Source organism: Taudactylus pleione, unplaced genomic scaffold, assembly GCF_031769625.1.
Source record: "Taudactylus pleione unplaced genomic scaffold, aTauple2 ptg000089l, whole genome shotgun sequence".
Taxonomy (NCBI): Eukaryota; Metazoa; Chordata; class Amphibia; order Anura; family Myobatrachidae; genus Taudactylus; species Taudactylus pleione.
In genome coordinates this window covers 24,005-168,183 of record NW_028284491.1, presented here as the reverse complement: position 1 = coordinate 168,183, position 144,179 = coordinate 24,005, and the positions used below count along the sequence as shown (strand labels likewise).

General features: G+C 45.1%; 2 protein-coding genes and 1 pseudogene across 4 annotated transcripts in view; all 3 read right to left on the bottom strand.

Annotated features, from left to right (window-relative positions):
• The window catches only part of LOC148527264 (mitochondrial ornithine transporter 1-like), an 18,339-nt gene extending 14,089 nt beyond the window's left edge, over nt 1–4,250 (bottom strand). Inside the window, exons 1-2 of one of the 2 annotated variants that reach the window (XM_088469226.1) lie at nt 4,185–4,209; nt 3,196–3,234 (exon numbers count right to left, since the gene is read on the bottom strand). The gene's annotated coding sequence lies outside the window, so the exon portion shown is untranslated. Of the gene's footprint in view, nt 1–3,195; nt 3,235–4,184 lie in introns of both variants that reach the window. The other variant, XM_088469224.1, reaches the window with a different exon arrangement.
• Nucleotides 4,251–29,436: 25,186 nt separating this feature from the next.
• LOC148527263 (mitochondrial ornithine transporter 1-like) lies at nt 29,437–98,987 on the bottom strand. Of its 2 annotated transcripts, none has more exons than XM_088469222.1 (7): nt 98,902–98,987; nt 60,474–60,577; nt 46,009–46,267; nt 38,179–38,316; nt 37,925–38,097; nt 37,585–37,743; nt 29,437–29,789 (listed from the first exon to the last, which is right to left on the bottom strand). In XM_088469222.1, the coding sequence occupies exons 2-7, from the start codon at nt 60,526–60,528 to the stop codon at nt 29,668–29,670; spliced, it is 906 nt and encodes a 301-aa protein (XP_088325348.1). In that variant the 5' UTR covers nt 60,529–60,577; nt 98,902–98,987; the 3' UTR covers nt 29,437–29,667. The 2 variants fall into 2 exon arrangements, with proteins under 2 accessions (XP_088325348.1, XP_088325349.1); XM_088469223.1 differs by lacking the exon at nt 98,902–98,987 and adding an exon at nt 74,996–75,056.
• A 1,652-nt stretch (nt 98,988–100,639) lies between these two features.
• On the bottom strand, nt 100,640–102,988 carry LOC148527262 (uncharacterized; annotated as a pseudogene).
• Nucleotides 102,989–144,179: the final 41,191 nt, after the last annotated feature.

Sequence of the window (144,179 nt, the reverse complement as noted above, 5' to 3'; positions counted from 1 at the left end):
CAATTTGAAGATTAGGAGCCAGGGAACAATGTTCTCCCTATGGCAAATTATTCAAGTGTCATACCTGTATCCTGAGCCTGCAGCCTAGCCCCGTGACACACGCATGTACCCCATGACACTAATGGGAATGAATGGTCAGAGTACAGGAGCAGACAAGAAAAACAGGAACCCAAGCACATCATAAGAGAGAGCTGACTGCAATTTTGGTCAACAAAGGTTAGCACAGAGGGCCTGATTCAGAGCTGGACGCTCTGACCAGAGCGCTCGCTCTGAATCAGGGCCCTCCTACATGAAAATGGAGCGGCCTCTTGGACGCTCGCATAGCTGTTGGTGACCACCCACAGCTATAGTGAGCATCCATGATGATGGTCGCGATGGTCTTGACCATCGGGCTTGCGACGGAGACCCTGCGGTAGGGTCTTGCTGCCGCAAGCCCTGGAGTGATTTTGGCTCTATCAGAGCCAAAATCACTCCCACTGACATCACTAGTGATGTCAGTGGGGCCGGCTTCAGACGGTAGGCCTTCCCATGGGAACGCCTCCATCTGGCAGCCACGCCCCCGGCATGCCCACCAAAGGGGACGTGCTGTCAATCAACATCGACAGCACGCCCCCTTTGGTGCGAGACCCGGAGCGACGGCTATCCCGTCGCTAGCCGGGTCTCGCGCATGCGCACGACGGAGCTCCCTCCGTTGTGCGCATGCGCAGTAGGGCACCATCAACCCGCTTGCGAGCGTCCTGCGCTCGCGAGCGGGTCTGAATGACCCCCAGTGTAAGAGGGAATTTATTTTTTTTCAGCCTTGTGTATTTAAAAGGGATTTAGGGGCCTATGTACAAGCCGTTTGATACATAAAATTATTCAGAAACTGCAGTTTCTGCATAATTTTATAGATCGATTCGAAGTATTAGCACAAAGAAGGAGATTTCACATACTGTAAATCTCCAGCAAAGTGCTAATTAGCACTGCAGATCGCAGTCCCCATTATTATCAATGGGGATTACGATCTGACCCCTATGTATTAAACTCCAAAAAAGCAAAGCTTTCTGAGTTTAGCCTGCAGATGGTGTAAACCACTGTAAGCCTATGGAGCTCCAGGGGCAGGAGAGAGATCTCTTCTGATCTCTCTCTCGTAGTCCCCGGCCAGTTCCGGAAGCTGACGCTATGCACAGTGGGGGTCATTCAGACCCGCTCGCGAGCGCAGGACGCTCGCAAGCGGGTCGATGTTGCCCCACTGCGCATGCGCACGACGGAGGGAGCTCCGTCGTGCGCATGCGCGAGACCCGGATAGCGACGGGCTCTCCGTCGCTCCGGGTCTCGCACCAAAGGGGGCGTGCTGTCGATGTTGATTGACAGCATGCCCCATTTGGTGGGCGTGGCTACCAGACGGAGGCGTTCCCATGGGAAGCCGATAGAGCCAAAATCACTCCAGGGCTTGCGGCAGCGAGACCCTACCGCAGGGTCTCCGTCGCAAGTCCGATGGTCGCGATGGTCTTGACCATCACGACCATCATCATGAAAACTCGCATAAGCTGTGGGTGGTCACCCACAGCTATGCGAGCGTCCAAGGAGGACGCTCCATTTTCATGGAGGAGGGCCCTGATTCAGAGCGAGCTGTCTGGTCAGAGCGTTCGGCTCTGAATCAGGCCCTGTGTCAGCTTCCCCCGGAGAAGTCTCTCATTTCTGTGAAAGACTTCTCCTAAATGTCGGGGATTTAATACGCGGGGACAGCGGTTACTACAACCGCTGTCCCTGCGAGTTCCCTGTAGTACATAGCCGGGATATTTATACTAAAAATGAAAATATCCCAGGCGAGTTAGGTACATAAAAATCGCTTCTGGTCTGCGATCATTAGTACATAGATCCCTTAAGGCGCGTATCCACTAAATTAGAAAAATGAGCGATTGAACGATTACGACATCTTAATCGTTCAATCGCTCATTAATCATTCATTAATTGTGCAGTAAAATGTTGAAAACAACCAGCGATGTGCGTTCCCGCTGGTCGTTATCGGCATTTGTCATCACCTTAACATGCAGGCCAACCTGTCGATATCGACAGGTTGTGCATGTTCAGGGATGAAGGAGGGGGTGCCAGCACTGAACGGCATATCGTTCAGTCTGGGCACATTGGGCCTGATTCAGAGCCGCTCGTAAGCGGCAGTACGCTCGTTCCGTGCGATGTTCGCCCATCTGCGCATGCGTACGGTTTTTAATACGCATGCGCGAACCAGTCAGTGCGGCCGAAAATCATTTGTTCGCTATATAGCGAATGCCTGCTATTTTTAATGACATGAGGAGGCGTATGTGGGTGGTAATAGGGGAAGGTGCTTGATAACGGGGAGTGGAGATCAGAACGCAGGCGTACTTAAAGGTCAATAATTAATACAGCAGCGTCACTGACCACGTCACTGGGTTATTTTATAGCCAGAACTGCTTGCAAATTTGTGGTAGCAAAAACCAACCACAAGAATAGCGAACAGTTCATACGCTGAGCGATGTACTCGATTAATCTAATAAATAGCGGACATGACGTAGGATGCGAGCGGCCAGGGGGCGTATTTTTCCAAAAAACGACCGCAAGTTTTGTTCGCTCGTTCAGACCTAGAGGCGTGAACAGACCGCAAAGAGCGAACGGTTCATTTGAAAAGCCACCCCTTTTTTCTGGACGAGCGAGCGCTAATTGCGTCCGGCTCTGATTCAGGCCCATTATCCACTGCACAGGATGATGAACGTTTGCACGATTACAATGTTGGTATCATACAATCGTTCCACTCTCGTGTAGTGGATACGCATCTTTAATCTCAAACATAAAAACATGGTATGTACCCCGTCCCTTGCCACTCTCCCCAGGAGTATTGATTGAATAGATAGCTTAACACCATTAAGTCACCAAACAATGAGGAGAATGCACCATAGATGAACTGTACTAGCACAGGGAGGAGAGAGTTGTTCTACCATATTTTACAAAATGAAAATATGTAAAACATATTCTTCAGATTCAATTAATAGGGACTTGAGTCTTGGCTGCATTATTATTATTATCCTTTATTTATATGGCGCCACAAGTGTTCCGCAGCGCCTTACATAGTACATAGAACTAATAGGTGAACAAGAAACAAGTAACTTACAGTACATTACAGTGCAGGACAAGGACACGACTTATATACATTGCTGAAATAGTGATTAAAGCACTCACAATAAGCTGCCGGGAGTTGGCGGTCCCGTGTTAGGTGCCCTAATGGGTAGTAGAGAGTAGAAGAAAATGTAAAGAGAAGCACATGAGGGAAGAGGTCCCTGCTCATGAGAGCTTACATTTACCAGGTGAACCTACAATATGCAGACATGTGCAGGTGTGGAACATTACACCTTCAGTCCCAAAGGATACAATCATACCTCCACTACCTTATACAACATGCATAACAAGAACATAACTAGAACAGCATAAAGCATACTTAAGACACCTTGTAATAGGCATTCTTAAAAAACAGGTTTTCAAGCATTTACAGCTCTCTGCATAACGCACGCAATCTACATACACTGAGTTTCTGAGGTAGTGTGTACAGCCAGGTGGCACTATGATTATATAATTTGCAAGGACGTTGCAGGGTGACTTATTGGGAATGTATGCCCTACCACAGCTGCAATGCGAGGCCTGATGCAAAATTGCAAATGAGAATGGATGGGTACATGTGACTCGGGAGCAGGAGGAGGAGTGACGAGTGAGTGCCAGGCTACAAAAACATGAGGCCCCGGGATGTTACATCAGCCGGCAGTGGCACAGCAAGCAGCCTGAGTGCATAGGAGGACGTACTGACAATGTCACACGTGGGACAACGTACTAGAGCAGAACATAAATGTGCATAATGTCATATCATCACTACAGAGCAGGACATACATATATATATAATGTCGCATCACTACAGAGCAGGACATACATGTATATAATGTCGCATGTGGGACACAGCGCTATAGAGCAGGACATAGATGAATGTCACATGTGGGACACGTTCGTAGACCAGAACATATGGCATGTACATTACATAACAGGACACTGCAGTAGAGAGGAGAAGGTACCCTGCAGGAAGCAATGACCAGGGATAGCATGGCTTTGTAGAAAAAAAACATGTGAAAGATGAGCTGAGGCGCTTGTGTGACCTGATATATAACGTGCAGGGATTCACTCACCGCGGATCGGCACCAGATGACCCTGCCAGGAACAGGCTGTGTGTCCCGCTGCCCCCGCCCCGCCCCATACAGCGCTATAGGAAGAGAGGTATAGCTGCATGTAAGGCCGCTGCTGTGACTGGTCTGCACCTACTGGGGATTCAGCGCTTTATAGAAGGGGAGGCTGTGTGAATCTGATAGGGAGGATATTACACACACAGGTATGAGGCCTCCACATTGCCTGTGCTGTGCCATGTATAACACACCGTGTGCAGGCAGGATACAGGCACCTGCTGCTGGACGTATGTCACAGGAGCTGGCTGGGGACCCCTGGCGCTTACAGTTATGTCACCTCTCTGCTATGGCTACTCTTATACCTTCTCATCTCAGGCTCTGTGCTATGGTTATTACACATACCCGTCTGAGGCTATGTGCTATGGTTACTACGCATACTCCTCTCAGGCTCTGTGCTACTATGGTTACTACACATACCCCTCTCAGGCTCTGTGCTATGGTTACTACGCATACTCCTCACAGGCTCTGTGCTATGGTTACTACGCATACTCCTCTCAGGTTCTGTTCTGTGGTTACCCTTATACCTACTCCTCTCAGTCTCTGTGCTATAGTTACTACGCATACTCCTCTCAGGCTCTGTGCTATAGTTACTACTACGCATACTTCTCTCAGGCTCTGTGCTATATTTACTACGCATACCCCTCTCAGGCTCTGTGCTATGGTTACTACGCATACCCTCTCAGGCTCTGTGCTATGGTTACTACGCATACTCCTCTCAGGCTCTGTGCTATGGTTACTACGCATACTCCTCTCAGGCTCTGTGCTATGGTTACTACACATACCCCTCTCAGGCTCTATGCTCTGGTTACTCTTATACCTACTCCTCTCAGGCTCTGCTATAGTTACTACGCATACTCCTCTCAGGCTCTGTGCTATGGTTACTACACATACTCCTCTCAGGCTCTGTGCTATGGTTACTAGTACTACGCATACTGCTCTCAGGCTCTGTGCTATGGTTACTCTTATGCTGCATACTTCACTCGGGTTCAATACGGGTTGCCGGCGTTCAAAATCTCGGCTGTCAGAATCCCGACGCCGGCATCCCGACAGGGTTACACTTGGCAGTCAGTATCCTAACCCTCTTCCTTTCCCTACCCCTAACCCTCCCTTTGCAAATTTAATTAAAAAAACAACTAAGAAATCACATGTACATAAGTATTCACGGCCTTTGCTCAATACTTTGTTGATGCACCTTTGGCAGCAATTACAGCCTCAAGTCTTTTTGAATATGATGCCACAAGCTTGGCACACCTATCTTTGGGCAGTTTCGCCAGTTCCTCTTTACAGCACCTCTAAAGCTCCATCAGGTTGGATTGGAAGCGTCGGTGCACAGCCATTTTCAGATCTCTCCAGAGATGTTCAATCGGATTCAAGTCTGGGCTCTGGCTGGGCCACTCAAGGACATTCACAGAGTTGTCCTGAAGCCACTCCTTTGATATCTTAGCTGTGTGCTTAGGGTCGTTGTCCTGCTGAAAGATGAACAGTCGCCCCAGTCTGAGGTCAAGAGCTCTCTGGAGAAAGTTTTCATCCAGGATGTCTCTGTACATTGCTGCATTCATCTTTCTCTTTATCCTGACTAGTCTCCCAGTTACTGCTGCTGAAAAAACATCCCCACAGCATGATGCTACCACCACCATGCTTCACTGTAGGGATGGTATTGGCCTGGTGATGAGCGGTGCCTGGTTTCCTCCAAACATAATGCCTGGCATTCACGCCAAAGAGTTCAATCTTTGTCTCATCAGACCAGAGAATTTTGTTTCTCATGGTCTGAGAGTCCTTCAGGTGCATTTTGGCAAACTCCAGGCGGGCTGCCATGTGCTTTTCACTAAGGAGTGGCTCCTGTCTGGCCACTCTACCATACAGGCCTGATTGGTGGATTGCTACAGAGATGGTTGTCCTTCTGGAAGGTTCTCCTCTCTCCACAGAGGAATGCTGTAGCTCTGACAGAGTGACCATCGGGTTCTTGGTCACCTCCCTGATGACTAGGGCCCTTCTCCCACGATCCCCCGATCGCTCAGTTTAGACGGCCGGCCAACTCTAGGAAGAGTCCTGGTGGTTCCGATCTTCCATTTACGGATGATGGATGCCACTGTTCTCATTGGTACTTTCAAAGCAGCAGATATTTTTCTGTACCCTTCCCCAGATTTGTGCATCGAGACAATCCTGTCTTGGAGGTCTACAGACAATTCCTTGGACTTCATGCTTGGTTTGTGCTCTGACATGAACTGTCAAGTGGTTGACCTTATATAGACAGGTTTATGCCTTTCAAAATCATGTCCAATCAACTGAATTTACCACAGGTGGACTCTCAACTAAGCTGTAGGAACATCTCAAGGATGATCAGTGGAAACAGGATGCACCTGAGCTCAATTTTGAGCTTCATGGCAAAGGCTGTGAATTATGTACATGTGATTTCTAATTTTTTTTTTAAATTAAATTTGCAAAAATCTCAATAAAACTTTTTACACGTTGTCATTATGGAGTATTGTGTGTAGAATTTTGAGGACAAAAATGAATTTATTCCATTTTGGAATAAGGCTGTAACATAACAAAATGTGGAAAAAGTGAAGTGCTGTGAATACTTTCTGGATGCACTGTACATGCATATACAGGAGATGTGGCATTATTTTATATTGTCTTTATTTATAGTCTTTTTCTAAACATTTCCAATGCATATCACACATTTCGCCTTACTTCAGCCAGTCTAGTGTTTTTGTATATGGGCTAACGGACCTAATTGATTAATACTAGATTGCCATCTAGTTTAGGGACCCCATTTTTATATTCTGTGTGGTTCATGTGTTGTTTTTTGTGTGTGTTTTTTGTATATAAGTCCAAACATAAAGTTTATACAGTATATTGGTTAAAACCTATAGAATTGACACAGAGTGTGCCCCATAGAGAAGCACCTTTCTGTTCCTTTTCCTTTTGAATCATTGGGGTAGATGTACGAAGCCCAGAAGCGGTATCAGCGCACGTTATGTGTGCTGATACCGCTTCTCTCCGATGTATGAACGGGGGTCTGGGCGGTAAATGACAGGGGCGCTATGCGCCCCTGTCATTATCGGCGCTGCCATCTACAAGATAGCAGCGCCGATAGCCTGGGCTATGTACGAACGGTCAGATCGTCTGACCGTTCGGCCAGCTGTAGCTGTCGTTATCGACAGCTACAGCCTGGCGCTAGCGCATGCTCAGTGGAGCCGGGAGAGAGACACAGCGCATCAGCACTAGGCTGATGCGCTGCTGTCTCTAGCGGGTAGCGCCGGAGGGGGGAGTTAACGCTCCCCCTCTCCGGCCGATGAGATGTTTATACATCTCATCGGTAGTGCTTCCTGCTTCGCCTCGGTAAAGAGGTGAAGCGGGAAGCGTTATAGCGGCACGGTAAGTGCCGCTATAATACATCTACCCCATTGTCTTACTTCTGGGAGCACCTCTAATACTATCTAAACATAACTAGGGTAGGAGTGGGATTTTTTATCCTACTTATTGGTGAACTTGTGCTCGGACCAACCCTTCCTCTTTTTTGCTCTTATGCATTCTCAGCTCAGGCCTCCCTTCTCAGCCTCTGTGATATCATTTCTCTTAAAAATATTTAGATCAGGTTCTGTGGGGACAAAAGTGTACAAGGGCCCCTGCACAGGCATGTTCACACCCTTCCACCAGGTACACAATGCTTTGATCCACTTAATAATTGATTGCAGTCACCTGTATAAAAATAGCATCACTGCATCACCATTGGACCTCTGCTATCGGTGGGGGAGGTCTGATGGTCATCTTTAGCGCAGTAAGAAACAGAGATTATAAAAATCGACAGTAGACCACCTCTCTGGGAAATCATACTCCTTTATTTACTCCTCCATCACTTCACATAGTTGCACACAATAAATAATGTCAACAGTGGTACAGAGTTTTCTATCAGAGTGGAAATTCACATTATACCATATAGTAGTGTCCCTTATTTATGTATGACACACAGCAGTGTTCCTTTTACACAATGTCCACAGTAGTAGTGCCCCTAATACACAATGCCCACAGTAGCAGTGCCCCTTAATTCCCATTGTAGCGGCGCCCCTTATGCAGTGCCCACAGTAGTGGTAGTGTCCCTTATGTAGTTCCTAAGTAGTTGTAGTGCCCCTTATGCAGTGCCCCCAGTAGTGGTAGTGCCCCTTATGCAGTGCCCACAGTGGTAATGCCCCTTATGCAGTGACCCCAGTAGTGGTAGTGCCCCTTATGCAGTGCCCCCAGTAGTGGTAGTGCCCCTTATGCAGTGCCCACAGTGGTAGTGTCCCTTGTTCAGTGGCCCCAGTAGTGGTAGTGCCCCTTATGCAGTGCCCACAGTGGTAGTGTCCCTTATTCAGTGCCCCCAGTAGTGGTTCCCCCTGTAGAAGTAAAGCATCCAGTAGTAATGCCTCCTGTAGTAGTGCCAATAGTAATGCCCCCTGTAGCAATGCCCCCAGTAGTAGTACCCTCAAGAGTAATGCCCATGAGTAAATGCCCCCAGTAGTAATGCCCCCCAGTAAATGTCCCCAGTAGCAGTGCCCCCAGACGTTATGCCCCCAATATGTAAGCCTCTTACACAAAAAAACCCCAAAACAATACTTAAGCCCTGCTCCCGTGTCCGCGTCCGTCCAGCTGGCCGCTCGTCGGAACTATGGGAGAGACGTCATGACGTCTCTCCCATAGTGCACTGCGGGAGCCAGAGGCCGGAGCTCAGGTGTGAGCTCCAGTCTCCGGCTGGCGCTGCGGGAAGGGAGCCGGGCGCCCGCTGGTAACAAAATCTCAGCGGGCGCCCGGCAAATGGAGCCTCCCTGCAGCGCCGGGCTAAGGTGGGTAGGAGGAGGCGGAACTGGTTCCGTCTCCAAATAGAAGTGACTGAATGCAGTTCCACCCCGTTCCAGCCCACTTTAACCCCTGGTCTGCACTATCATGCAGTCTATGGCTGGCTTAAGTCAGTAAGTCGATTCGCGCTTGTGCTGACAAATGATTTATTGGCTGGGCAAGCAGTAAAGCTGGGAACACTATACAATGTATTGTATGATATATCGTCCCAACACGGACCGGAACTATATATCGTACACATCATATAGTGCAGTGCTTCCCAAACTCATTCTGCTGAGCATACACTATACAATTGTCTGTCAGATATCTGCCCAATCTGGCTGGTTGGAACGAAAATCTGGTAATGTATGGGATCAAATGACAATCGGCCATTTGCTCACAAACACTGGAAAATGGACAAAAATGGTCGTTCAGACAAATTGGTTAAAACACACGAATTTAACCAATTTGAACAATTGTTTTTTTTTGTCCGTTTTCCAGTGTTTAAAACCATATGATCAACTGTCATTTGCTCCCGTACATTACCAGGTTTTCATTCCAACCAGCCAGATTGGACAGATATCTGACAGATAATTGTATAGTGTTTTCCTAGTTGGTGCACAGGTGTAGTCATTATACTGGCTGACACATTTTAAAAGATCCACAGGTGGAGCTAATTATTTAATTTGTGATTCTGTGAGAAGACCTGGAAAATATGCACTCATTAGGTCCCTACACACGTAATGATTTTTTGAACGATTTGTCGTTAACAATGTCGTAATCATTCAAAAAATCGTTCAGTTTCTGAGTTATAACGATGAATGATAATCGTTCAAGCGCGCCCCCGTTTGTAGTTTGTAGTATCGTTCCTCGTCCATTTCAGACTGTCCAGCATAACGATTTTCATTAAGGGAAGGAACATTTTTCGTTCATAATTGTAAAAATCGTTCATTACACTTCAAAAAATCATTTTTTTCACTTTTTCAAGGGAAAATCTGACAGATAATCGTTGGTTACAAAATCGTTACGTGTGTATGCACCTTTTGTGTTCCCGGAAGAATGAATTTGGAAAACACTGGTATAGTATGTACGCCCGATCCGTCGTTCCTGGATGTTATTCATTGCATCGTTCCATCTGCTGTGCTTCACATCAGATGGGACAATGCAATACATGACACGGTGCTGTTACATGCAGCATCTAACGTTAGAGCGCGCCATCACACGGCGGATCATGCAGAGTGTATGGCGCATGCTATGTATCGTTACATCAGTCACCGCATCGCTGGGTCGCACCTTCGTATGGTGTGTACCCAGCGTTAGACTAGACTCCTCTTTCTGCTGGAGCCATTGTTGCTGGGGAGCTGAGCATCGCTCAGTTTCCCAGGACCTTTTTTTTTCGGAGGGCTCTTAATAAATAGACCCCTTGATGGGCAGTGGACCAGTGCTGTCACTAGGGGGGTGTCACCAAATGGCGGTAATGGATGACGAGCTTATGCGAATGTCATCCATGACACACACCCCTGTGTCTGGAGAAGCTGGGCGCTTCCCAGCAGCTCCCGGAGTGACAAGCCAGAGGCTATGCCGCCTTTCGCACACAAGCCAGATGTGACATCGGGTGTCACAGCACCAGGTGATTGATGCCTCTGCAGTGGATTGCTGGTTAGCCTTAGTACATGACTGTCAGTAAACTAAGAATAATAAACGAGGAATGCTGGCTCTATTTAAGTAAATGTTAATGAATGATAATACATATATAAAGCACTACAAATTGCACATATTGAACACAGAGTTCACCCTGATTCTAAACGGAAAGACTTCTGCCATTGAAGTGTGAAACTATTTATCTGATGACAGGGTGTAGACTCCAAATATCACATTATGAACTTTTGACCATGTCACAAAACAGGACTTTGGAATTAGTTTATGGGTGACAGAAAGTCCTACATCAGCATTCTCTCAGAAGTCTGCTCAGCACAACATAAACATTTCAGAATCACCTAAATGGCCAGCGATGAATAACAACTGTTATACCATTTTCAGAGAGAAAATTTAAAAAACCCCAGCTTTTACCCAGCATTTTGCGTGCCAGGTTTTCTGGCATTTTCTGTCTGATACCCCTTTCACACAGGAAAATGAAAATCCTGGGTAATTCACTTTTACCCGGTAATTTGCTAAAAAACCTGGGTTTTTTCCCTGTGTGAAAGGGTCAACCTGGGACAATTCCTGGGTCTACTCCCCTGCAAAAACCAGGGTCGGAGACCTGGGAATTTAGGGCGTGATTCAGAGCCGGACGCTATTTGCGCTTGCTCGTCCAGAAAAAGGGTCTGGCTATTTAAATTAACCGTTCGCTCTTTGCGGTCTGTTCACGCCTCTATGTCTGAACGCGCGAACAAAACATGCGAACGTAATTTTGAAAAAAATGCCCCCTGGCCGCTCGCATCATACGTCATGTCCGCTATTTATTAGATTAATCGAGTACATCGGACGGCCTATGAACTGCTCGCTATTCTTGTGGTTGGTTTTTCCTACCACAATCATGCGAGCAGTTCTGACTATAAAACAACCAAGTGACGTGGTCAATGACGCTGCTTTGTTAATTATGCACACCCTTAAAACGCCCGTTTTGACCGTTTGGCACGCCTGCATTCAGATCTCCACTCCCCGTTTTCAAGCACCTTCCCCTGTTACCACCCATAAACGCCTCCTCCTGTCACTCAAAATAGCAGGCATTCGCTATTTAGCGAGCACACGATTTTCGGCCGCACTGACAGTTGTGCGAACATCGGTCGGAACGAACGAGCGGCCGCTTACGAGCGGCTCTGAATCAGGCCCTTAGTACTGGGTTGACCCTTTCACACAGGGAAAAACCCCAGGTTTTTTAGCAAATTACCGCATAAAAGTGAATTACCTGGGATATTCATTCATTGTGAAAGGGGTTTTATTGTTTTTAGAACCTTTAGCTATATACTGTACTTGGATAACATTCTTTATTAATTTTACATAGTGAGAAATAAAAAATCTACCTCTCTGGGTGGATTACTAAAGAGAGAAGAACTAAATGACTCCTTCTGCAATAAAGGCCTGATTCAGCGATAGATACAATCCTGATGTTTACGCATTTTGAGCGGTTGTCGGTAATCTGCGCATGTGTGAAGATTCATTTTCGTTGTCGCTCACAGTGAGGATTTATTTACAAAAGTGACTTATAGGCACTGTCAGACTGTTTAGACTGTTTGTGGGTGGCAACGGGGAGGTAGCGATTAAAACGCACGCGTGTTGCGGGCTGTTTTCGCGGCGTCTCTGCCTGTGACTGCGATCTCGTACACAGTGAAAATGGCACAGGCATCTCAGTTCCCACTGCCATTCTATGCGACCATAGGGAGAAGTCTGAAAATCAACAGATCTGAGACCAAGCTGCATCTATCTACACAGTCACATGAATTTGTAAAGCCGCAGGTTTGGCGTCTCGGTGCAAATCAAGACAGCTACGATTTTTGTATATTTTCTCACCACCACTGAGTACAAATTCACAGCTGTGGCAGCATTAGTGTAATCTCTGATTCAGGCCCTAGTGTACTAAGATGCAGTGACTGGATTTCATTATTTTACTAATGACAGCTAATGCCTCTTCATCCTGTATTAAAGTTACAGGACCATCTAGACACTGCCAGGATATCCAGCCAATTGCATTCAGGGCCGGCTCCAGGGGTCGGAGCACCCTTTGCCGGCCCCCTCCAGAGTGCCCTATCTTCAAAGCCGCGCCCTCCCGTAGGCCACACCCCCTATGTGACGTTATTAGGAGGCGTGTCCCCCTCCAAATAACGTCAGGCTGAGGGGAGCCTCACTAGCTGAGCTTCCCCTAGCCCTCTCCCGTCACTGAATGGATGCCGCGCGCATGCGCGCAGCATCCATTCAGAGTCTACGGGGTTCGGCACCGCCACACAACTGCAACGGTGGGGGTCCCCAACCTCCTGATTTAACTACCCGTGGGCCACTTCGGCCCACGGGTGGAACAGCGGGACAGTAATATCCCGCTGAAACCGGGCTGTTGGGGAGGGGTGCGCCCTCTATGCGTGGCGCCCCTGTGTGACCGCTCAGGTCGAACACCCCCAGAGCCGGCCCTGATTGCATTAATCTATTTAACTAAGCGACCAATGTTATTAAAGCTATCTGCAAATGGCTCCACACTCTGGGCTCTCATTGGCTTATCATTGAAAGTAAGAAACCTTGTGTCTGAATCACATGGAGCAGGATATATATGATCCAACCCAACATAAATCTATATTTATGATGCAGCCATCTGATATACTTGTCAACATTTTTCTGCGAAGACAAAACAATAATAGGTTATGGTCAAATTTAACTAAAACAATTGCAGTTATACATAGCATTACCAGCAGTCATAATAGCAGTATGTTCTGCCCAGAAGCCTCTCGCAGTATGACATGCAGTGACAAACACAATTGGCGACATTCATGAAAACTTTTTTGTTGTAAAGTTTAGAAGATTGTAAGTTTGCGAGCAGGGCCCTCTTACCTCCGTCTGTCTATATGTCTGTTATTACCCAGTCTTCCTTTGTAAAGCGCTACAGAATATGCTTTCAGTATATAAAAAAGCGGGTCGATGTAGAGGCCCTGCGCACGCGGCTTACTACAAAAGGGGCGGCTGTCGATGGTGATCGACAGCTCGCACCGTTTTGTAGGCGGGGCAGGGAGGTGGCTTGCCAAACGGAGGCGTTCCCAATGGAATACCTGCCGTTTGGGGGAGGCCCCACTAACATCACTCGTGATGTCAGTGGTGAGCTTCCGGCTCTAATAGAGCCGAAAGCTCACTGAGGTTTGCGGCAGACGAGACCCTACCACAAGGGTCTCGTCGCAAGCCCCGATGGTCGCGATGGTCTTGACCATCGCGTCCATATACCTGGCTGCTCGCTAAAGCTGTGGGTGGTCACCCACAGCCTATCAAGCGGCCAGGAGGGCCGAAAAATAGATGCGGCCGCCCTCATTCAGAGTGAGCCCTTGCATTTTGCGAGCGCCTCTGAGTGAGGTCCTGGGTTTGATTCCCACCATGGCCCTAACTGTGTGGAGTTTGTATATTCTCCCTGTGCTTGCGTGGGTTTTCCCCCCGGGTGCTCCGTTTTCCTCCCACACTCCAAAAATATGCTAGTAGGTAAATTAGCTCCTGACAAAAAATAACCCTAGTGTGTATGTGTGTGTACATGTAGTAGGGAATATAGATTGTCAAATATTCTCTGTAAAGCCCTACGGAATATGTGTGTGCTATAAAAATAACCCATAGAGCAGCTTTCATAAATGTCTGTGGTAGTATATCCACATACCTCCCAACATTTTAGTGTTGTAAGGAGGGACAGTTCGCACGCCGTAGTCGTGCGCATCCGAAAAGGTGGATTTACTGCAAAGAGGCGGAGCATCTGGGAAACAGGATGGATCTTAGCGGCAACCCCCATTTATATCACTGTGGGGTTGTGCCCAGCACTCTCTGAGATGCTGTGTAACCCCCAATCTCTCCCTACACTAGAGAACAGATGCTGTGCGCATGCGCACGGCATTTATTCTCCTTCTGCTTACCCGCTGCTCTGCCAAGCTGTGAATGCTTCCCACAACTCCCCCCCCACCGCGGGACACTGCGGCCCGCGGGTGGGACAGCGGGACAGTCCCAGAAAAATTGGTAATTTGGGAGGTATGTATCCAGCACGATACGCAAAACGCATTTAAACAGTGACCTTTTATCTAAGGTATTTTAAACAGTTTTCATACATTCACATTTTTTTGGCTTCTATGTGCAAAAATAATTGGTTTTATTTAAGACTGCTGTAATAAATGTATTAAAGTTTGTATGCATTTATAGCCAATGGATTTTAGGTGCAAACCTTGGCCCTCATTCAGACCCGGACGCAAGTGGCCGTTCGTACGTTCGGCGTACGTAAAAAAATATGTAAATACAAGCACTCGCTCGTATTTTCGAACGTAGCCAAACATCCTCCCCAAACTCAACCGACCCCTCCTCTAACTAACGAGCGTGCCAAATAGCGAGCGTACATCCCCGAAATGGCTTGAAGGGAACGCACGCACAAGTACAACCCGGAAGTGGGACTGTCAGATTTCGATTAACTGCTCGTTTATTCTGCCTACCTCCCTCAATCGTATCATGCCAATCAATATATCAATTAGCTTAATTGTTTTTTTTTTTTTCTTTTAACACAATGCAAAAAACTGTAATCTTGTCCGTGTTTGTGTTTACCCGCAGAATACGTACGGCTTAAACATTCGCTTTTATTTGTCAAAATACATGTTAGCCCCAATTAAACAATTGTTCTATTTGTTTTTCTCCCCGCATAATTCCCGGGGTTCATTTCTTTATTTAAATTTGCTTACGCATGTCACTGCATCAAGCCTATCATAACTCTCAAGAGATTTCTGGCCCTGTCGAACACATGACTCATACACTAACCAATAGAATTGGTCCTGTTAATTACCCAAATACATTATCCAATCAAAATTATTTTTGGCTCTTTATTCAAAATGATTTTTAACAAATACACCATTGCCATCATGAGAGCCTCCGCATTCACCAGGCGCGAGCTGCTGGTGCTAACGGAGGTGATGGATAGGCGGATCACCAGCCAGCCTCCACCCATCACCAATCGCGAAAAGCGTTCCGCATATGCAGAGGTACGGGGCCGCCTGCGCTCCTTCGGCTCACGCCGCCAGATCGGGCAGCTGGAGCGCAGGTGGTCGGACCTGCAACGGCGGACGCCCCGCTTGCTGGCATGCTTTAGCATGCAGATCGCTGAAAGTAAGTTTTAGGGACTGTGGTTTTCATGTTTATCTTTGTGGCCCTAACTGCGTGTGCATGTTTTCATGTATGTCATATTTATTCATTGTACTCATATCTGCATGGCCATGTTTTCATGTATGTCATATTTATTCATTGTACTCATATCTGCATGGCCATGTTTTCATGTATGTCGTATTTAGTCATTGTACTCATATCTGCATGGCCATGTTTTCATGTATGTCATATTTATTCATTTTACTCATGTGTCGTTCCCTTTTTTTGTGTTTTTTGGTAGACTTTTGGTGAATTTTCGGGTTGCCTTTACCTGTTACTGCTGATTTCACCATACACATATCACACCTGTCGGAATTTGTTTATTGGACTTGTATTTTTGGGCTACACCATTTTGGGGGGCTGGGTTTTAATAGTGTAATTATGCTTTGTTTCAAAATATTTTTATGTTTGGTTTGTTTGTTTTGGCTTGTTTTTTAATGTGGTTTCATTATTGTTGTATTAATCCCCACACTTTTCTAACCCACAGAGGAACAGAGGCGTAGGGCTGAATTAGCCGGCTGTGTGGCCCGTATGCGGGAAAATATAATCGGTCTGCTGGTGGTCCTTGATCATATGTCGGTCCTCCTTAGGGACTATTTTTTTTTTGTTTTTTTGCTAAATGTAAATAAATTAATATTTTCAAATTAACGTTCTGTCTCATTCGTTGTTTCAAAATCAGAGATTGTTTACACTGACATAAGTAGACTCTTCCTGCAAGGATTTGCAATTTTTGTTACTAAGATTGTGTGTTGTATTTTTAAGGAAAACAGGCACAAGAAACACCTAACAGTAACAATCTCATTTCCCTTTTTTGGTGTAGTCAAAATTAGATATTACTACATTTTACAGGTTTCTATTTGTGGTGCAAGCTGCTTAGGCCGATATTACGAAGCCAACTGATTGTACAGGATTCCTTTGGGTGTTGGTTTGGACCCAGAAAACATATTACATTTTAGCTCAACTTGCGTCATTACTGGATTACCCCTTAGGCAAATGTAACGTGTGTGAACCTGGTTACACTTGCTTGTAACGTTCAAAAAAAGGTACAAAATTACACTCTCAAGACATTTATTCACAACATAACTCCAAAATCAAAGTGTTCACTCACAAACAAAACACACAGTGATAATCATAAATAATAATCGAACTGGTTGACTAAGGACCATGCCAACATGATTCCACAAATATGGCGTTGCAATATGGGTTCCATAATATATCCCCAAAATTTCCACATACAGGTTTTTTAAGGGTAGCAGGAAGTAGTCATCGTTGGAGTGCCAAAGATTATGGAAAAAAACAGAAGATGGAGAAAAAAAAAAAAATTATTAGATGTTCTCAAACAAACCGTACCACATTGGGTATAAACACTGTTGTTTTGACAATAATTACCTAAAATATCTGGCCACCACATCATCGCATATGGCACCCCCACATACTGACCTCCGACCAACCTCGGGGGGGGCCATCCTCAGGTAAGGCATCTTCTGGCTGCATTGGGACACCACTCCTTATGGCGATGTTGTGAAATATCCCACACAGGACCACAATTTTCGAAACCATATCCGGCAAATACATGAGCTCGCCACCAGAGCAGTGGAGGCATCTGAATCGGCCTTTTAAAAGGCCGATACAGCACTCCACCACTTGCCTGGTGGCTGTAAGTGCGGCATTAAACTCACTTTGTGGCCCTGGTGTGGGAGCCAAATAAGGAGTGAGCAGCCAGGGCGTGCAAGGGTAGCCACTGTCTCCTGTGAAAAAGAATAGACAACATCAGGATCACTCTGTATGAAGCTTAACATTGTTATGTACTAAAGGTCTCCACTTACCCAGAAGCCACTCATCACCAGCTTGTAGGTTGGTTAATTTGTGCCATATCCCTGATTGCCGGATGACGAAGGAGTCATGTGCACTTCCTGGTAATTTTGCATTCAGGGACAGGATCTGGAGGGAGGTATCACATACCACCATTACATTCAGGGAGTGATAGTGTTTCCTGTTTCGAAATATGGCCTCCAGCCGTGCTGGAGGCTGAAGTGGTATGTGAGTACCATCCACAACCCCTATGATGTGTGGGAAGCCAGCTATTTGGTAAAAATTGGCCTCGGCCACACTAAGGGCACCCATATCCAAAGGCATTTGAATAAAATGAAGGAGGTGCTTGAAAAGTGCCTCCATCACTGCCCTCAGGATCCGGGAAAAGGAGGATTGGGAGATGCCCGCCACTATTCCCACCGTTGTTTGAAACGATCCTGAGGTACAGAAATGTAACACCGCCATAAATTGCGTAAGTGGTGGTATTGTTGTTGGACTGTCAATTTGCCGCTCAAGATCACTTTCTATGAGAGAGTGTCTATGATGATTTTGGGAGGAAGACGGTAGCGTCTTAAAACCTCATCATCGGGCATTCCAAAAAGGGTGACACGTGTTCGAAATATCTGGGGCCTTGCACGCCTACGATGCCTACGCCTGGGACGAGATTGAGGCTGGTCGGCTTCCGGGAGCATGGCCAGAACAATCCGACCCAGATCAACTTGAAATGGCAAGATTTGAATGCAAGGCTTTTTAACCCCCCCCCCAAAAAAAAATATAACTTAGCTTGATGATACCATCCATTGATGCTTACATGCCGGGGTATTGTCATGATACGTGCAAACTGGAAATAATCACAACATAAATATACATCATTTTATGCTGGGCATTTCTGTTTCAAAATTTTGTGCAAGACAAAACATAAAAGGGGAGAAACACACATTTGCCCAAAGAGCAAAACGACATTGCGCACACTACGTCAAATTGGGGCCAAATGTAAGCAACAAATGCTAAAGGGAAAACACAAACAATTTAACGGGATGAATAAGCATTTCAAATAGCGCTAATTAGTTCTCAAATACAAGTCACAATAGAAACTGATAAAAATGTGCTAATTAGTTCGCAAATACAAGTCACAATAGAAACTGATAAAAATGCGCTAATTAGTTCGCAAATACAAGTCACAATAGAAACTGATAAAAATGCGCTAATTAGTTCGTAAATACAAGTCACAATAGAAATTGATAAAAATGCGCTAATTAGTTCGCAAATACAAGTCACAATAGAAACTGATAAAAATGCGCTAATTAGTTCGCAAATACAAGTTAAAAAATACGCAGCTACAAAAAAAAAACAGTTTTAAAACATTTCTGAGTAAGAAAAACAAAGGTTACAAGTGTAAGGCCACACAAAGTTGCGTAAAGACAAACATGAACATTTACAAAACAATTAAACAAATGAACTTACCAAGAGATAATATATAAGATTCTGGGTCAAAAAGTCTTTGGGGCAGAGCCAAAAAAAAACCTAAGAGAGATGAAATGACGCCAAAAAAACATTAGAAAATTCAGAAACAGAAGGAGACACAAATTGAACCAAAGTTAGACTTCCAAAAACTTACCAAAACAAGAAACGCCAAAAAGAAATCCAACAGAAAAAATGCGAACGGAAAAAAAAAATGCAAATATATAAAGAAAAAACTACTTCCACCAACGCAAACTCCAAAACCCGCCAACAATCAACTCCGACCAACGTAACCTCCAACAATCCAAAAACGCCACCTCGACTCGAGACGCCCCAAGCCATAAATAGTGTTTAGTTTCCCGACCACAAATTAAGGAGGGATCATAGGAACGCACAATCAATGATGCGGCCGAAAAATAAGGACGCATGTATAAATACGTCACGAGCCAAACCAAACATTCTGGTGTATTTCTTGTTTTGAGCTCAGACATGGCTACAGACCAGGGAAACAATGGACAACAGTCTGGCGGTAAGTATTTCAGGCATTTTGACTCAATGATTAATTAGAAACATAATATAGTGCAAGTTGTGAAGTTGACAATTCTCCAAATTTACACAAATAGGTGAGGAGGATGACATGAAAGAGGCTGCCGGGCCCAGTATTCCGGGCAAAGCTGGCAAAAAGAAAAGGCAGCCACAATTCACAAGAAAGGAGATGGAGGTTTTGATTCAGAAGTGTGTGGACATCCTGCCACAGGCAGACAGGAATATGAGTGCAAGCCAGAAGTGGAGAATGTGGGAAGAGGTAGCCGTTGCTGTCAATAGGGTGGGTGATTATGTCCGTCTAGCCCGGGATGTCAAACGGCGGTAAGTAAACACTTGACCCCCCCCTAAAACCAAAACCCATTTTAAACAAAAGGATAATGGTTCCAATTTCACCCACAGATGGGCCGACTTCAAATATCGCCTGAAGCAAAAACTGGCGGACAGGGCTAGGCATGCAAGGGGGACAGGTGGGGGTCCCACCCCTGTGTCATTGGAGTTGAATGATTTAGAAGAGCTGGCACAGGGGTGTGTGCAGCCTGTGGAGGTGTTTGGCGTGTCCAACATGGATACGGAGATGCCAGACTTTGCGGCTCCTCATGTTGTCCCAGGTAAATATTGTGATGTCACCAACTCAGAAATGTTATTGTGCCAATATGTAGATTCTAATGTGAGTCTTTTCTCATTTTTCCAACAGAGACACAGGCGGATGAGTCTGCTCCAGAGGGGAGCCTTGGCCGCAGAATTTCTGCTGGCTCTGCAGGGGAGGAACCAGTACATCCGGCTGAGGACCCTGCAGAAGCCAGTCCAGGGCAATCCCCCTCGCAGGCAGTGTCCCTCCTCACAGAACTCAATTTTAAATCGGATTTCCATACGGAGATTCTGCAGAGGATGGACGCCAGTCTGGTACGGGTGGCTGAGGCCCTGGAGCAAAATTCTGCGGCCAACGTGACCATTGGTCAGGCCCTTGCGGAAAATACCAGGGCCAACATCCGCATCGCCAATGCCCTGGAGCAGCTCGTTCGCCAGCACATGGTCGAGCCGACCTCCCTTCCTGCCGGAACATCAGGATCCTCCACCTCTGGCACAACATCAGCCAATCCTCCAAATGTGCCTAGCCCTGTGCCTAGTCCAGAGGCCACAACATCTGCCTCTGGACGGGCCAGCCCGATGACATCCCGGACCCGGTCTGGCGCCCTGCCTCCCCCAGCCAAACGGGGGAAAAAACGTTGACAGCATTGGCTACTTTTCCCACACTCCTTCTGTGCTTGCCTCATATTCCTTTCTGGCCAAAACTTCCCTCTCCTTTCTTGTGAATTGTTTTTAATTTTTTGCTTTACGTTTACCAAAAATTTTATGTTTGCACAATTATTAAATATTGGGGAATGAACACTGCAAAAAATGTTTGTGTTAAATATGTGCATGTATTTTTTATGGATAGCAATAAATTTACATTAAATGTACGACTTTGTATTCTGACATTATTGTCAAAATGGGTTCCATTTAATCCGGGCCCACAAGGCAACAAACAAAAACATTTTACATTGTAAAAAAAAGGGCTCTTTAAGGAACGTTTAAAAAATTACCTAAGGATGCAAATTCACCTGGCAAAAACAAAATGACCAAAAAACCTAAACATGATGACATTATTGTTACAATAGTCCAAAAAACAAAAATTGAGCCCAAAATAAACCCCCACAAATGCACGCAAATTGATTGTGTAATCCTGACATTAGCAGCTATGATTTCCACCTGCGTTCGGTTTTGTGCTAACCCAAAAAACTGCTTTCCAAACACATACCAAGCCGGTTTTCAATCCAACACTAATTGATTTTCTGACAAGCCGTGATTAATCGATTCTACATCGTAGAGTGCCGGGACGGAGGAGAAGGCCATCGCCAATGTGGTCGAGTAATCCAGACCCTAAGCTGTGCGTGCATTTTGAAGGGAAAGAGGATCATCCAGTGACGTATGAGTTGGTACGAACATTTGATGTTCGCATTTGTTAATGTATGTACGCCCCAAAAACGCCTCGCCACGCCTGCGTTTTTCCATCTCCTCCCCCGTCAACACCCAAAAACGCCCTGTTCTGTCAATCACATTTGACATGTCACTTCCTGTACGCTATTTGCCGAACGAGACAAAAAAACCTCGCAATCTGCCGACGCATGCACAGTTAGTCAACATCGGAACGCAACGAGCGTACTGCTGTTAACGAACGGCTCTGAATCAGGGCCCTTGACTTATGCCAGAGGTTCCCAAACTCAGTCTTCAAAGTACCCTTACGGTGCAGATTTTAAGGATAACTATGCTTGGGCACAGATGACTTAATTAGTACCTCAGTCTTTTGATTTAACAATCGATGCTCAAGCATGGATATCCTTAAAACCTGGACGTTAGAGTGCCAAACACCGAGTTTGGGAACCTCTGACTTATGCAATAGATCATTGATATAACTTTTAGACTTGAAATAAGCTTTCTTTTTAGTATATTGGATTTTTTAGGATTGTGTTACTTAGATTAAATAAATAATTAGCCCTACCCTTTAAGATACTCTTCGCACAATGCAAAATACATATTGTAACAAAAACTCTGCAAAGGTTGTGAAAGGGAGATATATATATTTTAGACAGAAGCTTATTTGCAGCCGTGATTTCCAGACCACCTGTGAGGCTGATAAAGGGTGTGTCAGTCTCTGTAGTCAGTCTCTCACTGCCGGGGGAACAGATCAGAGGCCTGTTGAGAGATACTGTGATTATTGAATGTAAGTGCTGTGCTAAAGATTTCTGTTTTGTGAGAGGGACATTAGGGCCTTTCCATCATTTTGTTTAGTTAGAGCCAGAGAGACCAAGATTTACTTTTATATTTTGTTTAGTTTTGTGCTGCTAATAAAACTAGCTGTGGATACTTGTAACAGTGCTCTGGACTGGTGTCCTACTATTTGGCTGCTGCATGAGAAGTGCAGAGGGACTAGTAGAGCTTTAGGGGCTGATTCTGAGTTGCTCGATTATGCGGCTGTTTTCTCCTACAGCTGCGCCATTGCTACTATAACAATCGGCCAAACTAAGTGGCAAATCTATGGGTCTGAAAGTGCATGCTTATCCCACCCACTGTCGTAACGCCCACAGACACAGCCGCCATCATTAGTATCGGCACTTTCACTATTCCCATGCTAGCTGCCTAGGTGCAAGAGATTAATCAGAAACAGGAGTCCCTTACTTTATGCCCACAACACTCCCATGACACTTCCATCAGAAATAGCCGTTGTGGCACGCACGCACGCACTTGTTTGCGACTTCAGGCACATTGTGTTTTGTGATTTAAACACAGTTTCCTTGAAAAACGGGAGGTGCGTCCATTATCGATTTGTCTGACTCAGAATCAGGTATTTAGTGCACACTGTATGCCTACCAGTGCCCAACACAGTACAGCTGTGTAGCCTAAGTTGAGTCTGTGATGTGGCTTTGACCTGACTGTTGGTTTTAAATAAGTTACTGTTATCTTTAGGTAAATTGAAACATGGAACAATATACAGTGCAAAAAGATTAGATTTATATGTTAAGCACACATGCCTATTCTCCCGAGAGTTGCGGGAGGCTCCCGATTTTTTGGGTAACCCCCGGAATAGTAGGCAGATCTCCCGCACCCCTCCCACTTCCTAGTGAAGTGGGCAGGATGTGGAGATTCTCCGAGAAATTTGCGGGTCTGTAGGGAGGAGGCGGTGCTAAATTACGCAGATTCGTGTCATTTACCCCTCCACACAGACCCATGAATCGCAGGGGTTTTCTGCAAAGGGGGCGGAGCCTAATGACAGCTATAGTCTGGCCCCGCCCCCCGAACCTGAAAGCATCAGGTCCACTCCGGCTGCTCCAGGAAAGGATAATAAAAATGTCGGTAAGTATGATGTTAAGACACTTAAGGCTTACAGTTTAAAGAAAATAATAAAAATGTTTATTTTTAAAATACCATTATAATATGGCAATTACATAAAACAAACATCTGCAAAGACAGGAGGTGTCTAACAGTCTCTGTATAATAATGTATTTTATGAAAAGTTCAAAACAGCATATGGCACTGGTGCTGTCACTGTCTTGACAATACTGAGAGGAGAGTGCATGGCATTTGGGACGTTGGTGGATAGCAATGAGAACACCCTGTAGAACGTTCCCCTCCTCAGTTGGTAATGGCTCTGACAGCATTGTGCTGCAATTGGTGTTAGACATCAAACTGCTGCATCATCAATTTCCTGCTGTATTCATATGCTACAAAGAGGGCTCCATTGGCTGGGAAGGCTCGGATTAAGGTGGGCTTCAGTCCTGAGTACAGGGCAAAGACACCTGCAAAATGAGAAGGCAGCAACATTAGTAGTGTGAAGAGCAGATGTGTGAATATTTTTTATGCACTCTTTTGGAAGAATACAAAATGAATAAGGATAAAAGCAGAGGACAAACATCACAGGCTTCGCAAATAACAGAAATGCATCATGGTGTAAACCGAGATCTCACGGTGCCCAGGTTGAGGAAACTGCATTAATGAACAGCAATACATATAACAAAAACCGAATTGAAATTTTAACGGGTACGGTGGGTTGCGGTGAGGATGGGGGTGGAGAGAGGGAAGAGTGGAAGGGAGTGGAAGAAACAGTTTCACTGGGAAAGAGAGAGCAACATTACAATGTATGTGATAGTGGTGTCAAGGAGCTTCTCAGTGGGGGGTGTGTAAAGGACAATACATGAAAGTTTAGGGTGGCTTTGTGGAGGGGAGGAATGGATATAGAAAAGATCACAGCTGTGAGGTGATGGTAATTTCCAGAAGAAGGGTGCATGTGATTTTTATACACATCAGATTCTGTAATTCCCATCTTGTCTAGCAATAAATTCAGAACGATCTGTTGACAGACCACTCTTTCTATTAAATAGGCGTTAATTGGACGGCAACCATGCAAATGCACAGAACTGTTCTGTATCGTGGGTGTGTCATAGTATAAGTCAACTTTCATGCATTGATAATCAGCATATACAGACGGATACTCACATTACCATAAACTAAGAAGGTTGAAGTAAACCCAGGGGCATAGCGTGGATGGAGCTGATAGAGCTTTTGCTCTGGGGACTGGCTCCACCGGGGGCTGCCAACTGTGGCTTCAGGTAGACTGCACCCTAGGACCGTCCCCCAGTGTAACATATGGCTCAAAAATGATGGGAACGCTGCACATCTGACCCTCAACCCCCCACTCCACACACACACACTTTTATGAGTCCTCCTTGGCTGGCCTGGAACAGGAAGCTTGGTGAGTACCTCTCCACATCCCCCTGCTACTTTTATTGATGAGCTGACTAATATCACCTGTCTTGTCTCTCCATTTATCTCTGTCTCCTCTTCCCAGAAATTGCTCCTCTCTCCAAATACTGTAACAGCACTGCTCCCCCACAAAATACTACAAAACTGCTCCCCCACAAAATACTACAAAACTGCTCCCCCACAAAATACTACAACACTGCTCTCCCTCCAAATACCGCAACAGCACTGCTCCCCTCCAAATACCACAACAGCACTGCTCCCCTCCAAATACCTCAGCAGCACTGCCCCCTCCAAATACCACAACAACATTACTCCCCCTCCAAATACTGCAACAGCACTGCTCCCCTCCAAATACCACAACAGCACTGCTCCCCTCCAAATACAGCAACAGCACTGCTCCCCTCCAAATATCGCAACAGCACTGCTCCCCTCCAAATACCGCAACAGCACTGCCCCCTCCAAATACCACAACAACACTACTCCACCTCCAAATACTGCAACAGCACTGCTCCCCTCCAAATACAGCAACAGCACTGCTCCCCTCCAAATTCAGCAACAGCACTGCTCCCCTCCAAATACCGCAACAGCACTGCTCCCCCTCCAAATCCGCAACAGCACTGCTCCCCTCCAAATGATGCAACAATACTACTCCCCTCTAAATACTGCAACAGCACTGCTCCCCTCCAAACACTTTAACAGCACTGCTGCCCTCCAAATACTGCAACTGCACTGCTTCCCTCCAGTTACTGCAACAGGACTGCTTCTCTCCAAATACTGCAACAGTACTGCTCTTCTCCAAATACTTTAACAGCACTGCTGGCCTCCAAATACTGCAACTGCACTGCTCCCCTCCAATTACTGCAACAGCACTGCTCCCTTCCAAATACAGCAACATCACTACTTCCCCTCTCAATAAAGCAACAGCACTACTCACCCTCCAAATACTGCAACAGCACTACTCACTTTCAAATACCGCAACAGCACTGCCCCCCAACAAATACTGCAGCAATGCTGCTCCCCCACAAAATAGTACTACAACACTGCTCCCTCTCCAAATACGGCAACATTACTGCTCCCCTTCAAATACCGCAACAGCACTTCTCCCCTCCAAATACAGCAACAGCACTGCTCCCCTCCAAATACCGCAACAGCATTCCTTCCCCTCCAAATACCGCAACAGCATTGCTCCCCCTCCATATACCACAACAGCATTGCTCCCCCTCCAAATACTGCAACAGCGCTGCTCCCCTCCAAATACCGCAACAGCACTGCTCCCCTCCAAATACCGAAACAGCATTGCTCCCCCTCCAAATACCGCAACAGCACTGCTCCCCTCCAAATACCGCAACAGCACTTCTCCCATCCAAATACTGCAACAACACTGCTCCCCCCCAAATACCGCAACAGCACTGCTCCCCTCCAAATACCGCAACAGCATTCCTTCCCCTCCAAATACCGCAACAGCATTGCTCCCCCTCCATATACCGCAACAGCATTGCTCCCCCTCCAAATACCGCAACAGCATTCCTTCCCCTCCAAATACCGCAACAGCATTGCTCCCCCTCCAAATACCGCAACAGCACTGCTCCCCTCCAAATACCGCAACAGCACTTCTCCCATCCAAATACTGCAACAACACTGCTCCCCCCCAAATACCGCAACAGCACTGCTCCCCTCCAAACACTTTAACAGCACTGCTGCCCTCCAAATACTGCAACAGCACTGCTCCCCTCCAGTTACTGCAACAGCACTGCTGCCCTCCAAATACTGCAACTGCAGTATTTGGATCAACTGCAAGTTGATCTTTGTCTCATCTGTCCATAGGATGTTGTTCCAGAACAGTAATGGCTTTTTTAGATGTTGTTTGGCAAACTCTAATCTGGTCTTCCTGTTTTTGAGGCTCACCAATGGTTTACATCTTGTGGTGAACCCTCTATATTCACTCTTGTGAAGTCTTCTCTTGATTGTTGACTTTGACACATATACATCTACCTCCTGGAGAGTGTTCTTGATTTGGCCAACTGTTGTGAAGGGGATTTTCTTCACCAGGGAAATAATTCTTCTGTCATCCACCACAGTTGTTTTCCGTGGTCTTCCGGGTCTTTTGGTGTTGCTGAGCTCTCCGGTGCGTTCTTTCTTTTTAAGAATGTTCCAAACTGTTGATTTGGCCACACCTAATGTTTTTGCTATCTCTCTGATGGGTTTATTTTGATTTTTCAGCCTAATGATGGCTTGCTTAACTGATAGTGACAGCTCTTTGGATCTCATATTGAGAGTCGACAGCAAATGATTCCAAATGCAAATGTCACACCTAGAATCAACTCCAGACCTTTAACCTGCTTAATTGATAATGAAATAATGAGGGAATAGCCCACACCTGTCCATGAAATAGCTTTTGAGTTGATACCGTGTTTCCCCGATACTAAGACCTACCCCGAAAATAAGCCCTACCCTTTCTTTTGAAAAACAGTCCAAAATAAGCCCTACCCCGAAAATAAGCCCTAACAAAAAAAAGAGGAAAAAAAAATAATGGTGAGTAAAGAATTGTAAAACAGGACTGAGGGCATGATGGGGATAAAAGCAGGACTGAGGGCATGATGGGGATAAAAGCAGGACTGAGGGCATGATGCTGTCAATGTTAATTAAAATAAGCCCTACCCCGAAAATAAGCCCTATGGAGTTTTTTTGACCAAAAAAAAAAAATAAGACAGTGTCTTATTATCGGGGAAACACGGTAGTCCCATTACTTTTGGCCCCTTAAAAAGTGGGAGGCACATATAGAAACCGTTGTAATTCCTACACCGTTCACCTGATTTGGATGTAATTACCCTCAAATTAAATCTGAAAGTCTGCAGTTAAAGCACATCTTGTTTGTTTCATTTCAAAGCCATTGTGGTGGTGAATAGAGGCCAAAATCTGAAAATTCTGTCAATGTCCCAATATTTATGCACCTGACTGTATGCCCCAGATTTTTAGCTTCTGTCTGGTAGACAGAAGCTTATTTGCAGCCTTGATTCCAGACCACCTGTGAGGCTGATAAATAAAGGGTGTGTCAGTCTCTGTAGTCAGTATCTCACTGCCGGGGGAACAGATTAGAGGCCTGTTGAGAGATACTGTGATTATTGAATGTAAGTGCTGTGCTAAAGACTTCTGTTTTGTGAGAGGAACATTAGGGCTTTTCCACTCTGAGAAATGGAATAATTTTGTTTAGTTAGAGCCAGACAGGCCAAGATTTACTTTTATATTTTGTTTAGTTTTGTGCTGCTAATAAAACTAGCTGCAGATACTTGTAACAGGGCTCTGGACTGGTGTGCTACTATTTGGCTGCTGCATGACAAGTGCAGAGGGACTAGTAGAGCTTTAGGGGCTGATTCTGAGTTGCTCGATTCTGCGGCTGTTTTCTCCTACAGCTGCGCCATTGCTACTATAACAATCGGCCAAACTAAGTGGCAAATCTATGGGTCTGAAAGTGCATGCTTATCCCAACTACTATCGTAATGCCCACAGACACAGCCACCATCATTAGTATCTGCACTTTCGCTATTCCCATGCTAGGTGCTTAGGTCCAAGAGATTAATCAGAAACAGGAGTCCCTTACCATACGCATGATGCCCACAATACTCCCATGACACTTCCATCAGAAATAGCCGTTGTGGCACGCACGCACGCACTTTATTGTTGCTTGCGACTTCAGGCACATTGTGTTTTGTGATTTAGACACAATTTCCTTGAAAAACGGGAGGTGCCTCCATTATCAATTTGTCTGATTCAGAATCATGTCTTTAGTGCACACTGTATGCCTACCAGTGCCCAACACAGTACAGCTGTGTAGCCTAAGTTCACTCTGTAATGTGGCTTTGAGCTGACTATTGGTTTTAAATAAGTTACTGAAGAGTGTATACGTCACTGTTATCTTTAGGAATATTGAAACATGGAACAATATACAGTGCAAAAAGATTAGATTTATATGTTAAGCACACATGCCTACTCTCTAAAGAGTCGCGGGAGGCTCCCGATTTTTTGGGGTAATCCCCGCACCCCCGGAATAGTAGGCAGATCTCCCGCATCCCGCCCACTTCCTAGCGAAGTGGACAGGATGTGGAGATTCTCCGAGAAATTTGCGGGTCTGTAGGGAGGAGGCAGAGCTAAATTACGCAAATTCGTGTCATTTACCCCTGCCCCTCCACACAGACCCATGAATCGGAGGGGTTTTCTGCAAAGGGGGCGGAGACTAATTACAGCTATAGTCTGGCCCCGCCCCCCGAACCTGAAAGCATCAGGTCCGCTTCGGCTGCTCCAGGAAAGGATAATAAAAATGTCGGTAAGTATGATGTTAAGACACCTAAGGCTTACAGTTTAAAGAAAATAATAAAAATGTTTATTTTTAAAATACCATCATAATATGGCAATTACATAAAACAAACATCTGCAAAGACAGGAAGTGTCTAACAGTCTCTTTATAATAATGTATTATATGAAAAGTTCAAAACAGCATATGGCACTGGTGCTGTCGCTGTCTTGACAATACTGAGAGGAGAGTGCATGGCATTTGGGACGTTGGTGGATAGCAATGAGAACACCCTGTAGAACGTTCCCCTCCTCAGTTGGTAATGGCTCTGACAGCATTGTGCTGCAATTGGTGTTAGACATCAAACTGCTGCATCATCAATTTCCTGCTGTATTCATATGCTACAAAGAGGGCTCCATTGGCTGGGAAGGCTCTGATTAAGGTGGGCTTCAGTCCTGAGTACAGGGCAAAGACACCTGCAAAATGAGAAGGTAGCAACATTAGTAGTGTGAAGAGCAGATGTGTGAATATTTTTTATGCACTCTTTTGGAAGAATACAAAATGAATAAGGATAAAAGCAGAGGACAAACATCACAGGCTTCGCAAATAACAGAAATGCATCATGGTGTAAACCGAGATCTCACGGTGCCCAGGTTGAGGAAACTGCATTAATGAACAGCAATACATATAACAAAAACCGAATTTTAACGGGTACGGTGGGTTGCGGTGAGGGGTTAGGATGGGGGTGGAGAGAGAGGGAAGAGTGGAAGGGAGTGGAAGAAAAGGTTTCACTGGGAAAGAGAGCAACATTACAATGTATGTGGTAGTGGTGTTGTGGAAGGCTGTGCTGGGATCAAGTATTTGATCCCAGCATCAGCAGAGTTGCAGGGGCAGGCAGAGGGGATGTGTCCTCTGTGGGACACATCCGTTGCCGGCGCTGGGACAGTCCGGTCAAGCGTTGGGCGCAGCGCTCCGTGCGGTCGGTGTTTGGCTCTGGCCGTGAGCCAAACCTGGCTCACGGGCCAGCAGCCAATAGGAGGCGGACACGACGAGCCAATCGCGTCATAGCCCCGCCCACTCGCGCCGTCTTGTATTAGACGGCGCCGAGCGGGAAAAGTTAGTTTGGTGGCGGAGAGGGAGGAGAGAAGACCTCCCGAAGAGCGGAAGATCGGCATGTCAACAGGGGCGGCGGCCGCGGAAGAGGCCATAAGACGCCGCTGTCAAGAGAGAAGACAGGCGGCGCCGGCTGGAAGAAGAAAGGAAGAGGCGGCGCCGCTGGCCAGGATGGGCCAGCGGCCGAAGAATGCGGCTGAGGACCGGAGAGGACTGCGGGGGTGGGAAGTAAAGAGCTACACGAAGTTCCCCCCCGCAGCCTCTTCCTATGTAGCAGGTATGCCCTCCGTGAGGCCCACCATATACCCCCCTCCCTAGACCACCAGGGTTGTCGGGCGCTAGGCCCGTGGAGCGTTGTCGGACACTAGGCCCGTGGGTAATTAGTCGGGCACAAGGCCCGAGGCACAGTAGCGGGCATTAGGCCCCATAACAGGATTTCCCCATAAGTAGGTGTAAGTGGCCTGGGTACTAGGCCCAGGCCACTATTCAATAAAGTAGGCGGGCACTAGGCCCGTGGCCATAAACCAGGCATAGGCCTGTACCTATACAGGAGGGCACTAGGCCCTATATAGTAAGCCCCATCTTTAGGCAGGCCCATAGGCCTGAGCCATGTTTTGGAAAGGGGACTCTGGGCAGTAGGCCCAAGTTCCTTGAGTACCCTGCAGTAGGCAGGCATAAGCCCTGAGCCGCTGGTAAGACCCTGGGCGTTAGGCCCAGGGCCCTGAGCCCATTAGGTGTGCCTCTCCTATAGAAAGGTAGCCCCGTATAGATGATTAGAGGTGTGAGCAGTGGTGGAGAGCTGTACGGCTGCCACCAATGAGGTAGTGTTTTCCCCAGTCACTGAGAAGAGGAGCTGACCAGCTCTGGATAGGTAGGTAGCAGACATTTAAAGGGACAGCACCGTGTTTTGCTCTTGTATACTTATAGTCTGTGATTGGTGTTCCGTGCAGGGCAAAAGTTTAGTTATTGTTATATCTGTCGCACTACACACACTGTAGGTTGAGGGTGATGCCGTTTTAGTATGTGTAGTTGCTTGACATAGGTTTAGGCCTCCACGGCTGTGTTGTGTATCTCCTTACAGGGACCTGTAGGCGAGTGAGCGGACGAAGAGCAAGAGTGGACACTGTGAGAAATATCTGTGTACTGTCTCTCCCTGTTTGTTTGTCACTATCTATCTATCCTTCCTTCTGGGCGGACGGTGAACCTTGCAACCCGGTGCAAGGACGGATCTTCACGTGGTGCGTGAGTACCGATAGGTGAAAATTCGGGATCTGAGGCCAAAAGTGCCAATGATGATCTTCACTTAAAACCTGAATTTATCCCTTGGTTTGGTAGGGCGCGTCGGTCGACGTGAGGAATGACGGTACTCATCCCGTCTCCTTCCCCCTAGGTCATCGTGTCCGTGTTCTATTTGGAGGTTCCAGGACCGTCTGTTCAACACACGGCCTGAAGGTGAGAGGGTGCGAAGCAAGGTAAGGAACCGACGTACACCTGCACGGCAGCAGCAGGCACCCACCTCTCACAGTGTCAAGGAGCTTCTCAGTGGGGGGTGTTTAAAGGACAATACATGAAAGTTTAGGGTGGCTTTGTGGAAGGGAGGAATGGATATAGAAAAGATCACAGCTGTGAGGTGATGGTAAATAAATAAACTAAGTAGGTTGAAGTTGAAGTAAACCCAGGGGCATAGCGTGGATGGAGCTGATAGAGCTTTTGCTCTGGGGACTGGCTCCACCGGAGGCTGCCAACTGTGGCTTCAGGTAGACTGCACCATAGGACCGTCCCCCAGTGTAACATATGGCTCAAAAATGACAGGAACGCTGCACATCTGACCCTCAACCCCCCACTCCACACACACACTTTTATGAGTCCTCCTTGGCTGGCCTGGAACAGGAAGCTTGGTGAGTACCTCTCCACATCCCCCTGCTACTTTTATTGATGAGCTGACTAATATCACCTGTCTTGTCTCTCCATTTATCTCTGTCTCCTCTTCCCAGAAATTGCTCCTCTCTCCAAATACTGTAACAGCACTGCTCCCCCACAAAATACTACAAAACTGCTCCCCCACAAAATACTACAACACTGCTCTCCCTCCAAATACCGCAAAAGCACTGCTACCCTCCAAATACCACAACAGCACTGCCCCCTCCAAATACCACAACAACACTACCCCTCCAAATACCACAACAGCACTGCTCCCCTCCAAATACCGCAACAGCACTGCTCCCCTCCAAATACAGCAACTTCACTGCTCCCCTCCAAATACCGCAACAGCACTGCTCCCCTCCAAATACCGCGACAGCACTGCCCCCTCCAAATACCACAACAACACTACTCCTCCAAATACTGCAACAGCACTGCTCCCCTCCAAATACAGCAACAGCACTGCTCTCCAAATACAGCAACAGCACTGCTCCCCTCCAAATACCGCAACAGCACTGCTCCCCTCCAAATACTGCAACAGCACTACTCCCCCTCCAAATACCGCAACAGCACTGCTCCTCCAAATCCGCAACAGCACTGCTCCCCTCCAAATAATGCAACGGTACTACTCCCCTCTAAATACTGCAACAGCACTGCTCCCTTCCAATTACTGCAACAGTACTGCTCCCCTCCAATTACTGCAACAGCACTGCTCCCCTCCAAACACTTTAACAGCACTGCTGCCCTCCAAATACTGCAACTGCACTGCTCCCCTCCAATTACTGCAACAGCACTGCTTCTCTCCAAATACTGCAACAGTACTGCTCTTCTCCAAATACTTCAGCAGCACTGCTCCCTTCCAAATACAGCAACATCACTGCTCCCCCTCCAAATACCGCAACAGCACTTCTCACTTTCAAATACCGCAACAGCACTGCTCCCCCACCAAATACTGCAGCAATGCTGCTCCCCCACAAAATACTACTACAACACTGCTCCCTCTCCAAATACCGCAACATTACTGCTCCCCTTCAAATACCGCAACAGCACTTCTCCCCTCCAAATACCGCAACAGCACTGCTCCCCTCCAAATACTGCAACAGCATTCCTTCCCCTCCAAATACCGCAACAGCACTGCTCCCCCTCCCAATACCGCAACTGCATTGCTCCCCTCCATATACCGCAACAGCATTGCTCCCCCTCCAAATACTGCAACAGCTTTGCTCCCCCTCCAAATACTGCAACAGCGCTGCTCTCCTCCAAATACCGCAACAGCACTGCTCCCCTCCAAATACCGCAACAGCATTGCTCCCCCTCCAAATACCGCAACAGCACTGCTCTCCTCCAAATACCGCAACAGCACTTCTCCCATCCAAATACCGCAACAACACTGCTCCCCTCCAAATACCGCAACAGCACTGCTCCCCTCCAAATACCGCAACAGCACTGCTCCACCTCCAAATCCGCAACAGCACTGCTACCCTCCAAATAATGCAACAGTACTACTCCTCTCCAAATACTGCAACAGCACTGCTCCCCTCCAATTACTGCAACAGCACTGCTCCCCTCCAAACACTTTAACAGCACTGCTGCCCTCCAAATAATGCAACAGCACTGCTCCCCTCCAATTACTGCAACAGCACTGCTGCCCTCCAAATACTGCAACTGCACTGCTCCGCTCCAATTACTGCAACATATGGCTCAAAAATGACGGGTACGCTGCACATCTGACCCTCAACCCCCCACTCCACACACACACTTTATGAGTCCTCCTTGGCTGGCCTGGAACAGTAAGCTTGGTGAGTACCTCTCCACATCCCCCTGCTAATTTTATTGATGAGCTGACTAATATCACCTGTCTTGTCTCTCCATTTATCTCTGTCTCTTCTTCCCAGAAATTGCTCCTCTCTCCAAATACTGCAACAGCACTGCTCCCCCACAAAATACTGCAACAGCACTGCTCCCCTTCAAATACCACAACAACTACACTGCAACAGCACTGCCCCCACCAAACACCGCAACAGCACTGCTTCCCTCCAAATACCGCAACAGCACTGCTCTTCTCCAAATACTACAACATCACTACTCCACCTCTCAATAAAGCAACAGCATTACTCCCCCTCCAAATACCGCAACAGCACTGCTCACTTTCAAATACCGCAACAGCACTGCTCCCCCACCAAATACTGCAGCAACACTGCACCCCCACAAAATACTACTACAACACTGCTCCCCCTCCAAATACTGCAACATTACTGCTCCCCTTCAAATACCGCAACAGCACTTCTCCCCTCCAAATACCGCAACAATACTGCTCTTATCCAAATACTGCAACAGCACTGCTCCCCCTCCAAATACCGCAACAATACTGCTCTTATCCAAATACTGCAACAGCACTGCTCCCGTCCAAATACAGCAACATCACTACTCCCCCTCTCAATAAAGCAACAGCACTACCCCTCCAAATACCACAACAGCACTGCTCACTTTCAAATACCGCAACAGCACTGCTCCCCCTCCAAATACAGCAGCAAGACTGCACCCCCACAAAATATTACTACAACACTGCTCCCCCTCCAAATACCGCAACATTACAGCTCTCCTTCAAATACCACAACAGCACTGCTCCCCTCCAAATACCGCAACATTACAGCTCTCCTTCAAATACCGCAACAGCACTGCTCCCCTCCAAATACTGCAACAGCACTGCATCCCTCCAAACACTTTAACAGCACTGCTGCATCCAAATAATGCAACAGCACTGCTCCCCTCCAAATAATGCAACTGCACTGCTCCCCTCCAAATAATGCAACAGCACTACTGCCCTCCAATTACTGCAACAGCACTGCTCCCCTCCAATTACTGCAAGAGCACTGCTCTCCTCCAAACACTTTAACAGCACTGCTCCCCTCCAAACACTTTAACAGGACTGCTGCCCTCCAAATACTGCAACAGCACTGCTCCCCTCCAATTACTGCAACAGCACTGCTCCCCTCCAATTACTGCAACAGCAGTGCTTCTCTCCAAATACTGCAACAGCACTGCTGCCCTTCATATACCGCAACTGCACTGCTCCCCTCCAAATACTGCAACAGCACTGCTCCCATCTAAATACTGCAACAGCACTGCTCCCCTCCAAACACTTTGACAGCACTGCCCCCCTCCAAACACTTTGACAGCACTGCTCCCCTCCAAATAATGCAACAGCACTGCTTCTTTCCAAATAGGGCAACAGCACTGCTTCTTTCCAAATACTGCAACAGCACTGATTCTTTCCAAATACTGCAACAGCACTGCTGCCCTCCAAATACCGCAACAGCACTGCTCCCCTCCAAATACTGCAACAGCACTGCTCCCCTCCAATTACTGCAACAGCAGTGCTTCTCTCCAAATACTGCAACAGCACTGCTGCCCTCCATTTACCGCAACTGCACTGCTCCCCTCCAAATACCGCAACAGCACTGCTCCCCTCCAAATACCGCAACAGCACTGCTCCCATCTAAATACTGCAACAGCACTGCTCCCCTCCAAACACTTTAACAGCACTGCTCCCCTCCAAATACTGCAACAGCACTGCTTCTTTCCAAATAGGGCAACAGCACTGCTTCTTTCCAAATACTGCAACAGCACTGATTCTTTCCAAATACTGCAACAGCACTGCTGCCCTCCAAATACCGCAACAGCACTGCCCCCCTCCAAATACTGCAACAGCACTGCTCCCCTCCAATTACTGCAACAGCAGTGCTTCTCTCCAAATACCGCAACAGCACTGCTGCCCTCCATATACCGCAACTGCACTGCTCCTCTCCAAATACCGCAACAGCACTGCTCCCCTCCAAATACTGCAACAGCACTGCTCCCATCTAAATACTGCAACAGCACTGCTCCCCTCCAAACACTTTAACAGCACTGCTCCCCTCCAAATACTGCAACAGCACTGCTTCTTTCCAAATAGGGCAACAGCACTGCTTCTTTCCAAATACTGCAACAGCACTGATTCTTTCCAAATACCGCAACAGCACTGCTCCCATCCAAATACTGCAACAGCACTGCTCCCCTCCAAATACTGCTCCATCACTGCTCCCCTTTTCACATATTGCCAAACACTGCTGTCCCCAAATATTGTCTCAAAACTGCTGCCCCTCAAAATATTACCCCAACACAGTTCACCTGCTTCAAATACTTCCCCCATTTTATCCTTAATGCCATCCCGACATTACCCACTCCTCCTAACTCCTGGTTACAATAACGTAGGCGTGTCAGACTGTTTAAATTCTGTTTCATGGACGTACATAAATTAGCCATCTCCTTCGCAGCATGAGAGCTCTCAGCGTGTCAGGAGAGATGCAGTGTTTGAGGCAGGTAAGAATTGATGCGTAACAGCACACTTTCCACTGAAAAGTCCCTGCATAGAATAACCATATCAGAGAATACTTTATGGCGTACTATCAGTTGTGCAGGGAATGGGTATGAAATACCGCCGGCCGCATGGCCGGTGGTTCGATTCCCTTCAGCGGCGGCCCGACATGAGCAGAGTTCGAAGCAGTGGAAGCCCGACAGCGCTGGAAATCCCGATCGTGGATAGGTGAGTATCTACTAACCTAACCTAACCGCCCTAACCCTAACCCTCCTTAGGGGTGCCTAACCCTAACTTCCCCCCAAGTGCCTAACCCTAATCCCCCCTCTAAGTGCCTAACCCTAACCATCCCCTTCCCCGCTGCCTAACCCTAAGTCCCCCCCAGGGGTGCCTAACCCTCCCTCCCCCTAGCCTAACCCTCCCGGGGGGGTGCCTAACCCTAAGTCCCTCCCGGGGGCCCTAAACCGAACCCTCCCCCCCCGCGCGGCTGTCCGCTCGCAGGCGCCCGGCATCACTACGATCGTGATGCCGGGCGCCGGTCTCCCGGCGTCAGGGAAATGCGGACGTCTACATCTAGACGCTCGGCATTTCACCCTTGCCGGGATATGACAGTCGGGAAGCCGGCTGCCGGTATTTAGGCAGTCGGCTTCCCGATTGCTTCCCGTTGTGCAGGGATCCATCTAACGGGAAACTTTCATACAGTATGTTCCAGGTTATAAATGGCAAGACTGCTGACATTAGCGGACACGGATTATTGGTGGTATCTTGATATCTTGGAACATATTGTTATTTTCCATTTTTGCCTCTTTTAGAATGTTCTATTCCTGTTACCATTTCAGTACAAGACTAACACAAACTCTAAAGGGCATATAAATATTTACCTTCGTTTCTTAAAATGCTTGCAAATGTCCTTATGAACCCTGCTTGTTTTCCTGTCATGGAGAGGACTTGGATTCGAGATTTAACACAATCCACTGGGAATACAACCAGCCACAACGAGATCCCTCCAAATCCTCCACTTACCATCAGAGGAACAATCCCTGGAGAAGAAAAAAAACCCATAGCATTATTATTATTTTTATTATTATTATTATTAATATAATTATAATACATATGTTAATACAAATATATAACTTTACTAATATCCTTTATTTCCACCAAAGAGAAACCTGAAGGTACAGTCAAAAACTGATATAACAATGTAGAACATAAATCTCATACCTAACTCATCTTTAGTTTTTCCCCTTTTTGCAAAAAACGAGCGACTGACTTCATAGCCCCCAAAGAAGAAGAAATAGCCGGGAACCTCCCTGAGCAGCGTGCTGGACAAGCCATGGTACAGACCCATGGGACCATCGGTGTGCAGAATATTCTTTATCACTGACCACACGGTACTATAGAGAGGAGATCATTATTATTTATGTAGTGCGTTCTTTCTGGAATATTCAAGAGGTTTATTACATATTACAACTCACTTTTGACCTTCTATAATCTTGCCGGAGAGCTTCATTTCATGCATGGCCTGAAGACGACACTTCACCAGCTCGGTGGGACATAGGGCCAGTGAGGCAAATGCCGCTGCAAATGAGCCAGCAGCTGCGTTATGCAGATCACTAAAATGCAAACACAAAAACATGTCCTTCAACATCGCTGTGTTATCATCTGAGACAAATATGGAAAATATATATATATATTTTAAAAGTCAGCATTAATTTGCTTAGACTGATATTTGATTATGTGTGATAATACCCAGTGTCAGTAAAAAAATTGATATTTGAAATTTTATATTGAGGCTTAAGGCCCAAATGTAATAACCCACGATTTGCAGACACGTTATACCGGCGACAAAGCCACTAGATATAAAGCGGCAATTACTTTTAAGGCAGGACTAACTCGCCAGAATCTCATGCTATTACTTATGGCTGCATAAGGGATTGTTTCAATATTATATTTTATTATGCAACTTTGTGGATGGAATGTAAAACAAGAGCATCACTCTCAAAATATATAGCAGAAAATAAGCACTTTTTGGGCTTTTGTTAGGACGGCTTAGGAAGTCTGCTTCCCAGTTCAGGACTCCCGAGATAAACACCGCCGATATGGCTGGGACATTTTCCTCCGCACAAGTCAGGATGCGGGACACTTCCATTAGTACCGGCTGACTTCGAGTGCCTCCTTGGCGGTTTATGTAGGCCACTGTGGTGGCGTTGTCTGACTGGACTTGCACGGGTTTTCCGTGAAGTATGAGCTTTGCTTGCTGAAGAGCCCTTAGAACCGCCCTGAGTTCCAATATGTTTATTGGAATCCAGAATTTTGAAATTCCTACATACAGGCTTAGATCACGGTCTTCGACTTGCTTCTCTGAAGGTGCAGGTTTCTACTCTGTCAGTACTGTTTCACCGTAGGATTGCTACTCTTCCAGATGTACACACCTTTATGCGAGGTGTGCTTCGCATCCAACCTCCCTTTATCCCACAGGTGGCTTCTTGGGATTTGACTGTGGTCCTTAGGGCTCTACAAGGACCGCCATTTGAACCACTGTGCTCAGTGGATTTAAAATGGCTCACAATTAAAACTGTGTTTCTTCTAGCCATTGCTTCGGCCAGAAGGGTGTCAGATTTGGGGGCTCTTTCATGTCGTCCTCCCTTTCTGATTTTTCATAGGGACAGGGCAGTTCTTCATACTCGCCCTGGTTTCCTACCTAAGGTGGTATCCAGCTTCCACATTATTGACGAAATTGTAGTACCAGCTTTTAATTCCCCAGACCTTTCAGCTGGTGAGGCCTCTTTGGATGTCGTACATGCTCTACAAACTTATGTGGACCGTACCAACTCATTTCGGAAGTCGGACTCGTTGTTTGTCCTTTTTGGTTTCCGAAATAAAGGATGGCCTGCCATTTAAGCAGACTTTGGCAGGCCGGATTCGCCTGGCAATTTCAGAGGCTTACCCTCATGAGGGCCTTCCTGTACCATCCTCTGTTAAGGCTCATTCTACTCAGTCTGTGGGTCCTTCGTGGGCAGCTTGTCGTGGTGCCTCTGCTGTTCAGCTGTGCAAGGCGGCCACGTGGTCTACTGTCCATACATTCTCAAGGTATTATGCATTTGATACCTTGCCTCTCAGGATGCTTCCTTCGGACAGCGGTTTCTCCTTTCTGCACTGGAGCGTCCCCAGCCTTAAGGAGACTTCTTTGGGACATCCCCAAGGTCTCCTGCGGAGCCCTATGGACCCTGCAGTAGAAAATAAGAGATATGGTAAGACCTTATTGTTATCTCTATTTCTACGAAGTCCATAGGGATCCACAGGACTCCCGCCCTGTGCTGCAGATGGGCTGTGTTCTGGTCACCGGTTTTCCGTATCCTTCTGTATGTGAGAATGTCATACTTGAGTGTTCCAGAATTTCTTCCTTCTCTCTTCTCCTCCTCCGGCCATTGGCTTGTTACGAAAGTGAGGTACCTTGGCCTGGGGGCGGGGTATAGGAGAGGAGCCCTGTGCATCGTGGGAGCACATATTTAACTATAGAGGTGCTCGATGACTGACGTCATCAACCAATACCCCAAGGTCTCCTGTGGATCCCTATGGACTTCGTAGAAATAGAGATAACAAACGTAAAGCCTTACCATATCGCTTATTGTTTCTGTAGTGCTATATATTGAAGTACACTGTCTTCTATAAATAATGAATTGAAAAAAACAAGAGCGTTCGTGCTGTGTATTCTTTTATTGTCTAACTGGTATTGAATTAATTAAAGGTAATTGCTGATTGTTTGGTATGGATTAATGCATATTTGCATAAAGTGACTAAGGGACCTATTTATCATTATTTACAGGTGCCCCCCCTGAAAACTACAGTTTTTGGGAGAAAACTGCAAATATTAAGTATCACTCTGTCATTGTCCTTCTATTTCTGATGGCAGCCACATCTCCCATAGGTTTTTTTATGGGGGCTACGAAGCTGTCAGATTTACCAAGCGATATTTGTTCCCAGCATGCTAACGGAGCCCTCCCCGGCAACGGGTGCCACACATGCCTGTTCGGTAGACTACGCATGCACAGTCGCGGTGTGAAATGACTGCTAATGCGGTGTCAGTACCAGCAGTTATGGATACCACTGGCCTGTCTCGAACACTCAGCAGGCAACTGTTTGCTGGCCTTCCCAATTAGAATCCTTAACATAACCCAGCTGGGCTCAGCCACAGGCTAGAGATGACATAAACCCTCTCTGAGGTGTTATCACTAACCTCCAGCAATGATGACTCATGCAGGGAATTACCAATCAGCCAGCCACTACTTGAACCTCCTCCTGAGTATCAGGCACTGGAATAGTTCCCACTCCAGAACTATACTTTCTAGTATAGTTTTCTTTAAACCCTGGTGTTCAGTTTCCATGACAGCAACACACTTACCGCATTTCCATTAGATTTATTTCCAAGTCTTTATTGCATATATTTGCAAATATATGCAACAAAGAGCTCTGGATTTCTATTGTCATGTGTGCTATTTTTTTTGCAGTGTGCTGGAGGGAACTTCTTTTTTTTCTGTAGTCCTCACTGAGCAAAGTCTGTATCCTCTTGCAGGGATTCCTGGTGAGGTCTAGTGGGAGTCTAATGGTGCGTACACACGTAGCGATCAGCCAGCGATACGATATCTCGCTGGCTGATCGTCATGCACCCTCCCTGGTGTGCTGGATGATTGATTACAATCACCCAGCACACCACATACTTACTGGCGACTATAGCGTTGATCGCGGGCCCCTATAGTAAATTGCCCGATATCGAGCAAGTTGACCGGCATGCACGGCCGATGGACGATATCGCTATCGTCCATACGTGGCCGCGCATTGCTGGTCGCTGGTAAGTTTGTAGGGTCCTTTTAAATGAGCGATTTGAAAAATAACGGTAATGATATCGTTATTGTTATTTAAAATCGCTACGTGTGTACGCACCATATGACTCCACACCAGGGTATTTGGTTGCGCCAATTTCACCTGTTTGAATTCATCATTATGGGTGTGTGTATTCTGATACACCTTGCTGTATGTTTTGAGTTCCAGGTTTATTACAATATACTTTGTGTATCTCATTGCATGCTATGCGCTGTCCAACAGTGCCAACACATCCGTGCCTCTCATTGCATGCTACACGCTGTTCTCACAGTGCCAACACATCCGTGCCTCTCATTGCATGCTACACGCTGTTCTCACAGTGCCAACACATCCGTGCCTCTCATTGCATGCTACACGCTGCTCCCACAGTGCCAGCAAATGTGTATCTTGTTACACGCTACACGCTGTCCAAACAGTGCCAGCACATGTGTACATACCTCCCAACTTTTGAGGAGAGGGATGCGGGACCCTTTGCGCGCCTACGGCGTGCGCGTCCGAAAAGGGGGACAGTTAGGAGGTATGTGTGTATCTTGTTACACGCTCAGGCCCGCCAAGAGCCGTGGCGGGCCCCGGTAATAGGGGGCGTGGCCTAATCGCGGGAGGCGTGGCCACGCCCCCTTGCCGAGAAAAAAAAAGATTTGCCGCTGCGCTGCCTGCTGGGGAGGGGGGCGCTCTGAGCCCCCTCAGCTCGGCGCAAAGCCAGGGGGGGTGCGATCAGTGTGATCGCTCCCCCGCACAGGCATAGGAGACTGCTGTGGCTGCTGCACAGCAGCCACGAGCAGTCTCCAACTGCAGCTCAGTGGGCTGCTGTGAGGGGGGGAGCGGCGCCGAACCCGGGCCCCCGTCGGGCCCCTCAGGAAGCCCGGGCCCGGGTAATCTGTACCCACTCCCCCCCCTTTCTGCGCCCCTGTACACGCTACATGCTGTCCAAACAGTGCCAGCACCTCCGTGTACCTTATTGTATGCTACGCACTGTACATACAGTACCGTCACATCTGTGAACCTTATTGCATGCTAGACGCTGTAAAAACAGAGCCAACACATCCGTGCACCTTGTGGCACGCTACCAAAACCCCACACTTTGGGTATTCAGTTGTACCTTTCACCTACTGTGTTAAACACCTTAGGGTATCCCATGGCTACACCTCTCGGAGTATCTATCAGTGTGTTCCCCCATAGAAGTAAAATCCCTAGGCTTCACAGAATACTCAGGCCATGACTATGGCAGGAACTACATTCATAATTAATCTCCTGCAAGACCTCACAGGAAAGATGGACAACCAAGCAAACAACCAAGGGCAGATAATACTATGTCTGCAGGATGTGTCACGATGCCCGGAGGAAATCCAACATCGCCTTCTCATACCCACTGGGAATTTCTGGTAAAATCATGCGCATTTCAATTGCATCTCCAATTGCGTTGTAATGAAGGCTAAGGGTCTCATTCCTTACGGATCGCAACTGCAACAGTGTACGCAGATTGGCCGATGGTGCATACTGCGCATGCATCGCAGTGCACATGTGTGAGTTAGCATTGCGATCGCTCTGCAATCATGCACCCAGAAAGAAAGCCATCTCAGATAGAGGACATCAGCGTTTGGGGGTGGTGACGGCAGAGGCGGGCTGGGCCAGGGAGCAGGGTGCCATGTTCCTCCCGGGCCGCAGCACCATATACTGTGTCGGGCCACGGGCAGCCTGTGCCTCTGTGACACAGCTGCACCGCGCGTGTAGTGCTGACTGGACGGAGTTCGGTCAGCACTACACAGTGACTGACAAACACACAGCCGCTGGCGCCGGCAGCTGTGTGTTTGTTTTAATTAGTAGCCAATGAGAGCCTGTCAGACTCTCATTGACTGCTGCTGCGCCCACTGCCGGAGCTGCTACATCTTCCGGCTCCTACAGTGGGTAATGTGAGAGATGTCATGACGTCTCTCCCATAATGCAGAGCTGCCTGGGAGGACGGGCGGAGGAGTGGATGGCGGCGGCGGAGGCAGGAGTGGGGATTCAGGTAAGTGTTTTTTTTTATTTTTTATTACATGTGTGTCTACTGGGGGGGGGGGGGGCACTACAAGGGGGGACAACTACTAGGGGCACTGCAAGGAGGGGACTACTACTAGCGGCACTACAAGGAGGGGACTACTACTAGGGGCACTACAAGGGGGGGACTACTACTAGGGGCACTACAAGGGGGGACTACTACTAGGGGCACTACAAGGGGGGGACTACTACTAGGGGCACTACAAGGGGGGGACTACTACTAGGGGCACTACAAGGGTAGGGGATTACTACTAGGGGCACTATAGGGGGGGCTACCACTGGGGGCACTGCATCGGGGACCACTACTAGGGGCTCTATATAAAGGGCAATACTGGGTGTACTGCATAGGGGGGACTACAACTGGGGCCACTATTTAAAGGGCACAGCATAAGGGGTACCACATTTGGGGGTACTGCATGGGGGGCACTATATAAGGGGCTTACTACTGGGGCCACTGCATAGAGGGGCTCACTACTGGGGCACTACTGGAGGCCTGCAGAAGAGTATTAGCAGAGGGCCTGATTCATAGTTGTACACAATACCGAATGTTTACGGAGTGGAGTGATTATCGGTAAATCAGGGCCACTGTCTTGTACTTGCCCCCCAGGCTAAAAGTTGCCAGCCAGCCCCTGGGTGACGGAGTGGTTGGAGAAACGCAGGCGCACCTGTCCATTTGAACGATGTAGCATGGGCAGGAATAAATTAGCCACTGCGACAGCATACGCAGCTTGCGTACTGACTGCGTGCGACGAGGTTAGCAATTTTCTGAGTGAGGTCAGACATGTTGTAATAGTGCATGAGGGGCTGATGTTACACGATGTTCCCGATGTATACGCAGGACTGCAAGGTATTACGGATGTGAGATAGCACTAGTGGGCGTCTCTATGCTGGGTGTACGATGGCTTTGCGATTGCATTCATTAGCATATTTTCGAGCAGACCTGCGTGCGTAATTGTAGTGAATCATGCTCTAAGGGCCTGATTCAGACCCACTCGCAAGTGGCTGTCCGCTCGCAAGTGGGTCGATGTTGTGCACTGCGCATGCGCACGACGGCGGGAGCTCCGTCGTGCGCATGCGCCAGACGCGACGAGCGAAGGACTCTCCTTCGCTCGTTGTGTCTGATCAAAGGGGGCGTGCTGTCGATGTTGATTGACAGCACGCCGCCTTTGGTGGGCGTGCCGGGGGTGTGCCTCCCTGACGGGGGCGTTCCCAAGGGAACGCCTACCGTCAGAAGCCGGCCCACTGACATCACTAGTGATGTCAGTGGGAGTGATTTTGGCTCTGATAGAGCCAATTATCACTCCGGGCCTTGTGGTTGAAAAACTCAACCGCAGGCTCCGGCTCGCAGTGGCGATGGTCAAGACCATCGCGGCCATCAAACTGCATGCTTGTATAGGCTGTGGAGGGCGGCCCTCATTCAGAGCGTGCGCTCTGCTCAGAGCGTACGGCTCTGAATGAGGGCCTAAGGTCTCTGAGGGCAGGTTGAGGTGGCTTTTGAGCTATGCAATGTTGGACAGAAGCGTAAATACGCCTGTTTTTAGATGTATCATTTGCACCAAGTATGAGCTAGTGCAAGTCTGCACTGATGATGATGACAGGTAGCAAACTAAGGGCCTGGTTCAGCAAGGATCACTGCTGCGATCGCGCACGCAGTTCTGCTGCGAAAGTATGCTAATATTTGCAATCACAAAGCACTCGCACGGACAACATGCAGACGCCCACTTCCCCTCTCGCACAATATCTTGCAATCCAGCCAAAACATCGGTAACAAAGTACATCGGAGCAACTCGCACATTTAAGACAGGTATGCAAGTATACATTTTGAGTTGTATTAATTTACATTGTACTGTATTATATTAAACTGTGATGATGATGTCTGCTTGTAAATGATTGAAAGCTGCCAAAGAATTGCAGAACTGATCAGCTGAGCACAATAACACAAACTATATGGTCTAGGAAAACAGAGAAAATTATTTAAAGCAGTGGCGTCACTAGGGTGGTGTGGGGCGTGCGGGACGCACTGGGTGACACCATCCAAGGGGGTGACACCAAAATAGCAGAACTACACTGGTATTTTGGTGTCACCCCACATCGGATGCTGTCACGAAGCAGCGGTAACTGTGTCGGGAGAGGTTAGGGGCTGCCAAGCAGCTCTCGGAGTGCCGGGCAAGCCCCCAGCATGACGTGAATGGGGTCGTTCTTCGCAGTCACGCCCGCAAAACAGCACAAACCTCAGTGTTGCGGGCACAAGGCCACACCTCCTTTTGCATGCGCGCCAAAGTATAAAGGCTGCCGCTTCGAGTGTCACAAGATCTATAGACGCCGCTAATTTAAAATACATTACTTTAAAGATATTAGAAATGTAATTGTGACTATCAAATACTAACCTTAGAGGTGCATTCTTATCTAAGCCTGTGATCTTCCTCACGACCCTCTGACAGAAGCCATAGCTCATGAAGAGTACTGAGTTCTCAGATATATTTGCCAGAAGCGCTGGGCTGGTCCCTTTGTAGAAACCTCGGAAACCCACTTGATTGTATGTTTTCACTGCGCAGTCTGTAAGGCCTCTATACAGATTAGGGAACGTCTGCATTTTCACCTTGGCTGTGTCAAATGGCTGCCCAGTCAGGACACATGCTGTTCCACCTGAAATAATTGCATGCCATGTACGGTATGTTATACAGTGCATTTTGATAAATGAAGCTTTCACTGCAATCTAAAGCATAATTTACCTTCTCTCCCATGTCGGAGAGACCATTGAGAAAGTAAACTACCGTCCCTGATTTTATTTACCTCCCAGTGAAGTGGGTGGGTCATGAAGACAAGATATGCAGTGAATTATGATTGTCACAACAGGCAGTGGTGATTTCCCACTAGGCACAAGAGGCACGTGGCTAAAAGTGCTGGGGGCGGAAAGGCAGTTCCCAGGACTGATGGGCTCGCCCAGCAGCCGGTTTATTCTTTTTTTTTTTTTTCACTTTTTGTCATTATTACTTATTTTTTGTAATTGACTTTAAAGATTTGTAACTTTTATAATCTGAAAGATATATAATATAATTTTTTTCAAATGATAACTGTACATATATTTGTATATACAGTATATGATGATGAACAGTGAAAGCAGTCTCCTATAGGAATAAGTATACATTTATCCACCCTGACCTTATATATTACTTGTTTGACAAATTTATCAATAAATTATCAGTAGGTTAAGGTGAGCACTACTGGACTAGAGCGGTAAGGGTTAGCGCTCAGGGGATATACATACTGTATGTGTGACACAGCTAGACAGTTCCTGCATGTCCAAGTTTTCATTTCCACTAATAAAAACAAATAACTAAATTGTGAAAAAACATGAGAAAGGTAGAAGCTCTATTTCTCCAGGAATTAATGCCACACTTTCATTGAAAAGTGGAAGTTGAACCCAGCACCAAGGTCTATCATAGCGTATTATTTAAGAATTTAATAGTAGACCCATAGGCCTAAATTTACTAACTGTCTGTTTTGGTTCCAAATGAACCATAGACAGCATGTCGATGTCTAAAACAATCCAAGGCCCTTGACAAAGACAGAAGGTACCGTTGATACGCTTTGGTGCAGTGGGGGAGCAGTTATACTTCACTACTAGACATAGGCATACCTGAATTGGACTCCCTTACCCGGGTTCCATCTGTTGCACTCTTATGTGATCTACACCATCTGATGACTGGTAGGAAGTAACTTCAGATGTTCATTGATGTGCTACATTTTAACATTTGGTAGGAAGTGATTTCTTCCATATGTTTGAATCTGTGTTACATTTGTCATTGTTACTGATTAAATGAGAACATATCTACATAGAGAGGCATCACAATGGGTGGTGACACCCAGCGTGGCACCCACCGACCCCTCTTGTGTGTCAGAGTTGCACGTGAAAGGGGGCATGTCCTCATGTCCCAAGGCCACCCCCCCGATTTGTTGCATTTTAAGGCGGTACTGCGTATCACCTGCCATTCATCATGCTGGGGGCTTGCACTCTGGGAGCTGCTGGGGAGCCCCCAGCCTCTCCCAGCACAGTGCGTGTCATCCATCACTACTGCAGCTCTGCTTGGTGACATCATCCAGGGGGGTGACACCAAAATAACAGAGCAGCTCTGCTACTTTCGTATCTCCCCCTCAGATAGTGTGACCCGGTGCGGTCTGCACCCTCCGCGCCACCCTAGTGACGCCACTGCCTACATACGACCCTATGAGTTCTTTTTGTTTGATGCCATGCCTGTGCTGTGAGGATATATTTTGGAGATACAACATATGATCTACAGAGATATGTGACAGACAAAAAAACAAGAATTGGTGGTGTAAGGATTACACCTGGAGTGGTTTTTGTCCCAGTCACCTCTGTATGTGCATCTCCTATTTCTTCACTGAATGTGGCTTGGGTCATCATTTGGAGACTCTGAGGGCACATTACAAACACATACATTTTGGTGTAAGCACATAGGGGCTTCTATCTGTTCCCATCTGCTTTTTTATGACTGTGGTTTAAGGAGGTATCACCTAATTTCCTTCTCGGTTTACCCACATTTTGAAGGTGAAATTATATTTGTCATATTACGCTATGTTGCAATATTTTTATGTTTCTTTTGCCTATGGTGGTGATATTACATAGGAGTGACATCACAGAAAAATCTGGATTTTCTGATGCTGGGACATTGCATCTTGTGTATTTTTGTGTAATTCTGTATATTTAGAGTTAAATGTCTCTACACAAGTGACAGCTACATAGACAACGCCTTAGGAAAAACTTTTTAATTTTCACTTTTAGCTTTACTGTAGCAAATAGACACCTTCTGCCAGCATCGGTGATCTGAGTGCAGCGTCTGCTTTGGATCACCATCGCAACACCTCAGCCAGTCTGCATAAGCCGAAGCTTACTCAGCCTGGCTGTCGGAACCCTTCTGCCAGGTCTAGGAAGTCTGCATCTGACTATGCAGACCCTGGGCTTGGCAGGCCTACAAAATGTGGATGACACTCCCCCGTTTTGTACAACGGTCCTGGTCACCACTTCCGCCTCACTCCCCAAACACATGTCAATCTGCTAAGGGGGGAACTGCAAGCAATCACGAAGGACCAAATCCGAATCAGGCCCTAAATCAACAGTCTCTTCCTTCACAAGCTCTCAACTGTTGTCACTCTCAAGGTTGATGTCACGGTTACGAATTCAGGAGGGAATAGACTCTTATTTGTGCAGAGTGGAGGAACATGTAGCTAGGTACCCCTTGAGGAATGCCGTATGGATAGTCCTGCAATGGTGGAAAAAGAGCCAATAAAAGTCCGATAGTAATTTGAAAAACCAAGGAATCGTTGGATGCCTTTCAACGTGGTAGGCTGGACCCATTCCATCACTGCTTTCACCTTCCCAGGATCCATGGAGAAGCCACAACATATCCGAGAAAAGATACTTGCTACACATGAAACTCACACTTCTCTAACTTGGCAAATAACAATTTTTTTCTTAACTTACGCAAGGCCTGACTGACATGCTGGACATGCTGGTGCATGGATCGAGAGTAAATTAGGATGTCATCCAGATAAACGAGCACATATTTGCCAAGGAACTCCCGGAGGACATCGTTAATCAGTTCTTGGAATTTGTGCTGTCTCTTGGAATTTAACATTTGTGGACTTGACAAGCTTTCTAGTATTTGGATTCCAGAGTCTGTAAGTTTTACTTTCATTGCAATAATCAAGCATGATACACTTCATAGACTTTGAATCCAGCTTGTGTCTTTTCTCTTTTGGTATGTGTACATAGGCGGCACTTACAAAAAAATATGCTTGACACTTGGTTTTCTTCCTGAGCACACTTCAATTGATGTTTTATCTTTCATGGCAACTGTGGGAGCACGATTCTTCAGGTAAACTTGCTGGGGGCACTGGTTCCATCCAAAATTGATTGTTTAGGCCTGCATCCTTCAGCATGCATCTAGCTCCACTAATGTGTGATTTGCTTGCTTACTTAAACCATTTTATTCCGTCATGTATGTGATGGTTAATTGATTCTCAATTCCATGCTTCTTTAGTAAGATTTTCACATCTCTGTTTATGTATTCACCTCCATTATCAGATCTCAAGATCTGTAGTCTGCGACTGGCTTGGTTTTCCGCCAGTTTCTTGTAGATTACAATTTTCTTCATCATGTCAGACTTTTCTTTGGCAGTGTAAACGTGTGCCACTTATTGACTTGACTTGCATCAGAACATTATGCACCAACTTCAGGGGTGCTTCAGCTCTGCTTTTTGACAGAAAATCAAACTCAGATGTTAAGTTCTGTAGCATTGCCATGGCAATCTCCTCGTCATTCACCTGGACTGCTACAGACATTAACTGCTTCGATATGTACATTATTTTGTCATTATAGCCACTCATCTCATACTTGTGCATTCGCATAACTTTGTATTATACAATACAAGCTTCAGATGAATTCTTCTCATTAGACACCCATCCTCACACACTGCCTGCAGTGCTAGAGGTTCCTAAATTCTGCTATTACAGTCCAGGTTTTAAGTATATCCATAAAATCTATAAAATCAGCTAGGTAAATGAGTGTTAGATACTAGGGCAGAGGTTCCCTATCTCTGCCATTACCATCCAGGGTTTAAGGATTGTCGAAGTCAGAAATATTAAATACAAAAATAATGGAATTTCTATTCACCAACATTTCCTGTGTTTGTTGTACAAATAAGCATGTGATGCCTGAGGTCCTTGGCACCAATACAGAAATTAAATCTGCTGTTATTATGGCCCCTCTTCTGACCCATACTGGACAATTGAAAAACTGGTTTGTGACTTCTCCAGGTCTGCTGCACTGTGATTTTGATCTTAATTATACATATCGCCTATACACACCTGTGCATGTGAGTGCCCAGTCCATTGTTTTATGACATAGGCAGGAAAACCTGTTTCTTACATAAATTACTAACCATGGTCAAACAGTAAGACAAATTTATCTACATAAATTCTATCTAAACATTTAATATATATATTTAAACCTATTTGATGTATTTCTTTCTTTGATATATATATATATATATATATATATATATATATATAGTCCAATAGTATGTAGAACGGCACTCACCAAAAAAGAGAAATCAACTTGTTGGGGTGCATAGCTCAGGACACCTGACAGAATCCATCCATAGGTGGCCATACACATGTGCAAACAAGGAGAGAGCACTCACCAATCTTCATAAAGTGGGTAGGCAGCTTTAATAATTCATAATAGCACCATAGACAATATGGACAGTCGACGTTTCGGGCCACTCGGTGCCCTTTATCAAGTCTAAAGAATCACATCCCGCATAGTCCAAGCAGCAAGTACCACCACCAAAGCTAATAAGTCTATATATACCCCCAAGATATAACAAATAGACACACCCCCAATCAAATAAAACACACAGCAAACGCTATCAAGAGATGTCCACAGATGTCCTTCACAGGCAATCATGCAATCAATACATGGTCCTTTACCTGCTTCCTAAAGTCCAGTCAGGAGCGCTCGCAATCAGGAAGTGCAGACTGCACGAGCAATACTCCACGTGCCTGGCACCGCTATCTGGCGTGCATTCCACCCGCTGGAACGCAAACCGGAAGTGACCTCATCTCAGTATGGCTAACCGAGTGGGTCAAACCAGCTCTCAGATCTAACTCATAGCCGAACAGTATACAAACAATAGCAGCGTCAAACTATAGATGCAATGTTCCCAAAACTACCTGGTATTCCGACTGGAAACATTCTACTATACACATAGAGCTCAATCGATCAACCCATAAGCACAAATCAAAATGGGAAATCATCCCTCGGTCCACTCAAAAGTGGGTGACGCGCTCATGTTGCCATGGCAACCAAGGCTCCTTTACTCACAAAATTTGTAGTAACTATGGACACCTCATAATAGCTGCCATCATAGCAATATCAAAAATGGGTAATGCGCTCATGTTGCCATGGCAACCATGGCTCCTTTACTCACAAAATTTATAGTATCTATGGACACCTCATAATAGCTGCCGTCGTAGCAATATCAAAATATTAAAAACAATACTAAACAACCCCTTAAAATGAGTGTCAACAAGATCAAAGGTATAGTGAAACCTTGATCCTGAAGCAACATTAACACACAAATAGAACAAAAAAAGAACAAAAAAACTATATTAACACAATATACAAATTCAATTTTTCATGCACAAAATATAACAAAAGCGTGTTATGAAAAAAGAACACACTGGTACTGAACACCTTTGCACAATTACAACTAAATACGTGCATCTTGCATAAGGTTAAACTCCATTTGGAAAATTCACCCGCAAGACAACCATAGAGAGGGTTATTATAACCCAATAGATCAGATGAAAATATTTAGAGGATTAATTTCATTTAATCCTTTAGGGGACACAGTCTCCAATTGGTGGATCCATCTTGCTTCACGCTTCAGGAGTTGTAAACCTCTATCACCACCACGAACCAGTGGTGGAATCCAGTCTATGATCATGTATCTCAAAGTACTTAATTGATGATGTTCCCTAAGGAAATGTGACGCGACCGGTTTATCAGTGGTCCCTGTGGCATAAGCTAAACGTATGGAGGAACAGTGTTGCGTCATTCGCTCCTTAAATGTGCGTATTGTTTTCCCCACATACATTAGCCCACAGGGGCATATGAGAAAATATACAACATGATCCAGATTGCATGTCAATCGGTGTCTCAAGTAAATTTTTTGTCCACTATGAGGGTGGCAGAAAAAACGTCCCGTAATGAGGGATCTACATGTTATACATCCCAGGCATTTGTGGCAACCTTTACTCATGGACAACCAATTATCTCTGTTGGATTTGCTAGGGCGTAGATCAGGTCTAAGTAATATGTCTTTTAAATTGCGACCTCTGCTAACGCTCAGAAGTGGAGAAACGTGATTCAAATTCTTGAAAGCAGGGTCAGAAGTGATCAACGGCCAGTGTCTCTTAATCACTTTTTTCGTAGCTTTCAGATTGGTGTCACATCGTAGTCCCAGTATGATCTTATCAGACTTTTCACCTGGCGGCCTAGTCTGCCTGTTACCCACAATAGCTTTTGCTCTGGTGAGGCATCTCTCAATATCCTTCCTGCAGTATCCCCGTTCAAGAAATCTATTACTGCATTCCAATAATTGCTCATCAGCCCCTCTCGGGTCTGAATTATTCCTCAGCACCCTAACGAACTGAGAAACCGGTAAATTGGATTTCAGAGCATCCGGGTGATGGCTCGAGGCCCATAGGAGGGTGTTTCTATCAGTCTCTTTTCTATATAGCGTGTAACCTATTGCTGATTCATGCCTAAACACCGTTACATCCAGAAAATTCATCCGCTGCTGCTGTAAAACTAATGGGAGAGTCAAGATCATTCAAAAACTTGACCATTTCAAAAAAAGAATCCTTATCACCCCTCCAGACAACAAAAATATCGTCAATTAATCTCTTGAAAAAAACTAGCCTCTCTGCAAAGTGTCAAAAATGTGTTTCTGCTCATATTGGTTCATGAAAATATTAGTGTATGATGGCGCTAGGTTAGAACCCATCGCGGTGCCCGCCAGTGTATAAACCAATCACCTTGGTACATAAAGTGGTTCAAACCCAGCACCAGACGCACCAATGATAACATAAATTCAATAGGTGGCCCATTGTAAGGACCCCTGAGCAATGCTTCTTCTACCGCTTGTATCCCTCCTTCATGAGGGATCACGGTGTACAAGGATGATACATCAAGTGTTGCTAATATACAATCATGAGGAATAAATCCCAACAACCTGAGCTCACTTAAAAAGTGCCCTGTGTCCTTCAAATAGGATTGATTGGATTTAACGACAGGCTGCAAAAAATGGTCGACAAACCTCGCCAGTGGCTGGAGCAATGAGCCCCTGGCCGAGATAATGGGTCTACCTGGGGGATTCGTGAGAGACTTATGGATCTTAGGTAGAGTATACAATATAGGGCAAATAGGAAATTTCACTGTCAAATAGTCCAAAGTCTCATCACTGATCCACCCATTGCTCACACCCAGGTGTAATAATGCATCAACCTGTTTTTTAAACAAATGAATGGGATCCTTCCCAACCATCTCATATGTGCTACTGTCAGATAATTGCCTTCTGATCTCATGATCATACTGTTCAAAATCTTGGAGTACCACAGCACCCCCCTTATCCGCATTACGGATTACAATCGAAGTGTCATTCTTTAGGACCTTCAAGGCCCTTTTCTCAGACAAATTTAAATTATCATATGATTGATAATTTGCAGCCTCCTGCTGACATTCTAGGTCCACAACCCTCAAAAAAGTTTTAAGGCTAACATTGTGAGAAACAGGGTCAAACTGGCTGGGACGTTTAAATAATGGCATAGATGGACCCAGTCCAGTCTTATTCTGATTATCAAAGTATTCCCTTAAACGTAATTTCCTCCCCATCTTGAAGTGATCAATGGACCAATTAAAAGAGTCAAAGCGAGTTGTCGGTATAAACGATAGGCCCTTAGACAATAGAGAATGTTCGGCAGGGTCTAAGATACGGGAAGATAAATTAAAAATTAATATCTCCGACCCTGTCTGTTTCTTGGACGCCCTCTCCCTCTTGCCACGACCCCTCCTGGGGTGTGGCCTTGTATTTTTGGGCCTATTCCACTTCTGATGACCCTTGGATGTGGTCCTAAAAAAGCTACACCGGAGGGGGGTAGGCTTTCAGATGATTCTGCTTCAGAGGAGGAGTGTGAAGAAAAATCACCTTCCCCTCTGTGTGCCCACTGGCGCCCCCCCTGTGGATGGGAAAAGCCTCTCGATCTTCTATTCTCCCCCACCAGCCATTTATATACCATATGTCTCTGATAATCATATTCTACAGTCTCTAGCTTTTTCCTTTTGAACGAAATCAGATCCAGTTTATATTTATCTAACTGGGTCTGTAGCCGTTCCACCCAATTTTCAGTTTTATCTGCCTTTAATGTGGGCAAGAAATCCTTCTCACAGTTTTTAATTTCAACCCTAACCTTGGCTAATTCTACCCCAACCTCTTCAATGACTAGGGCAATCAAATCGAATGAACACTTATTCAACACCCCACACCATTTGACACAGAACGCAGGGTTTCTGCGACCAATGGTGGGGGTGTTGTTCACCCTGAAACCCCGGGTATACGCTTCTTACGATAATATTCAGAAAGAAATTGACCGTGTAGGGTCAGGTCAGTCTCATGTTTTTTGAGACGATTCAATTTATTAAACAAATCCTGCGGAGTTTCAGAGGGTAGCTGTTCAAACTCCAACTCATTAAACAAAACCTTATCAATCTCGTCGTCAGTCAAACTAATCTGACGGTTCTTAGCGTCACTAAGTGCTATTTCATCTAATACAGCAAAGCTCATTGTCAAGTAACTTCACCACACTGATACTCAAAGACTTGGTTCTTAAATGAGCATCACCAATATGCGCAGAAAAACAAGTACCATGTGTTCTTATTTAAAAAACAAACAACAAAAAATTATATACACAGAACTCATTATGATGGAAATTGCATTCCCTGAAAAAAATGGGGACAATAATCTCTGACAAACAATCAATCCTTCCGGTACATCCAGTCACAGTCCTCAGTGAAATAAACGATGAAAGACATGTCATCCAAGGGTGCACATTCAAAGGATTCTAAGAAGCAATCCTTATATATAGTCCAATAGTATGTAGAACGGCACTCACCAAAAAAGATAAATCAACTTGTTGGGGTGCATAGCTCAGGACACCTGACAGAATCCATCCATAGGTGGCCATACACATGTGCAAACAAGGAGAGAGCACTCACCAATCTTCATAAAGTGGGTAGGCAGCTTTAATAATTCATAATAGCACCATAGACAATATGGACAGTCGACGTTTCGGGCCACTCGGTGCCCTTTATCAAGACCAAAGAATCACATCCCGCATAGTCCAAGCAGCAAGTACCACCACCAAAGCTAATAAGTCTATATATACCCCCAAGATATAACAAATAGACACACCCCCAATCAAATAAAACACACAGCAAACGCTATCAAGAGATGTCCACAGATGTCCTTCACAGGCAATCATGCAATGAATACATGGTCCTTTACCTGCTTCCTAAAGTCCAGTCAGGAGCGCTCGCAATCAGGAAGTGCAGACTGCACGAGCAATACTCCACGTGCCTGGCACCGCTATCTGGCGTGCGTTCCACCCGCTGGAACGCAAACCGGAAGTGACCTCATCTCAGTATGGCTAACCGAGTGGATCAAACCAGCTCTCAGATCAAACTCATAGCCGAACAGTATACAAACAATAGCAGCGTCAAACTATAGACGCAATGTTCCCAAAACTACCTGGTATTCCGACTGGAAACATTCTACTATACACATAGAGCTCAATCGATCAACCCATAAGCACAAATCAAAATGGGAAATCATCCGTTGGTCCACTCAAAAGTGGGTGACGCGCTCATGTTGCCATGGCAACCAAGGCTCCTTTACTCACAAAATTTGTAGTAACTATGGACACCTCATAATAGCTGCCATCATAGCAACAAAATTTATAGTATCTATGGACACCTCATAATAGCTGCCGTCGTAGCAATATCAAAATATTAAAACAATACTAAACAACCCCTTAAAATGAGTGTCAACAAGATCAAAGGTATAGTGAAACCTTGATCCTGAAGCAACATTAACACACAAATAGAACAAAAAAAGAACAAAAAAACTATATTAACACAATATACAAATTCAATTTTTCATGCACAAAATATAACAAAAACGTGTTATGAAAAAAGAACACACTGGTACTGAACACCTTTGCACAATTACAACTAAATACGTGCATCTTGCATAAGGTTAAACTCCATTTGTAAAATTCACCCGCAAGACAACCATAGAGAGGGTTATTTTAACCCAATAGGTCAGATGAAAATATTTAGAGAATTAATTTCATTTAATCCTTTAGGGGACACAGTCTCCAATTGGTGGATCCATCTTGCTTCACGCTTCAGGAGTTGTAAACCTCTATCACCACCACGAACCAGTGGTGGAATCCAGTCTATGATCATGTATCTCAAAGTACTTAATTGATGATGTTCCCTAAGGAAATGTGACGCGACCGGTTTATCAGTGGTCCCTGTGGCATAAGCTAAACGTATGGAGGAACGGTGTTGCGTCATTCGCTCCTTAAATGTGCGTATTGTTTTCCCCACATACATTAGCCCACAGGGGCATATGAGAAAATATACAACATGATCCAGATTGCATGTCAATCGGTGTCTCAAGTAAATTTTTTGTCCACTATGAGGATGGCAGAAAAAACGTCCCGTAATGAGGGATCTACATGTTATACATCCCAGGCATTTGTGGCAACCTTTACTCATGGACAACCAATTATCTCTGTTGGATTTGCTAGGGCGTAGATCAGGTCTAAGTAATATGTCTTTTAAATTGCGACCTCTGCTAACGCTCAGAAGTGGAGAAACGTGATTCAAATTCTTGAAAGCAGGGTCAGAAGTGATCAACGGCCAGTGTCTCTTAATCGCTTTTTTCGTAGCTTTCAGATTGGTGTCACATCATAGTCCCAGTATGATCTTATCAGACTTTTCACCTGGCGGCCTAGTCTGCCTGTTACCCACAATAGCTTTTGCTCTGGTGAGGCATCTCTCAATATCCTTCCTGCAGTATCCCCGTTCAAGAAATCTATTACTGCATTCCAATAATTGCTCATCAGCCCATTAGCAGAGGTCGCAATTTAAAAGACATATTACTTAGACCTGATCTACGCCCTAGCAAATCCAACAGAGATAATTGGTTGTCCATGAGTAAAGGTTGCCACAAATGCCTGGGATGTATAACATGTAGATCCCTCATTACGGGACGTTTTTTCTGCCATCCTCATAGTGGACAAAAAATTTGCTTGAGACACCGATTGACATGCAATCTGGATCATGTTGTATATTTTCTCATATGCCCCTGTGGGCTAATGTATGTGGGGAAAACAATACGCACATTTAAGGAGCGAATGACGCAACACTGTTCCTCCATGCGTTTAGCTTATGCCACAGGGACCACTGATAAACCGGTCGCGTCACATTTCCTTAGGGAACATCATCAATTAAGTACTTTGAGATACATGATCATAGACTGGATTCCACCACTGGTTCGTGGTGGTGATAGAGGTTTACAACTCCTGAAGCATGAAGCAAGATGGATCCACCAATTGGAGATTGTGTCCCCTAAAGGATTAAATGAAATTAATCCTCTAAATATTTTCATCTGACCTATTGGGTTATAATAACCCTCTCTATGGTAGTCTTGCGGATGAATTTTCCAAATGGAGTTTAACCTTATGCAAGATGCACGTATTTAGTTGTAATTGTGCAAAGGTGTTCAGTACCAGTGTGTTCTTTTTTCATAACACGTTTTTGTTATATTTTGTGCATGAAAAATTGAATTTGTATATTGTGTTAATAAATTTTTTTTGTTCTTTTTTTGTTCTATTTGTGTGTTAATGTTGCTTCAGGATCAAGGTTTCACTATACCTTTGATCTTGTTGACACTCATTTTAAGGGGTTGTTTAGTATTGTTTTTAATATTTTGATATTGCTACGACGGCAGCTATTATGAGGTGTCCATAGATACTACAAATTTTGTGAGTAAAGAAGCCATGGTTGCCATGGCAACATGAGCGCGTTACCCATTTTTGATATTGCTATGATGGCAGCTGTTATGAGGTGTCCATAGTTACTACAAATTTTGTGAGTAAAGGAGCCTTGGTTGCCATGGCAACATGAGCGCGTCACCCACTTTTGAGTGGACCGACGGATGATTTCCCATTTTGATTTGTGCTTATGGGTTGATCGATTGAGCTCTATGTGTATAGTAGAATGTTTCCAGTCGGAATACCAGGTAGTTTTGGGAACATTGCGTCTATAGTTTGACGCTGCTATTGTTTGTATACTGTTCGGCTATGAGTTTGATCTGAGAGCTGGTTTGACCCACTCGGTTAGCCATACTGAGATGAGGTCACTTTCGGTTTGCGTTCCAGCGGGTGGAACGAACGCCAGATAGCGGTGCCAGGCACGTGGAGTATTGCTCGTGAAGTCTGCACTTCCTGATTGCGAGCGCTCCTGACTGGACTTTAGGAAGCAGGTAAAGGACCATGTATTGATTGCATGATTGCCTGTGAAGGACATCTGTGGACATCTCTTGATAGCGTTTGCTGTGTGTTTTATTTGATTGGGGGTGGTGTCTATTTGTTATATCTTGGGGGTATATATAGACTTATTAGCTTTGGTGGTGGTACTTGCTGCTTGGACTATGCGGGATGTGATTCTTTGGTCTTGATAAAGGGCACCGAGTGGCCCGAAACGTCGACTGTCCATATTGTCTATGGTGCTATTATGAATTATTAAAGCTGCCTACCCACTTTATGAAGATTGGTGAGTGCTCTCTCCTTGTTTGCACATATATATATATATATATATATACACTATATCTAAAATAACAATTAGTGATGTGTTGTTTCTGGCGATGTCTTTCATCCTCATATTCCTAGAGATATGTTTAATTTTGCAAGTGATTACCAGCTGGCTGAGGTGGCAGTGCCCCCCCCGCCTTGTGGCCGTGAGAGATTGGTTTAAGTGGCCACACATTAATCTTCTAACGTAGTTATATCCCAATGCATATTGAGGCATTTCTTCAAACTAAACTTTCCTTTATTTTACTCTTTTTTTAATTTCAGTATATATATAGAATTATACAATTATATTATATGTCCAATATATTATATAAATCCCAGCTTTCATGGCTCACACAATACATATAGTCCAGGGATGGAACCACATATTAACATTGCGTTTAGGATCATACTGTACAGAATTGTGTTAGCAGTAATCCGATGGTTGCAAATAGATTGTCGTATACTGCAGCAAGCAGATATTAGCAATGTCGGATTTATGTTTAATAATAGCATATAACAATGATAGATTTGAGCTAGTTTTTTTGGAGGAACCCCAGAGGAAAACTCCTGTAACAGCAACCTGAGCCTAGGCATCACCCACTGTTTGAACCAGCCAATGACCCCCAGTGAACTGGAGACGTCCTGCCCCTGGACCAATGGAAGGAGACACAACTTGCCATTATACACACCCATAATTTAACTGTATAAGGATGGGCTCCCCTGATCCAGAGGCCAGTAGCTGTATTCTACCAGTCATCTGGTGACGACTGCCTTCTGGGTCCAGGGAGCGCATGTGAACGTATGCATACTGGTTTGTAAACTCTGATCTCTGTTCTTGAACTATATTGTACCACTGTGATAATAATGTTATATATATACTTTCAATACAATATTTACTTTTGTGTGTTGGACCACAGAAACTGTGTGTGTTCACTTGCTTTCACTTTAAGGTTATTATACTATGATATATATATATATAAATATATATATATTGCACTGTAATTCGCATTGTATTTTGATATGAAGATAGCAACTATTATGCATACTGTTGGTGTTACAATATAGGAAGATATTGCATATGCATCACACGTTGCGTACACTGTGCATTCACATTTGGGTATCGCCATATGCAAGGTCCGTCCACGTGGCGTCAACAGCCATAGGGAGATTTAAATGGGATTTCACAGGATATTTTATGCTTGAGCCCAGATGGTGAATCAAATTGACTGAGATCCTTAAACCTGGACTGTAAGGGTGGAGCTTGGGAACCTCTGCACTAGGATAAAGACACTGAAATTACTTGGTGAAGTAGATAATAATGTGCCAGAGCAAAGCACAGCATTACCTGCAGCACCAGCCGTCAGGTCAATGGCCGCTTGGATGGTATTGTTTGTGTTCATGTTTCTCTGCGGTGCTCCTGTCTGTCTTCATACAGATCAATAGATAAGCCTAAAAGAAAAATGTTTAATAAGCATTATAAATTTTAATAAGATAGTAATCGTACATATTTTTTAGACTATCGTTGCTAAATCAGTATTTAGATTTTGTAATGCCCTAGGCCAGTAGTACCGAGGATACACTAAACAATGGATGATGTGACTACGTTAATAGGTATCAAAAAGATCTGAAAATACCACAAGTAGGTATGGGTAATAAAAAAAAAAACAATGAAGGTATCTGCAGATGAGTGAAATGTAGCTGGAGGAGTTTAGTGAACTATTTGGTGTAGGGAAACTGCTGTTCACTAGATTCTAAATCATCTATAAGTGTACATTGTACAGTAGTGCCAGATTAACAAAAGGGCAGCCAGGGCAGTCACTGAGGGCCCTCACGCATGAGGGGTCTCCCACACAAGCTATAAAATTGGCACCAGACTGGCCCGTGGGGAGGCAGGGTCGCATGCTGCAACAAATGAAAAGGAGACATTGTTATTGCAGGTGGGAGGAGCAAGGATCGGGAATAGAAATGTTCCAGGTGGCACCAGAGATATGGCCACATCATAGCAGATGTTCATTTAAAGATCCTGCTGCAGCCTCCAGGTTCCAAGATCTGAGATCACAGGGAGGTGAATAGCAGTGGAGAAGCATAATGGAAACTGAGGGTACTGTATGGCATAATGTGAACTAGGGAAACTGTGACAATGTAAATTGGGGGCATTGTGGCATAATGTGTAGTGTTACATAGTGAAGAATCCATATCACTGTGTAGCATGATGTGAACTGGTTGCACTGTGTGGTATGATGTGATTCGGGGACACTGTGTGGCATGATGTGAACTGGGGGTACTGTGTGGTATGATGTGATTCGGGGGCATTGTGTGGCATGATGCGAACTGGAGGCAATGTGTGGCATGATGTAAACTGGTGGCATTGTGGCATAATTTGAACTGGGGGCTCTGGCCCTGATTCAGAGCCGGACGCTATGAAAGAGCGCTCGCTCTGAATCAGGGCGTCTTTTTTTTTTTTTTTTTTTAATGGAGCAGCCTCCTGGCCGCTCGCATTGCTTGTGATGTCAGTGGAGCCGCCCCCAAACGGTAGGCGTTCTCATGGGAACGCCTCCATCTGGGCAGCCACCCCCTGGCCCGCCCATCAAAGGGGGCGTGCTGTCATTCAACATTGACAGTACGTCCCCTTTGGTGCGAGACCCGGAGCGACGGATTGCCCGTCGCTATCCGGGTCTTGCGCATGCGCACGACGGAGCTGGCTCCGTCGTGCGCATGCACTCTGGGCCACCATCGACCCGGTTGCGAGCACTCAGCGCTTGCGACAGGGTCTGAATCAGGCCCTCTGTTTGAAATAATGTGAACTGGGGACACTACTGTGAGTTCAACACATTTGTCTTGCTGGAAGTATTTACACATTATACATTTTAAAAGTGCCAGTATATCAATTTGACACATTTTTTAATAGCTTTTTATCATCACATTACACACATCCAGCATAAAATCGAAGAATTGAATAATAAAAATAGTAAATCGATTAAATGTCTACAATTGCTTGTAGTAGCAAAAGAAATAAAATTTGACAATTTTATTGGTAGGGCCCCCTCAGCCCTTAATCGGTACTAGATAAGTGTGCCAATTTCTCTAATGGGGGGTGACAGAGAATAATACTTCATAACAACAAATTAAATGTAATAACAAATTCAGTAAATAAGAAAAACAATTAATTTGTTTATCTTAAAAATATTTCAGAATATATTATAACTGATGCAAGGGTATAATATTGTTATTGTAGAATATTATATGTGTACTATTATAATATGTATAAGCACTTGGTGGCAAGATGTACTTGTTTTTATACACAATTACAAAACAAGTTCTTTCTAGGGTGGCCATCGACCATCAACAAACATCAACGGTTAACCACCAATGGTTGATGGTTTTACCATCGATGGTGGTAATCCGATGGTTAACCGCCATCGATGACACAGAGCCAAACAATGGGCCTGATTCAGACCCACTCGCGAGCAGCTGTCCACTCGCAAGTGGGTAGATGGTGTGCACTGAGCATGCGCACGACGGAGGGAGCTCCGTCGTGCGCATGCGCCAGACGCGACGAGTGAAGGACTTTCCTTCGCTCGTTGTGTCTGATCAAAGGGGGCGTGCTGTCGATGTTGATTGACAGCACGCCCCCTTTGGTGGGCGTGCCGGGGGCATGCCTCCCAGACGGGGGTGTTCCCAAGGGAACGCCTACCGTCAGAAGCCGGCCCACTGACATCACTAGTGATGTCAGTGGGAGTGATTTTGGCTCTGATAGAGCCAAAATCACTCCGGGCCTTGCGGTTGAGAAACTCAACCGCAGGCTCCGGCTCGCAGTGGCGATGGTCGCGATGGTCAAGACCATCGCGACCATCAACCTGCACGCTCGTATAGGCTGTGGGTGGTGCCCCACAGCTCTACGAGCGTCCAGGAGGACGCTCCATTTTTATGGAGGACGGCCCTCATTCAGAGCGTGCGCTCTGCTCAGAGCGTCCGGCTCTGAATGAGGGCCAATGTTTTTATTTCCCCCCTCCATGTGTAGGGACACGGAGCTTAGCTCCATTCTCGGACATGACCCTTGAAGCCCCACCCCCAGTCCCTGATTGGCCCGCTGCCCAGCTAGTATAAAACAGGAATGACCATCGGTGGTCCACAGGTGTTGGTTTCATACCATCAATATAATCCACCACTGGTAACATCGATGGTGGCCATCAATGGGTAACCTACAGATGGCCATCCCTAGTTCTTGCCGAGTGGTGGGCTGTCCAGATACACAATTTCCTTCACATTTGCCTGTTGATTATTTGTAAAACAAATCCATTAAGGTAAAAAAATATATAAAGTATGTTTATGATTATTTCTCACTGCCATACATTGGGCGTTTGAGCGATTATCGGTCTGAGCCCGATGCTTTCATGGGTTGCAAGTTACCCCAGAATAAAAAATATGAGGAATAATAATTAAATTTTATGCACCAGCGTAGTCAGAAGTGAAAAGTCCCAACTGCACAATTCAATATCTTCCAGAAAGTAAAATAAACTGTCCAAAACTAGAATGCTTAATAATAAATACATAAATGCAGTTGCCTTGCTACAAGTTTAAGGACAAGTCAGTCCCAAACATCGGGCACCGTTACAGCAAACAGCACAAGATCGCAGCATATAAAAAAAACAGGTAGGCTTTACCTGCCTATCGAGTTAATCTGGAAAGCTCACCTAGTTCCCAGCCAGAAAGTCAGAAACATTATTTTGCAAGAATAATAAAGGTACAGGAAATGGGGAATAGTGTTCCTGCTAGGGTGCTTTAGTGGGGCGCTGCACCTGCCCGTTTAGTAGATGGAAAAATGCACCCTTAGGGAGCGCAACGCTGATTGGATAATCAGCACTGATGTGGACACTCCCCCAATGCTGACAGCAGTCATCAACCACCTCCACCATGCATTCCCGAACTCCAAACCAATGACACACAAGGGACTTGGCATAGCATCCTGAAAACTGCTGTGAACAAGTGCTCTGTAAACATCTGTGACTACAGTGGAGACCCCGGTGCTGATCCCACTGTTGCTCCTCTGTCCTTGCAGCCTGATGTCTCCTCTCAGTAGGCCATTTTCTCTCTCTCTCTCTCAAGGGTTACATACAGGTCTGTCCAGTTACTTTGTGGGGCACTAAAGATGCATGTGTTGTCTGATGGGCATTGCAGGAGCATGAGTTGTGATCCGGTGGCATGTTGGGAGAACTGAGGGGACCTGTGGTGGCATGTGGAGAGGTCTGATCACAACATGCTTTTTAAAATTAAAATGTGGCCTCCACGGCAATTGGCATCATGCCCCCAAAAATCCTAAAGTGAACACTAAGGGAAGGTAGGACCAAAGACGAAGAAGGATGCTTGATGACCAATGAGAGGATGGTGGTGGATTGATTACAGACAGATAGTAGACCAACTGTGATACCCCTGGCTCTATGGACATGGTAGTTTAAGAGGCTGCCACTAGGTAACGAGACAAGCCAACAACAAAACAAGAAGTTACCGGTGGTACACATGCCGTAGAGTTAGCGAGGCACAGAGGAGTCGAGTTGCAGAGCATGGTGAGGGGCAATGGGTCTGAAGAGAGACTGGGCAAATGATGACGCTGTAGTGGAACATAGTGACAAGTGCCACTGATTACCTGCTGATGGGAAGATACAGTAGAGAAGGGGATCTGTTGCACATGAAACAATAATATCTATATAAATAAATACCCCTAATAACAATAACGCTCAATCTTAATTCTAATAGGGGGTGCTACCAGTGACCCAGAAGATACATTTATTCAAAAAAGAGAGAAAAGCAAGATCTGTATAGTACTAAAATATAACCTTTATTATATTGTTTAACATATACAAATGATATCAAAGCACAGCAAAATATTGGTTCAAAATATATAGAAAGAAGTGTGTATAGTATGAGAAGAATACAGTGATTAAAATAAAAGGAAAGTAACTTCTTTTAAATAGTCGTGTGTCTTATATCTTGTAATAAAGAGTTAATACTCTATCTTAATGTTAATGTCTGGTTGTATTATATTCAAATGTTATATACTGATGATATCATACATAGTTGTGAGTGCTATTCTCAATACATACTGTAACTCAAATTGACTCCAGCTAGTTAAGAGTGTTACCTATGATTAGTGTAACTGTGTGTCTCTTGCACTGAAACAAAAATTCAGTGTCTGTATTAGATACAATTGTAACCAATTCAAAAGAGACACTTTTACCTCTAACTCAATACTTTAGAATCCCACTGTATAGTTTTATACCACTCTTTGCTCAGTGGATTATGGTAATGTGGGATATTAGTATTAGAGATTTATTTATAGAAGTGACAAATGATCTGCATTAATAGTTTACTAATTATTTATTATATACTATGCGCATGGTGATCATTCATATAATTTCGTAGAAATAGTATACCATAGTGATGCAATCTCAAATAATCATATACCATATATTAGATATGAGATCACACTTCATAAGATATCATATAGGTATAATACTTGTCAGATCATGTGTAGATGACATTATATCATCTTATATTGTTATTAAATAATCTCTATACTTATTAATATAGCATGGGTCAGCTTGTGTTATTGTTGAATAATCAGTATATCGTTAGGTAGTTAGTATAGGATGGGTTATGTGTCTTACACTTAAATTAAGTAGACAGGGTAGGCAGTGAATATTCTCCTAATTTATAAATCTCAAGTGACATTGATGTGTTTAATTTGATTATGATGCTTGTAATTGTACTACATTAATGTCTCAGTATTCACATATACAGTTAGCACTGCTGCTGATACTCAGTAGACCCTATTACAAAACATCCTACCTTACTGCTAGTGTATTGTGCCACCATAGCTCTAAAATAGTTATAACTGATAGCGCTGTGTCCCTATAATAGTGCACAGATAAGCGCTGCGTGACACATGAATAATAGATCGGACTGTGTCCCAAGCAGAGAGGGAGAATGATGTAAGCCATAAGCAGCCATAGCACTGATAGTGTGCGTGACTGTTAGCAATTTCTGAGTAAGGTCAGGGCTTGTGCAAGTGTGCATATGGGTCTGATGTTACTCGATGTTACAGATTGTTTTGCTATGTTGCCCTAGTATACGGATGTGAGTAAGGGGAAGTGGGCGTCCTTATGTCTGGCTGCGATCGCAATGTGAATGCAAACATTTACATGTCACTGCTGATATTAACACCTGCGCTGCGTGCGTACAAGCAGAATTGCGTTCCTTAGTGAATTAGGCCCAAAGTTCAAAGATAGAGGACCTCATTCAGAGTCAGTCTAAGCGGCCGCATGGTCGTACAGGAAAAGGGGCCGAATATGCAAATGATTCCCTCGCAAGTTGCGTCCTTAAGTTCGGATCGGTAGCTGGCTGACCAAGGGGAGGAAGCGGTCGGAATTCAAAATAATACGCCCCCTTCTCGTACGCATTGCACGTCATCTCCGGGCATATAAGGATTAATCGAGACCATCGGGAACCATCGGACCTGGTCGTAGAGCTTAAGGTTGACCATACCCTCTCTTAAGCTCTATGATCATGTCAGTGTAAAAACCTCCCATGTCACATGTGCCATGACGCTACTTTGTTAATTATGCACTCCCATAAACCGTATGCACTCCCATAAAACGCTGTTCGCATAATTAGGCACGCCTGCGTTCGGATCTCTACTCCCCCGTTTTCAAGCACCTTCCCCTATTACCACCCACAAACGCCTCAATCTGTCACTCAAACTACCGACCTGGCTGTGTTCAAGGAGAGAGAAATTTCTGATCGTAGCGGCTAGTTTGCGCACGCGCATTGCGAACTTTATGCATGTGCAGTATAGCGAACATCGGTGGCGTACAACCGTGCGGCTGCTTCGACCGACTCTGAATGAGGTCCAGAGTGTAATAGTTTATTTAGCTGACTTAGGACCATATATCATCTCATATAGATTTTTTTCTCTAAATTCTCCTTAATAAGAATGGAAATTTAGGATTTGGCCGTTCCCAATCAGCCTCGTGTTTCAGTAATGGTACAATTTTATAGTAATTTGGATTTTGTCCTCTTGGCTCAATATATTTTCAGAATGTATTATGGGGGTCATTCAGGCCCACTCGCGAGCGGCAGTATGCTCGCAAGTGGGTCGATGTTCCCCACTGCGCATGCGCACGACGGAGGGAGCTCCATCATGCGCATGCGCGAGACCCGGCGAGCTAAGGACTTTCTTTCGCTCAGAGTCTCGCATCAAAGGGGGCGTGCTGTCGATGTTGATTGACAGCACGTCCCCTTTGGTGGGCGTGCCGGGGGCGTGCCTGCCAGACGGAGGCGTTCCTATGGGAACGCCTACCGTCTGAAGCCGGCCCCACTGACATCACTAGTGATGTCAGTGGGAGTGATTTTGGCTCTGATAGAGCCAAAATCACTCCTGGCCTTGCAGTTGAGAAACCCGACCACAGGGTTTCACTCGCAAGTCCGATGGTTGCGATGGTCAAGACCATCGCGACCATCTTGTTGGACGCTCGTATATGCTGTGGGTGGTGACCCACAGCTATACGAGCGTCCAGGAGGACGCTCCATTTTAATGGAGGTGGGCCCTGATTCAGAGCGAGCGCTCTGGTCAGAGCGTCCGGCTCTGAATCAGGGCCTATATATCTGTATGATGGCTAAATGTAGTATGGAACAAAGCCTAGAAGTTCCAATGAAAATGTGTCATGTTGGGGCTGTTTAGAGCCTACGTTTCACTAGGATGTACAATGCATTACATTTATAGAAACACCTGTATGCCTGTAATATATACCTGGAAGACAGGATGATTGAGTGCTATTTCCAGTTTAACTTTAGATACATCTATTTATAGAGGGGCTACCTCGAAGAGGTATATAAATACAAAAATGATTACCTTGTATAGGCTTATATTTTATAATGATCTATGTTCTATTCAAATGAATGCTGCCAGCAGAAATATACATTGCATGCTTAATCTAGATAATAAATCAGCTCAGTGTCATATGATGTATATATCATATACAACCATGTAATACAGAGTAAATCACACAAGGTACACCTATCCTTACTCATACTTACCTAACTGACGGGGGCAGGTGTAATATCAGCTACTAAGAAGAACATGTATAACGCATTGCTTGATGATTAGAAACAGATTATATTTTAATATCTATTTGATACAGGAGTTATCTGTTTGTCAAATGACATATATGGAAAAAATAGCAATATTGTGAAATAGAGCATCTCAGGTAATTGTGTAACACACTCTGGCGCTGACTGAGTCAGGTGTCAGGCGAGGTGACTGCCAGCAATGTCATATGACCTTTATTGCTCTCAGAACATTTTAGTGTTTATTTAATAACAAGTTGCAAAGAGAAATAACATGTGGTTACTACTAACAACCAATCAGATATCTAATGTTATAGTATATATACATAATACATATGTAACCCCCCTTCAGTGTGCGGTGTGATACAAAGATGTATTTGGAGTGATACACCTCCTATTGCCTCAGGCTAGCTCTCCAGGGTGTGGGCAATACCTGAGAAGGGGGTCCCTGCCCATGCAGGCTTTATAACAGTCACACATATAGATACAGGTATAGATGGACACATGCAGCAACAGTTCTTTTGAATAACTTGGGCGCCAGACCTTCTCTTACAAAAATATACCACTTTATTTCTCTCCTCCTGCACATGACTTTACAGGACAAGAATATGGTTACAGCAGCTTCTCCTCTCCCTCCAGCTCATATACTTGGCATGTCAGATGGTATAGGACAATCTTATGGATATGGTTACATTACATCACACTCTTCTTCACCTGCACAGTCTTTAAGCACAGTCACAATGAATGTTTTGCATTTTACACACACAGGTCCACCTGGCCCTTTGCTGGCTGGTGCTTGTAGTTCTCCACTTCATACATGCAGGTCCCACCTAGCCCTTCGCTGGCTGGTGCCTGTAGTTCTCCACTTCATACATGCAGGTCCACCTAGCCCTATGCTGGCTGGTGCCTGTAGTTCTCTACATTATACGTGCAGGTCCACCTAGCCCTATGCTGGCTGGTGCCTGTAGTTCTCCACTTCATACATACAGGTCCACCTGGCCCTATGCTGGCTGGTGCCTGTAGTTCCACAGCTTCACACACATCTCACATAACTTCTTTTGCACTCTGCCTCTCCTTTGTCTCTTCTAAGACAATATACAGAGTGTCTCATACCCAGTCTGCCTCTCTCTGCTCCCCTTCTCTTTCACATGGGACAGCAATATACAGACTTTTCTATTGCAGCTATCACACTCTCAGCTGCCGCCCATCCCTATCCTACAGGAATGGCTCCTATAGCCACACTGCTACCACAGTGACCCCCCCTTTAATGGCTGCTGGGGGGCTTTTATGCATAAGGGACTCCTCTGGTACCTTAAAAGTAAAAGCTCCTGGGAAATTCCTCTTCCCCATCTCTTCAACACATATACTTGCGTCTTTTACCCCTCTCAGGGGTGCTGAACACTTCACTGGGCGGCTCACACTGCAACCTTCCAGCTCTTTCTCTGTGGACTCTCACAGACTTTATCTCAGTGGTCTCACTCCAGACCTATTTCTCCTTTGGCGTTAGATGGGCATCGTGGCAGTCACCACGGCCCCGCCAATCTCCCCCTGCCAGGGGAGCACGAGGGCTACATTTCTGCTTCCAGCTCTGAAGCTTCCCAAAGATGTCTGCTCTCTCCCAAATTCTTCTTCCCAACACCCTTTGTTCTCTCCCCCTCCTCCCTCTGCTCTGCCATCTACACACCCAGTCTTCCCACCCCTGCGTGTCTATCTCTCCAGCCCCTCCTTTACCTGAAAACTGATCCCAGGGTCTCAGGCATGTAATATCTACAACAGGAAGCAAGCTCTAACACTGAGAGGGGTGTTTTTACAAATACCATCCCTTAGAGGGTGTTACACATAACTCCCAACTTGTGAATCCCGATGCAGCACTTGGATCTGCGATGCCTACTTGAGGCGTTTTTTTCCCAGTCAGACGCCTGCAGGCATTGCCATATTAGTTGTACGGTACTGCACAGCCGCTTCCCTGCTGCTGTACAATACCATGCATATCTGAGCCTGATCTGGCACAAGAGATCGATAGTAATTAGATAGACAATGTCTAGGTAGACACCAGATGTTAGATAGACAATAGGTCGACAGGGACAAAAGGTCGACACACTAAATGTCAACATGAAAGAAGGTTGACAGGGTCAAAAGGTTGACATAAAAATGGTTGTCAAAAAATGGTCGGCACATTTTTTTTTTTTAGCCCTAATCGTCACCCTAACCCTAACCCATCCCTTGATGCCTAACCCTAACCCTCCCTTCTGGTGCCTAACCCTAACCATTGGGGTAGGTACCTGATCCTAACCATCTGGGTAAGTGCCTAACCCTAACCGAGGGGGTAAGTGCCTAACCCTCCAGTAAGTGCCTAACCCTAAAAAAAAAACCCAAAAATTTTTCAACCATTTTTGTGTCATCCATTTTCATGTCGACTTTTTGATCCTGTCGACCATTTGAACATGTTGACCTTATTAAATGTCAACATATATTGTGTCAACCTTTTGTCACTGTCAACCTTTTGTCACTGTCGACCTATTGACTGTCTAACATCGGGCCAAATGTAATAGGGTGATAGTTTAGAAAATGTGAGAGAAAACTGTCACATTTTTAAATTCAGCCAATGTAATAAAGTCACAGCACAGGGAAACTTACATGTTTTTCAGACTCTAAAAACTCTCACGATTTAAACTCTCATCCAGGTGTTTCCTGTTTTGAAAATACAACTGGATCACTGTATTAGTGTGAGAGTTTTACTGCTAAACTCATTTCTAAACTCTCACCCTATTACATTTGGCCCCTGGTGTCTATCTAGACATTGTCTATCTAATTACTGTCTATCTACAGTCCGGAACCCATCCTAGTCAGGCCCAGTACACAAACTCAGACGTGACCATGCCAAAATGGGGGAAAGCTGCTGCTCATTTCCCTCCTCTAGTAACTCCTAAGCATACTGTAGCTGTGCAGAGCGGCACTGAATGAGTTATGCCTCCCTATATCCCGACAGTCAGGATGGCAGAACAGACCCCTCAAATTTGGAATCTTCCACCTAAATCGGGACAGGTGGGAGGTATTCAGTATTTGTTGGGCTTGTACTCTGATACATACACTAAATTTGTATTCAGGGAGATATAAGGAGACCTGGAAGTAGGCATTTGCTCTTGTGCAAATAGAATTGGCACTTAATTTCCTAATTTGGTAGCTAGACTGGACTTGTGCTGTGCTTACATCCCATTGTTGTAACCAACGCATGGGTTATTCATTCGTTGTAGAATCAACATATAAAATTATAATTCCATCAATAATTATTATTAGACACTAGTTATACAAAGCTAACATTTTACAAGGTTCTCAGCACTGAAGATAAAAGGATGAAAGGACAGAAATTGTGGTACAATTATAAGTTATACTTTTAATTAGGCAACCACATGAAAGTATTTAGGACACCCCCACTCCTGGATATGCTGCGCTCATTCCTGATATGATAGATTGAAGGTTGCTTATATGTAATATGTATGCAGTTAAATCCACAGACATGGGAATGTGTTGGCCTCAGGGCTCTATTTACTACAATACGCATATTGAATGCGGATTGTAGTGTGATATTACCGAGTGAATTCGCATTGCGAATTCAGGCAATATCACAGGGATTTACTATAAATCCCTTGCAGGGACAGAGCTTGCGATAAAGCTCTGTCCCTGCGGATCCCATCCGCACTCTAGTCGCGGTATTTTCTGAAAAAATACCGCGACTAAGAGCCCGCGCATGCGCCGACCCACCGTCGCTACTACCCCCCACCGATGCTAAGCCCCGCCCCCAGCGCTAAGCCCCGCCCCCGCGATCGTGGACCCCGCGACCCCCCCTCCCCCCCCCCGCGACCCCCCCTCCCTTCATTACACTTACCTGCACCTCCTGGCCTCCGGTGATCTTCTCCGGGCTTCCCGATCAGGTGATCTCCCATACTGCACTGGGACCCGATCACCTGATGACCGGGCCCCAGTGCACTGTGGGAGACCAGCTGACCGGAGAGGAGCCATCACCGGAGGCCCGATCACCGGTCCCTGGATTCAGGTAAGGAAAAAAAAAATTTTTTATTTTTTTTTCTTTTTTTTACAGTAATCAGCTTGCGGTCTACTTAGACCACACAGCTGATTACTGGTACCGGCTCCCGCCTCTGCTCTCCCCGTTAGAGCAGAGTGGGAGCCCGGTAACCGGGGGAGACCCTGGATAACGCCACCTCCAGGTGGCGTTATTATCACAGGGCTTTCCCCGGTATTTTTTTACAATTTATTTTTAGTAACTTGCACACAGATCACATTTCCCATTACAATTATGGGAAATGCGATCTGCTTTACTAAAAATAAGTGATACTGGGGGTTGGAGTAGAATTTTACTAATTCTACTCCAATTGCCCTATAGTAACTACAGGTGAAACTAAAATAATGTGAAAAGGGTGTGAAAACACCCTTTTTCACTTTATTTTAGTAAAAATAATGTTAATAAATAGAGCCCATAGAGCTAGGAAGAAATTCACCTAGATTAACATCTGGAAAACCATACATCAGTGTAAGGGGTTCAGATGATTATTTCTTTTTTTTTGTATGCAGGGAAAATACTGACTGATTTTGATTTTGCACGTAATACACAAATACTGGGCAGAATTGCTTGGACGCTGCCCACAATAACTCTGAATGAGGCCCGCAGTGTACAGATGTATCATGGATCACAATAAAAAAATGGGTTATCATTATGTTATATTATTTACTATCATTATTTAACATTGGTGGCAATGGGAGCCATTAACTCATTTCTTATGGCGACAAAAGTAAAATGTTTTTTTTGTGCCCATTTTTCTCTTGCCCAGGACAGTGAGTCTGATATCACTTTACTGCTGGGTCTGGGCACCCGCCTAAGTACCACACATGTGTAAGTGAAAACTGACGGGAGGGATCTGAAGATCTGTCTCCAATGAAAAAAACAGCAATAAGGAATTCTACTGTATAGACTACAATGGCTAACGCAAGCTAAAGATGGGGTTAGCTATTGGGATTCAAGACTGCTTTTTGGAGCTTGATAAATTGGTGAAGACCGCAGTCTTCATTGAGTATTGTAGGGACTGCTGTACTTAGCTGAATGTAGGAGATATCTCTGATATTGCCTACATTCAGCCTTTGTTAAATAGCCCCATAACTAAAAGGTGATAATTTTGGCTTAATAAATAGGCACCAAAAACAGGCCCTTGTATGATGTTACTAATCGGAACGATATATTGTACGTATCATCTTCCTTGGCAAAGTTCTGTGTTTATATACTTTTTTCACCATTGGGTGATACATAGAGGCCCTTACAAACGTTTGCTATGGGGCCTTTAAATACCTAGTTACGCCCCTGACCTCGTGGTTCCATCCCTGGGTACATACATTTTATGTACCAAAATTTGGATCAAATTGAAATCTTTTATGCTGTTGCCCAAATAGGAATGTCACGTAAGTAATGTGTATAGATGACCACAATTTAATATACTATGATGTAACTGCGATGGTAATGAATGACATACTATCATCTAGTGGGGTCAATGCACAAAGCCAATAAAAACAGCTATCCAGTTTTGCTGATGGCACCGTCATTGTGTAGAGTTACACTAGTCCCCGAGCAGCTTTAAGAGGTATCCCTTCTAACAGGCACACTATACCTACTCTTGAATGTCCCGATTCTGCTGCCAAAGGCATAAGGATATGCAAGTCAGTAGTGCTCAAAGATCTATACACGCATGTACGTGTATTGCATGCATTTCATGTACAGTGTATATTTCATTCTAAATGAGACCAGAGGATCAATTTACTAAGGGTCAATTTTCAGTTCCATTCTATTTTGTGGTGAATTTGACATGAATTGGTGGTGATTTTCACAATCAGGATATTTACTAAAGGCAAATCCGACTCGAAATCCCCAGAAATTCCACTTCACACCCAAATAGAACTTCTAATAGACCATCGGTGTTCCCCATAGCCATCAGAAAAAAAAGTTTCATTACTAACAGTTGATTTGAAAATAGACCAAATATCGACCTCCAACTCACCATTTTCAATAGAACCATCAGAAACAGTTCTATTAGGTTTTAAATCATGTAGAATTGTCTGAAAACTCAATATGATGGAAGAAAAACATGGGAGAGAATCATGTGGGACACTCTGGCTGTATAAATCAAACATTTAATGGCATAGCAGGGACTTTTTAAAAATAATGGATATACAAATTAGCACTGGGGTGAAGATGTTTGTGGGTAATACAGTGCATGTGACAGGAATGATTATGAATACTTTTGTGTCTATATTGGGTTCTATTGAGGGTGAATAGAACACATTTAGAACTTCAAATAGAACTTTAAATAGAAACCAATGCACCATCAAAATCAGAATGGATCCCAAAATCGACTATTAGTAAAGGATGTATTTTGAAAAGAAACACTGTGGTCAATTTTGTGGGTAAATTGGTTCTATTTTGGTGGATTTTTAAATGGAACCAAAATCGACTTTGAGTAAATATACCCCTTAATGTTGTTATGACCAAATAGAGTAGAGTTGACATGAAGGGCATAGTAATATTCCAAAAATCGCAGGGACCAGCAAAGTGTCCCCGGAATGTATTTTAAGATGTTGGTAACTGTAAAACAGGTGTAATAAAGCTGAAGGAGGATGTGTTACAAATGGCAGAAGAGCAGGCGGGTTAGTATGAAGGGAAAAGGAAAGTCACAGACTCACTGCTTTGTGGCTTCTTCTCAGGCAGCTTTCAGCTTTGTGTGACATGAAATGACAGCACAGTCTGTCTGTTTGTTCTGTGTCCTTATCCCTGCCACTGAAATGATAATTCACCCCCTGTCTGTTTACATACTCCATTGTGACCCTTTCACAATTCATGTCTCACGTGTTTTTCTAGAGTCTCACTTTTCCTTTTTAAAAGATAGCCATATGACTGCTAGGATGTAAATGAAATGATTTATTACATTTAACACTTAGGGGTAATTTACTAAGATCCGTGTGGGTCCGAGATTGCTATCTCGGGTGAAAATATCACTTTTTTGCTTATCGGGAATTTACTATTATTAAACTCAGGTAATTTTTTCATATTTTGGGACTGAAATCGGGTGTCTTAATGCCGCAAATTCGGCCGTTTTTATCACTAGAAATGAATACACCATCGGCTCAAATCAGAAGTACTTTTCATTCACTTCAGCCTAAATCTGGAATTTACCATTATTCGTTTTGCTGTATTCAGTGACTAAATAGAAGTGACAAATGCACCACCTCCTGAGCTGTGAGATTCCATCAAACATACACGAATCAGTGTGATTTGAGTATGTTTAATACTGAAAAGTGTGTTTTAAGGGTTAATTAAAAAAAAAAAATAACATGGCCCCCCCCCCCCCCAAAAGACATAACCAGCCCCGGACTGGACAGCTAGTCCTGGTTCCTAATATGATGGGGAGCAAAATGTGTAGGGTTCCCCAGTATTTTAGGAACCAGCACCTGGCCACAGGGCAAGTCCTGGTTTTAAATATAGGGGGGAAAAATGCGTAGGGGTCCCCTTATATTTAAAACCAGCACCGGACCCAAACCGACCGGGGTGTAATGCCACAGCCAGGAGACACTATTACCGGGTCTCCATGGCCAAAGCATTCGCACCCCAAGCCGGTCAGCCCAAGCCAATGATCTCAGGGGATGTGGGGATCCCGCCAAGCAGGGGTCCACCCTCTCCTGAAACCCCAGGCTTGGGGTCTGCCCTCTACTAAACAGCTGAAGCATAGTCAAGTTTATCAATAGCTTGTGTTGTCTTTCTTCAGATAGAGGCTTTGTAAGTATGTCTGCAATCATGTCCTCCGTTAGAATGTGCTCAGTGGCGGTTCTAGGGCTGTCACCAGGGGCGCCAGCCCCTAGAGGGCGCCACTGAGTCCCCAGAAGGTAAAAATAAAATAAAATCCCATAATAAAAAAAACCAAAACAGCGCCGGTCACCCCCGCGTTGTGTTTGTATTTTTTATTTTTCAGATGGGAGGCATGGGAGCATTACTACTCGGGGCATGTCTATAAGGGGGCATTACTACTGGGGGCATGTCTATAAGGGGGCATTACTACTGGGGGCATGTCTATAAGGGGCATTACTACTCGGGACATGTCTATAAGGGGGCATTACTACTTGGAGCATGTCTATCAGGGGCATTACTACTGGGGCATGTCTATTGGGGGCATTACTACTGGGGGCATGTCTATAAGGGGCATTACTACTGGGGGCATGTCTATAAGGGGCATTACTACAGGGGGCATGTCTATAAGGGACATTACTACTGGGGGCATGTCTATAGGGGGCATTACTACTGGGAGCATGTCTATACAGGGGCATTACTACTGGGGGCATGTCTATAAGGGGCATTACTACTGGGGGCATGTCTATAAGGGGTATTACTACTGGGGGCATGTCTATAGGAGGGCATTGCTACTGGGAGCATGTCTATAAGGGGGCATTTCTACTGGGGGCATGTCTATTAGGGGGCATTACTACTGGGGGCATGTCTATTAGGGGACATTACTACTGGGGCATGTCTATAGGGGGGCATTACTACTGGGGACATGTCTATAAGGGGGCATTCCTACTGGGGGCACTACTATAGGGGGCACTAATGGGGGCATTCCAACTTTGGGCACTACTATAGGGGGCATTCCTACTGTGGGAACTACTATAGGGGGCATTATTACTGGGGCACTACTAATGTGGGCACTACTATAGGGGGCACTACTACTGTGGGCATTGTATTAGGGGCACTACTACTCAGTACTGTGGGCCTTGTGTATAAGGGGCACTCATTTGGGCATTGTGTAAAAGGGGCACCACTGTGTGTCATAACATGAATAAGGGACTAATGTGTGGCGTAATTTGAATTGGGGATACTGTATTATAAAGAGAATTACGGCATGTGGCATAATGTGCTATACAGGGCATTACTGCATGTGGCATAATGTGTTATACAGGGCATTACTGCATGTGGCATAATGTGTTATAAAGGCCATTACTGTGTGTGGCATAATGTGTTATACAGGGCATTACTGCATGTGGCATAATGTGTTATACAGGGCATTACTGCGTGTGGCATAATGTGTTATAAAGGTCATTACTGTGTGTGGTATAATGTGCTATACAGGACATTACTGCATGTGGTATAATGTGTTATACAGGTCATTACTGGGTGTGGCATAATGTGTTATACAGGGCATTACTGTGTGTGGCATAATGTGTTTATAAAGGGCACTACTGTGTGTGGCATAATGTGTTATACAGGGCATTACTGCGTGTGGCATAATGTGTTACAAAGGCCATTACTGCGTGTGGCATCATTTGTTTATAAAGGGCATTACTGCATGTGGCATAATGTATTTATAAAGGGCATTACTGTGTAAGGCGCATTACTGCACATGGCAATTATTCGCCACGAGGGGAGAGCTTGGGGGTGAATTGGGGGTGTTCTGCAAGGACACGCCCCCTTTCCGGAAGCGCGTGTGCTTTCAGCGCGTGCCGAGGAACGTCTACAAAAAGTTGTTTTTTTTTGTGGGGGGTGGGGGGCGCAACTGTGAACTTTCGTCCTGAGCTCCACAATGTCTAGAACCGGCCCTGACTGTGCTGCAAGTCAAGAAGCCCTTGTTCTTGTAGAACTTCAAAGCAATGATACTTCACATCAATATGCTTAGTTCCCGGGTTAATCCCGTCTTTGGTAGGGCAAGACATCCATGGTTGTCTTCAAAGGCTTGTGTCTGTTTGGCCTGCTGTTATCCCAGCGTGTTGATTCTTAGCTGCAAGTTCATGGCTCCCTTTAAATAGCATATAAGAGTCTGATTCAGTGTTAGAAGCAAAGCAAAAAAAAGCGATTAACTTTACACCTGGACAACCATGCTGCAATGCAAAGGGCTGGGCACTGGGCAGCTTTACTTTTACACCACAATGTAGATTTGAGTTCGGACACCCCCCTCTCAAATCTTTACCTCTCTGCACATTTTACACCTGCCTCACCTGCAATGCAACATGGTTTTACCAAGGTGCACAGGTACTTGTTCTCTCTTTCTTTGCTCCCAATTTAGGCGCCAAAGTCTTTTCACACCATCCGGTTCGTCTTCAAGACTCTACTACAGGAGATTCCCCCTGCTGTCAGGTCTGGTGGCAGTGACTATATAGATACATTTTTCTACTGCTTTTCTGTATTGATGATTGTCTGGTAGTGATGTACTTGGTAAATCATTTCATTTGTGTAGTTTGTTTCCATGGAAGTGCTAACTGGTTCTGTAACTTGCATTCCAAAATCCTCAATGATGTCTTATATTATGTCTTTGATAAATAAGTAAACTGTCATGTTTGTCTCAAAATCCTGGTTTAGTGCTGGTAGTATTTCAGTTTCATCCTTTTCTTGCTCAACAGAGGCTATAAGATTGTCCACACAAATGAGTAGATTGCTCCATCTGTAAGTCAGTGTCTTTAGGGCTGAGTCAGACCTGAATCCATACAGGGGCGTAGAGAGGGCAATGCCGGTAAACCGTAAGCTCTGGGGCACCATCTGCCATGATCAGAGCTCAGATCAGTTCGAGACGCGTTTGGACTTTGGAGGCAGCTTCAGAAACTAATTGGAAGTAACATGGCCAAGGGGGAGCTGCTGTGCATGCCCAGCTACGGTAGCTCCTCCCATAGGCCTATGTGGAGCTTGTGAGTGACTGCTCATGGCTCCGCCTCCAGCAGCCAACACAGGAACAGGAGCTGGTAAGGGACAGATGGCAGTGACTTAATATATCAGCGGCAAACGCAGGATTTTGAAAGGGGGTTTCCAAATCCTTGGTTACCGAACCAATGAAAAAACATCTAACCACAAATGTAAAGAGTAAATACAAGTAACAAAGTGGCGGCCACACTCTGATTGATTTATTTATACTAGAGTGCCGCCGCCAATTTGTTACTTACAGCTTACACAGGATTTAGGACCACTACAGTAAAATATACCACTGACTGACACAGACACACACAAACAGACACACACACAACTCTATCACTAAAAAACATGCCGGCATGATTTATTAAAGACCCCCCTCCCCCCAGTAGTGCCCCTTATACTGTGCCCCCTGTAGTGCCTCTTATACAGTGCCCCCAGTATACAGTGCCCCCTTATGCAGTATCCCCTATGTACTGCCCCCAATAGTGGTCCTCCTATGTAGTGCCCTTTATACAGTGCCCTCAGTAGTTCCTCTTATATAGTGCCCACAGCAGTGGTCCCCCCTATGCAGTGCCCCTTATACAGTGACCCCAGTAGTGGCATCCCCTATACAGTATCCCCAGTAGTGCCCCTTATATAGTGCTCCCAGTAGTAGCCCCCCCTATGCTGTGCCGCCACCTCTATGCAATGCCCCTTACATATATAGGACAAAAACACAAAAAAACCCCCAAAGCACTTACCTGAATCCCCGTGCTTGTCGCTGTCTGCTCCTCCACCCTCCTGGCCCGCTCTGCACTATAGTTGAGCTTATTTCCTTTTTGCGCTAGGGACGTGGAAGTGACGTGCAGTGAGGGTGGAAGTGTGGTTCCATGCTCATAAAGTCCACCTAGAGAAGATACTTGTCCCCTTGCGGGCTCGCTTAGTTCGCCGCATTTCGGGCAAGGTGGCTCGCTACGCTCACCACAAGATTATATTCTCCCTCTATGTCCACGTGGATGGTAGGGAATAATGTTGAACAGTAGCTGATGACATCAGGGTTCTCTCCGTAAAGGGAATCTAGACACTACCCTGCACTATGGGAGAGATGTCATAATGTCTCTTCCATACCCACTGCGGGAGCCTGAAGGTGAAGCTCATGAGTGAGCACTAGGCCTGCTCCGGCAGGGAGCACAGCAGGCAATGAGAGTCTGTCTGACTCTCATTGGCTGCCAAAACAAACACTCCACTGATCGGCAGGCAGTGGGGGTTTCTGGGTACTCAGAAACCCCCCATGCGTGTGCGTATGGATATACAGCGGGTAAAATAAGTATTGAACACATCAACATTTTTCTCAGTAAATATATTTGTAATGGGGCTATTGTAATGACATTTTTACCGAATGTCAGCAACAACCCATGCAATCCACACATGCAAATAAATCAAACCATAGATGTCCATAAATTAAGTTATGTGTAATAATGTGAAATGACACAGAGAAAAAGTATTGAACACGCTTACTGAAATTTATTTAATGCTTCGTACAAAAGCCTTTGTTGGTAATGACAGCTTCAAGACGCCTTCTGTATGGGGAAACTAGTCATGCATTGCTCAGGTGTGATTTTGGCCCATTCTTCCACACACAGTCTTCAAATCTTGAAGGTTCCGTGGGCCTCTTCTATGATCTCTGGGCCTGATTCAGAGCAGGATGCAAGTGGCCGTTCGCTCGTCCGCCGTACGAGCGGAAATATTAAAATTCAAGCGCTCGCTCGTATGTTCGTTTGCAGCTAATTTTCCGCCCCATAGTCTCCCAACCCCTCCTCTAGCTAGCGAACGTTCTAAATAGCGGCCGTCCATCTCCTCTTTGGTTGCAGGGAACGCTCGCACAAGTCAATTCCGGAACTACATCAAGCCTATCATAACTCACATTATATTTGTGAGGGTGTAGGTCACATGACTCATACAATAACCAATAGAATGGTTTCTGTTAATTTACAAAGTACATTAGCCAATCAAATTTTTTCTAGGACCTTTATTAAAACTGTTTTGTGTAAAAAAAATCATTGCCATCATGAGAGGCGCAGCTTTTTGTAGGCGTGAGCTCCTGGTCCTCACTGATGTGATGGACCGGAGAATCACAGAGCATCCGCCCCCATCACCAACCTCCAAAAGCGTCTGGCCTACGCGGAGGTGCGCCGCCGCCTGCATTCCATCGGCTATCGCCGAAATATTGGCCGACTGGAACGCAGGTGGTCGGATCTGAGGCGCAGATCCCCACGCCTGTTGGCCAATTTGCGACAGCAGATCCATGAAAGTGTTTTTTTTAATTTTATTTAAAATGTAAGCATACCCGCGTGTGCATGTTTACTGTATAGCCCTGTTTCTTTATTTTGGACATACCTGCGTGTGCATGTTTACTGTATAGCCCTGTTTCTTTAGTTTGGACATACCTGCGTGTGCATGTTTACCGTATAGCCCTGTTTTTTTTTTAGGTTTTTTTTGGTGTGTAAATTTTTTTCCCAAAAAATGAAATATGTAATAATATTAATTTTTCTACATCATTTAGGGGCTGAGCGCAGACTCCAACGCCAGCAACGTCGGGCTCGTCCCCTATGCCCCACTCCCACCCAAACATCCTCTGCCCACTCTTCCCCAAATTCCCCCTCCAACCCAGACCTGGCCGACCGTGAGGCCCCACCCTCTCCTCACATTCCCATCCCTCCAACTTCACACTCCCCTCCACCCCCCCTCTCTTTTCCTCACCCTCAACTTCCTCCCAAATAACCCCTCCTCCATCCGTGCTGCACTGGCCCACCAATGATGAGGACGATTTTGGGGCTCCAGGCCCAGTCAGCATTATGACCGGTATGTTTCCCTTTTAAACTATGGTTGTTTTTTCATTATTTTGTTTTTGGTTGATGTTGTCCTTTTGCCTGTGCAGTTCAAAATTGTAAAGTATTTCTAATGTTTTTGATATATATCTTTGTGAAACAATGTCTAGGATGTTTTCCCCTTACACATATGACACATGTCCAAACACTCATATTTGTGTCTTTCTTGTTTACGATACCAACAAATGTTGTATTTTTGCGTAGTTGTAACTCTCTTTTGTTTTATTTTTGCAAAATATATATATTTTTTTTTCAACAATCTTTTTGTTTGGCATTCCTTTTGTTTTGGAGATGTTTTTTTCACCTTTTTTGGTATAGTCTGATTTTTTAGTTATTTTGTAAAACATAAATTAAGGTGTCATTTTAGTAATCCGCACATTTTTTTTACCCACAGAGGACCAGAGGCGTAACGCAGAAAATTATACTGGCTTGCAGATCTTGAGGGGCCATGTCGTTGCCATGCTTGTGGCCTTGGATCAGATTTTGGCGCGCCTGCGCGACTAATTTTTTTATTTTTCGTTAAAAAAATGTTGTAAAAAATAAAATTTATTTTAATTTATTTAAGTCTCATTCCTTGTGTGTAAATCTTAGATTGTTGAACCTTACATAAGTCTACTATTTGTCCCTGATTTTTAAAGAAATGTAAATTTGTTTGTCGAAAGCGCAAGTAAGTATGTAAGCTTGCACATTAAACACATAACAATACCAATAGGTTTGGAGAAGTAACCTCAAAATGTGATTTTTTTTTTGGTGTGGGTAATGTTAAATTTAAAGCTACCTGCTTAGGTCTACAATTGCAAACATACTGATTCACCATAATACCTTTGGTGTTTGTTTTTAGCAACAAAGCAGGGTACTAAACTTTTCCAAATAAGAAATTACAGTATTAGGCATTAAGCAACTTTGCATTTTTAGAAACAGGTTACACTTGGTTGTAATTTATGATGGAAATGGTTGGTGAACGTAAAATTAAATTTTAATGCGCACAAATAATAAACACCAAGTGAATACACACAATAGATTCAAAAATTCAAAACACACACACAAGTCAAAAACACACCAAAACCCCCCAAAAAACACAATCAGGAACTGTTTGAAGAAGTAGCATGCCAACATGAATCCACAAATGAGGAGAAGAAATCATTGTTCCCGAAGTTATATCCAATGTGTCCACATAAAGTCATTTGTGTTGATCAGGTTGTAGGCATGGATTTTTATGGTCATTTTAGGGATTAAAAACAACAACAACAAAAAAACTGTTAAAAGTGTACTTTAAAATATTACATGTCTACATTGTGGCATTTTTAAACATTATGAGGAAATAATTACCTAAAAAATCTGGCCACAACTTCATCGCGTATGGCCCCCCCACATACTGACCTCCGACCAACCTCGGTGGGGCCGCCCTAAGGCAAGGCATTCTCTGGCTGCATTGGGACACCACTCCTTATGGCGATGTATGAAATATCCCACACAGGACCACAATTTTCGAAACCATAGCTGGCAAATACATGAAGTCGCCACCAGAGCGGTGGAGGCATCTGAATCGGCCTTTTAAAAGGCCGATACAGCACTCCACCACCTGCCTGGTGGCTGTAAGTGCGGAATTATACTGACTTTGTGGCCCTGGTGTGGGAGCCAAATAAGGAGTGAGCAGCCAGGGCATGCAAGGGTAACCACTGTCTCCTGTGAAAATATATAAAAAAAACATCAGGACCATTGTGTAACAAGCTTTGCATTGGTTTCAACAGAAGGTGTCAACTTACCCAGAAGCCACGCATCACCAGCTTGTAGGTTGTTTAATTTGTGCCAAATCCCTGATTGCCGGATGACGAAGGAATCATGTGCACTGCCGGGGAATTTGGCATTCAGGGACAGGATCTGGAGGGAGGCATCACATACCACCATTACATTCATCGAGTGAAAGTGCTTTCGGTTCCTAAATATAGCCTCCAGCCTTGCTGGAGGCTGAAGTGGTATGTGAGTGCCATCCACAACCCCTATGATGTGTGGGAAGCCAGCTATTTGGTAAAAATAAGCCTTCGCCACATTAAGGGAACCCATATCCAATGGCATTTTAATAAAATGATGGAGGTGTTTAAAAAGGGCCTCCATCACTGCCCTCAGGATCCTTGAAAAGGAGGATTGGGATATTCCAGTGACTATTCCCACAGTGGTTTGAAAGGATCCTGAGGCACAAAAATGTAACACCGACATTAATTGCGTAAGTGGTGGTATTGCTGTAGGACTGTCAATTTGCCGTTCAAGATCACTCTCTATTAATGAGAGAGTGTCTATGATGAGTTGTGGCGGAAGACAGTAGCGCCTTAACACCTCGTCATCTGGCATTCCAAAAAGGGTGACACGTGTTCTATATATCTGGGGCCTTGCACGCCTACGAGGCCTACACCTGGGACGAAGTTGATGTTGGTCGGGTTCTGGAACCAGGGCCAATATAATACGACCAACATCAACCTGAAATATTAAGCAAGGTAGTTATTGGTTTAGACAAATGTGTTAAGAAAAATATACTTATCTTTTCCAAGAAAACCAAAGATGCTTACAGGCCTGGGACGTGTCATGTGCAAATCAACCTACATTTCAAAATTAGAAAATTTTTAAGATATTAATTTAAAAAACTATGATTGAAAACAAATTTCATATCTAAAAAATAGAGAAGGGAGCACACATTAGTTCTCAAAATAGTACGCTACATTTAGTGGTAAGACATGATTTTACACAGAAAAATTGAAAACACATTAGTACGCAAAATAGTACGTTAATTTTACATTTAAAATAAAAAAAAACATTAGTTCACTAAATAGTACGCTACTTTTACAGTTAAAACCACTAAAACATTAGTTCGCTAAATAGTACGCTACTTTTACAGTTAAAACTACTAAAACATTAGTTCGCTAAATAGTATGCTACTTTTACAGTTAAAACCACTAAAACATTAGTTTGTTAAATAGTACGCTACTTTTACAGTTAAATAAGGGCACATTAGTTCGCTTTTTTAACATTTTAAAAAAAAGGTGTGGAGGATGCCATGGAAGAGGCTGCTGGCCCTAGTAGGCAAACTAGCGGAAAAACAAAAGGCAGCCACAATTCACAGGGAAGGAGATGGAGGTTTTGGTGCAAATGTGCAATGACAACCTGGCACAGGCACCAAGGAATATGGGTGCAATCCAGAGATGGAAACTGTGGGACGACATAGCCAGTGGTGTCAATGGTGTGGGTGAGTTTGAACGTTCAACCCGGGAGGTCAAACGCCGGTACGTAAAAACTACATTTTAGTAAAAAGTGTTTACAGGTTAAAATACTGCAGGAATAATGCCAAATTTTAAACCAACAGATGGAGCGACTTCAAATATCGGCTTAAACAAAAACTGGCTGATAGGGCTAGGCATCCAGGGGGGACAGGTGGGGGTCCCACCCCTGTGTCACTTGAGCTCACAGATTTGGAGGAGCTGGCCCAGGGGTGTGTGCAGGATGAGGAGGTGTTTGGCGTGTCGAACATGGATACCGACATGCCAGACTTTGCGGCTCCTCATGTTGCCCCAGGTAAATGTTGTAATGTTACCAACTCAGAAATGTGTTTTTGAAAATATCTAGATTATAATTTTACTCTTTTCTCTTTTTTCTCACAGAGACACAGGCGGATGAGTCTGCTCCAGAGGTGAGCTTTAGCCGCAGAATTTCTTCTGGCTCTGCACGCGAGGAAGCAGTAGATCTGGCTGGGGACCCTGTGGCAGACAGTCCAGGGCATTCCCCCTCGCAGGCAGTGGCCCTCCTCACTGATATCAATGGTAAAACAGATCAGCAGACCGAGATTCTGCTGAGGATGGATGCCAATCTGCTACGGGTGGCGGACGCCCTGGAGCAAAGTGCTGTGGCCAACGTGACCATTGCTAAGGCCCTTGCGGAAAATACTGGGGCCAACATGCGAATAGCAAATGCCCTGGAGCAGCTCGTTCACCAGCACATGTTGCAGCCGGCCTCCCTTCCTGCCGGAACATCAGGACCCTCCACCTCTGGCACAACAACAGCCATCCCTCCAAATGTGCCTAGGCCTATGCCTAGTCCAGAGGCCACAACATCTGCCTCTGGCCAGGCCAGCCGAAGGACTTCCCGGACCCGTTCAGGCTCCCTCCAACCCCCGGCCAAATGGCCTTAAAGGTGATGACAGCACTGGCTAATTTCCCCACAATCCATCTCTGTGTTTGCCCCATATTCCTGCATGGCAAAAACCTCACTCTCCTTTCTTGTGTATTTTTTTTATTTGTTTTATTTCTGTTCAAATGCCACTTATTTTGTGGGTGTGTGGGCAAAATGATTTCTAGATTTTGTCCCATGAAAAAAAATATGTTTACTTTAAAAAAAAACTTGGAACAAAAATAACACAAAAATTATTACACTTTGGAAACAAAATTGCAAAAATCTATTCTTGATTTATTCACAAACTGGTTAAAAGGTAATCCCTCTAACAAACTTACAAACAGTACAATGGAAATAGAAACATTTCATATTTTGCCTAAAAAATAAGGGTTAAAATCAATTTATGAGTTTTAATTAACAATTATCCCCAAAAAAAGGACCATTGGTTTCTTGGTCCAAAAAAAAAAAAAAAAAATGCATACAATATTGTTTGTCTACAAAATAAACACTTACAAATATGTAAAAATCACTCAAAAAACCCAAACATTTGTTAGCTAATTGATTGTATGCCCCAGAAATTAGCAGCTGAGTAGTTCACCTGCATTCGGTTTTTAGCTACTAAAAAAGGTCTATTTGCGAAACACCCTAGAAGCTGTTAAGCAATTAAAAGTTAATTGTTTTTTTTGCCTCACTTGATTAATCGCAACACCATCGATGAGTCCGGGGAAGTAAGAGGAGACCATCGTCATTGCGGTAGACTATACCAGACCACAAGCTGAGCGAGCAGTCTTAATAGAAATTGGATCACACAGTGACGTGTACAAAATAGCGTCCACATTGGACGTTCGCACAAGATAATACATGTACGCCCAAAAAACGCCTTGCTACGCCTGCGTTTTCTCATCTCCACCCCCGTTACCACCCATAAATGGAACATTCTGTCAATCAAATGACATAGGTCACTTCCTGTTCGCTGTGTATACAAGCGAACGAAAAATGATCGCAATGATCCGGCCGCACATGCGCAATGAGAACCGGATGCATGCGTGGTTTAAAACAATCGAATGCGTACGAGCGAACGACTGATAGCGTCCGGCTCTGAATGAGGTCCTCTGATCTTTAGTTATTTCCATAGATTTTCAATTGGATTCAAGGCAGGTGACTGGCTGGGCCATTCTAGCAGCTTTATTTTCTTTCTCTGATACCAATTGAGAGTGTCCTTGGCTGTGTGTTTGTGATCATTGTCTTACTGAAATGTCCACTCTCATTTCATCTTCAGCATCCTGGTAGATGGCAGCAGATTTTTTATCAAGAATGTCACTGTACATTTTTCCATTCATCCTTCCTTCAGTCATATGAAGTATGCCAGTACCGTATGCTGAAAAACAGCCCCACACCATGATGTTGCCACCTCCAAACTTCACTGTTGGTATGGTGTTTTTGGGGTGATGTGCAGTGCCACTTCACCTCCAAACATGATGTGTATTATGGCCACCAAAGAGTCAAATTTTGGTCTCATCTGACCAGAATATATTCTCCCATTATTTCACAGGCTTGTCCAAATGTTGTGCAGCAAACTTTAAACTTAATGTTAAATAGAATAACAGAAAAAAACCTGCGCTCCAATAGGTGCAACTTCAGGGTGTCAATAGGTAATCCCTAAAAATACCAAAAAGGTATATGCATAAAAAAACGGATAGTCACCCAAGCGCAATGAATTTAGAAGTGTATCCAAGCGTAATGAATTTAGAAGTGAGAGAGCCTTAATGTGCTTTTTCTTCAGCAATGGAGTCTTGTATGGTGAGCATGCATACAGGCCATGGCGGTTGAGTACATTACTTATTGTTTTCTTTGAAACAATTGTACCTGCTAATTCCAGGTCTTTCTAAAGCTCTCCACAAGTGGTCCTTGGCTCTAGGACAACTCTTCTGATAATTATTTTCATCCTCTGTCAGAAATCTTGCGAGGAGCACCTGGTCGTGGCCGGTTTATGGTGAATTGATGTTCTTTCCACTTCCAGATTATGGCCCCAACAGTGCTCACTGGAACATTCAGAAGTTTAGAAATCCTTCTGTAACCAATGCCATCAGTATGTTTTACAACAATAAAGTTGCAAAGGTTTTGAGAGCTCTTTGCTTTTACCCATCATGAGATGTTTCTTGTGTGACACCTTGGTAATGAGACTGCTTTTTATAGTCCATCAGTTGGGACTGAACCAGCTTATATTAATTTGCACTGACAAGGGGCAGGATTGCTTTCTAATTACCGATAGATTTCAGCTGGTGTCTTGGCTTTCCATGCCTTTTTGCACCTCCCTTTCTTCACGTGTTAAGTACTTTTTCCCTGTGTCATTTCACATTATTACACAACTTAATTTATGGACATCTATGGTTTGATTTCTTTGCATGTGTGGATTGAATGGGTTGTTGCTGACATCTGGTGATAATTTCAAAACAATAGCCCCATTACAAATATATTTACTGAGAAAAATGTTGATGTGTTCAATACTTTTTTTTATCCGCTGTATGTATAAGACTAGCATTATATTATATATACTGTATAACATACTATCTATCTATCTATCTATCTATCTATCTATCTATCTATCTACTGTGTGAATATAATTTGTAAAAATCTGTGGAGACAAAGGCGCCTACTAGGTGTACTATTTAAGTAAACAATTTGAACAAATGTAAATAATAAAAAGATGCTCGTACCAGAGCTAATATTATGTGATTATCTTCAATCCTTGTATAGATTAGCAGACTTCTGCATGGTAATAAACTCAGAAGGTATCCACATGAATTCAGTTTATATCCATATCGAATATTAAAATTACCAATCATGGTGTAAAACAGTGAAATATAATTTAATATAATACAAAAGTGCATACATTTAGATGTAAAATTAGAGCTTAGCGGTTTTAAGCAGGAACCAGCAAGGAAATTACAGCATCCAAAACACCTCAACGCATTTCATCCACAAAGGACTTCATCAGGAGGCAGAAGGTAATGAGTGAATGTAAAACTGGAGAGACTTATATATCTAGTTACGGGCCTTTAATTAGTGCCCTCTAGATTAGTACCCTCTAGACCTGTAATGTCAACTAGCAGAAAGTACTTAGGACCGGGGATTCTATGTGGCTCAAAATAAAGCCTAGCCAAAAAAATGTAAATAAAAAGATTAAGAATCTACATGTATGTGGCCGCGCTCATCTTATGAGCTTGGTTTGCCACTTTAAAATAAAAGATAAAAATAGCGGCAGTCCAAACCTTAAAACCACATTGTTTTAAGCTGTAACACAAGAAGAAAAAGGTATTCCTGGCTCGGGGCACTCACAGGATTACACACTTACAGTTATTGACATATTATCTAATCATGATCTGGTGATCAAAAACGGATGCAGTCAATATCCCGACCGTTGGGATTCCGGAAGTCAAAATGCCGGAGCCGGAATCCCGACACTAGTCAGTATTCCAGCGCTGGCATCCCGACTGCTGGAATCCTGAAGGTAAGTAGAGTGGATGGTTAGCATTAGGTTTAGGCACTAGGGGAAGGTTTATGGTTAGGCACTAAGGGGGAAGGGCTAGGTTTAGGGTGCGGGGAGGAGGAGGTTAGGTTTAGGCACTAGGGGGGGAGTTAGGGTCAGGCACCGGGGAGGGAGGGTTGGAATACTGACCGACAAGTGTCGGTATACAGCCATGGCCAAAAGTTTTGAGAATGACACAAGTATTGGTTTTCACAAAGTTTGCTGCTTCAGTGTTTTAGACCTTTTTGTCAGATGTTACTGTGGTATACTGAAGTAACATTACAAGAATTTCATAAGTGTCAAAGGCTTTTATTGACAATTACATTATAAGATTATGCAAACAGTCAATATTTGCAGTGTTGACCCTTCTTTTTCAAGACTTCTGCAATTCGCCCTGGCACGCTGTCGATCAACTTCTGGGACACATACTGACTGATGGCCGCCCATTCTTGCCTAGTCAATGCTTGGAGTTTGTCAGAATTTGTGGGGTTTTGTTTGTCCACTCGCCTCTTGAAAATTGACCAAATGTTCTCAATGGGATTAAGATGTGGGGAGTTTCCTGGCCATAGACCCAAAATTTCGATGTTTTGTTCCCGAGCCACTTAGTTATCACTTTTGCCTTATGGCAAGGTGCTCCATCATGCCGGAAGAGGAATTGTTCCTCACCAAACTGTTCTTGGATGGTTGGGAGAAGTTGCTCTTGGAGGATGTATTGGTACCATTCTTTATTCATTGCTATGTTCTTAGGCAAAATTGTGAGTGAGCCCACTCCCTTAGCTGAGAAGCAACCCCACACATGAATGGTCTCAGGATGCTTTACTGTTGGCATAATACAGGACTGATAGTAGCGCTCACCTTTCCTTCTCCGTGCAAGCATTTTTCCAGATGCCCCAAACAATCTGAAAGGAGATTCATCAGAGAAAATAACTTTACCCCAGTCCTCAGCAGTCCAATGTCTGTACTTTTTGCAGAATATCAGTCTGTCCCTGATGTTTTTCGTGGAGAGAAGTGACTTGTTTGCTGCCCTTCTTGACACCAGGCCATCCTCCAAAAGTTTTCGGCTCACTGTGCGTGAAGATGCACTCACACCTGCCTGCTGCCATTCCTGAGTAAGCTCTGCACTGGTGGTGCCCCGATCAAATTTAAAATTTTGACTGAGGGCCTGATTCAGCAAGGAGCGCAGTTGCTAACAAGCACGCAATCGGCCTGTTGTTGTGTATTGCGCATGCATATGCATCGCAGTGCGCGTGCACGAACCAGCCACTGCGATCAGAACTGCGATTGCAGTGACTACGCAGACCCATCGCAGAGTGATTGACAGGAAATGCCATTTGTGGGTGGTGACAGGGGGGTGGTTGGCCGAACGCAGGCGTGCCAGTGCATTTGAACGCCGTTGCAGGGGCGTGCATAAATTATCCACTGAGTAAGGTCAGTGCTTGTGCAAGTGTGTATGACGCTGCGATGGTACTTGATTGTACCAATGTTTTTGCAGTCTTGCTAAACATTACGGATGTGTGTAAGGTAAAGTGGGCGTCCTTATGTAGTGCAGCGGCGACATTGCAATCACAATGAATTAGCATACTATAGCAGTTGAACTGTGTGCGTAATCGCTATTGCATTCTCAGTTGCATTTCGTAGTGAATATGGCCCTCAGTTCAGAGCACTTGCTGCAATTTTCTGCACCCCAGTTCCTATGATTCCATGCACAGTTGAGTCTCTTGGCCTTGTTTCCACGTTGAATGTATGGCTTTTGGCCGCAATTCTTCCATGAAGACCACTTTTGGCCAGACTTCTCCGAACAGTAGATGGGTATACCTGGGTCCCACTGGTTTCTGCCAGTTCTGAGCTGAAGGGCTGAGGAGGGGTACAATAATGAGTGTCTGCAGGCAACAGTGAAGCATGGTGGAGGTTCCTTGCAAGTGGGGCTACATTTCAGCAAATGGAGTTGGGGATTTGGTCAGGATTAATGGTCCTCACTGCTGAGAAATACAGGCAGGTACTTATACATCATGCAATACCATCAGGGAGGCGTCTGATTGGCTCAAAATTTATTCTGCAGCAGGACAATGACCCCAAACATATGCTGATGTAATTAAGAACTATCTTCAGAGTAAAGAAGAACAAGGAGTCCTGGAAATGATAATATGCCCCTCCCCCCTGATCTCAATATCGTCGAGTCTGGGATTACATGAAGAGACAGAAGGATTTGAGCAAGTCTACATCCACAGAAGATCTGTGGTTAGTTCTCCAAGATGTTTGGAACAACCTCCCTGCCGAGTTCCTTCAAAAACTGTGTGCAAGTGTACCTAGAAGAATTTATGCTGTTTTGAAGGCAAAGGGCGGTCACACCAAATATTGATTTGATTTAGACTTCTCTTCTATTCATTCACTTTGCATTTTGTTAATTGATGAAAATAAACTAACACATCTATTTTTGAAAGCATTCTTACTTTGCAGCATTTTTTCCACACCTGCCTAACATTTTTGCACAATACTGTATATTAATTTCTACTTCAATATAATAGAATTATCCAATTACTCCAAAAAAAGATTGTAATTTATAAATTCATTCAACCCCATCAGTTGGAGACCGCCTAGCAAGAAAGTCCAATGGCTTTCCCGATTCAACAATTCCACCTCTGATACCTAGGTGCAATTTTTCAATACCAAAAATCTTCAAACCATCTGGGTTCATTTGATGTTTCTCATAGAAATGTCTTACGATCGATGTAAGTTGTTTAAATCTGCCCAAATCCCCTTGGAATTCCTTATGGAAGCCACATGTTCCAGCACTCTCTGCTTTAGTGGTCTGGTCATCATACCAATATAACTTTTCTCACACGGACAAGTAATATAATAGATAACTCCAAAAGTTTTATAATCAATTAGATCTTATATACGATGTATCGTTCCATATTTATCTCTAAATTCCATTGTACGATGCATGTATCTACAATCCCTGCACTCTCCACATAGATAAGATCCCTTGACCATCGGTTTTCTTTTTGTTCTTTGAACAAAGTGACCAATTTATCCTTAAGGTTGGCTGATCGTCTCCAACTTAGTGCTACTCTTGGTCCTAGCACCTTGGCCAAGTCAGGGTCTACTGTGAGTACATGCCAATGCCTATTTATCACTTGCGTGATATCTCGCTATCCATACAAAGATCACCAATGAATCTAACCACCTCTGATTTTTCCAATTGCTTATTGCCATAAAGAAGGGAGTTCCTATGTTTTTTTGATTACTCTAAATCTTTGATTACTCTATCTTTTTTTTGATTACCCTTTTGATTTCCCTCCAAAAATGTCACTCTTTGTACAAGTCTTTCTGTAAGTTCTTGAGATCTTATTTTAAATTGTGCCGCATCATTCAGAACAATTTCTTTTCAAACTTAAAAACTCCCCTTTTTGCTTGTAATTTTAAGGATAAAATAAAAGTATGATTTTATTAATTGGACAGATTGCCGTTATTCTTCATCACCAGATCATGATTATATAATATGACAATAACTGTAAGTGTGTAAGTGTCCCGTGCCAGGAATACCTTTTTCTTCTCGTGTTGCTGTAGATTCAATAGACACCTGGGTGCACCCCCTCACCTGAAATATAACTGAAGGATTTATTAGATATAAGGAAAATGTTACATATACACGTTTTATAATTTAGGTCTCTGCGGATATATCCCTTTTGTGTTTTGAACTGTGCATGCGCCGCTGCCATATCAGTGAAGTCATATTGGAGGCCGTTATAAACTGTGCATGTGCCGCAGCCATATTGGTAGAGTTGAATACAAACTCCACAAATATGACCGCGGTGCATGCGCAGTTTAAAACAATGCGGTTTTAAGAGTGCATAAGTCCCATTGTGTGTATGCACAGAGGAGCAGTAGCGATTGGGGTGCCTGGTCTCAGAAATGTATTGGATGTACCGGATAGGTGGCAATTAATTCGCACAAAAATGGGTGTGTTATAGGTGTGCTGCGGGTGTGTTGCAGAAGTGGTTGCGAACTCCCGCGCTTCATCGCTTACACTAGAGGCCAAACTATGTTGGAGAATCTGAACCTAGCATGGGGCAGATGCAAGTGTCGATGGTGCGACTGATGGCACTAAGCAGGATTGTTGTGTCTAAAAATGCAAAAAGTGGGCGTCTCAGGCCTTGCACAGTCAGGCGCACACTTGTACACCAGGGGAAGGGCTGATACTAACATTAGCGCAAAGTCATAGACACAGGTACGGCATAGAACGCTAAAGCAGCAGCAGAAGCTGCGTGCCACTCAGGATAAGCTCCTATGTATTTGTAGCTTCCTGGTGTGGGTAACATAGGGTCACACACGTCACTGTACCTGAGATCAGGTGGCCTTGAGGTTCTGTTCATGCTTACTTTGGGAATTGTTAATTTTGTGGCTTTTACTTCTAACTGCTGAGCAAGATAATAGCATGAGATCCTTTACCAGATCCCACCACTGCAGGTGATGTTTGCTATCCAGATCTGTGTGCTCCAGCCTCCTGCACCGCATACGAAGGTGCCTTTGGACACAGGTGTTCATCTGCTGTGGCTATCACCTTTTCCTTCATTCAGGATCTGTCTTGGAGTTTGATGCTGAGTCCTTTAGCCACCATAGGGGAGATGTAGGAAACCTTCTAAAGAGGACAGGTGTAGATGTTGGTCACATCAACCAATCAGGTTCAAGCAATCATTTTATAGAATGCACTAGATAAATGATAGCTAAAAGCTGATTGGTTGCTATACGCAATTCTCCACTTTCTTTAGGTTTCAGACATCTTCTAGTATGTGTCTTACAGACAAGAGTCTGCCTCCCAAGCTAGGAACTACAGGACATGGTTTACTGGTAGCGCCAGATTGTTCCCATTTGTATCGGAGCACATGAGTAGACTGGGCCAGATTGCTTTAGTGGTGACACTACATCTGCTAGATAGGTTATCTCTCTGTGATGCAGCTCAGCTTCTGTGGAAATGTTTCTACCACTCCACATGTGACGTTTTGTTCCCGAATCTATGGCTAGCAATTGGATATCACCATTGAAGTTTGCACCAGCCCCTGATCTGGGTAGTAACACAAATAGATCATTATACTCCTGGCTAAATAAGAACCCAAAGTATATTTTCCATATACTACCATGATGTCTCTTTAATTCTGCTACTCAGAGAGGAAGGTGAGACCAAAGGGGTCCAGTTGAGAAAAACCTTTATTGCAAACATTTTTATATTTCATGAACTTTGTCTTTAAACGTACCCTCTGGTTCCTTAGCTGGGGCTATAATTTGAAGAGCTGAGTTTCATTATCAACCCCAACTTTTTTTTTTTATGTTTCAATAAATTAGTTGTAATCTTTAAAAATAGGCTGACCCCGTTTCTCTGCAGGTCAGACACACTGCTAAACGACCTCCACTCTACCAACCCTGGGCATATTGGCTGATAGATCTGACGATATGCCCGATTCCAACCGATCGGAACGACATATCGGCAAAATCGTCTAGTGTGTACCCACTATATTGGCTATTGCACACTCCCATTTGGTCATCAGCCGCATAGTGTGCAGCCAGAAAGCAGCTGGATTGAAAATCATGATGCAACAAAAATAACTGTGCTTGATGATGTTACAAGCATGTCACAGTCTTTTTATCATCAAGCACAGTTATTTTTGTTGCACCATGATTTTGAAGTAGTCGCACTGTCACGCCCCAAGCTTCGCCCCCAAAATTGTGTCATTTGCCGGCCACGCCCCCTTTTTACCATGACCCGCCCCCCCGCCGAGAGTGCCCGACAGCTCCACCTCGGAAGGAGGGAGCGAGAAGTCGGCAAGTATGCAGTAGGCATGTAAGCTTTTATTACTTTATTATTACTAATCATTACAGGAATAATAATAACAATAATATAATGCAGCTGTATCCTTGCCAGAAAGCATAGCAGAACTCTATTTTAGAAATAGGCAATAGTAAGAATAATAACAATTGATGATATCATGCATAGCTGAAAAGCACAGGAAGAGTTATGCTAGAGCAGGGGCGTCCACATTATTTTCTTGGAGTGCCGTATTAAAGAAGTGACTTTGAACAGAGGGTCACAATTTTTTTTGTCACAATTAGCCTTCCAGCAATTAGGAAAGGGTTCCTTACTGAGTAAATCTTATTCTTAGAAACACTAAAACTAATAAAAATGATCTTGAAATAAACATTATTAATGATTTAAGATTGCAATTTTACACAGTGTGATGAGATGCTGTATTAATGCAAACAGTGGAGTTATGCTTTCTCCCCACACTATGGGCCTGATTCAGAGATTTAGGCTAATGCAATCGCCAGGGCCGTAGCTAGGGTAGTGCGGCCGGTGCCATCACACAGGGCACCACAGGTCAGGGGGCGCTATTTGGGCCTGTCAAATTTTTTGTTTATTATCAATCTCACTTGTAGCTTCCTCTTATTTCATCCCCAGCATCTCCTGGCCTCCCCTATCTCTTACCTGGCCCTTTCCCATGAGGCCATGGCCCTTTTTTGGGTGCATTATGTCCCTTTGAAAAATGAGGGGGCGCCAATGCTCTTTCTGGCACAGGGCACCAAAATGTCTAGTTACGGCTCTGGCAATCGCATCTGCAATCTCTTGCGGACCTAGCATAGGGACGCCCACTGCGCCTTCTGATATATGTCCGACAATGTACAACAGCGTAAACATCAGTAACATCGACGCAGCTGGTAAGTCAAGTCTGACTGCGGTTCTCCTGACACGCATAGTGCTCTCCGTAATTAAAATTAAGTATCTAACTCATTGCGAACAGCAGTGGTGGATAGAAGTTCACTGGATAAATTCAATACTGCTCTGGTGTGGAGAGAGCCAATCTAAAAATCAGCTGTCTCCGTGATCCTCTTCACTGTTCCTGTCGGAGCAGTGGAAATGACCACTTCCAAGTCTGACTCGGGAGCTTCACGCAGGCGCACAAAGCCTCGGCATCCGGCGGAAGGAAGCCAGACAGGAGTGGAGGGAACCTAAAGGATCCCTATTTGCAACCCGGGACTCCTTCCCATAGGGAAGGAGTGGAGTGCGGGAGCAAACACCCTCTGAAGATGGCAAATGTTCCCGCGGTCAAGCTCCAAATATATTATATTTTCGCTGCTTGATGAATTTCGGTCCCTATAATAGTGTATGGGAATTGCGGGCAGATTGGAGCTGAAAAGTAAGCAGGAGATATCAGTGATATCTCCTTCATTACCTTTATAATGAATAGCCCTGCCCCTTAATTTCTACAAAAGTAGGTGAAAATATATGAATATTAATTTTCACCTGTTTTTGTAGAAATTAAGTTATGAGGAATGGACTTTAGCAAATCTCAGCTCTAGGCCCTGGATTCTACAGTACTTAGATCAGGGCAATATCTATGTGATGTGTGTATGACCTCCACATATTGACTTTGGTTTCATCTGGGTTTCAACAGTTATACCCCTTTCACATCGGTATACCGGGTCGCACCCAGGATTTTGTTTACACGTCCATACCGGGTGTGACATGGCTGAGACCCCTTTCAGACTGGCGGCCTGCCCCGGTACTAATGTCGGGTCGATGACGTCACTGCCATCACGTGGTGAGCCGACGCTTGGAGATGATCTCATCGCCGGCTCATCCTATGCAGTGAACGGGTTACCCGTTCACACTGCACCGCGAGCCGGGTTGAAATGCCGGATCGCTCGACCCAGCTTATTTCAACTTGGCCCTTTGACACTGCACAGTAACCCAAGTTGCTGCGCATTCACGTGCAAAAACCCGAGTTATTGCTTGTAGTGCGAAAGGGACAGGGCCGCCATCAGTGGGGGACTGCCGGGACTCCAATCACGGGCCCCAGAGAGGGGGCCTGGGTGTCAGCGTCAAGGAATGCATGGGCGGCAGGTGCTGGAAGGGAGAAAGAGCATCAGCACAACGCGGCATTTGAAATATGGAGCCGGCTGCGAGTGATTGGCCGGCTCCATATTTCAAATGCTGCTGCCGCGCTGTGCTGATGCTCTTTTCCCTGCAAGTTGCTGCTGCCCTTGCATTCTGCAACGCTGGCACCTGGGCCCCTTGTCTCTCAGGAAATGCCGCCGGAGCTTGTGTTTGTTTTATAACGAAACTAGGTATGCTGCTCCTGCCCCCCTCTAGTCCAGCCAGCCTTCTCTGCACTGATCCCCCCCCAGTCCAGCCAGCCTTTCCTATAGCCCCCACCCCGTCCAGCCAGCCAGCCAGCCAGCCTGCCTTTCCTTGAACTGCACCCTCCCCAGTCCAACCGGCCTTCTAGTCCAGCCAGCCAGTCTTGTGAACTTTGCACATGTGAACTTTGTGCCTGATTCAGCTTGGATCGCAGTTGCTAATACGCATGCAATCAGCCGATTGTTGCGTATTGTGCATGGATTGCAGTGCACAAACTGGCCACTGTGATCGGGACTGCGATCGAAGCAGCTACGCAGACCCATCGCAGAGTGATTGACAGGAAGTGCCATTTGTAGGTGGTGACGGGGGTGTGGTCGGCCGAATACAGGCGTGCCAGTGCATTTCAACGCTGTTGCATGGGCATGCATAAATTATCCACTGCGATACCATACGCAGCCTAAGGCCTCATAGCATGCGCTGAAGTTAGCAATTCCTGAGTGAAGTCTGACCTGCCTTGACTTTGCGTATGGATCCGATGGTACTCGATTGTACCAATGTTTTTGCAGTCTTGCCAAATATTACGGGTGTGCGTGTAGGTGAATTGAGCGTCCTTATGTAGCGGTGCGGTGACATTGTGATCGCTATGGATTAGGATATATTCGGAGTAAAACTGCGTGCGTACGCTATATTGCGATTCGTAGTGTATGAGGCCCTTTGTTAGTAAATAACTCAGAATTATGTTTTACTCCAGTTGTTCTTGGCTTCTGCATTCCAGAGATACAGATGTATATTTACTAAAGGTCGATTTAATTGATTTCAAATCGATCAACATCAATTTTTGAGTTTCTGGGGTTAAATCACACATTTACTAAGAGTCAATTTTTGATTATAATAAATATACCACTTAATCAGAGGGATCGAATGGAAAATCTGTGATTTCTCAGCTATATAGCTAAATAGGAGGAATTAGTGATAACCTTGTTTCAGTAAAAAATGGGTTAAATATAAATAAACAGATTCAATCTACCTAATGTATAACACAATACAGTTCATGCTACAGTAAGTATAAATCTGATTTAGCATTGTATCAATGGTTGGGGGAGCAGCCGCTCTGGCAGGAAATCAGTTCACTGCTCCTTTCTGCCATGTGCTACAGTACATACTAAAACATGTGAACAGGGAAATTCGATCATTTGGGATATTTTTACCGTAAAAACCAAAGCAAAACACAAAACTTACTGTGAGACTGACAGCACGGCCTCTATTCTACATCAGTTGGCAGCACACTCAGGAGGTCTTTACTCAGCAGATTTCTTTGAGCACTTTTTTCACATTGCTAAACCTGGGTTAGATTAGAAGATCATGTGAGGGTCAGCACAATGCTCAGCCAGTACTCACAGCTGCCTGTACAGATCTCCTGAACACTGTACTATTGTGACATCACAAAATTCTATGTTCCATCCCCACTCATCTTTTATAGGTCTGGCTATATACGAGGGTTGTTCAAAAAGTAATGCCTAAATGCTCATAACTCTGAAATAATATGCAACATTTATTTGAAACTTTGTCAGCTTGTAGTTTAATATGTCTTCTAACTATATATTTAATTTTGTTTAGGTAGTCCACGAAATACCATGGAATCCAAGATGAAACAAAGAGCCGTCATTGAATTTCTGGAAAAAGAAGGCTGCAGTGCTACAGAAATCCACACTGAAAAAGACTGAAAAAAGTGTATGGTGAGTGTACAATTGACTATAGCAATGTCAGAAGGTGGATGAAGTGTTTTCATTCGGGAGAATCGTCCGTGTGCGACAAACCTCGTGGTGGCAGACCATCAACTGCAGTGACAGCAGAGAACCGATGCCATGATTCAGAAAGACCATCAGACCATCAGAGATATCAGTAATGAACTTGAATGTAGCCATGGCACTGTAGAAACACTAATCAAATATTTGGGATATCGTAAAGTGTTTGCTAAATACGTTCAAAAGGAATTAACCAGGGATCATAAGGCCCGGAGGGTGGAAGTGTGCAATGACCTTTTGACCAACTTTGAAGCCAACCCTGAGATGTTTTTGGAAAATGTCATTTCAGGAGATGAGACCTGGGTATTCCTTTATGACCCAGAAACAAAGGCCCATTCTAATCAATGGAAACACCTATGTTCACCTAGGCCAAAAAAGTTTAAATCACAACGATCCATAAACAAAGTCATGGCCACATTCTTCAGGGATTGCCGAGGTGTTATTATCATCGATTACTTGGAACCAAACCAATCAATCAACAGTGATCAATATATTATTACACTTAAGAAGCTGAAAGAAGCCATCCACAAAAAAAGGTCAACAATTTGACTGTCAAATGTCATCTTACACCATGACAATGCCAGACCTCACACTTCGATGGCAACATCTGCCGCTATTACCAAAATGGGGTGGCAATAATGCCACATCCACCATACAGTCCTGATTTGGCCCCTTCTGACTTTCATCTGTTTGGCCTCTCAAAAACTGTTACCGTGGTCAACATTTTGAAGACATAGAGGTTGTTAAAAACGTCATATGTTCCTGGGTCAAACACCAACCACTGGAATTTTTCCAAAGTGGATTCACAGCTTGGGTTGAGAGGTGAAGAAAATGTTTGAGGGCAGATGGTGAATTTTTTGAGTAGAGTCATGCTGTTACTAAGACTTTAAAGTGTTTTACTGCAAATTTTCAAATCTGTATCTATAATAAAATTTGAGTTGTGAGCATTTAGGCATTACTTTTTGAACAACCCTCGCATGTCTGTGGAAAATGCCTACTTTTCAATAAAAAATATATGTTAGGGTGATGAGGCTTCCTACCCCTGGATCACGGTATGCGAAATACTACTCCTGTGCTTTATTCATTTTCCTTCCAGCCTGCTGGGGAGATGAGAAAAACTCAACACACACTGTGATGAATCCACTCAGCTCTCAGAGGTACATCCCCTTTGAGCCGTCTTTTATAAGTTCAGAAAACTGCTGTCACGAACATTTGCCAAAAATGGTTTGACAGAAAAGAATACATATGATTGGTTTAACAAGCACATAGGATATGTCAATACATCTTCAGTTTGTCTTTTTTTCACATTGTCCAGACTTGGTATCCTATTCTGGGATCATTCAGCTGCTGCTGTCTTTTAGCTGCTCGTTCAGTATGATGGTGGTTCAATCTCATGATATTTGTATGAAGGAAAATGGCTTTTTCTGATAAATCATACAGTATGTTTTAAATAAACACTATAAATTATTATAGACTCTGACAATCCAATCTTTTTCTTAAAACATACTATCTTTCCCTTATTGGAGTCATGGCTTTCATAGTAACTATATTACTTCCATAGTCACCCTATGCAAGTAGATGCAAGCATCATTCATCACCTGAATACCAAGAATCCCTGCGCATCTTTCCCTAGAAAAAGTGGTTTCTTCCAACACCAGTACTACAGAAAACACATTTCTTCTCAGGTGTGATCAATGTAATTCTTTCACACGCTGAACACTTTTCCCACTCGGAGGCACTCTTCTTATGTGTGACAAAGAGAGTCCCTACTGGTGCAAAAGCTTTATATATCATTTCACTAAAATTATAAGATAGATAGCAATTCCACAAAATGAGCAAAATTAATACAATGATTATAACGATTACTGGATGAATGAGACCACTAAACTTCCTTTTGACTGAAGGTGAGTTACCTGTGAACACATCCCACCAATGGTGCTGTAAATTATCTTTGAATTGTGTGGCTACTTCCACCAATTTCTCTGCTTCTACAATTGTCTGCATTTGTGCATGATGGGCAGAATAGTTTACTTTCTGTAAGTGGTGAGCAAGTTTTTCTGTATTATTAATGACATTAATGATACTTTGGAGATTAACTGTAAGGTTATGGGGAGGTATCTCAGTCACCTGAAATTCAAACTGTACATCTTCTTGTCTCTTCGCATAGAACTCATAAGTAGTGTTCTTCCACCTGAGGTGTGTAACTTTAAATAAGCATCCGGAAAAAGGATTTGGTAATTATAGAGGGAAGTTGTATTCATATCATATGTGACTAGGCTAACAACCTGAGGCTCTATCTCTATATCCACCTCTTTATCATACAATTCCCAATTGCATACACTGGTTGGGTGTTCTAACTTACAAGGCTCATATAACTGTGTTTGCTGAGGACATACTAATCCATCATCGGTATCAGTACATAGGGATAAGTGATGTGACCTATTACTGGTGTCTATGTGTGTACCTCTCACATGAGGAGTCCACAACTGAGTGTCTCCAGTAGTTGTCCACAAGGGGACCGGTAAGATGAAGTACTTACACATCACCTGTTTTTGTGTGACATTATACACATGAACTTCACCCGTGCAAAAGTTGTCAGTACACAACATCTTCTTTCCCTGAATTTGTATCCATAACAAAGAAGATATATTAAACATCCTTCTGTATACTTGTTCATTACCTGTCATTAACTGTGTTTGTGCTTTACCCTTTTGCATATTTTGATGCATGGTTCTGAGAGAACATTCAGTCCAATTAAACAGTTCAGAAACATTTGTTGACAGGTAAAGTGTGTTAAAGAATGCGCTATTGAACACCTGTAAATATTCATTATCCCAAGATATACTGGCCTGTAATGGAGTAAATACTGTAGGCATTCATGTAGCTTGCATTGTAACTAATCTTCTCATATCTTCTCCTGCATTACTCATTTTGCTGGCTAAAGTTTCTATATCTATACTATTAAGTAACCCTATACATGTACCTGATGCTCCTAGCAATGTATTATACCATTCTCTCTTTTGTCTGCTACAGCATTTTGGATCTGGAGGGAAAGAAATATTAAATCTTAATATAGTGGTTTGTCTTTGGGTACCAACATTTACACAAGTGGAGGGAACTTTAACTAGTGAGTCATTCCTTATAGTGGCCTTGCTATTTAGGACGTACATCCTTAGTCATTATTACTTAATTATTTGGTAATTGCGTGGTATTAGTGCAAACTAGCACTACACCTCTTTCTATAGTTGTTGGGCTTCCTATGGGTATACCAGGGTCCGTACTATTGACACATTGAATACCCTGTGCCCATGTTTTCTTAAATCCTTTATAACCTGTAAACTTATCAGTACAACACTTAATTTTTATTCCACTTATGATAGTAATATTATCATGCTCCCTTGGTGCCCAATAGAGATGCCTCATATTATATTGTCCCAAACTTTTTACATATATCAAACCTCCTGACCAGGTTACATTAAATCTGTGTAACTGGTAAGTCTGGTTACCATAGACTACCCTAGAGTACTCTATTTGTCCTCCTGTTGTCCACTGGTATGTGTGCAATACCCTTAGACTAAGTACAGTCAGGTGCATAAATATTGGGACATTGACAGAATTTTCATATTTTGGCCTCTATTCACCACCACAATGGATTTGAAATGAAACAAACAAGATGTGCTTTAACTGCAGACTTTCAGATTTAATTTGAGGGTATATTAATCCAAATCAGGTGAACGGTGTAGGAATTACAACGGTTTCTATATGTGCCTCCCACTTGTTAAGGGGCCAAAAGTAATGGAACTATCAACTCAAAAGCTATTTCATGGACAGGTGTGGGCTATTCCCTTATTATTTCATTATCAATTAAGCAGGTAAAAGGTCTGGAGTTGATTCTAGGTGTGACATTTGCATTTGGAATCAGTTGATGTCGACTCTCAATATGAGATCCAAAGAGCTGTCACTATCAGTGAAGCAAGCCATCATTAGGCTGAAAAATCAAAACAAACCCATCAGAGAGATAGCAAAAACATTAATTAGGTGTGGCCAAATCAACTGTTTGGAACATTCTTAAAAAGAAAGAATGCACCAGAGAGCTCAGGAACACCAAAAGACTTGGAAGACCAAGGAAAACTACTGTGGTGGACGACAGAAGAATTATTTCCCTGGTGAAGAAAAACCTGTTCACAACAGTTGGCCAAATCAAGAACATTCTCCAGGAGGTAGGTGTATATGTGTCAAAATCAACAATCAAGAGAAGACTTCACAAGAGTGAATATAGAGGGTTCACCACAAGATGTAAACCATTAGTGAGCCACAAAAACAGGAAGACCAGATTAGAGTTTGCCAAACAACATCTAAAAAAGCCACTACAGTTCTGGAACAACATCCTATGGACAGATGAGACAAAGATCAACTTGTACCAGAGTGATGGGAATAGAAGAGTATGGAGAAGGAAAGGAACTGCTCATGATCCAAAACATACCACCTCATCAGTGAAGCATGGTGGTGGTAGTGTCATGGCGTGGGCATGTATGGCTGCCAATGGAATTGGTTCCCTTGTATTTATTGATGATGTGACTGCTGACAAAAGCAGCAGAATGAATTAGGAAGTGTTTCGAGCAATATTATATGCTCATATACAGTCAAATGCTTCAGAACTCATTGGACGGCGCTTCACAGTGCGGATGGACAATGACCCGAAGCATACTGCAAAAGCAACCAAAGAGTTTTTTAAGGCTAAAAAGTGGAATGTTATGCAATGGCCAAGTCAATCCCCTGACCTGAATCCGATTGAGCATGCATTTCACTTGATGAAGACAAAACTGAAGTGAAAATGCCCCAAGAACAAGCAGGAACTGAATACATTTGCAGTAGAGGCCTGGCAGAGCATCACCAGGGATGAAACCTAGCGTCTGGTGATGTCTATGCGTTCCAGACTTCAGGCTGTAATTGCCTGCAAAGGATTTGCAACAATGTATTAAAAAGTGAAAGTTAGATTTAGGATTGTTTAGTTTGTCCCATTACTTTTGGCCCCTTAAAAAGTGGGAGGCACATATAGAAACCGTTGTAATTCCTACACAGTTCACCTGATTTGGATGTAATTACCCTCAAATTAAATCTGAAAGTCTGCAGTTAAAGCACATCTTGTTTGTTTCATTTCAAAGCCATTGTGGTGGTGAATATAGGCCAAAATATGAAAATTCTGTCAATGTCCCAATATTTATGCACCTGACTGTATAGCCAGCATTATCACACAAAAAGGATTTATGATGGTGGTTCAATCTTGACCGTCAACTTCTTGCAATGTGAGGCGTGTATCCACGTGCTCTTTCCTCCAATTTTCACTGAAGTTGGTGTAGTCAACAGAACCTGATATGGACCATCAAATCTTGGCTCCAGAGACTTTCTGACATGTCTCTTAGTGTATACCCAATCGTCCGGTTCCAATGAATGTACACCAGGTACCGCTTCAGGGTCTGGAAGGGAGAAGAAAACTAAAGAATGGATGTTATTCACTTGATTACAAAGAGTAGCTACATAGTCTGTTAAATCTGCATGATTGTGCTGCAACTGTTGGGGGAAATAACATCCTGTTTTAGGAGGTCCTAAGAATAATATCTCATAAGGTAACAACTTATGTTTCTTACTGGGGTGGTTCTTACTGAATATAAAGCTTTGGGTAGACAGTCCACCCATGTCTTGCCTGTCTGTGCCATCATCTTTTGTATCTTTAGTTTGAGGGTACCATTTAGTCTCTCTACATGCCCACTGGCCTGAGGCCTATAAGGGGTGTGAAAGGCATGTTCAATGCCCATATCCTTCATGATATGCTGCATAATTTCTCCTGTAAACTGTGACCCTCTATCAGACTCTATAGTTTCTGATATACCATATCTGCAAATTACTTCACTTATTAATTTCTTAGCTGTTGTTTTTGCAGTGGCTTTAGTAACTGGTCAGGCCTCTGGCCAATTAGAGAAGAGATCTGTACAAACGAGGGCGTTCTCATATGACCCCACCCTAGGCAACTGAATATAGTCTATCTGCAGTCTCTGAAACGGGTATAATGGCTTTGGTGTATGTCTCTTTGGTACTTTTACTGTCTGTTCTGGATTGTGTTTCCCACACACCTGGCATGATGCTACGTACGCTGTAGCTGCTGCATTAAAGCCTGGTGCTATCCATTGCTGGAGCACCATGTTTACCATGGCCTCCTTTGAATTATGCACTGGACCATGGGCCAGCTGTGTCATCAGGGGATATAAGGCCCTGGGGAGGCACCACCTGGTGGCTTTAGCCCAATGCATATTAACACAGGTGGCTCCCTCTTTTTTTCCACCCTCTCTTTTTGCCTTCTGTGGCTTGTTCTTGAAACTGGTGTAAAGCCTGTATGTCCAAGGGGTCTTTCTTTGTGTCTGTTTCTATACCATAGAGGGCTGGGATAGGTAACAGGGCAGCTTGCTTAGCCGCAGCATCTGCTTTGGCATTCCCCTTGGCCTCAGCTGTTTTTTCCTTGGTGTGTGCTTGCACCTTTAAAATGGCTACTCTACTTGGAAGCTGTAAAGCTGCAAACAATGATCTAATGAGCTCAGTGTGCTTAATGGTTTTACCAGCCGAGCCCATAAAATCCCTACTCTTCCAAATAGGCCCAAAATCATGGGCCACACCCCAGGCATACCTGGAGTCAGTGTAAATGTTTGCTGTCTGATTTTCAGCCATTATGCATGCCTCAGTGAGTGCCCACAACTCTGCTTCCTGTGCTGAGCAGGAAGGTGGGAGTGGTTGCTGAATCAATACCTCATCTAAGGTGGTGACTGCATACCCTGTTCTTGGGGACCCTTCATGATAATATCTAGAGCCATCTGCAAACAATTCCCAGTCTGGATTAGATAAGGGAAAAGATGTCACATTTTCTAGTTCCTTCATTTCCATTTTCATAAGTTCAAGACAATCATGGTCAGAAAAATTTTGATTTGTATTTTTATTTGACTGTATTTGCAATACATTATCCCCCACATCATCCTCACTGTTGTGTTCCTTATTGCCATTACCTTGTATGTTGTCAACAGGTGTATGTATGCCTCCCTCACTATTCCCCTCTTTTGAATTCTGCGTTGGAAGCAATGTAGCAGGATTCAACACTGTGCACCTCTTAATGGTCACATTGGTAGGGCTTAGTAGGGCTACCTCATACTTGGTTAACCTGGCTGCAGAAAGATGCTTAGTTCTGGCCTGGTTAAGTATTTCTGTTACTGAGTGTGGAACCTGTATTATTAGTGAGTGGTCCAGCACTAAATCTGCTGCCTTGTCTTTAAGCATAGCTGCAACTGCTACTGCTCTTAAACAAGAGGGTTTTCCTTTGATTATACTTTGAAGCTGCAATGAATAATATGCCAAGGGCCTTTGTTTACCACCATGTTCCTGCACTAATACCCTTTGAGCATGTCCTTGTGTTTCATGACAGAATAACATAAAAGGCCTGTCATATCTGAGTAATCCTAGTGCTGGTGCTTTGGTAACTGCAGTTTTATCTGCATAAAAGCTTTCTTCTGTTCTGATATTAAAGTTACTGTTTTGTATTTTGTATCTGTCAACGCATCATGGAGGGGCTGCATTATGAGGGATGTGTTGGCAGTCCATTCCCTGCAATACCCTGTTAGTTCTAGAAATGCTCTGAGTTGCCTGGTGGTAGTGGGCTCTGGCACTTTCTGTATAGCTGATATCTTATCTTGTGTCAAATGTCTTGTACCTTGAGAAATGCAATATCTTAAAAAGGTAACTTGTGCTTGAGCTGTTTGCAATTTTTCTTTTGACACTCTGCAATTTTGTTCACACAGAAAAATAAGTAATGATTTCATTTCACTTTGACACTGTCCATCTGTATCTGCACACAGGAGCAAATCATCCACGTACTGCAACAACTGGGTGGTCTCAAACTGTGGTCTCCACCCTTGCAGTATGATGGACATAGCCTCTGTAAATGCAGATGGAGAGGTTGCCCCTCCTTGGGGTAATCTAGTCCAGGAATACTGTTTGCCCATACTTGTAAAAGCTAAGTAGAGCTGACACTCTGATGTAAGAGGTACAGAAAAAAATGCATTAGCTAAGTCTATTACTGTGAAATGAGTTGCTGTTGCTTGTATTTGGTTTAATAAGGTGTCTGGATTAGGCACTATAGGTACGTCCACCACCATCCATTTGTTTACCTGTCTTAGATCATGCACCATCCGGTATTCCTGTTTACCATCTGCCCCACCTTTTTTTTCACTGAAAATAAAGGGGTGCTCTTTGGGGACCTGCATTCTCTTATAACCTCTGTTTTCTGATATGCAGCAATCTGCTGCTGTATGACCTTTTCCTGATCTCTGGTCAGTGGGTATTGTTTAATCTTTACTGGCACTACACCTGGTTTTAAGGTGAGTGTAACCGGTTGTATATCCAGTAATCCCAGATCTATTTTACCCTTAGACCATAATTTTTCAGGGACTCCTGAAAGCCAGTCAGGGATCACCACTTCTATCTGTGTCTGGTGTTGCAGCAAATATATTGCTGCTGCTAGCTGACATTGAAGATCCTGCCCTGTACTTCATTTCAGTATTACATTACCATCCCTGTACTCAATGGTAGCTTATAATTCATTAAGGATATCTGCTCCTAACAAATTAACTGGACAGGATGTGGAGGTCAGGAATTCTACAGGCACTTTAATTTCTTCTGACCCCACTGCAACTTTTATGGGCTTACTAACATGTAAGGATACAGTATGTCATGTTAGTCCTGTTCCAGGAATTGTCTGATTTGTTACATATTTCTTGGGAACATCTTCTGCCCTTAAAATGGTACGGCTTGCGCAGTGTCTATTATACAGTCAATTTGTTCCCCCCAGGTAGTGTCAATTGTATTATTCCCTTGGGACCTGAGGTATTAATAATGGATTGTGGGGGACCTGACACTGGACAGCCTATTTCCTATGGGTTGTGTGCTGTTTGAACCCTTACTCCAAATTGCTCCCTTTTCTCTGCCCATTCCTTTTATTTCTGACAATCCCTTTTCATGTGACCTTATTTATGACAGAAGAAACATAGCCCTCTCCTTTTTGCTTCTTCAGGTGATACTTTCCTATTATCTCTGGTCTGTCTAGGCTTTGGTTCATTATAGGGACCATCCTGCATCAAATGAACTGTCACTCTTGGAACCTGACCTCTCTCTCTTACTTTCCTTTTCTTTTCTTCTTCCTGATCTTCTATAGCTCTTAATACATCCAGTGCAGCTGGAAGTGTCATAGTACCTGCTTCTGGTCTCTTTTGATATCGTTCCACCCTCAAATTTTCAAGTAAGCCTCCCAAAAAAGCAGTTCTAAGCAACCACTCATGCGTAGGATTATTATCTTGGAAACCCCTATCTAAGTGTGACTGGTGAGTTTGATCATAATAATTCTTTACTGACTGTCCCATTCTCTGCCTGTCTTCAGGCACAGCAGGCATATGCTGCTGTTGCTGCTCACACCACCTCCTTAACCTAGTAACAAAGAGTGTCCCTGACTCAGGAGTTTTTCTGTTATCTGCACCTGGGACTGCCACTACTCCTGCTTCACCTATTTGCAGAGCTAGTATTTCTGTCAGGCTGCCTGCTCCCACTGTCATCCTACATATTTCCTCCAAATCTGCCCAAGTAGCTCCCCAAATAGCTACTAATCTCTCCACATATCTGTGGAGGGCCATTGGATTCTTTCTGGTGTCTGGGGCTTTATTTACAATATCTTTCATCTCTGCTGCTGTCCAGGGTCTATACTGTTTTTGGATTCTCACTCTTATCATAACTGCTGCATGCTGCATTCTGGGGATTTGGTTCAAACACCTTATTTGTAGTTACACGATAAGCCTCTACAGATGTGTTTTGGTATGGGGGTGGACCTGTCACTTTCTGAAAATACATCTGTTCACCTCCACAGTGTTCACAGCCACAAGGTTCATCATTATTGCCTGTGCCTTGCTTCTTGGACACCCGTGTCCTGTGTCTGTTTTTATTAAACATCCAAGGCATTAAGGTGCCTGACCACCCTTGTATGGGAATGGGGCTGAACTTTCCTCCTGCATAAGGCAGTGGAGGAGCTGGTGGTGTAACTGGTGATAAGTGTGGAGGTGATGGATAATGAGGTGATCTGGTTAAGCCTTGTTGATCACAGGGTTCCCCTGGCCAGGGCACTTGATTCCCACAAAATGGACAATTAGTGTTAGCATTAGGTACACATTTACCACATCCTGGGCATTTTCTGCCATCCCTTATTGGTGTGGTAAATGGAGCCAAACTTGGGTACTTTGGGCTTAAGTCAGGGGCTGTTGGTGATGCCTGTTGATTTACAAAAGGGATCACTGGGACAGGCCTCACAGTATTTGGACCACAATCTTCCATAAACTCAGTGTCTTGTGTTACCTCCTGTTCTTTATGAATTTCTTTGGCTACCTTTAACCAAGCCTGTTCTTGCTTGCCTACTTTCTTACACTCTATCCAAGCTTTGTTTTCTTTTGCAAAGGTTTCCCATCTTACAGGATCTAGGGAACCCACACTGGGCATCCCTGCTTTCTGTGGTATCTTTTAAATATCTTTAAGTGCACTTTTCCCCTCCCTGGATTCAACTAGATCCACAGGAGCACATGGTAATTCGTTTACCATGCCTGTACTGCCCTGAGCCTCCATTATGGGTTTTTTAAGCTCCTAGTCTTTCCTGAATCCCCTGAGGAATCTTTATTTTATTCAAAACAACAGTCGCCACTTATTCCTTAATTCTGCATTCCTACTGGGTAACCATACAACAATACCTGTCTTATCAGCTTCAAATACCTATCAGCTGGCAACCTCCTAATATCTGGACAGGCTACTACTGAACTATCCCTGCACAAATTACTGGCTAGCTAATTTATTAGTCCTGCACAGTCCTTATCTATCCTGGTAGCCAAATATGTTAACACCCTATGAGACAAATATATACCACAGGGATCCTCTTATTTATTACAGCTATTAGATCAGGACTTATAAATGATGTGGTTTTCTGTAATACACTACACAAGTACACCCCTCAAACTTTAATTATATGTGGTTCATATATCAGACTCTGGAGACCTGTTATCCCTGTCCTTAAAAAGACAATACAGTATTTCCAATGTCACTATTACACTCCCACAGATTACCACTGTTCTAATCCTTCTGGCATGCTACACAAATGAATAACATGTACAACCCTTCAGCCCCAGGCACCCCTAGGGGTACCATCAAGGAAATTTGAAGGACCCTATCCTGAATCAATTGGCACCTTTCTCTGCACTCCTAAACACTTTTGCTGTGTTTAGGCGCTAGGTGTCACTTTTTACAGCTACTATGAGAGCAAGGAGATCAGTGAATGTTTCAACCCAGGGGTCACAGTTCTCAAAAGACAGGACAAGCCTTTAGTGAGAAGTGCAGTCTTTGGTTGATTATTTAAAGATCTGGTTCCTTCATATACATCTCACAGTTAGCACACATACAATCTCACTCCTTTCACTCACTTCAAGACAAGACAACTTATACTTTAAAAGAGCAGGTTTGGCATACAATAAATTCATAGATACCCAATTAGCCCAACCATACTGAACCCCACAATACTAATTAGGAAGCGCAGAAGAGGGCACTGAAAAGCACAAATGCGCATTTGTTTTTCAATACTCACCCGGGATTTGCTTCTGCAGTTCCAAATTTTCAAGTGGACATTCATCAGTACAAGACAGGCAGTTGGGGATCCGGGATGAGCCTCCACAAAATGTTAGGGTGATGAGGTTTCCTACCCCTGGATCATGGTATGCGAAACACTACTCCTGTGCTTTATTATTTTCCTTCCAGCCGGCTGGGGAGATGAGAAAAACTCAACACACACTGATGAATCCACTCAGCTCTCAGAGGTACATCCCCTTTGAGCCGTCTTTTATAAGTTCAGAAAACTGCTGTCACAAACATTTGCCAGAAATGGTTTGACAGAAAAGAATACATATGATTGGTTTAACAAGCACATAGGATGTGTCAATGCATCTTCAGTTTGTCTTTTTTTCACAGTGTCCAGACTTGGTATCCTATTCTAGGATCATTCAGCTGCTGCTGTCTTTTAGCTGCTTGTTCAGTATGATGGTGGTTCAATCTCATGATATTTGTATGAAGGAAAATGGCTTTTTCTGATAAATCATACAGTATGTTTTAAATAAACACTGTAAATTATTATAGACTCTCACAATTATCAGGGTGATTGCGATAACAACAATTAACTTAGGTCCAACTGCAATTGAGCTCCAAAACTGAGAACAGTTCAATATATAGCACACACATATATATATGCAGGTTGAGTCTCCCATATCCACACACAGCAGAAGAATAGACAACAGAAGGATAGTTCAATTCTTAAGCTGCTCACACACATAATATTTTACCCGATTTGGCCGATTTCAACGAATCATGACGACAAATCGTGAAAAATATGCCCAAATCGTGAATTTCCACTCACAACACCGATGTGCATCCCTGCTCATCATACGTTGCATCTTCAGATCTGCCGTGCTGTAGGGCAGATTTACCAATCGGGGACACGATGTGATGCAGATCGTGAGTATTTTTTACTCATGATGTATCCCATGATTCATCGTATATTGGGGAATTTGACTGACAGGACCATCTACATGCCCAATCGCCATCTTGTGCAGCATCGTGGATAGAAGAAGGAAGCATGTTGGAGCCTGCATACTGAAGTCTGGATTGCAGCACTTTGGTGAGTATTGGTACTGTATTTAATGCAACCCCACTGCCCACCAATGTGTGCCACTCACCTATCCACCACTGTGTGCCACCCACTTATAAATGCATGACCCAACCGCCAGAATGAGGCGGGCAGTGGTTGGGTCATGCATTAACCTCCCACTGCCCACCAATGTGTGCCACCCACCTACCCACTCACTGGCCACCAATGTCACCTAATAAATAACTGTAAAATCATAAAACTCTAAATAAAATAAAATGGCAAAAACAAATTTAGTTCAACAACAAAAAATAAAACATTACAACATCAATACATATATAAAATTTGTATTTGTTCTTGTGATACATTTGTTTATGATGTTTGAATATAGCACCATAAACAAATGTATGTCAACAACATAAACAAATACATTGCCACAACAAAAATAAAACATGTTACAATACTTATAAAAAACACATTACATTCCTGTAAAAAAATAAAAAAAAATAAAAACATATTGCAAAAATACAAATAAAAATATTAAAAACCTGGAGAAAAAAAAAAAATCTTGAAAACTGTAGAACTAAACATTAAAAATGTACAAAACAATGTACAATTGTAGCTTAATAAAATGTCCTTATTATTTTTTCTTCCTAGCAATGTCTATGGATAGTGAATGTGAGTTTGTGACGGGATTCCTCCAGATGATACATTCAAAGGAGTGTCTATGGCGGATATCCTGTCAACAATACCACAACAAGTCGCAGAAATTGGCAGCTTTGGGGGTGTTGTTGGACTACACCAAAAAGTTAATTGCGGATGCTAATGAAGCAGTCTATTTGAAGGACCCACCATCTGAAGCACGGCCATTCTTGCCGACATCCAGAAACAAAAATTTGTAGTTGGCATTCACCACTGCCATGAGAACGATGCTGAAGAAGGCTTTGTAGTTGTAGTAATATGATCCGGTGTTGGCAGGTGGGTTGATGCGGATGAGTTTTCCATCGATAGCTCCTCCGCAGTTAGGGAAATTCCAATGTTGTTCAAATTTTTCAGCAATGCTCTTCCACTCATCCACGGTGTTAGGAAACTGGAAAAATATTAAAAAATGTGTTAAAACATGAATATAATATTGTTTTTCTTTTTTTTTTCCATATAGACTCCCACCCAAGAGCCTGGTATGTCTTCTACGCCGGGCCTAAGTTTGCTCAGGGACAGCGAGGTGGAAAATTTTACCCCAATACCAACACCCATTCTACCAGGACCATCATCTTCTTCGGTACTGCCCCCCCCCCCAAAAAAAAAAAAACAGGGAAGAAAGCAGCGGCACACAGAACACGAGGACTTGTTTCTCCAACAAGCTGTTTTTCTGCACATATTAATAGCCGCATGAGAAAAATGGATGGGCTCACTAAGAAAAATTCCATAGGCTCGTCTATGAGCTTTTAATTAGCTCACTCAACAGAAATTTACATGACTCCGCCTACATTGCAGACCTACTACTTTATTCGCCTGCCCCAACTACCTATGTCAGCCCCCCCCCAGACAAGTTGGAGATTGCTCCCCCACCCAGCACCCCAACCACAAGGCAGACCATTTATAATGCTCTGCTGGAGTCAGAGGAAGATTTGCTGCGTTACTCTTAATTTTTCTGTTTCTTTCTTCTTCTTGCATGTACTATCACCAAATTGTATCACTCCCTATAGGTGCTGGCTGTATGCTATACGGTGGTGATGACACTAATTGGATAAGGTCACTACACACATGGCGCAAGTACAGATTGCTGGAAGCCAGGGCCACAATCTGTACTTCTCACAGTGTGCCGGACTCCGGGGTGTGCTTACTGGGTCCGGCAACACTGGTCTGTCAGGCAGTGGGCGAGAACTTCAGGGCGCCCGCTGCCGATGCTTCTGGCTCCCTCCAGCAGCTGTGACAGGCGGCCATGGCATTCCTAGGAGTGCGCATGCCGTCCTGTTCTAGATTTAAAGGGGCAGGCGTGCCAAGCGCTAATCGCGTTTGGGACGGGATTTCAAGTCCTCTCTATAAGAGGGAATCTCTGGCAGCACACAGTTGCCAGAGTATAGGCTCACTTACCATACTCCAGCATTCCTGTGTTACTCCATTACCTGTTTCTGACCTTGGCATCTGTTATCTGGTTTTGACTTCGGCTATTCCCTGACCTGTTTACGCCTGCTCCCTGGTACCATGTAGTCCGTTTGGTTCTGAACCGGCCTGTCGACTAAGCTATATGTCTCCTCCACTGCATCAAGAGTTTACCAGCACCTGTATAAGGGAACCTATCCTTAGGGCCGCGACCTGTGTGTCAGATGCAGCCAAGTTCATACCTTCTTGTGAGGGTCCCTGGTGAATACCGCCGGCACATGAGACTCCGCGCCTCAGGCATAGGTCTAGCCAACTCCCTAAATACAGGCCGCATCTATAATCCATCCGAGAGTTGTGACAGAATACTCTGGCCCCAAAAACATGGATGCTAATGGTAATCCATCAACACAAGACCTGCTCGAGAAGTTACTTGCTAGAGTTGAGAAGCAAGAACAAGACCAGGCTCAGATTATGCAATGATTGCAGACACTGATACAGCAAGTTGGTGTCGCTCAAGAACCTCTGGTACAACCAGGTCCATCTACTACGGCACCAGCCGCAGGGGCTTTCACACCAATATGGATTCCGAAACCAACAAACTATGATAGGGCTCTGACAGGCAGTTGTGGATTCCTGAACCATTGCTCGATCCAGTTTGAAGTCCAGACAGCAAGTTTCCTTTCAGACAGGACAAAAGTGGCTTATATAATCTCGCTATTGTCAGGTCAAGCATTGGCTTGGGCTTCTCCATTGTGGGAAAGGAGTGATCCACTAACAACAGTGCCGAGTTTCTGAGGGCATGTCAGAAGGTCTTTCATGGGCCTGGGCGAATATCCTCTGCAGGGTCGGCTATTTTGTAGCTGAAACAGGGAAACCAATCTGTAGGACAGTATGCCGTGCAGTTCCGAACCCTTGCTTCTGAGTTGGGGTGGAATAATGAAGCCCTGGTTGCCCCATTTATGCAGGTGGCTGTCGGATCAAATTACAGATGTCCTTGCATCAAGGGAATTGCCGACTTCCTTGGACGACTTAGGCCCTCATTCAGAGCCGCTCGTTAGCGGCAGTACGCTCGTTCCGAGCGATGTTTGCACATCTGCGCATGCGTACGCTTTTTAGTACGCATGCGCGAACCAGTCAGTGCGGCCGAAAATCCTTTGTACGCTATATAGCGAGTGCCTGCTATTTTGAGTGACAGAATGAGGCGTATGTGGGTGGTAACAGGGGAAGGTGCTTGAAAATGGGGAGTGGAGATCCGAACGCAGGCGTGCTTAAAGGTCAAAACGGGCGTTTTATGGGTGTGTATATTTAAAACAGCAGCGTCATTGACCACGTCACTGGGTTATTTTATAGCCAGAACTGCTCGCAAATTTGTGGTAGCAAACACCAACCACAAGAATAGCGAGCAGTTCATACGCTGGTCGATGTACTCGATTAATCTAATAAATAGCGGACATGACGTAGGATGCGTGCGGCCAGGGGGCGTTTTTAACAAATAAACGAGCGTATGTTTTGCTCGTTCGTTCAGACTTAGAGGTGTGAACAGACTGCAATGTGCGTACGGATCATTTGAATAGCCACCCCTTGTTTTTAAACGAATGACCGCAAATAGCGAACGGCTCTGAATGAGGGCCTTAATCTCCTTGTGTATCTGAGTAGATCTGCGCAACAGAGAGAGAGCACGTGAAAAGAAACAGTCTAGCTGCTTTACCTTTAAGCTTGCTCCACGTTTCACGGCACCTACTGAGCTCCCAGAGGAACCCATGCAGATTGGAAAGTCTCGCCTTCCTGCCGCAGAAAGGGATAGGAGGTTTAAAAATAAACTTTGTTTGTACTGTGGTGAACCAGGTCATCTTCTCTCTGGCTGTCCAAATCATCCATGAAATGAGAAGGCCTAACTGATCAAGTGGGTGGTCAGGTTAAGTGTGTTTCAATACACCCTGAATACACCCCGAAAAACAGTGCCACTTTACAGTTTTCCATCGATGAAGCTCTGGTCATGGGAAATTCTTCCGAAGTCATCAAGGCCTTCTTAGATTCAGGTGCCGATGGCAATTTCATTACAGCTAAGAAGGTCCAAGAGTTAAAGATTGCGAATATGCCGCTGCAAAACCCCCTTGCATCATTGGAGTGGATGGGAATAAACTTCCTACGGCTACCATTCACTCGCGGGCAACCAAAGTCACCATGCAAGTAGGGGCTCTTCATGGAGAATTGATAACATTCTATATTCTTCCATCAGCTGAGAGTCCGATCATTCTAGGTCTTCCCTGGCTCCACAAGCATGCTCCTGTTCTAGATTGGAAGAAACCTCAAATCCTCTTGTGGGGTTCTCCATGCCATGGGTCCTGTTTATCAGCTGTTAAACCTCAACACCGTGTCATTCTAAGCTCAGTCATCTCTCCGAAAGACCAACTTCCAGTTTCATATCAATCCTTTAGAGATGTGTTCAGTAAAAAGGCAGCAGAGACGCTTCCTGCTCACTGGGAGTGGGATTGCGCTACAGACCTACTACCTGGGAAGGTGCCACCCCGTGGAAGAATTATTCCCCTTTTGCTTCCAGAATCCCAGGCTGTAACCGAATACGTTAAGGAAAATCTAGAGCGAGGTTTTATCAGGGAGTCTAAATCACCTGCTGGAGCTGGCCTGTTCTTTGTTAAGAAGAAAGATGAAGGTTTGAGACCATGTATCGATTACCGGGGCTTGAATGCACTTACCATTAAGGACCAGTATCCTCTACCACTGAGTTCTGAACTTTTTGACCGAATAAAAGGGGCAAAGATTTTCCCTAAACTGGATCTGTGTGGCGCTTACAACCTAATCAGAATCTGGTCAGGAGACGAGTGGAAAACGGTCTTTAACACTCATGACGACCACTACAAGTACTTAGTCATGCCCTTTGGATTAAGTAATGCCCCAGCTGTTTTCCAAAAATACATGAACCATATCTTTCGGGACCTATTATACAAGTACGTGGTGGTATATCTGGATGATATCCTGATATTTTCAGAGGATATGGCAAGTCATCGCCAACATGTGTGTGAGGTACTGTCATGACTCCGGGCTAACCAGCTCTTTTGCAAGCTTGAGAAATGCTCCTTCGAGCAAAAAGAACTACATTTTTGGGGTACATCATTTTGGGTTCCTGTCTTAGAATGTATCCAGAGAAGCTTGCCGCTATTGTAAACTGGCCCCGTCCAGTCAGGTTGAAAGCTATTCAATGTTTCCTGGGGTTTTGCAATTTCTACCGCCAGTTTATCAGGAATTATTTGTCCATCGCAGCCCCCATCACTGCTCTTACCAAAAAGGGTCAAGACACTAGTGTATGGCTACCTGAGGTAGAGGAAGCATTCTGCCAATTGAAGCAATGCTTCCTTTCAGCACCTATTCTGAGGCAACCAAATTGTGATTTACCTTTTTTTTTGGAGGTGGACCCTTCCACGGTTGGAGAGGGGGCAGTGCTGTCGCAGAAGGATAGGGAAAACAAATGGTACTCCTGTGGGTTCTTCTCATGAAAGTTCCTTGTGCCAGAAAGGAACTACGTGGTCGGAGATAAGGAACTACTGGCCATCAAGTTGGCTCTTCAGGAATGGCGATACTTGTTGGTGGGTGCTAAATTTCCGGTGACAGTATATACCAATCATAAAATCTTGACGTATCTCAAGACAGCCCATTGTTTAAAGTATATCCAGTCTAGGTGGTCGTTATTTCTTGATCGGTTTAATCTTGTGATTACCTATCGGCCGGGTAATAAGAATGTGAAGGCCGATGCACTATCTCGAGCATTCAGTTCTGATGAGATGGAGGAATTAAAGGAGGACAAGGCCATTCTAAATCCTGCTTGCTTCATGGCTATTACCAACAAGGTCAAGATTCCATCTGAAAACCGATCCAAGTTGTTGCAATGGGCACATTCTTCACGTTTTAGTGGACATGCAGGAGTCAATAGAACTCTGGAATTAATTCTCAAAGGGTATTGGTGGCCAACAGTTCATCAAGATGTTAAGGATTTTGTGGCAGCCTGTCAAATATGTGCTCAGCACAAGATTCCTCTGCATTCTCCATCTGGTCCTCTGTTGCCACTAACAGTGCCTGATTGTCCTTGGACTCACATTTCCACGGATCTACCTTCATGCCAAGGGTTCAATACTATCCTGGTGGTGGTGGACAGATTCTCCAAGGCTGCTCACTTTGTGCCATTAAAAGGGCTACCCTCAGCACCTAAGTTAGTGGAAGTATTTATTGGGGAAATCTTTAGATTGCATGGGTTTCTCAAAGATATTGTTTCTGACCGAGAGGGTACAATTTACCTCTAGATTCTGGAGAACTCTATACAGGTGCTTTATTCAAATGTATGTTTCTGCCAATCAAGATGACTGGGTTTCTCTGCTGCCTTGGGCTGAGTTTGCCCACAACAATTTGTCTCATGAAGTGTCAGGATATTCCCCATTTTTTACTCAGTATGGTCTGCATCTACTATATCCCTGAGTTACCAGGCCTGCAGTCACTACCACTTCCAGCTGTGCATGGTACAGTGAATCAGTTTTGTAATATCTGAAAGGAGGTAAAAAAGAATTTGTGCAACGCCTCTTCAAGGTATAAACTTTTTGCAGACTGGAAAAGGAGGCGGGGTCCGTTGTTAAATCCTGGTGATAAAGTCTGGCTATCAACCAAGCATCTGAGATTAAAAGTTCCCTCTATGAAGTTTGCTCCCAGGTACATCAGTCCTTTCCAGACTCTTCAAGTGATTAATCCAGTGGCATTTCATTTAAAATGACCTGCTACACTTAGGATACCTAACGTATTTCATGTATCCCTTCTAAAACCCCTGGTGCTTAATTGTTTCTCAGTACCTCGCAGTTCCCCTTCAGCATTTTCAGTGGACCATCAGGAGGAGTATGATGTAAAAACAAGAGATATGGTAAGAACTTACCTTTGTTATCTCTGTTTCTACGAAGTCCATAGGGTCCACAGGGTGGACCTTGGGGATATAGCTGGATCAGGATCCATGGGCACCACACAGTTAAGCTTTTAGCTCCCAGGCTGCACTTGGGTCCTCCTCTATACCCCGCCCCCGAGCCACAGGTACCTCAGTTGGTAAGCAGCCTAGGCCGGAGGAGAATATGGAACAGAGAGAAGGAAGACTGGAAAACACAAGAAACCATACTCACAGAAATGGGAGATGGAAAACCGGTGACCAGCCACACAGCCCATTTGAAGCCAGGTGCGTCAGGGCGGGTGCCCTGTGGACCCTATGGACTTCGTAGAAACAGAGATAACAAAGGTAAGTTCTTACCATATCTCTTGTTTTCTACTTCAGGGTCCATAGGGGGTCCACAGGGTTGACCTTGGGGATGTCCCAAAGCAGTTCAACTAAGGGCGGGGACGCTCCTGTGCTGAAAGGAGCACCCGGCGCCCGAAGGATGCATCCTGAGAGGCAAAGGTGTCAAACGCATAGAACCTCAAAAACGTTTGAATTGAAGACCAAGTGGCCGCCTTACACAGCTGAACAGCAGAAGCGCCACGTCTAGCAGCCCAAGAAGGACCCACAGAACGAGTGGAATGAGCCTTAACAGAGGCTGGCGCAGGTAAACCCTCCTGTGCATAAGCCTCACAAATAACGGAACGAAGCCAACGGGCTAACGTTTGTTTGTTGGCAGGCCAACCCCTCTTGTGAAAACCAAAGAGAATAAACAAGGAATCAGACTTCCTAACCGAAGCTGTCCGGTCCACATAGATTCTAAGCGCCTGGACCACATCTAAGGAAGTCTCACTAGCTGAAAGATCAGGGGACTGAAAAGCTGATTAATGTGGAACTTCGAGACCACTTTCGGCAAAAACTCAGGACGAGTGCAGAGCACCGCTCTGTCCTGGTGAAAAATCAGGAAAGGAGGGCGACAGGAAAGTGCCCCCAATTCAGACACCCTCCTGGCAGAAGCAATTGCCAGGAGAAAAACATGTCAGACACTTGAGCTCCACCGACTCAAGAGGTCAAACGGAGGACCCTGCAGGACCCGTAGCACCACCGCCAAGTCCCAAGGAGCCACAGAAGGCACAAAGGGTGGCTGGATCCTGAGAACACCTTGGAAAAAGGTGTGAACATCCGGCAGTATTGCAATCCGCCGTTGAAACCACACGGACAAGGCGGACACATGAACCTTCAGAGATGCAAGGCGTAAGCCGAGGTCCAATCCTGATTGAAGAAATTCCAAGATCCTAGAAACTCGGAACACCTGAGGATCATAATGTCTGGACTCACACCACTGAAAGTAAGTGTGCCACACCCTGTGATAAATCCGTGCCGAAGCAGGCTTGCGTGCCCTGAGCATGGTACCAATAACCAAACTGGAGAAGCCCCGAGACCTCAAGACGGCTGTCTCAAGAGCCATGCCGTCAAAGACAGCCGACCCAGATCCGGGTAAAGGCAGGGCCCTTGAGACAACAGGTCCCGATGCTGAGGAAGAAGGTATGGCGCGTCGATGGAGAGGCTCCTGAGATCGGAGTACCAAGGCCGTCTGGGTCATGCCGGAGCCACCAGCACGAGCGTGCCGCCGTCCTGCTTGAATTTCCGCAGAACCCGAGGAAGTAGGGATATCGGAGGAAACAGATACGCCAGGTGAAACGTCCATTTCACCGACAGCGCGTCCACCAGACTTGCGCCTGCGTCTCTTGTCCTTGACCCATAAACGGGCAACTTGTGATTGTGACGGGAGGCCATCAAGTCCAGCTCCGGCAGTCTCCACCTGTCCATGAGTAGCTGAAACACCTCTGGGTGAAGCGACCATTCCCCAGGATGCACATCATGACGGCTGAGGAAGTCCGCTTCCCAATTGAGGACTCCGGGGATGAAGACCGCCAAGATCGCTGGAATGTGACGCTCCACCCAAGTCAGGATGCGAGACACCTCCGACATCGCTGCCCGACTGTGAGTTCCTCCTTGGTGGTTGATATACGCCACCGTGGTGGAGTTGTCGGACTGCACCCGTACCGCCCTTCCGTGAAGAGCGGGACCGGACGACTGCAGGGCCCTGTATACTGCCCATAGTTCCAGGATGTTGATGGGGAGAAGTGCTTCTTCCGCAGACCAACGACCCTGGAGAGACAATGAGCCAGTCACTGCCCCCCAACCCCGGAGACTGGCATCCGTCGTGAGCAGGACCCAGACCGGGATCCAAAAGGGGCGCCCCTCGACCAGATGAGCTGTCTGAAGCCACCAAGCCAAAGTGTGCCGAACCTCCGGAGACAACACCAGCACCTGAGAGCGGATCCGGTGAGGTAACCCGTTCCATTCCGATAGAATCAGCCCCTGCAGGGGCCGGGAATGGAACTGGGCAAATTCCACCATGTCGAATGTCGACACCATGGACCCCAGGACTCTCATAGCCGAATGGACTGACAGGCGGCGACTGCTCAGGCAACTGCGTATCCGCAGCTGTAGGGAGGCGACCTTCTCCGGAGTCAGGAAAATCCTTTGCTGACGCGAATCCAGCAGGGCTCCCAAATGAACCATCCGCTGTGATGGACTCAGGGAGGACTTTTTCCAATTTATCAACCACCCGTGTGCTTGCAGGCAAGCGATCGTCAGGTGGAGATGTTGAAGCAGTACCTCCGGGGAGCTCACCAGCAACAGGAGGTCGTCCAGATACGGCAGCAGCCGTACATTCTGGTCCCGAAGATGTGCGGCCATGACCGCCAATAATCCTCGTGAACACCCTCGGTGCAGTGGAGAGACCAAAGGGTAGTGCTCGGAACTGATAGTGGTGTTGAAGGATAGCGAACCTCAGATACCGCTGGTGCGAAGGTGCTATTGGAACATGGAGGTAGGCGTCCTGGATATCCAGGGACACCATGTAATCCCCCGGTTCCATCGCCAGAATGATGGAACGTAACATTTCCATCCTGAACTTGGGAACTCTGAGGAATTTGTTCAGAGACTTCAAGTTGAGGATAGGGCGATGAGAACCATTGGGTTTCTGCACCAGAAACAGCGATGAATAATACCCCGTCCCTCGTTGTGATTGAGGAACGGGAACAATGACCCCTGCTTTCAGCAAGGACTCTATAGCCTCCTGAATCTGTAACGCCTTGGTCTTGTCCTGAGAAGGACTGGTGCAGAAAAACTGGTGGGGTGGTGTGAGCCGAAAAGACAGGGCGTACCCCTGGGAGACCACTTCTCAAACCCAGGCATCCGTGGTGGTATTGTGCCAGCACTCGGCAAATAGAAGAAGTCGGCCTCCCACTCTGAGGTCTTCCCATCAGGCCTCAGGTTTATCTTTCTGCTTGGAAGAAGGGCGCCGAGCACTCCAGGCTTGCTTCTTGGGTTTAGAGGCAGTCTTACTCACAGACTGTCTCGGGAAGGACTGACCTTTTGCCTTACCCTGAACCCGAAAGGAACGAAAAGCCGAACTCCCAACCTTAGCAGGCAGTGCCGCCGAAGGGAGGAAAGCCGACTTGGATTTAGCCAGGGTATCCACTATTTTGTCCAAGTCCGGACCGCAACCATAAGGATTGGCGGGCAGACACCGCTGCAGCTGATACTCGCGAAGTCAGCAGACTAGCATCTAAAGAAGCTTCCCCAATGTAAGAAGCAGCGTCCCTCATCTGTCCCAACAATGCCCTCTGGACATCCGGAGTGTCGTCCGGGAAGGTATCTTCCAATGCATTGGCCCACCCCTCAATGGCCTTGGCCACCCAGGAGATGGCCATGGACGGTCAGGCCACCGCCCCGGAGAGGGAGTAAATAGACTTTAAGCAAGTCTCAACTTTCCTGTCCATGGGATCCTTCAGCGAGGATATCGAAGGTAATGGTAAGGTAGCGCCCCAAGTTAAACGGGTGACATGGGAATCCACCGCCGGTGGAATTTCCCATTTTTTACAATGTGCCTCAGGGAAGGGATAATTAGAAGCCAACCACTTCTGAGGAAGGAATCTCTTACTGGGCGCCTGCCAAGCTACCGCCATATGATCCGTCAACTGATCCGACAGGGCAAACACCGCAGAAGCCACCTTAGGGCCTGATTCAGACCCACTCGCGAGCGGCTGTCCGCTCGCAAGTGGGTCGATGTTATGCACTGAGCATGCGCACGACGGAGGGAGCTCCGTCGTGCGCATGCGCCAGACGCGACGAGCGAAGGAAAGTCCTTCGCTCGTTGTGTCCGATCAAAGGGGGCGTGCTGTCAATGTTGATTGACAGCACGCCCCCTTTGGTGGGCGTACCGGGGGCGTGCCTCCCTGACGGGGGCGTTCCCACGGGAACGCCTCCCGTCAGAAGCCGGCCCACTGACATCACTAGTGATGTCAGTGGGAGTGATTTTGGCTCTGATAGAGCCAAAATCACTCCGGAGCTTGCGGTTGAAAACCTCAACCGCAGGCTCCGGCTCGCAATTTCGATGGTCGCGATGGTCTCGACCATCGCGGCCATCACAAAGCACGCTCGTATAGCCTGTGGGTGGTGACCCACAGCTATACGAGCGTCCAGGAGGACGCTCCATGAAAATGGAGCCCGGCCCTCATTCAGAGCGTGCGCTCTGCTCAGAGCGTACGGCTCTGAATGAGGGCCTTAGTTTTTCTGAAACTAGGAAACTTCGACTTAGGAACCGGTGCCTCATCCTCTATAAGAAGAATGGCTCGCACCGCCCTAACCAGTGCTCGCACATTAATGGATGACTTGGTATCCATTTCCTGGACTGAGGCGTCCGAGTCAGTGTCATCAGGGACCTCCCCATCATCTGAGGAACCCTCTGAGTCCGATACCAGAGCCGCCCGCGCCATGAGTGGGTGTTTTGAAACCCTAGAAGGCATGTCAGTCTGCAACATTGACTGAAAGGCCGAGGATGCGGCTGCCAAATTTTGGACGGAGTTGGAGAGCACATCCACCCAGGGTGGAGGAGTCGCCATAGGGACCTGAAAAGGTACCACAGGCTGCTGCGGCACAGGGGAAGCCTGTATATACATAGGCAACCCCGCATATGGACCCACAGACTGAGACCCAGGAGGACTCTGCAATAACTGCGTGACACCCGGGGAATGGGGGATGGTCGGCTGGGGTAACGCCCTAGTAGGGAGAGCAGTCGGGACCGACAGACGGTCCGCAATAGACACCAGCACTTGAGAAAACATCGCCCACGGTGGTTCCTGCGTCAGAGAAGGTCTGGATGGGCCAGGAGCCACCTGGCACCGACTACACAGGCCATCCTGTGACAAATCCTCCCTATCCACTCCTGCAGAACAGCGTCCGCAGGAGGCCAACACCGGAGCCACTGAGCGCTCAACCTCCTCGTCTGATATGACAGAATATATTATATATCTGGCAACAGGGCAGAAGTAAACGCACTCACCGGTGTGTTGAACAACAGCCCACAGTATGGCACTGTGTCGCACACAACTGTATGTGACGAACCTCACAAATACGTGATTTATATAGGTGAGGTCTGTAGAAACGCCCCTCCCCCACACACCTGTAGGGCTTGTAGGAGAAGTAAAGGGACAGGTATAAGCTGACAGTAAGCGGAATATAAGCACGGACAGGCAGCACTAGCAAAAGTCACATACCATGCAGAGAAGTTATACTCACTGCACCTTTCCACCACAATCAACCTGCCCAGATTCAGTGTCTGGGAGGGCTATAGTGCTGTGTACACTGTCCTTAAATCGGGGGAGAGGTACACAGGGGGACCGGTCCTCGTGCTCCCTGAGATCTGCGTTGCCACAAAGAAAATGGCCCCCAGAGACCTCAGAGGAGGAGTGGCCGAAGAGACTGCAGCTCAGCGACGCCAGATTGCGTGCTGAAAGGCGCGCTGAGCTGAGGGGAGGAGCCGCTGAACAGGGAAAGCTTCCTATCCTGGCTGGATATAACCCCAGGGATGCTGGCTTCCCACTTGCCAGTTATCCCTGGTGGTCTAGTGGTCCCACGGGTTATGGGGGGCCCGCCGCCACTGCCAGCAGCCTCCGGTTTGTCCCCAGGACCGGAGGCTAAAGGACTGCATCTTAAGGCATTCCGCGCGCCGCCACTAGCCAGCGACGCGCGGCTTACCTGAATCCCCGGCAACTCCGGCAGCAGTCCTGGGAGGTAGACAGAGTCCAGCTAGTACGGACTCTGTCCTTCCGCCGCGATCCCCAGATCAGTAATGGCATCGCGGCGCCAGTCGGGGATCAGAGCGGCAGCGTGGGCGTCTGTATAGACAGCCCTTCACTGCCATCTGTAGTAAAAAGAGAGATAAAAAAAATAACATCTATCCTAAAATAAAAAGCTTCTAGGGGCTGCTCCTGCAGCCCCCCTGAGCGGTGACCGACTTCGGCCGGGCACCAACTTACACTGAGGTGCCTGTGGCTCGGGGGCGGGGTATAGAGGAGGACCCAAGTGCATCCTGGGAGCTAAAAGCTTAACTGTGTGGTGCCCATGGATCCTGATCCAGCTATATCCCCAAGGTCAACCCTGTGGACCCCCTATGGACCCTGAAGTAGAAAGATCTTAGACTCCAGACTGTCGAGGGGATCTGTTCAGTTCTTGGTTGATTGGAAGGGGTATGGGCCTGAGGAACGTTGTTGGGTCAAGGCTTCAGACATTCATGCACCTCAATCACTTCAGAAAATCAATCAGAAGTTTCCTGATAAACCATTTGTGGGGTGTTCGGTGCCCACCCCTAGAGGAGGGGGTAATGTCAGTGCGCCGGAATCCGGGGTGCGCTTACCGGGTCCGGCGACACTGGTCTGTCAGGCAGCGGGTGAGGAGTTCAGGGCGCCCGCTGCTGATGCTTCCGGCTCCATCCAGCAGCTGTGACAGGTGGCCACGGCTCTCCTAGGAGCGTGTGCGCCATCCTGTTCTAGATTTAAAAGGGCAGGGGATTTCAAGTCCTCTCTATAAGAGGGAGTCTCTGGCAGCACATAGGTGCCAGAGTATAGGCTCATTTCCCATACTCCAGCATTTCTGTGTTATTCCATTACCTGTTTGTGACCTTGGCTTCATTTGTGACCCTGATTTCGCCTGGTACTGCATCTGATATCTGGTTTTGACTTCGGCTATTCCCTGTGACCTGTTTATGTCTGCTCCCTGGTACGGTCTAGTCCGTTTGATTCTGACCCGGCCTGTCAACTAAGCTATATGCCTGCTCCACTGCATCCAGAGTTTACCAGCACCTCTATAAGGAAACCTATCCTGAGGGCCGCGACCTGTGTGTTGGACGCAGCCAAGTCCATACCTTCTTGCGAGGGTCCCTGGTGAATACCGCCGGCACGCGCCTCAGGCATAGGTCTAGCCAACTCCCTAAATACGGGCCACATCCATCCAAGAGTTGTGACAGTACATGTGCCATGTGTGTATTGGCCTGTTCAATCTGGTGTCTGACTCACCGTACAACATACAGCAGCCTACCTATTGTGATTGATAAACATGTATATAAATTGTACAAAAGAGCATTGTCACCAAATTTTATTTTATATATTAAAAATAACTAAAAAATATGTTAATGCCTACAGTTCAGTGCACAGTCTGGTTTATCCAGCCTTATTGGCTGTCTTATAATAAAGAGTTTAAATAAAAACCACAGAAAAAATATCTGAAGATTCCGACAGGGTTGGTATGCTATCCCTACCCCTCTCCCCCCCCCCTAACCTCCCCCCTATTGCCTAACCCTAACCTCCCCCCGTTGGTTCCTAACCCCCCCTTCCCGCATCCCATCTCTCCCGGGGAGGTGCCTAACTCTAACCCCCCTGGTGGTGCCTAACCCTAACCACCCCTCCCCATAGCCTAACTCTAACCCTCCCCAAGGAGTGCCTAACCCTAAGTCCCCGGGGGTGCCTAAACCTAACCCCTACCCCCGCTGCTAAGACCTAAGAAGCCCAGCTTACCTTCGTTCGGGATGCCGGCTGTCAGGATTTCGGCTTGGGGCTAAAGATAGGCGTCGGGATTTCAACACCTATCTTTAGTCCCGGGTCGGGCTTCACATCCTATCTGCCTGTAATCTAACTACATCCCTATAGTTTCAGTCTTAGTCCACCTTTATCAAGGGTCAGCCACAAGATGTGAGCAAATATGCAGGCTATATATAGTGGATGCACATACATATAATTAAAATCACATGTGCAAAATAACCCACCTGTGTCCAATGCTGATAGCCCACGAGCAGCAACCGCCACATGGAACCTGGGTGCTCATCCATACGCTGCGCGGGCCTTACCTTTGTGATGGCTTGGTGGATGGCTTTTTTTCTTGATGTTGAAATAAACCTGCTTTTAATATTTTCACATTATTGGTGGTGCGCCAGTATCCTGCTGCTGGCCTGTATTGGCTACTTCAAGGTGGATACTATGCTAATATTTTTTGACCTGGAACGCTCTCTGGCTTGTGGGTGTGTGCGATTCTTTACCTTTTGAGAGAGATATATATATATATATATATATATATACACACACACACACACAATATCACATGCCCTTATCCTACGCTAATAGATTCAACTAAATTAGCGATTATAGAGCCTGATTCAGAACTGGTTACAAGGCTGCGTTCGCACGCAGCTGTCCACTTCCAAAATATGCAAATCCCGCGATCACTAGCAAGACATTATTTATTTTATTATTAACAGTTTCGTATATAGCACAGCATATTCCATTGCACTTTACAATTGGAAACATAAATAGAACAAAACTGGGTAATAACAGACAGATATATAGGTAGGAAGGCCCTGCTCATAAGCTTACAATCTATAGGGAAATAGGCATTGATACACAAGGATAGGTGCTATATATTGCAATTTTGGTCCAGCCAGAATGGAGAGTTTCTTGGTGGGCTGCATGATCCAGTCACACAGGAATGTTGGCCAAATATCAGGAGGATGTGAAAGAAAGTCAATGTGTGAGGTTATGTGTGGACTGTGAAAGGGGATGTAATTAGATATGGAAGCTATGAAGGTTATGTGGGCGGTTCTGGAATCTGATAAGCTTGCCTCAAGAGGTGAGTTTTCAGGGAATGCTTTAAGCATTGGAGACTAGAGGAAAGTCTTATTGTGCCTAGTAAGGCATTCTATAGAGTGGGTGCAGCCCAAAGAAAGTCCTGTAACCGTGAGTGGGAGCAAGTAATGTGTGGGGAAGAGAGACGCAGATCTTGTGCTAAGCGGAGAGGTCGGGTTGGGAGATATTGTGAAATGAGTGAAGAGATGTATGTTGGTGTGGTTTGGTTAATAGACTTATGTGTAAGTAAAAGTATTTTATATTGAATACGGTAGAAAACGGGCAGCCAGTGGAGGGACTGACAGAGTGGTGCAGCAGACGATGAACGTTTGGCAAGGAAGATAAGCCTCGCAGCTGCATTCATAATGGATTGTAATGGCGATAGCCTATTTTTGGGAAGGCCAGTAAGGAGACTATTGCAATAGTCAATGCGGGAAATAATGGGTGCATGGAGTTTTAGCAGTGTCTTGTGTGAGATATGGTCGAATTTTGGATATGTTTTTTAGCTGTATGTAACATGATTTTGAGAAAGATTGAATGTGGGAAACAAAGGACAGTTCAGAGTCAAGTATGACACCTAGGCAGCGAGCTTGTGGGGCAGGGTGGATTGTCGAGTTATCAACAGAGATTGACAGATCAGGTTGTTAACTTATTGGCTGGTGGAAATATAATTAATTCTGTTTTAGAAATATTAAGTTTCAGTTGGTGAGATGACATCCAAGATGAAATGGCAGAAAGACATTCAGTGACACGGACCAATACAGATGATGATAAATCTGGGGAGGATAGGTAAATTTGAGTATCAGCTGCATACAGATGGTACTGAAATCCAAAAGAGTGGATTAGTTTGCCAAGAGAGGTGGTATAGATTGAGAATAGCAGAGGACCTAAGACAGAGCCTTGCGGTACTCCAACTGATAGAGGTAGCGAAGAGGAGGCAGAATCAGAAAAATGAACAGTAAAAGAGCGATCAGATAGGTAGGAAGAGAACCAAGAAAGAGTTTTGTCCTTAAGACCTAGGGATTGTAGTGTTTGTTTGAGAAGAGAGTGGTCAGCAGTGTCAAAAGCAGCAGAGAGATCTAGAAGAATTAGGAGTAATGACCTTTAGCCTTGGCAGTGACCAGATCATATACTACCTTAGTCAGTGCTGTCTCTGTGGAGTGTTGGGAACGAAAGCCAGACTGAAGTGTGTCCAAAAAGTTGTGTGAGTTAAGAAAGTGTGTGAGGTGGGTGTAGACAAGTCTCTCAAGTAGCTTGGAGAGGCATGGGAGCTGGGAGATAGAACGGTAATTTGAGAGAGTGTTAGGGTCAGAATTTTGTTTTTTCAGAATGGGAGTAATCATTGCATGTTTGAACAGTGATGGAAAGATGCCAGTAGAGAGAGAGAGAGATTACAGATTTTAGTTAGGGTTGGGATGAGCACTGGAGACAGAGCTTTACTGATTTGTGAGGGTATAGGATCTAGAGGAGAAGTAATAGAGTAGGAGGATGAGAAGAGTGTAGGTACTTCATCTTCATTTGTGGGGTCAAACGAAGATAATGTGCCGGAGGGTTCAGTTAGGGAATGGAGCAGGTCATTAGCTGAGGAAGAGCATACCATTTCATTTCGGATCTTATCAATCTTGTCCTTGAAATAGGAAGCAAAATCTTGTGCACAGATAGTAGCAGGTGGCTTGGGTGAGGGAGGGGAAGAAGCAGTTTAAATGTATTAAAAAGTTGCTTGGGGTTTGAGGCTTGAGCAGAGATTAGAAATTGGAAATACAGTATGTTTGTTTGGCAGTGTCCAGAGCAGTATGATAAGAGTTGTAGATAGTCTTATATGTGAGGAAGTCACTTGGAGTATGAGACTTTCGCCACTGACATTCTACTTTACGTGAGAGTTTTTGTAGATGCCTTGTTAAGTTAGAATGCCACGGTTGACATCTAAGTCTATGTGGTGTGTGATGGGTAGCTGGAGCAACTTCATCAAGGGCTTTTTCTAGAATCTGGTTTAGGTGTGATGCAGCAGTCTCAGGAGAAGTGAATGTAGAAATTGGTTAGAGTCGTTGTTGTAGAGAGGTAGCTAGTTGCTGAAAGTTAATAGCCTTAATATTTCTGCGGGTTTTAGGAGGTTTGGTTGATTTCAATGACACTGAGGTTGATGTAATGGAGGAGAGCGTGCAGGTGATAAGGTTGTGATCTGAGAGAGGGAAAGGAGCATTAGTGAAATCAGAAACTGAGCATAGTCTTGTGAATATAAGATCAAAGCAATGGCCCTCCTGATGAGTGGAGGAGTCAGTCCATTGGGAGAGGCCAAGAGAGGAGGTTAAAGAGAGTAGTTTGGAGGCATGAGGAGATTGCGGACTGTCAATGGGGATATTGAAATCACCCATAATGATGGTGGAGATGTCAGGATAGGAAGTGAGGGAGCCAGGCAGAAAAATGTTCCAGAAATTGTTGAGGTGGCCCAGGTGGGCAATAGATAGCAGCAACTCACAGAGAGGAAGGGGTGAAAGTCCTAATAGAATGTACTTCAAATTATGTAACTATGAGTGAAGGTACCTGTGGGAGAACTGTGTATGTGAAAGAATTGGGAGAGTAATATTCCTACTCCACCTCCTTTACAATTACTAGGCCTGGAGGTGTGTGAGAAGTGTAGGTCACCATGTGAAAGTGCAGCAGGGGAGACAGTGTCTGATTGTGTGAGCCATTTTTCTGTTATTGCCAGAAGGTTGAGGTTAGTTGAAATAAAAAGGTTATGGATGGATGTTAGCTTATTGCAGACAGAGCGTGCTTTCCATAAGGCACAGTTTAGTGACTTGGAGGGTGAAGGGAGGCACACAATGTTTATGAGGTTAGCTGGATTTATATTTTGTTGTGAGTGTGGCATGTGGATAGGGCCTGGATTAGGTGATATGTTACCAGCTAATAGAAGCAGCAGGAGAGAGATATAAGTATAATTGTGGGATTTGTATGACAGATTTTTATGATGACAGGTTGTGGATGTTAAAGTCAGTGTGTATAGATAAGTTAAAAGCTCATGTGTGTTTGTAAGAGGAGAGTAGATTAATGAGGCAGCAATATGTATTGAAGGATGAGATGCATGGAGAGTAAAGGATGAAGTAGCCTTAGAGATGAATCCACGGAGTGAGATAATAAAAATAAGTTTTTGATACATTGTGTATTAAATATTTTTAATCTTTTTAAACAAAATAAAACTACTATAAAGAAATTAAGCTGTAATTACCTGGTTTTAGATGTTGTTCGATGTGTGTTCAACTGTTTTTTAACTGTTCAGTAATCACATTTAGTTATATCTACACTTTGTTAATAACTACATCAAGCTGCAACCCTCGGCAAGCTGCCCTTAAGACTGACTGTTAAGAAATAATATGGTTGATAAAGACACTGGCCTTATCTGAGCCAATTGGTCAGCTGATTGACATGCATATAGATCAATGGACATACATTGCACTGTGGGTTTAAGTAAACAGGCAGTATGACACTATAAACTATGCTTCAGTGATCCCCATCAAAACACAAGCAATGACTATTGCTAGCAAGTCTGTTTTACCGTGCAATCGCGGTATGAAATTAGACACCCACCAGCCTGACATAAGACGCCCACTTTCCCTTAGTAACATACGTCATCTCCAGGAAGTATATTAAACAATCGGTAACATCGGCTGACATCGGACCCATACGCACCACTTGTGGTTGACAATACCCTATCGCAAGCACTGCGAGTGCTGCTATGTTTAATTCAGCCATGTGACGTGTATGCTGATGATTCGTCTTAATTATGCATGCCGCTGAAATGGCATTTAGATGCACAGACACGCCTGCGTTCGCACCCCCACACACCCGTTACCATCGACCACCCCGTCACCACCCACAAACGGCACATCCTGTTACTCATGCTTGCGGAGCATCTGTGTAGCGTTCCTGCTAGGCTGTTTTAGCGGGGCGCGGCGCCCTGCCCTCCTTCTGGAGGGCAAAAAGCACCCTGCCCTCCAGGAGGAGGGCAAAAAGCGCCCTGCCCTAACAGCCTGCGGGAGCCGTTCTCACCCGCAGGATGCAGTGTCCCGCGGGTGGACAAACATGCAGTGACCCAGTCACCGCCGGAGAATAGACGCCTGGCGCATGCGGCCTGCATCTATTCTCTCTTTCTGCAGCGCTTGGGGGCTGCCCGGCATGTCCGTAAGCGCCGGGCACGCCCCCAAGTATGACGAAAAGAGGACGCGTCTTATAGACACGCCCCCTTTTCATAACCACGCCCCCTTTTCGGACGCGCGTGCGCCTTCGGCGTGCGCACAAGATTGCCCTCTCTAGCTCCGACGCCCTGCCTGCCGCCGGAGCTAGAGGGAACACTATCTGTGTACTGGGTGCGAACGCTTCCTGATCGCATGGACTGGTTCGCGCACGCGCACTGCGTCTTGTAGGCATGCGCAGATTGCAAACATCAGCAGGCTGTGTGCGAACACAGCCTTTCAGCCGGGTCTGAATCAGGCCCATAGTTCGAATATTAGTAAATTAATAAATTAGCAGCTCCTCCTAGTAGAACTCCTGTTAGTAAGATCTAAACAAAAATGGGGGGCTCTGTCTTTCTCTCTTAGATCTACAACTGCAATGTTCAGTCCAACCGCTAAATCCCTTTGAATATCTCCAAATACGGCACTTTTAGTCTCTCTACCACAGGCCCTGCTTCTCTGCGAAATCACTCTGAACAAATCTGTAAACATTACCTCATGTCTAAAGGAATGATCTCTGAAATCTACAATACTCTCATCGATGCTGCTCTCCTTACTAATAATCCCCATGAATCCTCCTGAGAGATAGACCTCGGCCCTCCAACTGATGAGGAGGCTTGGGACGACATGAGACTGGCATTTGCTGAAACCTCTATCTCTACTTGCCTTAAAGAAAATGATACTATACCCCTGTACGGCTCTCCCATATGTACCCCTCTGCTTCACACCTCTGTTGGAGAAACTGTGGCCTGCTCTGAACTCTCCATGGCAAACCCCTCTAACTATATACTTTTCTTTGCTGTTCTCCAAGTGGCACTTCTTTCCTCTTTTTAATGCCTCCTGCTGAGTATCTGGTATACTTTATGTTACCTTGCTTCCCTAGGTAGTCCTGTTCCCCCCCTACACCTCCCTCTCTACCAACCCCTTTACATGCCATTTTTTTCAACTTTCCTGTTTTGGTTTATTGCCAATTATTTGATTTATAAAACAGCTCATTTGTAAGGCTCATTCTCATTGTGTCTTTTCATGTTTGTTTCTGTGAGCTTCTGTGAGAATTATAAAAATTGATTTTGGTTCCATTTAAAATCAACCAAAATAGAAACAACATCCCCACAAAAAATCAACCACTGTGTTTGTATTCAAAATAGATAATTTACTAACAGTCGATTTTGAGTTCCATTCTGATGTTGATGGTGCATGGGTTTCTATTTGAAGTTCTAAATGTGTTCTATTCACCAAAATGATAAAAAAGCATGCCTATAAGCCAAAACATGTCACATGCACTGTGTTACCCACAAACACCTTCATTCCAGTGTTAATGTGCATATCCACTATTTTTTTTAATCATTGCTATGTTTATACATGCCAGATTTATACAGCCAGAGTACCCCACATTCTTCTCTCACTTGTTTTTCCATCATATTGAGTTTTTCAGACAATTCTTCATGATTTAAAATCAAATAGATCTGGCTCTGATGGTTCTATTGACAATGTCGATTTTGGGTAAATTTTGGATAGATTTTCAAATCGACTGTTAAGGGTGAATTTACTAAAGTGAGAGTATTTAGAAGTGGAGATGTTGCCCATAGCACCAATCAGATTCTAGCTATTATCTTCTAGAAAGTGCTAGATAAATAAGTAGAATCTGATTGGTTGCTATGGGCAACATCTCCACTTCTAAACTCTCACTTTAGTAAATATACCCCTTAGTACATAAGTTTTTGCTATTGATGGCTATGGGGAAGTACCGATGGTCTATTGGAAGTTTTATCTGTGTGTAAAGTCGAATTTCTGGGGATTTTGAGTCGGTTTTGCCTTTAGTAAATACCTTATTCTCAAAATAGAATGGAACTGAAAATCGACCCTTAGTAAATTTACCTCCATAACTGAGATTACAAATGAGTTGTAGAAATATGCAGAGTTTGAAGCTGGGTACACACTCAGTGATAGATATATCGGATGTTCTTTTGAACCGCCGATATATCTATAGTACATCAGCGGGTGTGTACACTTGATATGTCTGTGAACTACGTCATTTACAGACATATTGGATCGGCCCTGCAGCACAGCAGGTCATCTGCTGGTGTGTAACGGGTGACCTGATGATCGCCCGTACACGTACTGCAGGGACCCGCCGATGAGTGACAGCTCGACTGGTCGGGCAAATTTAAATGCCATCGCAGTTGTGCATGCACTTCCCAATCGTCAGATAGCTTTGTGGTGGTTACACACTAGAGAGATATCAGTACAACATGTCGTTTCCAGGCAGATTGCACAGTGTGTGCATCCAATTGCACGTTCCCGCGGGTTGTATACGATATCGTGTCCAACCCCATGCTTATGGATCACGCGGTTGCGTGCTCTATCATTCAGTGTGTATGGGGGACTGCAATGTTGTACTGTTGGTCGCCGCGTAGGCTGGGAAACACATCGTTCCAATGTGTATCCACCCTTATTGTCCAATTTTATGGTCGTAATGTAAAAGCCAAAGTCTTCTCCAAATGAGGAATCTTCCTTAAGGATCGTCGATAATGTCCTTATGTAATGAATTACTGTTCTTTGTGAATTCTGAAATCAAACCGTAATACTGAAAAAGCACCCCCATATTATTCACAATGATTTGCATAACATAAGTGCTTACATAACACTCTTTTGAGATGCAGTACTTTTGACCTGACTATGGACTGATGTCACCAGTTTCCTGTCTCACCCCAAAGGGGTTTGAACTCACAACAGTAGCACCCAAGGAAGTGGTCAATATGACACCTTCACTCGACATGGTTCTTCTCTTACAAGACTTCATCAGGGGTACATCAGAACAATATATGAAAAAGTTTTTGTTCTCAACACGTCAACACAAATCGTATCACATACTACAGCCATTGTGGTCTGAGCGACTAACCCCCCCCCCCCCCCCTTGTATACCTTTGTTGAAGACTGTAGAATCGCTCACTGTAGTTCCAGGTAAAATATATATTAAGAAACCTTCCCTAAACGTTGACTGTAGCATTTAGGGATACAAAAGTTGTATACTAAGTATCAGTGAAGGATGCACTTGACTTAATGACCACTGCACCTCTATAAGTAGGTGCCAACTTCACTAATGCTGGCTATACATTATACAATTATCTGGGCAATCTAGCTATCAGTGGACCGACCAAATAATTATATTGTGTATTTGCACGACCGATCTCAATTTATCGATTGGTTAGACATGCTGAATTGTCCAGCATGCCCGCCTGATGCAATATTTTTGGAGTTGCAGGTTGGCAGCATCAGACATTGTATGCAATGCCACAGCTGATCAATGGACATTTCCCCTGTTCCTCCACAGGGGAGTAATGGGAAATGTCTCCCCCTCAGGGGAGGAATCCAGATATTTTGTGGCCATACACTGTGATATAGCTCACCGTGTTTGGCCACAACATCTGCAGGTTAGCAGGCTGTCACATAAAATGTCTGTTGGTCTGACAGGCATTTGATCTGGCAGCATATGCCCAGCATTAAGGTGCCCATACACCTGCGACGGATCGTCGCGATGCAGGTATGCGATTGGAAATTTCCGATTGGCCATCGGAAACTTCCGATTGTCCACCATCTATGTTCTGCGATCCATCACCAGATCGCAGACATTTGTCATGTTAAATGTCAGCGATTTGATGATCGCAATGATTTTTTGATCGTGATCATCAAATCGTCAAAATCCAACATGTTGGATTTCTGTGATCCCGCGGTGCCGGGATCGCGGCAATCCATCGCAGATGGATGGGGCCCATTAGTCACTGCTCTATCTATGTTGCATTGGATCTTAAGCTGTCAGGAAGACTCAGCTGCAACAGGTTTTCAATCAGCCATATTAAGATCTGACAAACTCCCAGTGTTAGGTGATTAAAGTGTGGCATCTGAGTAAAATTTGCCCATATTTTCACATGAATTTTGTTGAGATTCTTGCTAAACAAAGTTAGATGACAATAGGAAGGTATTCCTACTAGTCTTGTTAATGCAAGAGCGATATGATTCTTAAGTCCAGAAAAATAAACATTTAAGGGCCTAATCAACCCTATTTTTCCAGAAAATAATACGGAAACTCTGTTTATCGCATGATTATCCCAATTATTAGAAACTGAGGCATTTATTAAAGGTTTGCCAAGTAACCACCGAACACCTCCGTCCCATAGCCCACAATGGGGACAGAGAGCTTGTCAGTTTTATCAAACCCTGAAAAGCTTAACTTTTTTAAGCTTGTCCTCCTTTCCTAAATCATCTTAAGTGGCAATCTGCTATAAGATTCACCGCTGGAGAGGAGAGAGCATGCATATAAGGATCCACTGAGATCCTTCCCTGTCATCCTGTGTGCTCCTCCTTTCCAACCAGGTCTGCGCATTCACTCATCAGTCAGTGCTTTCGCCACGGAATGGGTATGAAATACCGCCGGTTCGATTCCCGTCAGTGGCAGGCCGACATCAGCAGAGTTCCGAGCAGCGGAAGCCCGACAGCGCTGGAAATCCTGATCGTGGATAGCTGAGTATCTACTAACCTAACCCGCCTTAGGGGTGCCTAACCCTAACTTCCCCCCAAGTGCCTAACCCTAATCCCCCCTCTAAGTGCCTAACCTTAAACACCCCCTTCCCCGCTGCCTAAACCTAAGTCCCCCGGGGGGATGCCTAACCCTAAGTCCCCCCCGGGGGTGCCTAACCCTAACCCTCCCCCTAGCCTAACCCTCCCGAGGGGGTGCCTAACCCTAAGTCCCCCCCGAGAGCCCTAAACCTAACCCTCCCCCCCGCGGCTGTCCGCTCGCGGTGCCCGGCATCTCTATGATCGGGATGCCGGGCGCCGGTCTCCCGGCGTCGGGGAAATGCGGGCGTCTACATCTAGACGCCCGGCATTTCACCCTTGCCGGGATATGACAGTCGGGAAGCCGGCTGCCGGTATTTAGGCAGTCGGCTTCCCGATTGCTTCCCTTCGCTGCTGCATATAGCAAGTGTCAAAAGCAAACACTAGAGTATAAGTCATCGCTGGGACAGCCTCTTATTGGAGGTGCTCTCCTGTCATGTCTGTATTGAGGAATGTGTCAGAAAAGGCATCTCTAATCCCTGCGAATTGTGTCAATAAGAGATGTCACTATTCAGACGAACACTATGGTCCTTGAAAATGATGCTTCATAAACTTAAGTCTCGTAGCAAGAAACAAACTGCCTTGGCACTATTAGTACATTGCAACCTGCCTAGAGTGAGTGAGAATATTAGTGGGCAATCTTGGGGCAGCTTAGGTAGTGTTATGTAGAAATAGCCAAGTGCAATTGGTCACATTCAAACTTTACAGCATGAAGCTCACCCTGGAAATAATGATTGTCATGGTAAATTGTGGACCACTGTCAAAGTCTCTGGATGTTTAAGTAACAATGACCCGTGGAATATTTCTACAACTGGTAGGGTTGTTACCTGGCTGGCACTTTACTAGTCTGACTGTGATTTGCAGCCAATTTTATGAATAGGCCACCATTATAACAGAGATAGAGACTGAAAATGGCAGTAGGTGAGATGTCCATGTCTAGAGTGACTCCATCCATGAGCATATCAGTTTGGAGCAAGATATATGTACTTAGTGGTATAGCAATACAGGTAGCAGCGGTAGACTGCACACTGGGGCCTAGAGGGGCTAGGATTCCAGCTGGGACCATCAATGTGCTATGTGAGCTCAAGGATGCTTTGGTCTATCTCTCTCTTTGCAACAGACTGTTTAGCAAGTATGACTTTCTTTATAGTAATGAACAAACACATCACTCCCACAAGTATATAGAACTACAAAGTCACAAATGTATTCAAATCAAAGCCGTTAATCCCATTTGCCTACTTGGCCTAGATTAGACACTGCCCAAGGGTAGGGATGGCCAAAAAATAGTGGCGGCATTGCAGCATTCCATGTGATGAAATGTGGCTGTCGCAGGGTAACCATTTCATGGTCTAATCATCGATGGACCCTGGATACTCACACATGCCAAAGGAGCTCTGCTGCAGACACTTCTTTCTGGTGTTAGCAGCAGACTGGAAATCATAGCCATCGGATAGAAGCATGAGATGGGGAAAACACCACAATCCTGGCATTGAATGGAAAAAGCATTTCAATTGAATCAGGTTCATCGATGGCTATCTATACTCGAAGACCGGTGGATCTTTCACTAAGCCACTGGGTGAGTCTTTGAGACAAATTCAGGCAGCAGATTTTCCGTTTATTAAAATGAATGACAGGTTATATGTTTTTGCATATATTTGTATTTGGTTATAGATACACTGCATGGGTGGTCTTGGCCACAGGCCACGCTCCACCATGTTTTTGGTTTTGCCGTTTTCCTGTCTCCACGGCAAACACTGTGTCTTGGTTTTCCCGCTAATTTTCTTGTTTCATTATGTGTGTTTTTCTTCCTTGTGTCTCCCTTTTTTGAAAATATTATTTTGGGTGCCATTGACCACTCCAGTATTTTTTTGCCTCTTTCCCTGGGTATCCACGCCGAATATGATGTCCCTTTTTATATATTATGGTTCAAATGTCCATGGACTAAACTCTCATAACAAACGCAGGTTGGCTTTGTCCACCTTTCACAGACACAGGGCTAAAGTTGTAGCTTTACAAGAAACCCATTTTTCTTCTTTAGCCCCTCAGATGCTGAGAGATACAAGGTATGACGTTGCATATTATGCTAATGGTCCATTTAAAAGAAATGGTGTGGCGATGTTGTTTCATAATTCAGTGTCCTTTAATCTTACTAATAAGCTGGAAGACAAGAACGGACGCTATTTGGTATTAGTTGGTCAGATGGATGGTAAAGAGGTCACATTAGTCTACCTTTACACTCCCAATACACACCAAATTCAATTTCTTAGACGGGTATTTGAGGCTGTCCAGCAGATTAGACGCATTCATATGATAATGGGTGACTTTAAGTTAGTCCCTGATGTTCGGTAAGATAAGTCATCAACCCCTGCTTCTACAACGAGTAGTGGCAACACGAATACATCAGCTTTATTGCGGAAGCTCATGGTGGAATATGATTTATTTGACGTGTGGCGGGTAAGTTCACCATCTGTGAAGGACTATACATATTCACGTATCGATTTGATTTCGCTGGATAAATATTCGATTCAACACACTTGCCAGTCTAAAATTATTTCTATTGACTGATCTGACCATGCTGCTGTAACGTGGTCCCGGGATGGACACATTATTAAAATTTCACCAAGAGTATGGTGCTTTCCCGAGCACTTACTATCTTCTCCCGAAGTTGCGCAGCCCTTAGTGGATGCCTTGGCATCTTACCAGGCAACTAATGATCCACAAGATACTTCCATTTCAACCCATTGGTGCACTCTCAAAGCCGTTCTTCGTGGAGTGGCCATTCAAACGAGTTCTCAACTTAAGAAGCAATATTTGCTAAGACAATCTGATTTGGAAACGTGCTTAGCACAAGTTGAGTCTTTAAATAGAGCTCGCCCTTCTCGCCTCCTTAAAAGGGAGCTGGTTTCAATTCGAAACCAGCTGCAAAAATAGTTTTTGGCTCATATGAAATCCAATTTAGCTAAACTTTAACAGAAATTCTACAATTCGGGTAATAAGGCAGGCAAGTTTTTAGCACGTAAACTGCGTAAACTTCAGGCCACAAATAACAAGAGATATGGTGAGAACTTACCTTTGCTATCTCTGTTTCTACGAAGTCCATAGGGTCCACAGAGTTGACCTTGGGGTATAGGTTGGGAACCAAATCCGGGCACCACGCAGTTAAAGCTTTTAGCTCCCAGGATGCACTTGGGTCCACTCTCCCTATAACCCCGCCCCCCAGTCACAGGCACCTCAGTTTGTAAGTAGCCAAAGGCCGGAGGAGGAGAGAAAAAGAGAGAGAAAACTGGAACACTCTAGAACCATACTCACAGAAAAGGAGACGGGAAACCGGTGACCAGTAACACAGCCCATATGAAGCCAGGTGCGTCAGGGCGGGTGCCCTGTGGACCCTATGGACTTCGTAGAAACAGAGATAACAAAGGTAAGTTCTTACCATATCTCTTGTTTTCTACTTCAGGGTCCATAGGGGGTCCACAGGGTTGACCTTGGGGATGTCCCAAAGCAGTTCAACCAAGGGTGGGGACGCTCCTGTGCTGAGAGGAGAATCCATCGCCAAAAAGGAAGCATCCTGAGAGGCAAAGGAAACCAATGCCTAGAACCTTAAAAAGATATGGACAGAAGATCACGTGGACACCTAGTAAGGCAAAACAGCCAAGGCGCCACAACGAGCCACCCACGAGGGTTACATGGCCCGAGAAAAAACAAGCCTCAACGACAGAAATGCCCACCCATGGGTAAGCCCCTGAGGAAGACATACGAGGCCATCCAGCCAACATTTCATTATAGGCCGGCCATCGTTTCCTGTGAAATCCAGAAACCGCAGACCACCAATAAGGAGTCCGATTACCATAAGGAACTTGAACGGATCACATAAAGCCAAAGAGGCCGGACCACAGTCAATGAGGCCACACCAGCCGAGAGGACTGGGGACTGAATGGCCGTACCATAAGTTCCAGAATAATATGGAACCTAAAAACCACTCTAAGAAGAAACACAGGGCGAGAGCAACTCACACCCTGACATGATGTCCTCCAGAAGAGGGAGCCACATGAGAACGCTCCCAATTCAGACACTCTCCTGGTTGATATCAACACCCTGAGAGAGAGAGAGAGAGAGAGAGAGAGAGCTTAAACAATAGATCATGTAATGGCTATCACAACCAGCGGTTCCATTGACTGTCCCCGGAGGGAACAAAGAACCACTACTAACTCCCCAGGAGTCCCTAGGGAGGACAAGTGGAGGCATAATCCAGAAAACACTCCACAGGATGAACTGGATACCAGAGTGGAGCAATTCCATATCTTAACCATACCGACAGTGTAGAGATCCGCACTGTCAGGAAGGCCAGGCCAAGGGTGAAACCCAAGCCAGCCGGAAGGAATGCCAGAATATCTGGAAATCCTGGACACCGGAGGATCGTATCGACAGGTACGATATCATAAGAATTATGTATGCCACAGTCCGTGGCAGATCCCAGCAAAGTCCGGCCTATCTGCTCTAAACATCTCAATGAAGACAGAGCCAGGGAAGCCCTAGGACCACAGTAGGGGCGCAGTCAAAGACAAACGATCCAGGTCCAGGGAAAAACAAGGACCATGAGACAACAGGTCCAGATAGTGAAGCAGTAGGAACGGAGCATCGATGAGGAGACTCCGAAAATCTTAGTACCAGTGATGTCTGGGACGAACTGGAGCCCCCAGAAGGAAAGCCCCTCCATCTCGAATTAAACTTCCGAAGACCTCGAGGAAGAAGGGAGACCGGAGGACACAGGTACACAAAGTGGAAGGACCACTTCACTGACAAAGAGTCACTGAAGGTAGCTTCAGTACTCCTAGAGCTGGACTGTAACACCGGTAATGTGTGATAGAGTCAGAAGGCCATGAGGATCAATCCCCTCAGGGAGGCCCCCTCTGCTCACCAGGAGTTGAAACCTCTCTTGGAGAAGAGACTAGTCCCCGGGATGCACGTCGTGACGGCTGACGAAGCCTGCTTCCCAATGGAGAGCTCCGGGAATAAACACTGCAGAGTTGGCCAGGAGAAGACCCTTGGACTATGTCAGAATGTATGACATTCCTGACATTGCCACCCAACTACCAGTGTTGCCTAGATGGAAGCCACTGTTGTGACACTGTCGGACTGAACCTATTCAGGTTTACCGTGACATATGGGTTAGGCCAGAGTGAAGGCCCAAGACAGCCTAAAGTATCAACAAGTTAAGTGGCAGGGCAGAAGCGACAGACGTCCAACTGCCCCGAAACGAATGCGGACCAGACACTGTCTGTAGCAAAGAATACCCTGGACGAGATGGCCATAGCCACCCGGACAGAGACCAACTCGCCTCCGGAGAAAGTAACATCGTTCGAACAGCTATCCGATGGAAATAACTCGATCCATCTGGAGAGGAGTCAATTATGGCAAGGCCTGGAATGGAACTGAGCACATTCCACCCTACCAAAAGGTAGACACTCTGGTAGACCGCGCATTACAAAGAGTAATGACATATGTCGACTGCGTAGATATCCGCACACTCCAAGTTGAAGAGTGGAAATCTTGTCTTACGCCAGAAAAATTCTCAGATTCTGAGAATCCAGCAGTGCTCCCAGATGAAGAAAACCCTGTGAGGGATGCAGGGAGGACTTTTTCTCCGTTGACTAATTATCTGTGCCGAGAAGAAGCCACGGTTATCCTGACCTGGCGGTAAAGTACCTTGGTGATCCTGCTAAAAGCAGGAGACCGTCCAGAGAAAGGAGCATTCGGATACACTGAACAGGTGAACTGTCAGAAAATCCATAAAGCTGGTAAACCCCGGTGGAGTTGAGGACAGTCCCAAAAGGCAGAGCCCGAAACTTACAAGTGTTGCTGTGGCACAGCAAACCTGAACCCATGCTGATGAGAGGGCTCTGTATGTACCCGTAGGTACGTATCCTGAATACTCAGATATACCATAAAATCCCCAGGTTCCAAACGTCGGATGATGGAGCATGGACGATTCCACCTGAGTCCAGGCACCCTTGGAATCTGATTCAGGGATTTGAGACAGAGTATAGGCAAATGAGGACCAGTCGGTCACTGCCCCAGAAAGAAAGTAGAACAACCAGTCCCTCACTGAGATAGTGAGGTTGGCCGAAATAGCTCTGCTTACCGCAAAGACTGTATAGCTTTCTGGGATTGTAAGGCCCTGATCGGGTCTGAAGAAGGGCCCGTGTAACAATGCCTGTGAGGAGGCCGCCTGAGCAACGAGAGGCCGTTGAGAATCAGTACCTCACTCCGGAATTCCCCAGATGTAGACCTGTCCCGTCAGGCTGAAGGTTAATCCTCAGGTGTAGAAACAGGGTCGTCCGGAAGTCCAGGACTGCTCGGTACTGGATATAGTGGCCCCCATGGAGGCCGACAGCCTAGGAAAAAACAGGCCTTTAGGCTGACCCTGAGGACAAAAAGACTTAACAGAGTTAGTCCGAATGTAGTGGGAGTAGCTAAAGACGGTATCTCCCCATTAGTGATACTGCCAATGATGCAACGATCTTGTCAAGGTCAGGACCAAACAAGATCTTCCCCATGGAAGGAGTCTGCACCTCTGCGTTCCCATAACGCAGCCATAGGGTATTGCGGCGGATACAGTCGCAGCCGAAACCCTGAAAGTTAGAAGACCGGCATCCAATGTAGGTAATCCCACATATGACCACTGCATATTTTATGTGAGCGGCAAAAGATATTTGAACCCCAGACGTGTTGGAGGGGAAAAACGTCACAAAAGCATCACCATGCGATGGCCATGGTAGGACGGGCAACAGGCCCTGAAAACGAGTACATTGATTTCAGGCAAAGTTACCACCTACGGATCCGTAAAATCCATCCAGGCCGGGATGGGAGGCGTATTAATGCCTGTAACCCGACGATTAACATACAAATCCATCCCAGAAGGGGATTTCCATTACTTGTGAGGACCCTCAGGGAATGGGAAACAGGAGGCCTTAGTGACTCCTCGTATCTGGCGACAGCCAGACTCCCGCTATGAGATCCACCCGCTGGGCAGAAAACGGGAGATGTATGATACAGGTGCAGGATCGA

Bases quoted from the DNA above. Each gene is read 5' to 3' on its own strand.
- LOC148527263 (XM_088469222.1), bottom strand. From the start codon at position 60,528: ATGAACACAAACAATACCATCCAAGCGGCCATTGACCTGACGGCTGGT. The intron at 38,317-46,008 runs GTTAGTATTTGA...TTTGCATTTTAG, and splicing joins GATAAGAATGCACCTCTAAG to TGATCTGCATAACGCAGCTG. The intron at 37,744-37,924 runs GTATGAGATTTA...TTTCTTCTCCAG, and splicing joins AAAAACTAAAGATGAGTTAG to GGATTGTTCCTCTGATGGTA.